A 144,179-nucleotide genomic window follows, 5' to 3' on the forward strand; every position below is an offset into this window, starting at 1 on the left:
TTTTGAGAACAAAGCTCCACCGATCCGTAGGATCGGTGTAGGGCTTGCTGGGATCTTCTGTGGCTGGTGATTGCGCTGAGGAAAAGTGAGCTACACCGGTCCCTAGGACCGGTGTAGAAGGGTTTTTTTTTGCTCCACCGGTCCTGTGGATCGGTGGAGGCTAGTTTCCGAAAATCACGCTACGCAGGGCTCATTCTGTTGAATTATTTTAACGTAATTCTATTTAAAAAAAATCCATATAGATTCTAGATTTCTCACGGTAATATCTATCGAAACAAAGAAATAGAAATAAGGAAGTGAAGAAAAAATTGATTTCCATTGTGATCGGCTGTATAGAAACGGAAGGTGGGGTCAATAAAATTGGATAAAGAGAAATAGGAAAAGAAAGAAATAAGGAAATACAGAATTATATTGCTAAATTTTAAATTATGTTTAATTTTAATTGTAATGTATTGTGTGACAGTACGTGTGGCGAGTATGTTTTTTAGTTAAATTTAGACTTCTACACATTATTCAAATGCATTTAATCAAAAGAAGACATATTATGTGATTAGAGGGCTAAGATTAAATCCGAAATTTCATCTTTCAATCGTAACCGTTGGTGGATCGGACACCCAACGTGCTTAATAATAAAATGAAGATATATTTTGTAACCAACAAACTTATTATGAAAAATACTAGATCTAATTTATAAATTAAAAAAATTATATTTAGATGTTACTCCATAAATTAATAAATTATATTTAGATGTTATATAGTAATTTTACTATAATGTACATTAGTAATTTATTTTAAATTATTTAAATTATATTTATATTTGTATTTGTCAGATCCGATCCGTATCCGTTGTTTAGTATCTTATCCGTATCTGTATCCAAAACTATATGTATTTAAAAAATTAGAACGGATAAAGATACGATTTGACTACCATATGATATGTATACGACCGTTTATACCCTAAGCTGCACAGGAATGAGAAGGAAAATAAATATCCATTGTAACCAAGAGAAATATTTTTTTCACTTGGTTGGAAGATACCATCTATACTAAGCTTAAAAATGATCAAAATGTTACGCGCGATGAGAAGTGGCAACGGGCAATTTGAAATTTGCGACTTTTAAGTGCAGTCCAATGTTGCGACTTGATTCAACGAGAAGAAAGCCTCGCCGCCTAAATTGCATTGACGATGAGTCAAATGTAGGAAGAGAGGTTTCAAATGTAGGAAGAGAGGGTTCAAATGTCATTGTGCCTTCATTTTTAAAAATTTTAATAATTCAAAATTTAAATCTTAAAATTCAAAATAAAACTATTGGATATGAACTACATCATTTTATCTAGGAAGCAACTAACAGTCCTCCAACTCCAGTCTCTCAAAAATCCTCAGATATTTTCAACTAATTCTGTAAACATCCATACTAAATCCTGTAAACTAATTTAACAAATCCTGTAAACATAAAAATGCGTGACAGCTGTTAAAAACGCGTGAAAGCTGTTAAAAACACGTGACAGCTGTTGAAAACGCGTGACAGTTGTTGGGGACCACCTTCTGTGAACATACACATAGTATCTTGTAAACATACACATATCATCCTATAAACATACACATATTATCCTGTAAACATACATATTGTACTTGAAATTATGGCAGTTGTGGCAGTTGAAAGCGCGTCAGAACTAAGCTAAAAAGGAAAGACTTTTATACATGAGGATTTTCGGGGGACTGTAGCCTGGGGGACGTTACATTTTCTCTTTTATCTATGCACATGTAAACAATTATGACATTTCAATTTTGTTTTGGTTGTCATCTTGAGCTTGTAAAAATATATACTAATGTGGATAATTTATAGTCGTTGATTTTTCAATTTATTAATTTATATAAAACCAAAATCAGAAGGTGGTAATTTTTTTATGGGTACATAGAGAAAATAATATAGATCACATCTAACGGTTTTATTTTGATGTTTAAGTTTTAAATTTTGAGTTATTTAAGTTTTTAAAAATAGAGGCATAATGGATGCATAAAAAATGGAGGCATTTGAACGCTCCTCATGTAGGAATTCAGATCCAGTGCAATACCTGACCAAGTGGACTCTATATTTCAAACAACAACTGAATTAATTTTAGCACAGTTGTGAGCAGTGTTATAAAAAAAATAGCCGTTTAGCCAATTAATTGACTGATTAGTTGTTGGTGGTGATTAAATCGTTATGGATTTTTTCAACGAATCAACTAATTATTTATGATTATGACAACTTATTATCAATTAATTGCTTGACAATACTTTGTCCGTCTGACAAGTGCATACCGTTATTTACAACACTGGTTGTGAGTATAGTATTTTACCTCAGAGATAACTCACTCCGAACATAGGGACAATACTTGTTGAACTCAGCACGATTTTAAATGTGTCCATGTTATAGAAAAAACACATCCTTTGTATTAACTCAATAGAGAATTTTTTGAGTTTAATGCACAATGAGTTAAGAGGAGGGTTCAAATGCCTCCATGTTTTTGTGCCTCCATCATGCCTCCATCTCTCTCCATCATTTTCAAAGTTCAAACAGTCGATCCGAACCGCTCAATCTAACCTCCATACTAAAATATGTTTGGAGACCAAATTTTATATTTTTAAGAATTTTTTTACTATTTTTTTTTAGATAGGTACAAAAATACTGTTTTTAGATGATTCAGATTTACTGATTTTGTATCTATCTAAAAAAATAGTAAAAAAAATTTCTAAAAATATAAAATTTGGTCTCCAAACATATTTTAGTATGGAGGTTAGGTTGAGCGGTTCGGATCGACTGTTTGAACTTTAAAAATGATGGAGAGAGATGGAGGCACAAAAATATGGAGGCATTTGAACCCTCCTCATGAGTTAATGTAGAGGATAATACACAATGAGTTTAACTCAATCGAATGGTTCAGATCTATTAACGCACAATGAGTTAATGTAGAGGATACCAATTCTCATGTTATATGAGTGTCAACCATTGTTGGGACGGGTCTAGTACAAAACAGAGATTACCATTTTTAAATTTTTAATTATCCATATTATAATTTAATTGACTCTTTTAGTTTTTTTTTTTTTTTTTTTTAATTATGCGTAGTCTATCAAAAGCAAAAATTAATATTATTGTGATCTAATGTTTTATTTAATGTAATTTAAACAACAAAAATGCTAACAAAAGAAAATATAACATATAACAAAAAACAAAAACAAAAATTAGGGATATTTAAATTCTAATTCCCTTCCTGAATTATGAAGCATATAACAAAAAAAAAATATACAAAATACTCTGTTTGTCACCATGATTCAACTATGCTAAAAGCTACAAAAATGTTATCACAAAATAATAAACGATAAATTATAAAAAAAAATTGTTTAATACCATAAACAATAAAACTTTCAACATACACAGTAGAGTATTTTTTTTATTTGACAAAATTATACATAAGATGGAGTAATTTAAAAAAGAAAATAAATACCCTAACAACTTATAATAATATCTGATAACTGCTTGAAAATCTGGCGAAGTAGATTCTATGTCAAAACCAATCAACAAACAAGCTAAGCTAATTAAACCAGCAGCCATTCCCAGCCTCTTCTACCGGTCCCTGAGCTACTGTGACATGATCCATTGGATACTGGTACAACCCTGCTGCACTGTTATAACCAACCTCCGTTCCGAGACTTGTAGTGACAATCTCTGTAAAACTCGGCACGAAAGTAGTTGGTTGTTCGCTTGCCTCATAGTATGGATGGTAATTTTGCATGTTGTTTAAATCGTGCAACGGATGAAGGTCGGCCGGAAGAGGCGAGGAATCGATTTCATTTGGGAAATTGACCTTGGCTTTGTTTCCACGGATTACACGCGCTGCACGGTCGTATGCACGAGCAGCTTCCTCAGCAGTAGAGAAGGTGCCGAGCCATACACGCACACCTTTCTTCGGGTCGCGAATCTCAGCTGCCCATTTCCCCCACGGCCTCCGTCGGATCCCCCTGTATTGCGTCTTACGCTCTCTTTTCTTCGGAGCTAATGAGGAAAAAAAAATTAAAAAATTTAGCAATTTGGCAAACTTAATTAGCTTCAACAAGAACACTTCATATTGCTTTTACTTTTTTCAAAAAGTTCAAACTTACAAGATTTAGAAGTAAAAACCTAGCTTGTGATTCTTATAACATAATGTAAAAAAATTTAACATTACAAACAAACTGTGCAAAATTGTAATAATGTAAATCAACCTTCTATGGATTGAACTGAGCAAGGTGGAAAACTAGAATTGGTGGTGGTGGTGGTGGCGGCAGATGAGCTGGTTGTATCGGGCCAGATGTCGGTGGACGACACCTGACTCTGAGACCGCTTCCTCTGAGGGATGAACTCTGATATGATAGCTCCACCACACATGATCTCTCTTTGTTTCTCTGTGTTACTTGTTCTAGAAATGTAATAGTGGTTTGCTCTTTGTAGTGACCTGAACCTTGGATTAAAACCTGATATTGAAATAGGTATTATATATATAGGCTTGATACTTTTAAAAGATCACATTTGTAAAATATTTTATTCTTTTAGAGGAAGGTTTGATCCTGTTCCTTAGTATGAATTTCCTGTGGGACTGATCTGTGGGAGCAAAGATTTTAACAGATAAATTTTGGCTTAATACAGCGCACAAATCATATGAATTGCTGTTGTGATCCCTTAGTCTGTGCACTGTATGAAGTCAAAACTACTCTGTTAACATCTTTGCCCGATCTGTGGGCACTTTGGTGCTAGCAATATTGCGTACTTTACTGTAACCACTCGGAATCGATAATATCCGATCCGCATTCGAAAAGTTTGATGTAGATCTTACATCGTATGGATAAAAATATTAATATAATTTTATGTTTCAATTATCTCTATTCAAATAATATATATCATATATTTTAATATATATCATATATTTTAATATATATTATAAAAAATTTATGTTATTTACTATTATAATTAAATAGATATAACGAACTTTAATATATTTTATATTATTTTAATAAATATCTGATTTAATTCGGATATGTATCCGTAACCGTTTGATATCTGTTCCGTATCCGTATCTGAGAAATTAGAAAAGAAATATGGATATGATTTTACAACTATCTGCTCCATATATGCTCCTTCTTTTAACCCTGGTAAGCACATTTAATTATCCGCATTGAATTTTAACGGTCGGATCTAAAATTTCCATCAAGATTCGGATAAAGGCGAGACTCAGAGTCACCTAAAGATTTTTTTTTTTTTTTTATGTACTTTGATCCTCTTATCTCACTAAATTTTTAACAATAAAATTTAAAATTCTTAAATTACGTATACTATATACACTAAATTTAACCGATCTAAATCTATGACGATCCATAATTCAATAATTATTTGTAGTCAAACTGATTCAAATAAACTACTTTTGATAATTTCAAACATATATGGTCATTTAATTTGTATATCCCCTGTCATTAATGTGTTAGGCACACTTGCAAAAAAAATTTAATAATTTATTCCGTTGTAACGTTTAGATGTGAACTTCTGATGAGGTTTGAATGCTACACATTTGCAACAAAAGGAAACATTCTATACCTCATTCCCTTGCCAGCTATATATATATATATATATATATATATATATATATATATATATATATAAAATGAGGGATCCAATTACACCATTTGTTGGTGACATCGGATTACACTCTACATTTTTAAAGTTCAAACAGTCGATTCAAACCGTTCAACATGATGGGTATATTAAAATGTGGTTGCAGATCAAATTTTACATTTGTTTGAATTTTTTTACTATTTATTAAGATGGGTACAAAAATTCAATGGTCTCAATATAGCGATTTTGTTAAATAATTATTAAATAGTGAAATTTTTTGAAAAAAATGTAAAATTTGATCTGCAAGCACATTTTAATATATTAATTATGTTAAATGGTTTGGATTGATTATTTGAACTTTGAAAACTTTGTAAATGGAAAGTGTAATTCGGTGTCATAAAAAATAGTGTAATTGAACCCCTCATCATATTAAATTTGATGCATAGAAATTGTCTAGTCAACTTTGATATAAATTAAAATTGAATTTTTTTTTTCTGGTAAGTAATACTTTTACCATAAGAAAATTGGAAAATGGAACTTTTTGACCACTTCCATTCGACCAAATTAAATAAAAAAATAAATTAACTTGAACATAAGTCCCTTTCTGTCTACATGAGAAGCAAATATTAATTGAACACAATTAATTAATTCTAATTCTGTAGAGATTCGTAATTTACATTTTTGCGCATCTGTCAACATCACCGTATCCTATTTATATCTTATGTTATCCGACCAATTCTTGTAATTTTCGGAAATTAAAAATGGTGTCACTATTTTTACGTAAAGGTGTAACCGAAAGGTGTCAAAAAAAAAAAAATAGTGTAAGTGGATCCTCCTTTATATTATTATTAATTAATAGAGGAGGGATCAAATTACATATTTTTTGGTGACACCGAATTACATTCTCGATTTTTCAAATTCAAATGGTTGATTCAAACTGTTCAACATAATGGATATATTAAAATGTGCTTGCAGATAAAATTTTACATTTTTTCATTTTTTTTTTACTATTTATTAAGTATTTAACAAAATCGCTATATTCAGACCATTGAATTTTTGTACCCATCTTAATAAATAGTAAAAAAATTCAAAAAAAAATATAAAATTTGATCTGCAAGCACATTTTAATATATACATCATGTTGAACGGTCTGGATTGACTGTTTGGACTTCAAAATTGTAGATGGATCCCTTATTTATATTATTATTAATTAATATTATTATTATTATTAATTAATATTATTATTATTATTAATATTAGTATTATTAGTATTATTACTATTATATTATTATTATTGGAATTATCAAGATTATTATGGTTTTCGCCATAGAAAAAAAATACTTAATCTACAAGCACTGGATCGATGTATTAAAATACTTGATCCAAACCGTTGAACACTGGTCCTCATTATAGAGTCTTTTACACTCTATACCCACAATATTTTAAATTTCCATTGACACAATTTAAAAGAAAACAAAAATCTGTTGACGCAAAAGCGAAAGGGCAAACCTAGTCTGACAAAGGTTAAGTGTTCACACCAGACACCAGTACATAAATAAATGCTGCCTACGGGCTTTTCCCCTAAAAAAAAAAACATAAATAAATGCAAATTTGGTCGAATAGGATTCAACCTGAATTGACCTTGATGACTATTGCAATTGAAAAACAGGGGGTATAGAAAATGGTGTGCTGGTAAGTTCGACAAAACATGGTTCTCTAACAGTCTAATTCTTGTTCATTTTAAATTTTAAATTGCTAGGAAGTACAGGACTGTACCAGCTTTCATTTGTGCACAATTCTTTTTTGTTTTCCATGACATCTATGTCTAAATTTTAATAGGAAAAAGTTTGGCAAGTAATATTAATTGCATTGTTGAACTATCTTCTAATTAATATCTGGCCTCCTTTTCCAATGGTGATTCAAAAGTTATTATTGGTAACTAAGATGCAATCAAGAAATAATTTAATTCATAGTGATGAAGGTCCTTTTTCTCTTATAACTAAATCTTCAGAAAAAAAAAAATATATATATATATATATAGAGTACGGCTAACGCGCTTCCTCTAGCATATGGGCCGAAATGCTTCCGGTGGAAAGTTGAAATTTCAAAATCCAAAAAGTCGATCTGAACCGTTCATCTTCTTCTCCATATTAATATCTGTTTGGAGACCAAATTTTACATTTTTCTGAAATTTTTTACTATTTATTAAGCCACTTTGAAAATCGCTGATCCAACGGTGGCTTAACAAAACAGTAAAACCATTGGATCAGCGATTTTCAAAGTGGCTTAATAAATAGTAAAAAAATTCAGAAAAATGTAAAATTTGGTCTCCAAGCAGATATTAATATGGAGAAGGAGATGAACGGTTCAGATCGACTTTTTGGATTTTGAAATTTCAAATTTTCACCGGAAGCATTTCGTCCCATATGCTAGAGGAAGCGCGTTAGCCGTACTCTATATATATATATATATATATATATATAATTGGTCTCATTTTATTAATATTAATTTTGGAATTTGCATTACTTTTTTTTTTCTTCAGTTGATCTGTACTAGTAATGAGTTAACAAACTCAATATGAATGTTTAAAAGTATTTGCTAATAAAATCATAAATATAAAAAAAAATTCATTTTGGTTGTATTATCATTTGTTAATACAAGTTGAATATTTCGTTCAAGTTAATTAGCAATTGTTAGGAAAAAAGCTTCATTGAATATACAATTTTTTTTAGATTGATACTTTCATGGGTTAGAAATAGTTAGAAAAACTTCATCATAAATATAATTTTTTTAGGTTGATACTTTTATTGGGTTTGTACTTGGCAATACATGGTGGATACTTTACTAAATTTAGTGGTCAATTGTTTGAAAAAGTTTATGACAAATAGTGGAAACAAATAAAAAAAAAAGGTGAGATAATGGATTTGCAGGGATGATATCTGATGTTAAATTTACTTTTGTAAAAGAATATAATAGCTAAATATGAAGAAAATAAGATAAAATAAATTATTTCAATTTTAATGGAAAAAATAGATGAAGATGCTAGTAAGCCGAAATTTTTTTATTTACCATCTTAATAAATCCAAATTAATTAATTATCATTCTATTAGTCAGAATTCAAATTATACCACGAACACATATCTAGTATGCGCACAGATCTAAATAGAAACACATACTGGGTATGCGTACCAATCCGTGCATATACTGAGTCTGCACACCGAGTGTGTGTGTGTGTTTTTTTTTTTTTTTTTTTTTTTTTTTCTGTTTTGTAGTAAACTCATCGAATGCATGCATCTAATTGTTGTTTGATTTTATGTATGTGGTGGATTCCAGTTCATGCATTGAATAGTTGGACTGACATTTAAAAATGAGTGAGTCTATGGTACTATGCATATCACAGGTTGTTACCGTGCTACAGCTCTATATTTGAGTTTTCAAATCCTAACGGTCGATCCGAACCGTTCATCTTGTTCTCCATATTAATATGTGTTTGGAGACCAAATTTTACATTTTTTGAAAAATTTTTACTATTTTTTTAGATATTTAGAAAATCACTTGATCTGAAAATTCTGGACCATCCAAAAACAGTGATTTTCAATAAATCTAAAAAAATAGTAAAAAAATTTCAAAAAATGTAAAATTTGGTCTCCAAACACATATTAATATGGAGAACAAGGTGAACGGTTCAGATCGACCGTTAGAATTTGAAAACTCGAATATAGAACTGTAGCACAGTAACAAATCGTAATATGCATAGTACCATATACTCACTCTTTAAAAATTATAAAATTGAGAAATAGTTGAATGAGATCAGAGCCTCGTAATCTGTAATATTTTGGAACTTTCATAATGAAATTTCTGATTTTGTAATATTTAATTTTTCTTTTTCTAGGAAAACAAATCTCATTGGAGAGATGTAGGGTGCATGGGAAATTGTCCCACGAGTCACATGCAACTTTTGCCGATTTTTTTATTTATATCCAAAAAAATAATTAAATTTCAAAAAATAGCTGAAGCTGAACGGGATATCAAAATCTATCCAAATCGGAAAATTTTTTTCCGGTAATTCAGTCTAAAACCGGAAAACAATTTCCGGTTTCAACTTTTTAGATTTTTTTTATTTAAATAGAAATATTTATAATTTATTTATTTTTTGTATTAAAATATTAGAAATATTTAATATATTTCTTTGAAAATAGATAGAATACTATATAATTTGATTTATTAAAAAGACTGCTACAAATAACCCGGATCAACATTTTTCATGACAGATTTTTTGCGGCTGTAAAAAAAATTAATATATTTATTTATGTGTTGTTAGAAAAAAAATAAAAATGTTTGGATTTTCAGTTATTGATCCCAGTTCAAAAGTCACTTCTAAGTAAATACAGAAAATATTATCATCTTTCTAGTACATTTAATTTTTAAAAAGTGGTATCTATTTTTGAAAAAAAAAATTAAAGTTATTTAATGATTGTTATTAAAAGGAATTCTCAAAATAGATACAATTTTTTATAAATTAAATGTACTAGAAGGATCACAATATTTTCTGTATTACCTAGAAGTGACTTTTAAACCGGGATCAATAACTCAAAATTCAAGCATTTTTATTTTTTTTCAATAACTCATAAAGAAATATATTAATTTTTCTTACAGCCGTAAAAAAATCGGCAAGAAAAATGTTGATCCGAGTTATTTGTAGCAGTCTTTCTAATAAATCAAGTTATATAGTATTTCATATATTTTCAAAGAAATATTTTAAATATTTCTAATATTTCAATACAAAAAATAAATAATTTATAAATATTTCTATTTAAATAAAAAAATCTGAAAAAATAAAAAAAATGTTGAAATGGAAAATTTTTTTTACGGTTTCTCTTTTCTTTTTTTTTTTGGTCGCTGTTTTGGAATGTTGAAACCGGAATTTTTTTTTCAGTTTTGGATTGAATTACCGGAAATTTATTTTTCGGTTTGGGTAGATTTTGAAATCCCATTTAGCTTCGGTTATTTTTTTTAATTTAATTATTTTTTTGGATATAAATAAAAAATCGGCATCTTTTGACACCGTTAGACTAACAATATTCCTTTTCTTCTCTTTGACATGCATCTTATTTAATTTATTGTAAAAAAAACACACACACACACACAATTGGTGCGCAAACTCAGTACATGCACGGATCGATGGGTATACCCAGTAGGTGTTTCTATTTAAATCCGTGTGCATACTGAATATATGTTCATGGTATAATTTGAATTATGACTAATAGAGTGGTAATCAATTAAATCGGCGGGTTGGTAAATAAAAAAAAAATTCGGACCAGTAAGTAGCCTTAAAATAACACGTGAACTTTCAAATAAGTAAAAAAATAATAACAGTGTAAAAATTGTAATAAGAATTCTACGAATTGATTTATTCCTAGTTGACCAGACGGTCTTTTTCTTTTAAAAAAAAATGAAGTATATTTAACGAATCCGAGAAAAGCCACTTTATTTTTGTATTGTACGCGTGTATCGTATGCTATCTGATAGATTCGTATTACATATATTACTAACATATCGAGTAGAACAAGGGTGTTCTTAAGTGCACTCATAAGTTAAACGGGTTTTAACGGTTTGAATTTGTCATTTGAAGCCGATTTGACGGATTTTAGACTTGAGTTCACTAAAGGGCTTAGTGAACTCAAATCTAAAACTTATCAAATCGACTTTAAACAGTTAATCCGAACTGTTGAAATCTGTTTACTTTACGAGTAATGCAGATACATGTAAAAAAATTTATAATTTAAATTAATTTTGCATAGAGTCAAGTGGTAAAAAAACGTTCAAAAATTAAATGTATTAAAATTAATTTATTAACATTCTAATTTTGACCGCTTGACTTTATACTAAATTAATTCGAATATTTAAAATTTTCATATATAGACACATCACTCGTAAGGTAAACAGATTTCAATGGTTCAGATTTGTCATTGGAAGTTAATTTAACGAGTTTTAGACTTAAGTTCACCGAGCCCAATTTTTACATGTAGACGCATCACTCATAAGGTAGGCGGGTTTCAACGGTTCAAATTTGTCATTATAAGCAGATTTGACGAGTTTTAGACTTGAGTTCACCAAGAAGTGAACTTAAGAACACCCTAGTTCTACTCTTAACATATCAATGAACTAATATTATAAAGGAAACTCAAACTAACAAATTATCTTTTATTATTTTATAAATTACAGATGTTCTAAATCACATCTGTATTGAAAAGAACAGTAAAATAATAAACTGCATTTTTATTAGAACCCTATATTCCTACTAGAGCAAAAAGAAGCCCATACAACAATGCTTATACAGGCTTTAATACATCTTACTATCAATTTCCCTAGAGTATACTCCCAAACTATTTACATTCCCTTCATATTCATCTTCATTACTTAAATGTTATTTTTTTTTTTTAGCTTTTCCTGTTCATTGAGATTAGAGAAACCAGTTAATTGTCCGAAGGAGTCGCCAAGCTACAGCCGACCGACCAGCTGCGAACACCCCTCACCGAATCTATGTCCATACATGCACTCACCTATGAACAAAAATAGGAAAAATCAGACAGCAGTATATAGTTACATGGGCAGCAACAACAAATAGAAGAGTGATGCTATGGTACTATGCATATCGCGGATTGGTTCGTACTATGGATCGATATCTCTGTTTTCAAAGTCCAAACAATCGATCTGAACCATTCGACATGATTTCCATATGAAAAATGTACTTGTAGATCAAAACTTGCATTTTTTATAATTTTTTTACTATTTTTTTAGATAGGTAGAAAATCACTTGATCTAAAAATTCCAGACCATTCAAAAGTAGTGATTTTCTACCTATCTAAATAAATAGTACAAAAAATTCTAAAAAATATAAAATTTATTCTGCGAGGACATTTTTATATGGAGATCATGTTGGATGGTTCAGATAGACCATTTGAACTTTGAAAACAAAGATATTGATCTATAGTACGGACCAATCTGCACAATGCTACTATAACCTCACTCCAAATAAAATATTGATGATTAAAAAAATAAGCGTTCTAGTTCTATTTAAGCAACTTCTAATTGAGGCTCAATTGTAGAATTGAGCAACTAGCAGGAATACATGGAATTTGTATCGTCTGCAGTAACTCAAATTTTGGTTACTCCAGAATATTAAAGGGGCCCGTGAATTTCCAAGTTTGGCCAGATTGGCCTCGATTCGGATCAGACAGTCCAGATTCTGAACTAAAAATTTGAGGTACTGTAGAGGATATAGACTCGGTATACAAGCTAATAAAAATATTTTACAGGAACTAAATTAACTTTATTGCATCAGTGAAGCCTAATTGAAATACCAGATTGTCATAAGATCCTTTGAAATGAAACAACATAGCACCGACATCTTGTCTTCTGTCAATCTCAGCCTATAACCAATAATAGACAAATTAGAATATTAAATGCTTCTTTTAAATACGTATCTGTTTAGGTATTTGGCTGTAATAACTATGTAGGTGCTTTTCTATTCTGTATGTGCATGTGTGGTACCACAATCTAAACTGAATGTTTTGTATGATTTCTTGTTAAATGCAAATCGATGGGTTTCACCCACTTTAAAAAAAAAAATGCTTCTTTAGAAGGAAAAAAACAACATCTATGAAGTATAGGATTTTTCAATTGTAATTACCACGCAAGAACTAATGGTGACCCCATTAGCAGCTAATGCTGATGTAACATCAGACATCATCCCTGCAAATCCAGAATTAAGATAAATTAAAAAAAAATAACAAGTACTAGATTTCAATAGCAATTATACTTAGTTATCATAAGAAACTATAAAAAAAGAAAAACGTACTTTCCCCAGCATTGTATATGACACAGAGCCATTGAATTGAGTTACCATTGACACTGTGCCAGATGGTTATCTTTTTCGCCTTCCAAATCTCCAAACCGGGCGGAACCTCTTTGTTTGTGGATATACTATTAGACCAATCACGCTTAACCGAAGCGGACCCATTAAGCTTGATGCTGTCAACATTCCATTTTTTTGGCATGCCATTTGTGCCGTTTATTACATGCAAAGGGTCTTTTTTCATTTTTGTGAACAGGTTTTCTTCTGTGCTGAGAATTTTTTCCCAGATCGATTTTTCTTCCTCCTTGTCCTCCTTGGTGAAATTCTTGACCATCGCATCAGTCATTTCATGGGCATAACGTGCTGCATGCTCTCTAAGAAACTAAAAATACCAAGAAGATAATAAAAAAAGTCATAAGGGACTTAAAGGAAGGCTGATTATGAAAGGTTTTACCATTGTTTGGCTCAACATGAATAAATTGTAGGCTCAGTTAAGCTCTAGTAAATAAAAAAAAAAGACAAAAGAAACTTCGAAAAAAAAAAAAAAAATTCTGAGATCCATCCTGCAACGGATGCATACAAGTGCATGCAATTTCTTGAAATACCATACTCAAGTTATTACGGTGGTGTTTGGTTGAGGCTCAAATCAATGGAATAAGGGGTTTAGGCCTCTAAATTTAAACCACCTCTCCAGATGGCTTAAGAGTTAGTCCTCCTATGGCCCCACTACTATTCACTTTTTTCCTCTCTTCTTTAGTTGATACTATTTTTTAATATCTTAGGCCATGACATAACTTTAGACCTCAACCAAACATCAATAGCTTAGGCCAGGCTAAGTTGGAATAACCAACTTAGGCCTCAACCAAACACCACCTACAAGAAAGACTATTAAGTACAAGTAATGTTCAGTGTAGATGTTCACAACCAAAAGAACAAACTGAATAGAGCAATGATTTTAATTCTGGCAACCGGTTTTGCATTTCACATTGATGGATATTTGAAGCTTACTTTCTTAATCTTGTGCTGGGCACATCGTGTTTTTACATGCTTATGGTGCAACCATTCCTTATGCTGCTTATAAGCGGATTCACTTGTTGAAGCCTGAGAGAAAAGCAAAACAAGAGAAAAGTAGTCAAACAATAGATTGTCAAATTGAATAAAGTTAGCAATGTAAAAGACAATAAGGTGATAGGAAAGTGTAAGCTAACATCAGATGTTATGATCTCAACTACTTCGGCATTTGCAAGCACATGTGTTGGTTTAACGTGATTTCCATTTACCTGAAAAAATTTAGAGCGAGTCAGAGAAGTCAATGGAGGCCATAATTCTTTTGAAGTTGTCAAATAATTTGATATGATTTCTAAACTTACTTTAGCCATAACCATTTTATTCCCAATATCTGTGTGGATCAGGTAAGCATAATCAATTGCAGTGGCTCCCTTTGGCAGGTTCTTCATCTGGAAAAGAAAAATAAGGAGACATATAGCATTAGCGATTAATTAAAAAAAAACAGCATCATTTCTACTTGATCTCTATGCTCCAGCACAATTTATCCAGATAATTTATATATGAGCAGGGTTCAAATGCCTCGTGTCTTTCATGCCTCAGTCGTGCCTCACATCCTTATCTCTATTTTCAAAGTCCAAACAGTCGATCTGAACCACTCAAAATGATCTCGACACTAAAATGTGTTTGGAACCAAATTTTGATATTTATTGGAAATATTTTTACTATTTTTTTGGTGGTAGAAAATCATTGTTTTTCAGAAAATTCTGGACCATACAAAAACAGTAATTTTGTACCTATCTTAAAAAATAGTCAAAAAAGTAAAATATTATAAAATTTGGTCTCCAAGCACATTTTAATATCAAGATCATGTTGATTGGTTCAGGCCGACTGTTTGGACTGTGAAAACAAAGATAAGGATGTGAGACACAATTGAGGCATGACATACATGAGACATTTGAACCCTACTCTTTATACACAATGCTGCAATAGTCCACTTAGTAGCTGAACAATGCAGAAAATGCATGGTTTTAGATTAACATACCTCTCCTTTTGGCGTGAAAACAAAAACACGGCTTCCTAGAAGATCACCAGTTACAGTAGCTACAAAGTCCGTGGAACTCATGTTACCAACAAACTCTTGTTGCCATTCTCGAATAGCATTCAACCACCCAATCTATCAAAAAGTTCTCTAATTAAGTAAACTAAAAGGCTGTCAAAAAGAGAAAAGAAGATTTCTTAAATATAAGAAAAGAAAAGAAAATCAAAGTATGATGGCAACCCTATTGTTCAAGTGGTTAGCCTTCCCTTGCTTTGCATCTCCACCTCTGTAGTGTGCCGCAATCCCTCTTTCAGCTATCAAATCCATCTCTTCTGTTCTTATCTACGCAAAGGAAAAATTGATAAAAACAGAATAACAAATTGGAGAATAGAAAAGCACCTCTTTCTCACACATTCTCTCATTTGAGTCAATTTGTGTGATGAAAAAAATAAAAAGTACTTGACCATCCAAGTGAAAGACCTCTCTCTCTCTCTCTCTCTCTCTCTCTCTCTCTCTCTCTGATTGTAAAAATAAAATAATAAAATAAAATGTACCTGAACTTCCAAGCGAAACATGCTCTCCTTCAGAAATGGTATAACGGTTGTATGGAGGCATTGGTAGTTATTTGGCTTTGGAGTTGCAATGTAGTCCTTGACCTGCTTAATGCATTCTTGTAATTAAAAGATTTTCAAAGAACACCAGATAAAAAATAATAACAGATCAGAGAACTCACAGCTCCAGGAACTGGCGTCCAAATGCCATGCACAAGGCCAAGAACGTGATAGCAAACCTAACCATACAATATACATAAATAAATAATGTACAAATAACTGAGTGGTAACAACAGAATACTAATACTATTTATTTACAGAGTGAGGCTATGGTACTATGCATATTACATATCGACCCGTGCTATGGATACATATCTTTATTCTTAAAGTTCAAACAGTCGATCCGAACCGTTAAACATAATCTTCATATCAAAGTGTACCTGTAGACCAAATTTTATATTATTTAGAATTTTTTTACTATTTTTTTAGATAGGTAAAAAATCGCTGATTTTGATTTTGGATGGTCCAGAATTTTCAAATCAATCGATTTTCTACTTATTTAAAAAAATAGTAAAAAAATTCTAAAAATAGAAAATTTGGCCTGTACGTATATTTTCATATGAAGATCATGTTGAACGTTCAAATTGACTGTTTGAACTTTAAAGACAGAGATATGAGTCCATAGCGTGGGCCGTTGTGTAATATGAATATTACCATAGACTCACTATTATTTATATATAATTTGAAGGATGGAATTGGAAAGGGATCATGCCACCTGTTGTGCACTACACAAAGGCTCAAGATCTTCATGAGTCTTTGGCTTTATAATGATACGAAGCTGCTTACAGATAGAAAGAAAGATAAACCAACAAATTCAAGCTAAGGATATATGCATATGATCTATAACACACTCAAAGAAACATATATATCTTAGAGAAAGAGACAACAAACCTGTGCCATCTCATTGACTTTGTTCATGGAGCTCTTTGATTCACACATAGATTTGTAAATGCTGTTAAAAAATTGAGAATACATGTCCTTGAACATTAATTAATAAGTAAATAACCTGACAAGAAAAATAATTGAGTCTTGTTTTGGCTAGGGTGGCAAAACCATATGCAAGATGATATATGATCAGAGATTGGTAATAAGAAAAAGATTAAACAGCACAAATGACCAATAGCAACTAAAATATCCTTGTATACCTACTTTGAACCCCAAACTTCAAAAAATTTCCATTTTGGTCACTAAAGATTGGTTCTACCAATAACACTGATTTGCAATGCAGATAAATTTTAAGCCATTATGTCATCAGCACACTGACTTGTTGATGCAGAAACCAAAACAAATGAAAATGTTTTATTTTTTTGTAGATGCACAGTGACCAAATTATATATTATTTTTTAAAATCATTTTTTAGATAGGTACATAGTTACTGTTTTTAGATGGTCCAGAAACCTCAGAAAAACAGTGATTTTGGTCTCCAAGAACATTTTAATATGGATATAATGTTGAGCAGTTCATATTGACTGTTTAACTTTGAAAACAGAGATAAGGATGTGAGGTATAATTGGGGCACAAAAACAATGGGGGCATTTTAACCTACTCTAAAATCTTTTAGTTGGAGGGGGGGGGGGGGGGGGGGGGGGGGGGCGCAAGGAAAAACACAGTGTTAGAGGCTTAGAAAAGAACCTGTAAAGTTCCTTGTATGAAGGACGCACTTCAGTTTCAACTGTCACAAATTTTAAGTACTCATCCTCCTCTATCTTTTTCTTCAATACTCTTTTTGCCTAAGAAGTAGACATAAAATAGTTTAAAAGCACTAGTATAAGTTCATCTGAGTATACACAGAACATATCTTGATTTGTTAAAATGTTATTTAATGATATATATATATATATATATATAAGAAAAAAAATAACCTCTTCAAGTTCCTTTTCATGAACACGGGAATACTCTTCGACTCTTTTATTAAGCTCGTTATATTCACTTGGATTCGTGTACATGAAAGAGAGACACTCCAGCTCAGACTAATAAATTTAAGAAGGAAAAAACCCAACATATATATGAGTATGATGGAAGAAAAATATATTAAATTTAAATACACCATGCAAGAGACCATAAATAAATACTAGCACCTTTATTTCATACATTCCAAGAAGCTTGGCCAAAGGAGCAAACACCTCTAAAGTCTCCTTAGCAATGGCTTTCTATAGCCCAAAAAAAAAACCAAAAAATAAGGCATAAGATAAGATGATAAGATCAAATGCTGGTAAACGGTGAAAGAATACCTGTTTTTTCTGAGGCATATGTGATAGAGTTCGCATATTATGCAACCGGTCGGCTAATTTCACTATAATTACACGAACCTACAACAATGTTTCCGTTATATTTCAAGGAAATGTAGCAAGAAAAACGGTGCATCAATATAAATCATAATTATTAGAGGTAACCTCATCTGTCATGGCAAGAAACATTTGTCTGAGATCATCAGCTTTCAGATCTTGCTTTGAGTGGCTATTTCCTGTGCACTGGATTTTTCCCAATTTTGATACCTAGAGATACAAAAAGAATTAGCATAAACAAAATTAGAGAATCCGAACCTTTTCAAAGTCATAAGGAACCATTTTGTCCTTTAAGTAAGTAATCCAATTAAAAGAAATTAAAAAAAAAAAAAAACATGATAGGAAATATATTTTAAGAAAAAAAATTCAATATTCTTCATTCCTACTACAGTACAGATAGCCTACTACATTTGGATACATATTATGGAAATCCTTATTCCTTAAGGTTTGTGGGCTTTATAAGAAGGAAGATAAAAAAAAAGAAAAAAAGAAAAAAGGAAAGTACCTTGGTTTCTCCTTCAACAATATTACGAACGTCCTTGCCGAACTCCTTTTCAATTCGATCAAATGTGACAATATCTGTGTCTTCCACTGTGTCATGCAATAAGCCAGCCGCAATGGACTCCCAATCAAGCTCCTTGAAAAAAGCAAAAATAAAAAATGGATATCCGAGCTCAACAGACTACAGACAAATGGCAATATAAAACCAACTATTTGCATGCAAGTCCACTTACGAGTTCACCGAGAATTATCGCAACTTCAACTGGGTGAATAATGAATGGTTCCCCACTTCGCCTTCTCTGACCACTATGCGCATCAAAAGCCAGCTGTATCAGTAATAACATTATAATTGTTATATATATAGACAATGATATTAGATTCACCCATAACCTGCCACAACTTAAGAAACTAAACAGGTATGGAAAGGAAGGAATGTATCACCTTCAGAGCATCATGTACTCGATTCAATTCATCTGGCACAAGATACGAGATACATGGTTTGAGGCTCTGGCAATAAAAAAAATAACAAATTAAAATACAATCATCTAAATGACTAGCACATTTATTTAATTAAAAAAAGACACCAGAGCAATTACCTCCCATAAAGATTCGGGGTCCATATCATCATACGAATCAGGATTTGAAAAAGAGCAGCTAAGGGCCCAAGTCATGTCAACAATAAGGCTTGATTCATATCCGCAAAAAAATTTAGAGACAGAAAGCTTTGATTTTGCACTTAGATTAGATTTTCTTTTGCTAGCATCCTCTGCTCTCCAAGCACTCTATGGTAAAAAACCAAAGAGAGTATGAATGTCAACTCATATTAAACAAATAAGCTGTGTTTGGCCATATCTTGACTTTTGAGCCTATTGATACTTCAATTAAAAAACAATAAAACCAAAAAATAAAAGAGAGGAGATAATAAATTCAAATGGAAGAACTAGGTTTATCAAGTCACGGGTTCCGTCTCAGTTGGTATGTAACAATGGAAAAATGAACCAAATGATTCTAAATTGACATGAACAACAGTTAACTGTACTGCATGACAAGTCTAAGGGGATAGATAAAGGTAGCTGAGATAATTCATGCAGTAGGTGCCATCCCCAAATTTTTGCAAAGAACATAACCTAAGACTAAGAGTATTAAATAAGAGGGTAGTTTAAATGCCTCCAAATTTTTTGTCCCTCCATTTTTTTAATTTTCTAAAAAAAAAATTCTAAAACTTATTTGTCAAAAACAACCGTTAGATGTGATCTATATTATTTTCTCTACACACACATAAAACATTATCACTTTTCGATTTTGGTTTTATATGAATCAATAAATTGAAAATTCAACTTCCAGAATTTATCCACATCGGTGTATTTTTGCAACCTCTCGATAGTAATCAAAACCAAATTGAAATGTCATGATCTTTAATGTGTGCATAGAGAAAATGATATAGATCATATCTAACGGTTTTATTTTGATATTTAAGCTATATGTTTTAAGTTATTATAGTTCTAAAAATGGAGGCATTTGAACCCTCATTAAATAATTAGGTCCCACATTAACCCCCCAACGGCCCGACCAAGCAAAAAATAAGAAAAAAAAGATATAACCAAAATAGGGTCAAACAAATTACGAGGAAAGATGTGGAGGGTGGGGGAAGGGGGGGGGGGGGGGGGGGGGTTAATTAGTATGAAAATAGAAAGATAACCAACTTGGTTGCCATCACGTAACCAGCTCCTCCTTTGCCACCTGTAAATGCGATCAGTATGATAAGGCTGCGTCGTACTTGCAAGGGAACCTGTCAGAACCCTTGGTGCCTTCCAGGCACATGACAGCACGCTACATTGATACCATGATTGATCCCTGCTTTCCCCCTTTCTGGAGGAGACTTTGCACAGATTTACACACTCTGGTGTTACTGCAAAAAATTTACACTATTTCAGTTACAGTACATGCAATCTATATTGCTCCTCTAGATTTTTTACATGGTTTCAACACTGGTAAGTACCAAACAAGAAGTATTCATGTGCTACCAGCACCAATCAATTAATCTCCAATTCATTGATAGAAACTAATTGAATGAGAAAATTCAGTGAACTTGCTTTATTGAAAACAACATTTGCAGTAAACTTCTTTGAGTAATTATCAAATTGAAAGGATATATTGGAAAACAACACGTGACAGCCACAGTTTTGCGGGCATGAACACGAGAAATGGCCAATTTGCATCAAATTTTTCTAATACTGGTATGTTCAGGGACTTGTTTACACTACTGACATACAAATAACAGTAGTTTATGAGGCCCCAAAGAATGCAACTGTAAACTCTCCAGTTAAACCGGGGACAGAAGCTGCTCCTCATAAGTTTGCTCTCAGCATTCAACATTTGTTTCAACAACGGATAGCATCCATTTGTTAACGCACTGGAGATAAGCAAACCACCTACTCGTAAATAAGTAAAAATTAGAAAGTTACCGGGCATGGACGGAAACATAGCCATCCAGTTGCTTTGAACTCGGTGCCACAAAATCTCATGGGAACTCACTGAAGCTCTCAGCTTTAAACTTAAGAGGCAACACGCGAATTAATTAACCGAAATCTTTTTGTGGGTTTTCTTCCTTGCAAAGTTGCTTCAGTTCAGATAAGAAGAAACCAGACAACCAATTCCTTTGGTGTTTGATTTCTATTTTTTTTTTTCTTGCTTTCTTTTTTGGTTCTATTTCTTTTTTGAGAGAGAGGAGGGGAGAAGAGAAGAGATAACGAGCAGCGAGAGGCCACACAACGGCCGCAGCCCCAGTGATTTTTTTTTTTCTCTGTATGTTTTAAATTGGGAAAACAATATAATTTTGGGATCTTTACTTATTTACCCATTTTAAATTGGGAAAACAATTTAATTTCGGGCCAAGGCCTTTTTAATAAAAAAAAATGGGAAAACAATATAGGCAAAGGATATTTACTTATTTACCCATTTTAAATTCGGAAAACAATATAATTTTGGGATCTTTACTTATTTACCCATAAACTTCCTGTATATATACTTGCCGCTTACAATATATACCAGTCCATTATCCATAGATGAGAATCTGTTACTCTTCTTCAAATTTTAAAGAGAAAAGAAGATCAACAAATTTTATTTCTAAATCTAAATTAAAAAATGTTTGAATGATTATAATTTATAACCCTTGAAATTAACCTCTTTTTCCATTTTCAATTTAAGGGCTTGTTCCGGAATGGGAATGGAATGGAAATTTTTGAATGATCAAAATACTGTGCGTGTGGGCTGTTTTTCGTGAAGTCTGAGTGAATTTATTTTTCCATGCGCATACTAAACGGTCGAACAAGCCCTAATTGTTGCATGAATTTAATCTTGAGTATAGTATTGCCGGATAAGAGTATGCAAGAATATATAATTATGTATATTTGAAATGAATAATAATTTACTTTATTAAAGGTTTTATATAATTCAGTCTTCTCATAAAATATTAAGCATAGTGGTTAAATATCATTTTACGATTGTGAAGACTTGAGTTTAAATTTTACTGCCACACATTATATATTATATATTTTACGTTTTAAACCCCAATTTATTTTTTTAATTCCATCCTGAAAGTGAGATTACAATAATTACAAAGAATTACAATAATTACAACTTGATAGTGAAGTATCTTCTCAATTCTCATACAATCCTAAATTGTTTATTTATTTATTAATTTTTCATTTTTCATTTGATAATTTGCTATCCACACTGAAATGTATTGAATAAAGTCTGATAAAGCAAGGGAGATTGTTCCCATATACATTTTTTTTTTTTGCTTCCTTCTTTTATTTTATTTTTTTATAATAATCTTATATCCTAACAATCTTACTGAATCCTTGGAACTTTCTTATTTTACATTATGCTTTGTATAAGAGGAAACTATGATTGGGCGACATGTTACGAAAAAAAAAAAAAATGATAAAATGGATAGGTATAGTCATTTTATAAATTTTCAAGTCCAATACGATTTAAAATTTATACGCGAAAAAATGGATATAATGAAAAAAAAAAAAATGATTTGTTATATTTTCAGTATTGCCACTCCTGAAGTCAAAATTTACGGAAGAAAATTTACTGTCATCATTCAACAGTTTAAAAAAAATTTCATGCGCAAATTTCAATGAAAATCAACGATTAAAAACCTGTTTTTTCAAAAGAAAATCAACAAATTTCATTTTTAAATGTACGTCTCCTTTCTGACAACTACTAAGCATTTTCTGATACACCTGGCATGCTTTGTCAGTCACCAGCCACCTGGCGGACCCAACTTGGTCCAGGGTCAACTGTTTCTATCTGAATTTTAAAATTTTATATAAATTTATACGTTCGGTTTGATTTTATCCTTCTCTGAACTTTTGATTTGTAATTAATGTTAAATTTAGAGTTAAAATTATGATAAATTTCTTAAATTCTAATTAGTAATTAGAATTAGAAGTTAGAGCATTGAAAAATAAAAATTATAATATTTTTTTTATCTAATATTCAATTAGCTAATGGAGTTGAACCCGATTAACTATTCAAATCCGATTCATTATTTTCTTATTCCTCTCTAACAAAAATTCTAGATCCACTACTGCAGCCAACCTAGGACGCAGAGGCGAATCCACAGTCAATGAATGAGGATCAATTGACCTCCATTTATTTTTAATTTTTTTGTATTTAGACCCTATTTTGAATATCTTTTAAACTAAAATATTATGGATAGTGTGAAATTAACCCCCATTCATAGTAGAAAATTTTTATGAGGGTTCAAATGCCTTCATTTTTTGTGCCTCCATTTTTAAAAACTTTAATAACTCAAAATTTAGATCTTAAAATTCAAAATAAAATCGTTCGATATGAACTATATCATTTTATCTATGCACGTGTAAAAAATTATGGCATTTCAACTTTGTTTTGGTTGTCATCTTGAGCTTGTAAAAATGTATACTAATGTGGACAATTTCTAAACGTTGATTTTTTAACTTATTGATTCATATAAAAGCAAAATCAAAATGTGATAATTTTTTATGGGCACATAGAGAAAATAACATAGATCACATCTAACGGTTTTATTTTGACGTTTAAGTTTTAAATTTTGAGTTATTTAAATTTTTAAAAATGGAGGTATGATGGAGGCACAAAAAATGGAGGCTTTTTTATATGCTTGACCTCATTTATTTCAATTTCCATTGTCTGAAAGTCTGACTTCGTCTCTCCTGGAATGTGAAGTAGAAAGTTTTCCTTATCATGCTCCATGGCCATGAGAATAAGAGCTCTGTGTGAAAACTAGAAAATGATTTTTGGTCGACAAACTTGTTCTCATCAGGGGAAATCCATACACTTGTGAACTGTGTGAACCACATAAGAAATTACCTACGAAGAGAGGGGCTGTTGTGGACAGCATTAAATTCTTCTTGAAGTAAAATTGACAATGACAACTTAAAAAGGCTTAGACATGTGATGTGATGGTATCTTTGTTTATTTATTTTGGAAGAATTTAATGTATATTTAAAAAAAATTGAAAAATTGAAGTGACGTATTTCTTCGTTTAAATTCATAATATTATATTGAAATCTGGCTAGTATGATATGGTTAATCAGTATCATTTAATTCTAAATGACACTAATTACTAACTCCAAAATTTACTGGATAAGCTTCAAATGACGAATTCAAAATGTTCAAACCGATATACTTCATGATTGGTGTGCTTACATACAAAATTTATAATTTTTTGAATTTATTCCATATCAAGTCAAGCAGTCAAATGTAGGGGTTTTTAGTTAAGTTTAACGCTTATTTTTCATTTGATTTTTACTGCTCGACTTGATACTAAAATAATTTGAAAATTTATAAATTTTGCATGTAAACACTCACTCGTGTAGTAGATTGGTTTGAACGGTCTGAATTGTCGTCGAAGTCTATCCGATAGGTTTTAAAAATTGGTGTTACATGCCACTAATGTAATATTAGCCTGATTCTATATTTACCCTTTTAAATTTCAAAAACTTACAAATTTATCCAATTTATTGGCTTGTCTATTAAAAATAATTTTAAATTTATAAAGTATCCAATTTACCCTTTATTAAAATAACAATATGTAGTCTATGTAAGAAAAATGTTATGTCTTCTAACTAATCGGTTTTTGAGGACAAATAGTTATTTTCTCTACTTGTGACGCATACGCAGCGACATTTAGGCATATGCTTGTATATGTGTCACAATAATAAAATGAATTATTTGCTCTTAAAATTGATCAATTAGAAAACTAAATATTTCTCTTAAATATGTTACATGTTTTTATTTTATTTTAATAAAAGATAAAATAAGAACTTTATAAATTTAAAATGAGTTTGAATAGAAAAGACAATGAATTGTATAAATTTGTGAATTTTTTTAAATTTAGAAAAGTAAACATGATATTATGAAATTTAGTATAAAATAATACATAATTTCAATTTCTTTTAGGAATATACATGAAATCTCCTCTTGTTTTTAAGAGCAAGTCAAAAAAAAGTTAAACAACCAACAATTGTTTTCAGTGCTAGTTATCAGAAGCAAAATGAGGATGCTCCAAAAGATTTTGAAATTTTTTCGAATTCACACGCAAAAAAGGACACGTGCTAAGGTTCCTGAAAAGAAAAATGTATAATTTTGCACGAGATACAATAATGCTATTATTTTTCAGTTCTTCGTAAAAAAACCTTCCATGTTATCGTGCAAGTTGAAACAACATCATATGGTCAAAGTGGTCGTGGAAATGCTTTTGAGTGAGGCTATGGTACTTTGGTCTGTAATACAGATTAATATTTTTATTTTTAAAATCTTATTAGTCGATACGAACTGTTCATTATAATTTTCATATGAATATGTACTTGCATATCAAATTTTATATTTTTTTAGAATTTGTTTACTACTTTTTAAGACAGGTAGAAAATCACTGTTTTTAAATAGTCTGAAATTTTCAGATCAAGTGATTTTTTATCTATCTTAAAGAATAGTAAACAAATTTTAAAAAATATAAAATTCAGTCTACAAGTACATATTCACATGGAGATTATGTTGAACAGTTCGGATTAACTATTAAAATTTTGAAAACAAAAATATTGATCAATATTACAGATCAACCCATAATATGCATAGTATCATAGACTCATTCAATGCTTTTTAATTGCAACCGTGAAAAGATAGTCAAAATAGAGGCTGGTCGGTGTGGTGTGGGGTGGGGTGTACTTGACTGGACGGTGGTGCCTCGTAGGCAATCAGCATGTTTCATGTTTTGCTAGTGGCTAATGAGTAACACCATTATAATTACCCTCAAGAGTCAAGACTATGCTTCACAATGGCTTCCTTTAAGAAAAGGAAGAGGAGAAGAGAATACAAGAGCATAATTACACTTGACCGTTGTCGATTATTTGTTTTAGCAAAGAGATTGCACTTCCACCTCTCTAAGTGGTTGACTGTCATGGATCGGTTGATTCAGTATTTTTTTTAGTTGAATGGTGATTGTCTCGATCTGAATTGGTTTAATGCCCTCTTCTTTCTTCTCTTTGAGCAGTGACTGTCTCAGACCGATTTGATTTAGTGTCTCTCGGCTGCACATTCTTCTGAGTGATATCGATTTTTAAAAGAAGAAGACGATTCGTCCTCAAAAAAGGGCTCGATACGACATACTCCACCAGCCATGCAACTCGGGAAATTACTGTTGTGTCCACACTCTCAGAAAAGAAAATCGAAAAACCCACCTACTTGCTAATCGGACGCAAATATACCAATTCATATTTCATATTGTCTAACTTCACATATCTGTTATTTTATGACAAAACAAATTAAATAATCTTACAAGTATCAATGTATATGTTTTTATACTTCTTATTTTAAACAAAGAAAACCTATATAATATAAATCTTGTAAATTGTTGGATCGATTATGTTTATTCCAATTTGGAATGTTGAAGAGGCGAATTTTATCACCTCTCTCCCCCTTTTAACTTCCCATTCCTTTCATTAGGCAGTTGCTTGTGGAGCACAGTTTGAAGTGACAATGAAAAACAAATGAATAGGTAATACAAAAGTTTTACTTAAATTGCATACGGGCTAGGTTTTTATGAGCATTTTTTTTTTTTTTCAAATTCCAGATATGGTCCACACAGATTACTGGATCAGAAATTAAGTATGAGAAAATACAGTAAATGTCCGGATATCAAAAATACAAGATACAATTTCAGATGCAAATACTAGTCCAACTCAAAATGTTAATCTATGTATCAGACAGTCAATTAATCTAACCACCAAAAATCGATCATTCAGAAAAATAAAAAATAAATAATGAACCAATTGTAACACAATTCCAAACAGAGAAAAAAATGAACGAACGCCAAGAGCATAAATGCTACAACATTTTTTACAAACAAGCTGATGTAGTTTTAACTATACAGAGTTTCAGTTACTGACTTAAAAAAAAAAGAAAAAAAGAAAAAAAGAAAAAGAAAAAGAAAAAGCATTGGCATATATTAGCAGTTAGACCTGACCTGTGCCTATCAGGTCTTAACTCATGAAGTATAATCTAACCCAACAGGCCAAAGCTTTGACTAGGTTACTCAGCTGCCATTAAAAATAAAGGCAGTTGATGTGCCATTATTGAAGTCCAGCTGTATGATCAAAATCAGACGACTCTGGATTACATAGAAGTATGCCCCCCTAAAACACCAAGATGAAAGCTGAGCTATTCAATTTAATAGCAACAGGTGCAGATTCGCTAATGTAGTATTGGCATCTCAAATATAAACTATTTGGTTGCTTGATAAGGTTTCAATAGTATATAAAAAAAATAAAAACCATACACAAGTTTAACTATGGCCAAAAGTATGCAAGTGAACCGGAGCAGCTTTTTGAGATTATTAAGAAAATAAAAAAATCAAGAGTTGAAAGAGCTTTTATGATCTTAATACAACATGCTTGAGGCCAATAAAGCAACAAAATAAAAAAGAAATACTCCTGATATCTATACCGAACTTTTAAACCCAAATCAAATATGTAACTTATTCCTCCAATGCAGAGCCGACACAACCAATAAGTATTACAAAAGGAAAAATATATATATTAAAACGAAGTGTTCACCAATTTGGTTCGCCTATGTGAAAGATGAAACTCCATTCAAACCACAAACCTATCTGAGAGTGGAGGCAGGTACTTGTGTTATACTTGTCTCTCTCTCTAGTCAGCCATCTTTTGCAAACGATGGATAGTGCTTCTGGCTAGTCTGTGACCAGGGTCTAATTTGAGAACCATGCGCAAGTCCTCAGCACCAAGCCTGTACTTCTCATTGCTTTCGTACAGGAGTGCTCTTTGAACGAGTACAGAAATATTCTCCTTATCATGCTCCAGCACCTAATATAAAAGAATTGAATGGTGAGATTCTAAAAGAACACAGATTTGCCAAAAGGAGTATATAAAAACTACTGAAATTTTAAAACCAAAAGGGTCCTTCCTAGATAAATTGTCAGTAATAGACAAGTCAGAATTTTGGGCAAGTTCAGAAGCAGTTTGGTAATTGCCCTTGAATTTATATAAATGAAAATGCTTTTGACCTATAAATAGTACTAGTCAAGTGCATACACGATGCAGCGGGATGACATAATTTATAAACAGATCGGAATGAAACTCAAGTCATCAATAATAAAAAGAACATTTTCTCGCATTATCTTATACACAAATTAATCAAATATAAGAGAAGAGACTATTAAAAAAATAAGATTGTGCTGGAGTTTGACTGAGAGATGGTGGAGGTTTGAACCAATATGTCATCTTGATACTCTGTAATTCATATTATATTATGCAGTTAAGATAGTGAGTGATGCAAGCATAAACTAATATTGCAAATCAACAGATTTCAGTTAATATCACATCATTCTTGAAATATAATTCATGCATTTTTTCTATTAAAAACTCTAGATGAACTGGAAAGAACTATTTTTTTTTTAACTGGAAAGGATTATCACCAAGCAATACAACTTTTTACCTTTGAACAATCAGCAATAGCCTTCTTATATTCACCAACCTCCTTGTAAGATGAAGCCCGAGATGTCAGCACCTCAGCAATTGCAACTTGGTCCCCCTGTTTTTCCAAAATAACGACGGCCCAAGATAACCATTTAATTGCATCAGCATACTGTCCTTGTTTATAATTATCCATTCCCTTCGCCTTAGCAGTGGCACCCGTTAGACCAGCTGGAGGCGGGGGAAGACCCTCCAGCTCAGTTGTCGTGCCACCTGCATCAGCTGCAGCAAAATCCGAGGCAATATCCCAATCATTCATTTCATTTGTAGGAGGCGGTGGGCTTGGAGTTGCTTTTGAAGTGAAAAACATGTCCACGTCATTATTTGGCACCGGCGAAGATTTATTAGTTGTAGTAGAAGAGGAAAAAAAGGTTTGCGCTTGTGGTGGTGCTGGAAAAGCATCGAAACGGGTCGGGTTAGTGGACCCAAACAGGTCAGGTTTGGCTGAATTGACTGGAGCAGGGGTTGGTTTCATATCAGGTTTTGGTTTCGACCCGATACCTGCCAAGGAATCAAATGGATCCTTCTTCTGGTTCATCATAGGTGCAGATCCGATTGATCCAGTTGCAGATCTCATCGGCTGACTAGTAGAACCCATTGGATTCGGGGTGTTGCCACTAGGTTGACCAAAAAAGGCGAAATTCGAGCCAGAATCAGTCGATTTAGGCAACGAATCTGACAGGTTGTTCATGGAAAAGCTGCTTTTCTGAGTGGAACCCATAGATTTCAGTGGAGCATTGGACCCTCGGCCCGAACCGGATCCAAGAGCAGAGGCAAACAGATCTCCAAACAAATTAGGGCTATTTTGAGGGATGCCAAGAGATGAAGTGCTTGTGGGCTTGGAAGACGACCAGCTTTTTCCGTGGATGTCGCCGACCATGGAGGTGGGGCCCGCAACGGGATTGACGGTGGGCCTGGAAGCTGGTTGGTGGGTCCATGAGGGTCTGGCGGCAGGGCGAGAGGCTGGTTGGTAAGACCAAGAGGGTGTTGGGGAAGGGGTGGCAGCGGATGAGGGGGACGGAGAGGGATTACCTCGGAGCGGCTGAGAGGAGCCGGAGCGGGAGTTGGGGATGCCGAAGTCGAAGTTGAAGGAGTTGAAGTTGGTGCCAGTGCCATTGGCGGTGGAGCGCTGGCCTCCGTTCATCGTCGGAGAAAGTCCCGATAGCCGGAGAAAGAAAGAGGAAGAAAGATAATTTTTTGGGGAAGACGCTAGAAATATGAGCTGTCGATTGCTCTGATTCTGTCGTCGGAAGGAGGCGAGTAGTGCGGTGCCTTGTAAGAACCCGGTGTGGGGTCTCTGTCACGTGGGATCCACAGGCCCTGTTTCTTGTGAGTTGTGAGTTGTGAGTTGTGACACAACACCGCTTTAGCCCTTTTAAAGTCTCCCGTTCCTTCTGTTGGATCCGTTGCCTCCCAGGTACCTGACTCAACACAATTGAAATGGACGGTTCAGATTTACTCTCAGTTGGTCGGGATTCGGAATGACAGGGGCAAGATTATTTTTTCTTTGAGCCAAGTTAAATAGAACAATTTTGGACCGTCTGATTCAATTGTACTCAGTCTGGTAACCTGAGGGGATGTGAATTTCCTTCTGTTACCTGACTGAGTATAATTAAATCGGACGGCTAAAGATTGGAATTTTTAACTGGACACGAATCTCAAAGCACAAATAATACTGCCCCCTGGCCCCCCTCTATCATCCCGAACAGGCACCGGCTGATATTAAATCTGGGCCGTCCGTTTCAATTTTTTTGAGTCAAGTATCTGGGAGGGTATGGATCCAATGAAATATAGGACGGAATGCTGAAAATAAAATTAGATGTGAATTGTCTGTTTTAACTTGAAATACCTTTTTTTTTTATTTTGGCAAATTTATATTTTTAAATGCGATTCATAAAACAAAGTTTTAAAAAAAAATCTGGTTTTTTGCGTCTCAATCATGCCTCACATACTTATAATTATTTTCAAAGTTCAAATAGTCAATCAAAAAAGCTTAACATTATCTCCATAATAAAATGTTCGTAGAGACTAAATTTTATATTTTTAGAAAATATTTTTTACTAATTATTTGATAGGTACAAAATTACTTTTCTTTATTAATATTAATCTTAATTTTTTAAATTATTAAATTATAAAATAGAGATATAAATAAAACTTGTATTTTTGATGAGAACATAACTAATTTTAAATTTCGACGGAAATATATCTAAAAAGAAAAGTTATGATGGTATCACCTAATTAATACTCTCCATTTTTCTATCAAGCATTCATGGACCGGTCCACTTTAAGGCTAAGAAACCTATAAATTATTGTTAGGAAATCTAATGAGATATTAAACCGTTGCTAAGAAGAAAGCTATATATAGCAAGAGGAGAGATCAAGTTACAATAATTTTTGAGTTATAACAAGTTACAACAACTATTTTTTACATTTTTAAAGTCCAAATCATCAATTCAAACCGTTAGATGTGATCTTCACAATAAAATGTGCTTTCAAATCAAATTTTACATTTTTTGAAATTTTTTACTATTTATTAAGATAGGTACAAAATTCAATGGTCTGAATTTGACTAGTTTTTGTACCCATCTTAATAAATAGTAAAAAAATTTCAAAAAATGTAAAATTTGGTCTCCAAGCATATTTTATTGTAGAGATAAACATCTAACGGTTTGGATCGATGATTTAGACTTTGAAAATGTAAAAAATTTATTGTTGTAACTTGTTGTAAGTTGATTCCTTTTCATATAGCAGATCACATTAATTGTGCTAATTGTATCACCTAATACATAAGATGTGAAACCAATTTCATTTTGTTCAAAAGCTCTCTCTGCCCATGAAATCAACAAGTTCAAATTTAATTTCTCCACAAATTATTTATTTCAAAACAAAATTGCGTGCTGCTATTATTATTAAGATTTAATATATTACCTCGAATCGGTTCATTCCGCTCCGAATAATAAAATGCTAATTTTAATTTTATTATTTTCTTAATTTTCTTAATCAAATTTTAACCCAATCTATAAATTTCAACCAAGGAACGACCACCCTCTGCGTGAGTTAATATATTTTTTAAAAAAAATATAACAAATGATTCCTTATTAATTTGGTGTTACATGTGAACAGGGAGCACTCCATTTTTTGAATATATAAGATTATAATTGTTGGGTATATTTCATATCAAATAAAAATAATTGATGGGTTATTTGTATCAAAACATGATAATTTAATAGCAATATTGAACTGACTTTAACGATAAATTTCTTCATTTTAACAGGATGACATTAGAAACACGCCAATTTTATCCATACACAAATGCTATATATAAAAGTTTCAACGATTTTTTTATTCATAGCATTACAAAACAGATAAATAAAATATGTAGCATTATTTTCCTAAAATTTTCAAAAATCAAGAATGAGAGCGTACTGATCATCCTGTCAGAACGATATGTACGGTCCAGATTCTAGCCACGACGAAACGTTCCCAGCTAATTAAGTTATCAGAAATCAAAGATTGTGAATTGTGTCAGGGACGGAGTCAGACTTTCAGACTATGAGAGTCAAACGTGAATGAGAGTTCAAGCATATTAAATTTTTGACTACGAATGGAGGTTAATTTCACACTATCCGTAATATTTTATGTTAAACTATATTAAAAATAGAGTATAAATACAAAACAAATTAAAAATGAATGAGGATTCGCGGTGTGTTTTGTCACAACTAAAATTTGAACAATATATTTTGTCATGGTTTGGATAGCCGGAAAACTTAGTTCTAGTTTTGTTAATTTTTTTAAAGTAAAATTAGAAGTCATACCACTTAACTATTTAATATCTATGTTATTTTTTTCAGTGAAGTTCTCTGGAAGTTAGAGGTGTTCGCTAACTCTTTTTAAAGATGAGGATTAAAATTTTAATTCTTGTTAAGAAGCACTTGTTTGATAATTTGTAGGATTAAGAAGGAAAACTTTGTATGAGTAAAATATATGTTATAATGTGTAAAGACCAAAATACTTCTAATATCATATATAATATATGAATGTAAATTACGTTCTTATGATAATTTACTTGTACCAAATTAATTGATTCCTGGAGTCTAGCTAAACTACTGGAATATCGTTATTACACATATTTTAATTGCAATAAATCTGATAGGATAATCATGCCCAAAGTAATTAAGAATAAACAATTGAACAGGGATGCCAATTGTATGTTGAATTGCTTTTATTATATATAGGAAGTAAAATATGTAAATATACTTGTGTATTGAGATTCAAGATAGTAGATGTTGTTTGGCAGTATCATCAAATATGAAGCCTTGTTACAATCAGAGAAATTATGCCTAAAAAGTAAAATTATTTATTTATTGGACATCAGTGCATAAAATCAATTTTGCAAGTTTTATAGTGGAGGCTATCTAGTCTCGGAGCGAAAGCGTATCCTCTGCGGAGCTTTTAATCTGATCCCTTCATTTCGGATCGGACGGACCAGATCAGATCTTGCAAATTTTGAGAATATATATTTTTTTTTTCAATTCGGGCAAGATTTGATCTGATCCATCCGATCCGAAACGAACGGACCAGATTAAAAGATCCGCACAGCTCCGCAGAGGATACGCTTCCGTCTCGGAGCCTCCTCATCCGGCTCTAACAAAATATAATTATAATTAGTATATAATGTTCTAAATTATAAAATTATATACGTACACGGGCATGTCTGCTGCTATATGCAGATTATTAGTATATATATATATGTTCTGTCTGATTTATGAATTAATTGAACAGCTAAATCAAGAGAAATGATCAATGTGAACAGTTTTGTGAGCATGTGTTCTTACTTAATTCTTTACTATATATAGACTAAGGAAGCATATTTAGCTAACAACAAAGCTAAGTGCCTACTTAAATGCAACTGTAAGCGAGAAAGCAGTACTATTAGTTGGATTAGAGAGATGAAACGAGCTTTAGGGGAGATCGTTGCAACTTAAAACCTTTGTATCCTCTTGTTTCGATAAGATTTAACAAAAATCTGTTATAACATATATCAATATAAGCATCCATAATGCTGCACTTGTAGTTCATTGACGAAGTTCTTAGATCACGGCATTATTACAAATGGATCTCCGAAAGGTAGTCTATGTTTGTTTCTCTGTTCTAACAATGGCTGTAGTCACTCTTGGCAGCGCAAAACATTTCGATGTGACCCAGTACTCTGCGTCACCCGGAGGAAGCTTCGACAGCAATAAACAGGTAATGAATTGAAAATTTGAAATCAATAAAACCTGAGTCGTTCTATCAATTTCTTAAAATTTTATGAGTGTGTGATAAAAATAAAAGACCATGATCTCATTCTTTTGTAGGCATTTCTTGATGCTTGGCAATCAGTGTGCGAGTTCAATGGCGATGCTACACTGGTAGTTCCGACAGGAACCTTCCAACTTGCCCCATTAGTCTTTGCGGGCCCATGCAAACCTGGCCAGCGCAAGTTCAAGATTCTCGGGACCCTTGTTGCTCCGTCAGATGGAAGCAAAGAACATGAATCATGGATTGAATTCCGAGAGTTACATGAGATAGTCGTTGAAGGCGGTGGAGTTCTCAATGGCCAAGGTGCAAATGCATGGTCTCAAAAAAAGAAGAACATGCCCATCGTAAGATGCTATATATATTTCTCTCTCTAAAATTTTGGTTCCATTTCTTGTTATATAAACATATATGAGATCACTAATATAGCTTTCTATATATATATGCTTGTAGTCACTACATTTTATAAAGGTAAATAACGGAAGAATTACCAACCTAGCATTGAAAGATAGCAAGGGCTTTCACATTGCCATCCACCAGAGTGTAAATGTGGTCATCAGAGCGATTGACATCACAGCTCCCTCCGATAGCCCGAACACTGACGGCATCCACATCAGTGGCTCTTCCCAAGTTAGAATCACTGGCGTCACAATTGGTACTGGTGACGACTGTGTCTCCATCGGCCCTGGATCATACAATATAATCATAGCAAATGTGCGTTGCGGTCCTGGGCATGGCATTAGGTAGTTATCGAACATTTCTCCATTTAAACAGAATTACCATTACCCATTTAAGGATACATTCCTTTTTTTTTTTTTTTTTACATTTTGTAGCATTGGGAGTCTTGGAAAGTACCAAGATGAAGAAAATGTTGCACATATCAATGTGAGAAACTGCACAATTGCCGGCACAACAAATGGGCTCAGGATTAAGACGTGGCCAGGGACGTCAACGACGAGTCAGGCCTACAACATTACTTTTGAAAACATCAAACTGGAGAACGTCACTCGTCCGATCATCATAGACCAAGAGTATTGTCCAAATGATCAATGCAATTCTAATGAGGTACCAAAATCACATGAATTGTCATCTTCTTACAGCATTTCATACAATTAACCTAGCAAACCATTACCTAATGTTATAAAATCATTGTGACATTGATGCAGCCTTCAAAAGTGAAGCTTTCTGGCATCTCTTTCAAGCACATTCAAGGGACCACGAACTCGCCAGATGCAGTGACCCTGAAGTGCAGTAAATTGGTGCCATGCAAAGATGTTCGCCTGATAGATATCGACCTAAAGCCCCTATTTTCTTCTCTCGTGAATAAATTCGACTCGATTTGCTCCAATGTGCTTGGACTGGCTCTTGGAATCCAGAAACCCAATCCTTGTCTCCACCACTAGAGTTTTGAAGTTGTTTTTTTTTTCTTCTTCTCTCTTTCTGTCGGATTGTGCCGTTTCAGCTGCCACACGTTGAGGAGGCTCTTTTGAGGCTATATACAGAGTGATGGTTAGAGATTATAATCTCCATTGATTGTAACTACAGTAGAGCTAAGGAATCTATTAATCCTCCTACAAGGGAAAAATCTCAAAATTGGGATTTGACATGTTAAATCTAATATGTAAAGTTTTACTTTCAAAATGAATTAATATTATTGAATATTCCGAATCACAAATTTCATGACGATGAGTTTATATTTTGCTTTTATTTATCATGTTTAGACTTCAACTGTATACACTAAGCTGCAATCCAGAAAAAAATAGAGAAAATGATGGAAACCACACACGCTCACGCACTTACACACACACACAAAGAGCTGAAAAAAGTGGAAAAAGAGAGATTAAAGGGTTGCAGTTGCCCTGTTTCTTGAAAGCGTATCCTCTGCATTAACTCAAAAGGTTCTCTTTTGAGTTTAATGCATATAGATCGTCTGATCAGGATCAGAGCATTGTAATCTTTTGAGTTTAACACATGGATCCCTTTGATATTAGTGTAGATCTCAATCGGACAGTCCAGATTTATTGATGCACGGTGAGTTAATGTAGAGGATACAAATTCCTGTTTCTTAGAAAAAAAAAATTAACCCAGCCCACAACTAGAGTGGAAAAAAATAGGGGAGCCAGCTCCGTTACAAAATGGCATGCCATGACACAACACGCATATCGGTTACATATTGTGACCATAGTGACAACTTAATAGTTCGGGAAAGGTTCGGCAGAGTCAAAAATTCGTGATTCGGGTATAATTCGAGTATAATTCGGAAATAATTCGGAAATAAATCGTTTTTGTAAACACAAAATCAGTATAATTCGGGTATAATTCAGAAATAATTCTTTTATTATACAGATTTATTTTTAAAATTTTAAATACAAAATATAAGGAATTAAAAGAAAAATTCAAAACACAACACCCAAAGTTATACAGATTCATCAACATAAGAACACAAATCTTGGAGGTAAAGATGCTCCTCGAAAATACAACACATAAAAACATAAGATATCTTCCCTGTTGAACTTTTCTTTGTCACACTAATAATCTGAACGGTTCAAAATATAAATAAACGGTTCAGATTGTCTAGGAGCATCAAAAGTGTTCTTTCTGGAGTGGAGTTGAAGACTTGAAGCCCAGCGCAACTTTCTATGCCTAATTTTCTCCGTGACTCCAGCTCAGAAATTCAATTTCTCCCGCGTGACAAAGCAGCGAATTTTTCCGAACTGTACGCGTTTAATTCGTAAAATTCGTTAAAAACGCAAATAATACGCGAATTGACCGTTTAATACGCGAATCATCGTATTAAACGCGATTTGATTCGTTGGGAACTCCAAAACGTTTAATTCGCGAATTATACCCAAACCCTGTTACTATGATTGTGACTCGTGTGTCTCATACCATGATCAGTTATTGGCCAAAAAAATATGACACAGCACGGAAATCACATTGGTCACGTCACCAAAAATGACACGTTTAGTCATGACATTTTGTATTTCTAACATAATTCTTCATTTTAATATTGCAAAGAATCGTACTATATATTTTTTGTAACTTTTTTGAATTCTTTCCTATAAAAAAAATTGAATTAGAAAAAGAAATTAAATGTGATTAACGTGAGCAGTTACGGAAAATTTGGACACAACTTAGTCATGGCGTAACTCACGTGGTGTGACTATTCGCGTGTCATGATCATTTCTTGACAGTTTAGTCACAACATGTGAAAAATTGACTTGATCACGGTACAACACAGAACGTGACCAAAATTACAGCATGTTAGTCTTGACACGACACCACAATTTTTCCACTCTACCCACAACCCTATTACACAATATTCTAATCCAGACCTGAAAAGCCTATAGATGAACAAAAACCTTGAGATATTGCTTGTGGTCCGAGAGAACCACTAACGGCCGGGTCCATTGTCCTCCATTCAGTTGCTTTATTTTAATTTTCCTTTTTTAGTAAAATTAGCATCAAGTTTATCTTATTTGCATTGCTGCTTTATCCTTAAATTAAATCAGTCTGATGTACAACTTTCCATTTTTGAAGTATTGCTGATAGGCTATTTAACAAAGCAAATTTTTAGCAATAAAAATGAAGAGAAACTATCATTATATATTATATAAGAATAATTATATTGCTCCCCTCACGTCCATCTCCGCATTTTTTCCGCACTTTCTCTCTTCCTTAACTATCATATATCTCCTCACTTATTTCGCTAAAAATTTCCATTTATCCCTGCATTAAATTAGACTGTCATTTAATACCAATCCCCACATTAATTATGCTTTCCTCTAATAACAATTCCTGCATTAATTATTCCTTTAAAAACAATCCCCGCATTAATTATACTGTTATCTAATAACAATCCCCGTTAATAAATGTTTATTTGTTATTTCTGAGAAGTATTTATCCATATAACATAAAATATTTATCATTATGTCTGAGAGTATTTATCATTGATGTTTTACTGTAAGTTGTAATTATGTTTGAGAAGTATTTATCTATGTAACATAAAGTATTTTATCATTATACATGAGAGTATTTATCATTATATCTAAGAGTATTTATCATTGATGTTTTACTGTAAGTGCAATTATGTTTGAGAAGTATTTATCTATGTAACATAAAATTTTTATCCTTGTAATATAGAGTATTTATCCATGTAACATAGAGTATTTATCATTATGTCTTAGGGTATTTATCATTGATTTTTTTAGTGAAAATTGTAATTATGTCTGAGAAGTATTTATCTATGTAACATAAAATATTTATCTATGTAACATAAAGTATTTATCATTATGCATAAGAGTATTTATCATTGATGTTTTACTGGAAGTTGCAATTATGCCTGAAAATTATTTATCCATGTAATATAAAGTATTTATCATTATGTCTGAGAAGTATTTATTATTGGGTGAGGGGATTGTTTATTTAATGGTCCCCAGTTGTGCGGGGACAATCCAAAAAAAGAGAAAATTTTGTGCGGGGATAACTGACAAGTATTTATGAGGGGATTGTTTATTTAATGGTCCCCAATTGTGCGGGGACAATTCCAAAAAAAAAGAAATTTTGTGCGGGGATAATTAATGGATTGATTTATTCAGTCATAAATAGAGATAATTGCATAGGAATTAATACTTTGCAAATCCACGATAAATACTTTGATGCTTCAAGTTAAATACTAACAGTTTCTGCGGAGTATTAATGATTTGAGCGGTCCCCCCATGACTTTTTTGGCAGTTTGTGCGGGGTTGAGACTGCGGGAATTGTTATCAGGATCCATTATATAATGAGAGTTCAAATAAAATTTAAATGTCAAAATAAAACTGTTAGATATGATTTATATTATTTTTTTATGCACATGTAGAGATTGTTAGTGAAATCCTCTATAATATACATAGGAGTTTGAAAGTGTGTTGGATTGATCTCCAACTCATGATTTAAAATAATAATAATAATCAATTCTTATATAAAATAAAATTTATTTGTAAAATTAAATTCAAAATAAAAATTATCATTAGTTTGATAAAATAGAACTTCAGAAGCTCTATTTAACGACAACAGTAATATATGCACAATTTTTTTTTTGTCTTTCTTGTCTGTTGTATATGCACAACAATAACAACTACGTCTCTATTGATATCTATACAAATATGTTGAAAATCTTTTGTGAAACGAGGGTGTTCTTAAGCTCATCAAGTCTCTTGATGAACTCAAATTTAAAACTCGTTGAATCAGCTTTAAACGACGAATCCGAACCGTTGAAACCCGCCTACTATACGAGTGATGCGTCTACATGTAAAAAAAATTAATCATGAAATTAATTTTGCATAGAGTCAAGTGGTCAAAATACGTTCAAAAAAGAAATGCATTAAAATTATTATTATTATTATTATTTTTTTGAGGTGAAAGCCCTTAGGCGTTTAAAATTAATTTATTAACCTTCTAATTTTGACTGCTTGACTTTAAACTAAATTAATGCGAATGTTTAAAATTTTCATATGTAGACGCATCACTCGTAAGGTAGGCGGGTTTCAACGGTTCAGATTCGTCATTTAAAATTGATTTGATGAGTTTTAGACTTGAATTTACCAAAAAACTTGTGAACTTAAGAACACCTTAGTTCTACTCTATATATTTCTCTGTTTTCGTTTCAGCTCAAAGGAACACATAAAGTGTTTTCCACCACTAAAAACCAATCTCATAAGGCCTACTAAACAGTCCAGTAAACTGGGCCTGTTTGGGGTAATTTAGGCCCACAAACTGGGCCATGTTTTTAAAAGTGTGCAACATATATAAAAAGAGATATTTGACAATACACTACAAATAATTTTACTAATTTCAATAATAGGTTCAAAAGTAGTAATTGGATGTGTAACTAGCGAGGTGTATACTATAACTATCTTAATTAAGTAAATTATAAAATTAGCATATGAAATCACATTGGTACTTTGTACGTAGAAGCATGAAGATCAAGCGATGTACCTTTGTCTTAATTTTCTTTCTAAAAGTAGTTCATGTACAGTTATTTCAAACTAACTCCAGCAAAAATTAAAAACAGGTACATGCGATTATGGCACGATCTTGCAGAACTCGACTGTCTGCGCTTATGTTGATCCGCGTTTGTTACTCAAGATCGATTATGTATTAATACACACTGCAAAGGATGCATTCCTCATTGACATAAACTTTTCCTCCTAAACAAAGCTCCTTGTAAATATATTCATAGGCTGTGAATGAGAGATACCCCAATCATGGCTTCTTGGATGCTGTTTAAGATAACTCTTATTAGTTTAGTGGCTGTGGCAACGGCTCATAAAATTTTTGCACCACCCGGTTCCTCGACTGGCTCGAATGCCTCAACTGGCTCGAATGTATTTGACATCACCAAGTACTCTGCATCAACTAGTGCAAGTGCTAGTGCAAATAGCAAGGTAAATGTTATAATTATTTATATTATTTTTTATCAAAACTAAACACTTTTTGATATCAAGGCATCTATATATATTTTAATAGAAATTGTCTATAATCTGAATTAATGCACATAACGTACAGTATTAACACACAGAGAAAGTTAGTTACATAATGTTGTTTCACATTTCCGTAGGCCTTCACAGACGCATTTAAAGGAGCGTGCGCATTCAGAGACCGATCAGTTCTCTTGGTACCTCCAGGCACCTATCAGCTCGGTCCAGTTAAGTTTGGCGGTCCGTGCCCTTGCTCGCATATTACATTTGAAATCCAAGGAACGCTGGTGGCTCCACCAGATGTCAAAGCCTTTTCTGGTCCTTCTTGGATCGAGTTTGATGCTCTGCATGAGTTGGCCGTGGAAGGAGGTGGTGTCATCGATGGCCAAGGTCAGTCGGCATGGGAACAACACATCAAGAATAAGGCAATTGTAAGTGATGGTGATCTCATTAACTACTTGCTACTTAGCATAGGATACATATATACATTTTCGGATACGAGAAAAATAACCTAGCCACTAACGGCCTGATTTTTTTTAGTTTTTTTATTTTTAAAGTTTTTCGGAGCTAATGGATTCATTACAATGCGGTTTGCATATATTTGTCGTGCAAATGACTCATTCAATTTTTTTTTAAAAAAAAAGGACATTTATTGTATTAAATTTATCTCGTAGAGATTAATTACTATGCTATAACAAAAGTTGTTCCATAAAAAGGGCATATACTAATGCATATTGCATACATATTCAAAAGCTGCAGGGTATACATGTACACTGACACTCTTTATTGGAATCCAGTCTATGCGCTTTATGAGGTGTGTCACTGGAAGAATCAGCAACCTCATATTTAAGAACAGCAAATATTTTCATATCGCATTTCACCACAGCCAAGGTATCATCATCGACAACCTCAAAATCAGGGCACCCTGTAACAGCAAAAACACTGACGGAGTACATCTCAGCGGCTCCAGTAATATGACCCTCAATAACCTCGACATCGGCACAGGTGATGATTGCATCTCTATTGGCCCAGGCTCATACAATGTTACTATAACAGGTTGCAAGTGTGGTCCCGGCCATGGTTTCAGGTAATTTACTTGGTCATTTGTGAGACACACATATTAATTAACACTATTTAGTACTGTTGCTTTCCTTTATATTTTTGGTGATCCATTTTAATGATTCAACTGGTTTTCCATCGTTTCCTATTGGTCTTTGTCTTTTTACCATACATGCTTTCTATAAATCAAAATTAATACAAGGATTATTTCATTCATGATCAATTAGTAAGGCTAATTAGTATTGTTTTTGTTGAGCAGCATTGGAAGCTTGGGAAAATACAAAAATGAAGACAATGTCGGAAACATTCACGTGAAGAACTGCTCCGTTACGGGCACATCCAACGGGCTTAGGATCAAGACATTTCCTGGGGCACCGCCGAGCGAGGCTTACAACATAACTTTTGAGGATATTTTCTTGAACAATGTCTCCTACCCAATCATAATTGACCAAAATTATTGTCCAAATCACAAATGCACCAACAATCAGGTACTGTACTTTCTCTAATTTGAGCATGTGACACAAAATGACTACTCATATTCAACTAATAAGGAAAGCAAAAGATAATCTAAGCAATATTCTCTTAGCCTCAACAAATTAAATTTGCCAATTTGATACTGTGCAGCCATCTCAAGTGAAGCTACATGACATCACCTTTTGTCGCATAAGGGGCACCTCAAACACTCCGGTTGCGGTGAAGTTAGACTGCAGTGAGAAGGCCCCATGCCAGAATGTCAAGCTACAAGATATCAATCTACAGCCTTTACAATCTGTTGTTCCCAACATAAGCTCTCTTTGCTCCAATGTTCTCGGAGCCGTCTTGGGAACTCAAAAACCTAATCCATGCCTTGTACCGCATGCATGAAGGAACCATAGAAATACAACATCCAGTGTTTCGTCATACGCTAAATGATCACACGTTTCTGAAACTGAGTTATACAATTATAAAATCTCTATGATAATGTAATATAACTTAGTTCACGATCGAGCTGAATCAGAACATGAAGCGGATCCCGAATATTAAGGGAAGATGCTTCTTTTACAGTTTAAGTGTATATGAAAATTTCGTAATGGATGAACTCGGATATCAATTCTTGATACTTATTGGACTTGTTGCAATTGGAAGGAGAAAATGTTTTTATTTACTTGAATAGTGTTTCTTTGTTTAAATTAATAACAAAATTCACAAATTGGAGATGCTATCTTAGATATATATACACCAAGCAAAACTCACAAATTGCGAATTTTTCACATGCCGTGACCAAAAGTCAAGAGGGGATCACGGCACACGAATTATCACGCCACATGAATTACTATGCATAGTGTGGATTGGTTCGTACTATGAATCAATATTTTTTTGTTTTTAAAATTTTAACCGATCCAAACCATTGAATATGATTTCCATATGAATATTTATTTGTAATCTAGATTTTATATTTTTTAAAATTTCTTTTACTATTATTTTAGATGGTTCAGTTTGTGGTTCATAATTTCAGATCAAGTGATTTTCTACCCATATAAATATTAAAAAAATTTTAAAAAAAATAGAAAATTTAGTTTACAAGTATATATTCATATGAAGACCATATTGAATGGTTCGGATCAATCGTTAGAATTTTCAAACTGAAAATTTGAGTCCATAGCACAGGCCAATATATGCTATGCATAGTATCAAAGCCTCACTCTCTTATATTATGCATGCAGCAGTTTGGATTTGTGGTTGATAATCTAAATACACACATGAATCATATATTCCATAAATTGAGAGCAGTGAGAAAGAGGGGTCCTTAATAGTTTTGTGCTTGATCAGTCACGTCACATGAATAGTCACATCACATGTTGTTTACATAACTATTCATGTGACGTGACTGTCATTCACTATTGTAACCACGTCAAACAAAAATAAATTTTTGTCATGTATTAGTTATGTCACATCACATTTTTTTTTTCTTCTCTACCTGAAGCTCAAATTCAGTGTATATTGCTAGTTTCATAAACGTGTATAAATTATTAATAACAATCGAATATAACCAGATTCAACACTACCACTTATTCAAACTTATAAATTGCAAGCATCATAACAAAGATTCAAATCAAAAGGAACTATACCACCAATCTAGCCCGGTGAGTCAAATGAAGACAGGAATCTCCTATAATACAAATTTTATTAGATCAACCTATTTGTTCCTTTAATATGCATGCCAATGCAGATTGAACGGTCCAGATTCATTAGGCAAAAACTCTAAATTTGAGTTTCTGCCGGCCATTTTTATTAATATTCTTAAAAAAATAGAAAATTTTAAAAATGCCCCTCTCTCTAATTTTTTTTCATACATGCCCTGACCGCCTGGGCCTGGGGCGGCCCAAAACAGCTAGTGAGGCGCCTCAGGGCCCGGCGGCCCATACCTTAAGTGAGGCGCCACCCCTTGGGGCGCCCCACTAGTCCTGTGATTTAAACGCATTTTCTGCCTCTGTCACTTCCCGATCTCAGACCTTCTCTGGAGGCGATAACTGGGGAAAATAGGTATGTTTTTTTAATTATAATAATTAGTAATTATAATTATAATAATTAGTAATTATAATTATAATAATTAGTAATTACTGTTCCAAATTTACTGTTGCACTTACTGTAGCGTACTGTACATTTACTGTTGACATGTACTGTATCGTACTGTACATTATTGTTGGTATTTACTGCAGCGTACTGTACAATTACTGTAGCAATTGCTGTACACCTACTGTAGAAAAATTGTAATTTTTTTTAATTTTGTTTATTTATTTTTCAATTAGTCATTTATTAATGTACCCATTATTATGTCATGTAATACTTGTAAATTTTTTTTTTAAAATGTAGTTTGTTAAAGAAGAGATGTTAGTTGCACTGTATGTCGGCGGCAAGCTAGAAAGGGATGAAGATGGCGTGCATTACACGAAAGAAGTCGCATTTGGCTTCGAGATTAATGAAAATACCACATTTGAGGAACTGAAGCAGCTAATATACGAAAAGACATCTGTAAACCCCAACAGGTATGAAATAGAGTTGGCTACACGGATTGACAACTCACGTGGGGGGGGGGGGTAGACCTTACTTTGTTAAGTTTCCAATAACAGATGCCAATTTGTGGAGAGTTGTGTATACTCAATTTGTAGCTTGTGGGGTCCCGGTAATGGACATATATTCGAAGAGGGTTCCCCGCACGAGGGCTGGACCTTCAAGTTCGGCTGGGGCTGGACCTTCAGGTTATGACAACCAGGGGTACCATCAGCACTCCCCTTATGACCACCAGGAGTACCACCAGCAATCCCCTTATGACAACCAGGGGTACCACCAGGAGTATCACAGCCCCGGTAATGACAACCAGGGGTACCACAACTCCCCAGAAAATACTGAAGAGTTACCACTACCACCCAGACAGACACCCATAATCCCTAGATTTCCAACTATGCCAGAGTCAGGACCGGTACCCGTTAATCGAAATGATGTTGATGTTGATGTTGATGCTATTGATGCCGTACCAGAAAGAGAAATGGAAACGGGGGATGAATACCAAGGGGTTTGGGAAGATGATGACTTATCAGATGGTGATGCAAATGTAGCAGGGTTGTCCAGGGCAGAAAAATTCCCGATTAGAGGTCGGGGGAATAAGCATCCGGTTGCCACATTCAACGACACCACAGCTTTCGAAGAGGCAGACATTAGTTTCTTTGGTCCTCGTGTTGTATACAACAAAGAACTTGCCGCAGGGCAAGTTTATACCAGCGTAGACGAGCTTGTAAAGAAAATATATGAGACTCATGTTCACGGCAACTGGGAATGTATAATACACAAAAGGGACCGAACAAGGTTAGTTGTGCTTTGTTCAACTCACCCGCACTGCGAGTTCCGCCTTTTTGCAACCCCTGCGGGTTCAGGGGAAGCATGGATGATTAAGAAGTGCGAACCACCTCATACATGCAAGTCTGCGTCCACAAGGACAGACCATTCAAATCTGACAGCATCACTAATTGCCGATGCAATTGAGGAGGACATTAAGTTGGATCCATCGATGAGCATCAAGGCGGTGGCTATGACCGTCAGACACAAATACAAATATGTAATCCCAAAATACAACAGGCTGTGGAGAGGTCGTGAACTTGCGATTTGCAGGATATTTGGTAGTTGGAAGGACTCATATGGCTATCTGGCACCATTGCTCCAGGCCATGGCAAGTACAAATGTCGGCACCGTATATGAGCGATGGCATGGCCCTTTTTTTGATAAAGACGGTGTACTAATAGAGGGAGCTAAACAATTCAAGGGCATAGCATGGGCTTTTGGTCCTTGTATCCAGGCTGTGCCATACATCAGACCTGTTATCAGCATTGATGCATGCTTCATGTCTGGCCGTTACGAGGGGAGACTACTCATAGCATGCGCATATGATGCTGAGAACCAGCTGTTGCCTTTGGCGTTTGCAATTGTTCGTAAAGAGGACGGCGAGAACTGGGGATTCTTTATGCAGTTTTTAAGAAGACGGGTGATTGGGGAAGGGAAGTTTTTCTGTGTGATATCAGACCAGCACAAAGGAATAAAATATGTTTTTGATCGTGAAGATTACGGTTGGTCAACACGTACTGGCCAGTGTGTGCACAGGTTGTGTATGCAACACGTTGCGGAGAACCTTTCCAAGGCAACCGGAGGCGACACGTGGGTTACTGATACATTTAGATGGAATTGCAGAAAGAAAAAGCCGAGAAGGGTGGTAGAGATGACTAGCAGTTTTGCAAGGGTACATGCATTTCAATTGTTTACATATATTATTGTACTTTAAGAAAACAATTTTTTTTTACTACAATTGTTTACTTACATTATTCTATTTCCTTATTTTCTATGTAGTACATGCCAAAGGCAAATCTCTACTTAATGAAGGTGGGGAAAAATAATCCCCGAGATGTCAACGAAGATCCAGCATACGAGAAAATATATCAATCCCGGGATGGAGGTTGGCGTTGGGGAATTATGACCACCAACGGATCCGAGTCGCTGAATGCAGTATTCAAGCAGAGCCGGATGTTGCCTGTGGCTGCAGTTGTAGAGGACACATTCTACAAGTTAAATGCCTGGTTTCAGGAACGGCGTGCTAAGGCCGCAGAATTAATAAGGATGAACCAGTCATTTTCAACAAGGGTGGAGGAGAAACTAAGACGACACAGAGACAAAGGTGCAACCATGACCGTGATCCCGATGGGTAACGATGGAACAGAATTCGAAGTGCAAAATCCAAATGAGTACGTTCCTACCACCCGTAAACCAGACGGCACTATGGCGTTTGTCAAGAGGGCTTGCAAGTACGTGGTTAAATTCGGAGATGCCAGGGCGGTAACCTGTACATGCCAAGGACCCCAGCTAAGTCACATACCCTGCAGTCACGTGATGGCGGTATGCCGAGTGAGGAACTACTGTGAGGATCACTATGTTGCTGACATGTACCGTACCGATTACCTTGCTTCCACTTGGGGTGGATCTTTCCATTCTTATCCTGATCAGCATGAGTGGCCTACATATGTCGGAGATAGAATATTACCTTCAGAAGGATGGATAAGAAAGGGAAGGAGGAGACACAAGCGTATTGTAATGACCATGGACGAGATGGGTGGTAGGCGACCGTCGGGAAATCGGGCTCGCCGTTCTGTTTCCGACAGGCGCAGGGCAGGTACGTAGAATTGTACAAAATTTATTTATGCTTTAATTATATTACTAACTGAATTGCATTGTTACATTTAGATGCAATAAACGAACACAACGAAAGAGAAAATGCCAGAGTTGTCGCTGAAGCAACCGGTAGAACACAACCCCCTCCTCCTGTAAGCCAATCATCTAGTAGCCAAGCCTCTACAAGTAATGCCGCACCTGCCACTGGTACCAGAAGAACTAGTCGTTTGTTAGGTTTATTCAGACGTGGTGGCAGATAAACTTGCTATTTTGCTTATGCGAATTGATTTATTTGGTATATGTGTATGTGTATGTGTATGTGTATGTGTGTATGTATATGTATATGTATGTGTATGTGTATGTGTATGTGTATGTGTATGTGTATGTGTATGTGTATGTGTATGTGTGAGTTTTTTTGTATGTGTATGTGTATATATGTATGTGTATATGTGTATGTGTATGTGTATGTGCATGTGTGTATGTGTATGTGTGTATATTATACATATAGTTCACCAAAGAAATAAAAATAAAAATTAAAGTTATAAAAATTTACGACATCACTTCGTAAATATATCAAATATTATATTTTTTGGCATACACATACACATATACATAATATTTTATTTTTTGACATACACATATACATAAACCCAACACTTTTTTCAACAAAATTATTCAAATCAAAATACTAAGATTTCTCAAAAAAAAAAAAAAAAAAACCAAATTACTAATGGGGCGCCCCAGGGGGTGGCGCCTCACTTGGGGTATGGGCCGCCGGGCCCTGGGGCGCCTCACTTGGTGTTTTGGGTCGCCCCTGGTCCAGGCGGTCAGGGCATATTTAAAAAAAAATGAGGAACAGGGTTATTTTTAAAATTTTCTTTTTTTTCAGGGATATTAATAAAAATGGCCGAGTTTCTGCAGACCATGAATTCCCATAACCAGTTCGCTATAATTTCTATACTACACAAAATAATTTGCTTGGCCCTGAAATTATCATAAATTATATATTTTTGTTTAATGTTTTAACAAACATCATATGTATTTGAGAAATTTTGGTGTTTTTAATGTTTATGAAGTCACGGGATTACAAACACATGCGTGCTAAGTCAGAAATATAAACTAAAAACACAAAATACTATATATTCAACCATTCTTTTTCTTTCATTTTTAAACAAATTAGTTAAAATTCCCATCACAAAGCTTTACAAATAATACCGACATTTTTATTTTTACCTATTTTCTAAAATATTTTATTAAAAATAACAAGAATTTAGCCAAATTTTTAAAAATACCCAAACCGCATATATTTTCTGCAGTTTGGATATAGGGTCCCAAACTGTAGAAAATATTTGTTGTTTGGTTTTGTTTTTTGCTTTTTGTTTTTTGGCTTTTTTGCACTATAAATACGGGAGAAACTCTAACTTAATAATTCCATCGAAACCGTTTACATTATTCACTACACCATAATACACCTATCCATCATACTGATTTCTACATGCTCTCGTTTGAAAAATTAACAATTCCATCGAAATCGTTTCCTCTAACTTAACAATTCCATCATACTGATTTCTACATGCTCTCGGTTTGTGAAGTTTTTGTACTTCCAGAAGTCTATTTGTAAATTATGAGGGACTTCTTTGTATATTTCATATAATCAGAGGGGTTATGCAAAAGGGCAACATTTAATCATTTTTGAGCTTCAAGATTGGTGTTGTTTCACATATACATTTGATATTTATTTAAGAATTAGAGGGAATTTCACGTATACCCCTCAAAAACTTCAAAATTACGTATTTCCCCCTCTAAAATTTGAAATTACATATTCCCCCTCTAAACTTCAAAAACTCACATATTTACCCATTTTATTGTCTTTTTTATTAAAATGCATTCTAAATTTATAAAATACCTATTTTACCATTTTATTAAAAAACATAAAATACCCATCTGACTCCAATTTGAATCTAAAGGTTCCTCTACCGTCTGAATTGCTTTGAGATCCGTGCGAGCTAGATCAACACAAATCTTGAAGCGAGCAAACACTGAAATTGATGCAATTTACACATATCTTAATGCGATGCACACATATCAAAATTGCTTTGAGATTCGTGCGGGTTAGATTAGCACAAATCTTGAAGTGAACACACAATAATCTTATTGCAATACGTGCGGATCGGACGGTAGAGAAACCCTTCAGATTCAAATTTGAGTTCGATGGAGCATTTTATACTTTTAATGAAGGGTAAAATAAGTATTTTATATATTTAGAATGAGTTTTAATATAAAAGACAATGAAATGGGTAAATATGTGAGTTTTTGAACTTTAGAGGGGGAAATACGTAATTTCCAAATTTAGAGGGGGAAATACGTAATTTTGAAGTTTTTGAGGGGTATACGTGAAATTCCCCTTAATAATTATGTATTTCTTATTGTATTTAGTTTTTTTGTTTAATCTTATTGAATTATTAAGAGTTTATTATTTGAAGAGTATTTAATTTGTTATTTAAGGGTTTATTATTTGAAGAGTATTTAATTTGTTATTCAAGAGCTTTGAATTTTTATTACCATTTTTGTCCAAAACAGTGTCAGTTCCTGTCAAAACAAGTTCTCGTCCTTACTGTTTCTGTCCGAAAGTGTTTGTTCCTGGATAATGTAGAAAATACTAGTTCAATCAAAATCAAAAAAGGATTGTTCCCAACCAAAACAAAAGTTAAAACAAAGGCAGAAACATTTATTTTTGTTATTTTTAAACTATATTAATTACAATACATTTTTTTTTACAATTTAATTATTTTTCTTATTTTTATTATTTTTGAAACTTTCGTATTATTGTTCATAATTTTATTTTTTGTATTTTTATTATTTTATTTTTGACTGTATAATTCAGTGACAAAAAAAAATATAAATATTATCATAAAACAATAAAAATATACAACATAGTTAAATTAAACTAAAACTATAAAACATAACAAAACATAACATAGTTAAATTAAACTAAAACTACAAAACTACTCTCTTATTAACAGAAATCCAAAAGAGAATATCGGTCAACTACTTTACCCTGCTCTCTCTACTGAATTGGCAACGACCCCTGTTTTCTCTGCAACCGTAGAATAAGTGGCATCACAATTCAGCAGAGAAAATAGGGGTAAAGTATTAAATAGGGGCAACAAGTTAAATTCAAAGAATGATTTATCATAATTTTGTGCTGTTATTTAACTCCCAACTCACAAAAATCAAGAGCCGAAGCTGATGACAACACACACTATCCGAGTTTTTCAGCCTCTTAGCCAATTTTTAGTAAGCTAGAGAATAGTTAAAACTCAAAAGTTAAAAAACTAAAATTGAAAATTGAAAATTTGAATGCTCAGAAGTATCTGTTTTAATTGTCATTTTAGCACTGCTTCAAACAGGAGGTTCTCCCTTATTCAGGGTCCTGGATTCACAGTGCATCCATTTTGCAGACTAGTCCTCATTGAATTCAATTTTCAATTTGTAAACAAAAAACAAATTACTTTCAAATTTTTCCCTCAGAAATAATCCAATAATGTCATATGAGAATAAAAAGCTCACAGGAGGTTCACCCTTTTCAGGGACCTGGAGCTGTTTAAACCTCAAATAATGGACTCAATCATCATCAGGTAATATCAAATCTAAACCAAATCTAAACCAAATCAATTTCAAGGAAAATTGGACTCAGATAAATATAGCTTTATCAATCACACATTATCTGAAGCAGAACTGACATTTAAGCTAAGATTGAATCCTCACAGCCAAATTTAATAATCTGAATCTGAATTAGGTAATGTAAAAACTAGAATAAAATGAATTAATATCAAGGGGAAATGGGCTCAGATATAATATAGCTTTATCAATCATGAATTATCTGAAGCAGAACTGACATTTTAAGCTAGGTTTGAATCCTCACAGCCAAAATATTTCCAATTAAAAGAATTATTCTCAAATTGCAGATCAGATCAAGAAATTCAACCATAATTATCCATACTTCATTGATGAACTCAGAAGCGCGGATAAAGTACAATCCTCATCTCCGAATTGAGAAAAAAAAGCAAAATTAAACAGGAAATTTGATATCGATTTAACTTTTGCCATCTCTTGACACAAATCATACATTAAAAATTCGTGATCTGTAACACTGAATGGCTGTTTCAATCTAGCACAGGCATTGGGGCTTTTTTCTTCAATTGGTTTCTCAGATAAGCCCGGGGTTAGCACCGCGCATCGATTTAGATCAAACAAAAACTTAACTAAAAATCATAAAATTGGCTTCAGAACAAAGCAGAAGAACCATTACCCAGCAATGGAGGTATACTACCAAACAGAGGAGGCGCCGCCTTAGAAAATTTGTCTACGAGAGATGCATTCTACGATGAAAGGCCGAGAATGGAGTTAATATAGAAAATAGAAAAACCCTAGCACTTGGATGGTAGGGATCTCAACGGCTGGGATTAGACCAAAGAGGCGGCGCCTTTTAATAGTAGCCTTTGATTAAAGGGGACGCAAGAGCAGGGTCCAATCCCCATCTTAGGTTGGTTATTAAGCCCATAATATGGCCCTGAAATGTATAATTTCATGAAGAGAGGCCATGATTTTAGGTTGGTGTTAAGCCCAGTAATATGGCCCTGAAATTATATAATTTCATGAAGCCATACATAAGTAGATTAGTTCGTGTTACAAGTTTATGTTTTTGTTTTTTAAGTTCAAAAGAGAAAGGAAGAGAGAGAAATCATAAAATCTAATTAAAAAAAAAAAAATACTATCGGTCTTTTTTTTTTTTTTTTTTTCTCCAACCTATTTCCTCCAGTTTTCTCCCGACTAATTATGAACGACTTAACTGATTAATTAATCTAACTCTCTCCATTTGTCTTCTATCTCCTTCCTGTCCATTTCTTTCTGCCTTTTTTTTTTTTTTTTTTCTCCTTTATAGTTATGATCCCTCCAATCTCTCCTCCTTGAAGGCTTCAACCACCGATTTGTCCTCCGCACTGTCTCATCTCTAACCAAAATGCGGAGGCTCCTCGACGAAGAGATATTGATCGGAAAGAACAATATGTATTGTCGGCGCAAGTTCCAGTCTTTCGAGTAGAAGTCTGGTGGGAAGGCCGTGATCCTCACTGAGATCACCGGAAAGATCCAATGCTGCTCCAGCAAAGGAGTCTCAGGCGCAGAAAAAATAATTTCCAGTTCAGAAATGGAGGGTGCAATTCCAACTAGAATGGAGATCATGTCAGCAGAAAAAAAATCGATTCTTTTCACAGATGAGAAGTGGTTTTGATTCATTTTGTTCGTTCTCTCCATTCGGATATAACTGGGTTCCTCCATTTTCGTCATTGTTGTTTATTTGAGTTCTCCTGAGCTCGACTAAATGCATTGTGGGCTTGCCAATATCATCGCGGGTCTCGTCATAATGGGAGGTAAAGAGTAATCGAGTCATTTAGGTAAATTTTTAGATTTGAGTTAACGGTACGAATTTGGTACCAGTGATTCCCTACTCAGATTTTTCCATGTGTCTGATTTATTTCCAATTGGCACTCTTCCACTTCAATTTTCCAGAAACATGTATATTCTATCTCTGTCTCATACTTTGTCTTGATTTTTGCGACTTGTCTAATTCATGTAATTTTTTTTTTGGTTTTTTGGAAAAATATTGTTGTGAAAAATTTATCATATTTGATAATTGAATCAAGGTGCAGTATTATTGGAATTGATACTCTAATGTTATAATAACAATTTAGTTTTTTGAACAAGGATAGAAATAAAATACTGGCACCGAGATGAGAACTTCAAATATTATATATATTTTTTTCTTTTAGGAAATATTCTAATAAAATTATATATATATATATGGAAATATGGAAATGGGCTATGGTGCATTGCAATGCATGGAGGGGTTTGTGCATTAGACCATAAATCTAAAATTCAAAATCCAAATGGCCGATCCAAGCCGTTCATCTTGTTCTCCATATTAATATGTGTTTGGAGACCAAATTTTACATTTTTCTGAATTTTTTTTTACTATTTATTAAGTATTTTACAAAATTGTTGATCCAACGGTGGCTGCTGATTTTACTGTTTTGTTAAGCCACCGTTGGATCAACAATTTTGTAAAATACTTAATAAATAGTAAAAAAAATTCATAAAAATGTAAAATTTGGTCTCCAAGCACATATTAATATGGAGAACAAGATGAACGGTTTGGATCGGTCATTTGGATTTTGAATTTTAGATTTATGGTCCAATGCACAACCCCCCCCCCCCCCCCCCCCCCCCCCCCATGCATTGCAATGCACCATAGCCCATCTCTATATATATATGTGTGTGTGTGTGTGTGTGTGTGTATATATAGAGTAATGCTACGCTACTTCGCGAATTAAAAGAGCTGTTTTAATTCTCGTTCATATCTCTAGTTTTGAAGGCCAAATAGCCGATCCAAACCGTTAGATGTTTGGTCTATATTAAAATGTGCTTGGAGACCAAATTTTACATTTTTTGGAATTTTTTTACTATTTATTAAGATGGTTTGAAAATTGCATTTTAACTTTGGCAACTGCGTATAAATTATGAATACTTACATTATGAGGTATGATTATTTACAACACTTGATAATAATACTTTCAAACGTCATCTAGTGCCACAAGGGAAAAAAATATTTGCTCAACGTGATATGAATATTTTTCAATTACATATTAATACAATCCAGCATCAAACAGAGTAATTTGTAAAAAATATTAAATTAAGATACTTTCCAACGTAACAATTCATACTTCAGTTATAAGCATGAATACTTACGTTATGCGGTATGAATACTTACCATACTTGATATTAATACTTTTAAACGTCATCTAATAAAATATAGAAAATATGTTAGATACAAACACTTGATACATGAACTATTCACACTTGCATGACGAGGTATGAATACTTGCAATACTAGATATTAATATTTTCAAACATTATCCATTGCCATATGAAAAAAAATTGATAGAATTTGTTAGATACAAACACTTGATACACGAACTATTCACACTTGCATGACAATGTATGAATACTTGCAATACTTGATATTAATACTTTCAGACATCATCCAGTGTCATGTGAAAAAATTTGATAGAATTTGTTAGATAAAAACACTTGATACATGAACTATTCATACTTGCATGATGATGTATGAATACTTGCAATACTTTCTGATACCATCTAATGTCATATGAAAAAAAAATAGAATTTGTTAGATATATCTACTTTATACATGAACTATTTACACTTTCATGAGGAGGTATGAATACTTGCATACTATATATTAGTACTTTCAAACGTCATCTGATGCCAAAAGAAAAAAAATATTGTTGATAAAATATTTTAGATAAAACGCTTGATACATAAACTATTAACATTTGCATGACAATGTATGAATACTTGTAATATTTGAAATTAATACTTTCATACATCATCTCGTGTCATATGAAAATAAAAATAAAAATTTCATAGATTTTGTTAGTTACTAACACTTGACATATGAACTATTTAGACTTGCATTACTTAATATTAATATTTTCAGACGTCATCCTGTGTCATATGAAAAAAAATTGATAAAATATGTCAGGTACAAACACTTTAGACATGAATTACATACACATGCATTACGAGATATGAATACTTGAATAAGGAGGTATGAATACTTGAATGAGAAGATATGAATACTTACACGACAAGGTATTCACAACTATGTATAAATACTCACATGACGAAGTATGAGTACTTACACGACAGACAACCCGAAAGTACGTCATCATGGATCTCATTTGAAAGAGAAAATTATGTAGAAAACGTTCATGGTTTTAGATTTCCAAATTTCCTCACAGATCAACAGAAATATTGACGAGATTGAACGGAGAAAAAAAAACCAACTCTAAAAACATGTAGAAGATGTATGTATGATGTGTCTAGTTTTTTTTTTTTTTGAAATATTTGGTATCTTAGATATGAATACTTGATATATTATATATTAACACTTGCGCGCATAGGTATCTATATTTGCACGTGTCAGTTATAAAATCTATCAAATATTAAGTGATCCTCTAAGTAATTAATGAAGTATAGTTAGTTAACGGTCCCCACAAATAGTTATTGACTGAGGGATGAATGAGGAAAATTGACTGGGAGATAGTTAGTCGATCCCAAACAAAAAATGGAGCTGTAGGGTATTGGGCGGCCCCCAGTGTTTGAAGTCGTAGGGGTATTGGACGGCCCAGGTAATTTTCTAATTCTTCGGAAAACGTGATTTTTTGTTTGGAATATGATATAAATAAAAATTTCGGGATATATGATTGAGTGTGATCATTTTTCTTACTATAATTAATTGGTTTCCTCGCGTATGATAATGTATGAATTAATAATTATTAGTATTTTATCCTTATGTTATAACATGTAATGGAAATATATTATAAAAGAATAAAAAAAAATCAGTAAATTAGAAACTAATTGTACTCATGCAATTATCGTGAATAAGAGCAATAATATATTTTTTTAATTATCTTAAATCATCTTTACGTGTACATTGATTTATATTTTAATCTGTCAGATTCATAAAATAGCGTAATTCTCTTTCTCTTCACCCAAAACCAATGTTTTTAACATAAACAAACTTCATTTCAAGACATCAACGATCGAGCTTCTGAAATGATAGTACCATGCACGCAAACAATGTCTGCGTGTAAGGTTAAAATTTTAAAATAATAAGATGGTAGATAAACAAATTTCAGCTGAAATGATAGTACAGCCTGAAATATTTCGTTTATGTAGAGTATAACTGTTAACTTTTTATTGCGTGTAAGCATAATATCTGCTCTACCAGAATCCAACAGAAAGAATGCCAATTTAGATCAGGGAAAATCTCTTTCTCTTTGTTGTTCAGGAGACAATAATTTCTGATATGCATTCACAAGACATGCAGCAATTCTACAGCACCATCTCCAATCCCATAACACAAATTTTGATGTCAGTCTTGTCTATATATCATTTATCAAACTTTTTCTAACATTAATTGCTAGAGCAAATAAAATAATTGGCACGAGTAGCATGTAGTATATCAAATCTATGAACAGAACTATATATATATATATATGTACAGAACTGTGGCAATATATAGCACTTACAATTGTATAATATCCTGATCATATTCCAGTAGTGTTCTGTTAATTATGCTAAACCAATTGTGTAGTAGATGCAATTACATTTCTATTTGAAGTTTCTAACCCAAACTGAAAGCAGAGGCAACAAGTCAACAACAGTAATTATTATTAATTCTAAGAAACTTATTCAAAACACTCAATTATACATGCTTGTATACATGCTCACAGCACACCATAAGCAGCACATACATCCTTATATAGACTCTGCAAAGGAGAAATATTTTACATATTAATTAATTAAAGGCCACCAGACATGTGCACCTTTTTGTTAGAACCATTTTCCATCTAGCTAGAGCAGCAACACTCAGGCAGGAATCTGGTAGTAGTGCTGAAACACACTGTACATACTTCCTTTAGTTACGGGTTGCTTAGCCGTCCTGGTTTTAGGCGGAGGCGGGTACGTGGTGAGCACATAGCCTCCATACTCCTTAGCAGCCTGGTAAGCATCAATACATTTTTCATTTCTACCAGAACCATACTTTACCGGTACCTTCCCTTTTCTTGGTGGAAAGACGTTGTTGAGTATAGCAAACGCCTCCTTTCCCAATTTATTAAGGTCCCTTTGTTTGTGGGAATTTGAGGCCATATTTTTGGAGCCTTGGAGGTGTATAGGGATTAGTTATATGTGAGGACTTGATTTTGGTTGTGACTTGTGAAATGCTGTTAGCAGAGGCATGGGTTTTTATAGCAGGGTCAAGTGTTGAATGGTTGACCTCAAGTCAATGGAGATAGATATAGGTATAGCCTTAGAGAATGTATGGTGAATTGTTGGGGTTTAACTTTCGGTTGTGGGGTTGTTCCAAATTCCATAATTATTCGAACGTGCCAACAGGAATAAATCTTATTTATATGAAGCACTAAAATTGCGATAAATATCATCTTATAAATCTTATTTATATGAAGCACTAAAATTGTGCTCTGGAACTCTAAAGAGAGAGAAAAAAAGGAGGAGGTGAATTCTCTGTACAAACTAAAGGTTTAAATAGCGTTTATCATATTATAGGGAAATGATTAAATAATGACGCGATGTTCATATGGCGTACTATAGCGCCAATAGTATCATAGTTTTTATGATCCAAAAACACTGTAGCAGCACTATAGCGCGCTATATTTAAAACTCTGATACAAATTGTTCAATTTCTGTAACACTTTTTTATGTTGTCTTTCCTCTTTTTTCTTTACATATCTTTGTCTAGAGGCTGGAGCAGAGGCTAATTAAATGGCTATATGTTTCGGGAAAAAGATATTGACAGAGCTAATTTTGTTTTACGCGAGTATGTTACGATCAATGGAGATAAAATGTCGAAGTATATCACTGGTACGCTGTATACAAAGCCAAAAAAATATATATATATATATAATTTTCAATTCCTTTTCACAACTAATTAACTATAATATGAATTAATTTAAGTTTCTTTTAGACTGTCGACTTTTGCAGATTTGTTATAACTGAGTAAATATAAATACAAATACAAATATATAATATATTTTACCTAACAATAACTTAAATCAAGCTCTAATTAAAAATTATAACTAAAAATTAAATTTTTTCTAAGGTTACCTAATTAATATATAACAATCAGGTCGTATTTTCTCGACCTTTATACAAAATTTTGTACGGAGTGTAATTATTGGGTTAATAAATCAAATCCGTATTTTTTTATAGTAAAGATTAGAGAACAAGCCACTCAAATAATATCTTTGTTATTACAACAAAGAATTTTTCTCATTTAAATTTTGAACTCATGACTTCTGACATCATAAATCATGCATGTATGTTTGTCACTAGATCAAATCCAACCCGTACTTAACCGGTCAAAATCTAAATCTACAACATTTTTAATCAAATCGATTAGATTAATCATATTTATCGAATTATACATATTCTCATAATTATTTCCAAATAAATAAAAAAGAATAATCCAGTGAGCACGCCTAAACCCATACACACGTACACACAATCTTCCAATATTATGAAAGAAAATAAAATTATTTTTTTCGCCAACAACACTTCAACATTGAAGGAGGAGAAAATTTTATAATTCAAGATGAGGTCGCATCTAACTTCAAACAAATAATATCCAATACCAGAATCTACATATTCGAATTCGTTCTCAGCCTGATATACAAGCTGCTGCTCTAGCTAATCACAGCCGTCTGATTACAATCAGAGCGGCCAGGATCCTCTTACCTAGAAGATACATCATACATATGAGGTAGCTTTCAAGTTTTGAACTAATCTGTGTAACACAAGTTCACCGCTCAGATAATTCCCGGAAAAGATTATAACAATATGTATACTCTGTTACCTCTTTTTTTTTTTTTGGATAAAAGTGACAAGTCATCTTTTCATTATAAATTAAATAGTTTATACAAAGCTGATAAAACTAAAAATAATAAAAAAAACCTCAAAGTTTAAAGAACCAAAAGGATATCTAAAACAAATATCATAAAACATCTATACAACGCAAAACATATATAGTGCCAGAATAACTAAGTAACAAGAACATTAAGATAAAATAACCCCAAGACAAAGCACAGACAAAGTACAGAGTAATACATATATACTAATCATCTCTAACAATAAAATAAGAAGTAGATGCACTGGCAAAAGAAGAGATGCTTCTGAAATGAGTTAAAAAAAATGCATTATAGAACAGGAAGGCACATATCAATGACATGAAAAAAAATTATATTTTTTTCATCACACACGGATTATACAGTAAAATCGTGTAGAATTGATGAAACATCTCATATACACTCGTCTGAAAATGTGCTCCAGAACTTTTGAAAATGCCCTCCAACATTCATACACGGTTTTAATAAAAAAAACCCATGTACAATATGATCAAATTGTACACGGTTTTATTGTTTACAACCGTGTATGAATGTTGAAGCATATTTATACACAGTTGTAAAACATTAAATTAATGTACAATAATATGCTAAAAAAAGTTATTCTGTACACTCAAATTTTGTAAGGGAATTTTTTGACTCTAAAATTTATTTGACTGCATCTTTGTTGTGGTAAAATTTTCTCCTTTTATTCAAACTGTGACTAGTAAACTTCACAAGATATATATAATTAATTTCTTCGGTTTGGTGCCACCAACATATATTTTAGGGTATCATATCTATAGCATGTGTGCTCATCTACCTCGAGCATCTTTAGATGGTAGGAATAAAGTTTTTGAAAAGAGAGATTATAACAAAAAAGCGTATTATGATAAATCTGCTAGCTTGAACTTTACATTCCACTCCTCTGCTTGTAGTGAGAAAGAAATAAAAATCATAAAATCATAATCGACCTAATTAAGTGTACTTAAATGAAAAGCAAATGGTAGAAACTTATCCAATTTGCTCATCTAATTGTACTTAAAAATAAAAATAAAAGCAATTTATCATGAGTCGGTACACTTTTAATTTTATAAATTATTTTGTGATGCATGCTAATAATCGTCTGAAATAATATCATTCCGAAATCGCTAATCAATAAGGATGAGTACTTTCTATAAATGTTATACAAATATTTTAAGAAGTACTGTGAATAGGGCTGTAAATGAGCTGGCTCGGGCCGAGCTGGGCCTTAGCTCGGCTCGTTTATTTTGGCCCGAGCCTGGACCGAGTGAGCTGGACCTAGGTCACCCGAGCCAAAATCCCTGGCTCAGCTTATGATAAGCCAGCCCGAGCTAGCTCGCGAGCTGACGAGCTGGCTCGCTGAACTTTATTGGGCTGCTATTATACAAATTCAAAAAAAGAAAAAAAAAGAAATCCCATTCAAAAAATTTAAGAAATTGTCTAGCAGGCACATCTTCAAGCATCTAAAGCTCATATCCTTTCTTTCCAAACCGAGAATACATCAATTTTGCATAATTGCCCCTTTGAAAATGGGACTGAACTTAAAATTATACGGGACTAAGCCCTAAATCCACTGTAGCTTAATGAGCCGAGCTGACCCCTGGCTCACCTCGTTTATTTTGGCCCGAGCCTGAGCCGAGCTGACTCGTTAACAGCTCGGTCCACTACCGAGCGAGCTGTTAGCGAGCGAGCTAGAGTTGAGCCACGAGCCGCGAGCTTTTTTGACAGCCCTAACTGTGAATACTGAACAAAATTTTATTAAAAATAATTCATACTTTGCTGAAAGAAGTTGTACATGATTCACATGCATGTTCATTAGTCACTAGCTAATGAGCATGCGTCATATATGTGACTCATCAGCAGTGTAGAGTGGGAAAAATAGTATGGTGGAGTTGGCTCTGTCATGGAACGACATGTGTCATATATGTGACTCACCAATATTGTAGAGTGGGAAAAATAGCATGGCGGAGTCAGCTCTGTCATGAAACGGCATGGTTATGGTACGGAATGGTACGACACGTGTGTTGGTAATTACGTGCCGTGACTTGCGTGTCCCGTGCCATGACCATATTTAGAAAAGTTAGTACGGCACGTCACGCGAAAGATCTAGTAATGATACAACACGTGGTCACGTGCGTTTAGGTACGGTGTGACTCACGTAGCGTGACCAAATGTGCCGTAACCACCCCTTGATATTTTACTTATATCATGACACAACACGTAAAAAAATAATTTGATCACAATACGATACGGCACGAGACCAAAATCACTCACATCATGACACTGCATCGCACCTTTTTCTTCCACTCTAAGTGGTGAGTCTTGATGCGACCAAATGGTATGGTAAAAAGCTTCAGTACAATGATGTACTTTTTAAACCTTTAACACGCGTTTGAGTTGAATTGCAAGTGCACAATTCTATCAAAGTAGTATTTGAGGTATCGATCCACAGGGAGTACGATAAAAAACTTAGTTTAAACTTTAATAATAAATTTCAGAAAATAAAATAAAGTAAAATGCAATAAAAGTAAATTGGGGGGTTTGTTCTAACAATTCCTAAATTTGGGTTCAATACCCGAATAGAGAGTTTAAAACAATAAAAGTAAACGAATGAAAAAAAAAGGAATTGATTTGTTTTCAAGATTTAGAGATCTAGGGGTCTTTGGTCTACATTTTCTTGCTAACTATATCTATTCGGTATTTGTTTAAGTTCATGTATGATTTGATGAGGTTTCTAACCTAATATGTCATTAAGGGTCACTTTCGTGAATTAATAACGTGTCTAAGTAGTTCGGACTTCACGGTTAGGTCCTTCACCCTAGCTACTTAGACCATAAGCTCTTGTTAGTCTCTCCTCTCCTCAAATATTGATACTTCACGATTAAGTCCTTCATACCAATACCCGATTCGATTTGAGATGTCCTAATTAGGGTTTGCCTTCACGGTTAGGTTCTTCACCAAATTCCTAACCTTAATTTCTGTAGTTCCGGCTTAGATTACAAATTGGTTACAATCCTAATCTAAACCTAGGGTATTTGCATTCATAATTTGGTACTCTCCTCTCGTCCTAACTTCTTTGGATCCTTTGACAAAGAGATACCAAAGCGGGACTACTGCGATTTCAAGTACTAATTATGTAATTAACACAAATGATAAATCATAGAAATTAACATCAAATCCCATAAAACAATCATAACAAAGACAAATAACCGAATAAGATACAATTAAACAAGTTCATGCATTGACCTAAACCCCTAGAGAGAGAACTACTCCCTCATGGAGAGATCCATTACAAAAATTGGCAAAGTAAGAAGAAATGAAATAAAGGAAGTAATTACACCCTTTGACAAATCAAAAACCTCTATCTTGCCGACTTCTTGCTCAGGAAATCCTTCTTCTCTTTGCTTGAAAACTTTCATTTTCTCCAGAATTTATCGCTAAGTATTGTGTGTATAGAGAGAGAATGAAAGAGGAAGAGATGTGTGTGGAGAGGGAGAGAATGAGATGAGGATGGATGCCTTGAATGGAGAATAAACCCCCTCTTTTATAGTCAATGATCATGCCCAATTAAGAGCCTAGGAAGTGGAGTTAGTGGGTGCTATATTTGGATTGTTTTCCCATGATGCCTTGTCCAAGTTTAGCTGTAAAAACGTGTCCAGGTTGCGCCAAAAATAGAAACCATGTTGAAAATGTGTATTTTTGGCCTTCTGCGGGTGCTCCGGGCCGCACTGCGGGTGATCTCATCCGCACTGGGGATTTTTCATGTTGTAGATCTTCTCTCTAGCTTTCCAAAAAGTGGTCACAAGCCTTAATCGGAGTTACGAGTCAAAAGTTATGGCTATTTTAAGATCAAGCTCCAGTTATGCGTTCTGCTACAGTGCGGCCAGGCCACCCGCACTGCTACAGTACCATCCGCACTGTGTCTTCACCACCCGCACTGCGGCTGCATCGAGATCCGCACTAGGCTCGGACTTTTCCTGTGCGACCAGAGTGCGGCTGCATCGAGATCCGTGCGTCCGCATCGATATCCGTGCATCCGCACGGATTTTGATGTATAGCTTATTATATCTTTTTAAAATTGGCGCGCGTCCAGAAATCCATCTAAGTACTTAGTGCAGCCGTATCGTAAACTGTGCGTCCGCACTGGGCATTTTTCTTCGATTTTTCTTCATTTTCTGCATTTTCTGCAAATTAAAACCAAACAAACGCAGTAACTTGATCCTTGGTGTATTCTATTCACTTTATATTCAAAATACAAGATATTTGGTGTTATTTCGTGATAAAAATCAGATCGAATATGTATATAATTTAGGCCTATCAAGTGTACAATTTCTCACATGCGAAGAATATTATTTTAATGGGCCCTAATAATTATCCCCCCACTCTCATCCCCCATGATCCTCCCAATTTTATTTGTTCAATCTCGTCCACATTTTTCACGATCTACAAGGAATTTTGCGAATCTAAAATTACGAACGTCTTCTATGCAATTTTATATTTCAAATGAGATCCATGATAACATACTTTCGAGCTTGTCATCACACAAGTATTTATATCTCATCATGCAAGTATTTATACTTATACTTATAAGTATTTATCCCCAATCGTGGATCCCGCATCTCCCCATCACCCCCCTAGCTCTTAAACATATTTTAACATTTTTTCTAGAGTAAATAGGAGGTAGAGATAGAGAAAGGTTGAGAGGGGAAAATGAGGGGCCCACAAGGGCATTTTGTTAATTATTTTAGAAAAAAATGTATTTTGTTTGAAAATTTTAGAAAGTAGAGCAATTTGTAAAATTTTCCGTATTAGTATCATCACTCATATGTGGGGGTAGCTACAATATTCTTTTAATTATATGAAGATATATTCCTCTAGTTTTATATCAATTTTCAAGAGATGTAGTTTTTTTTTTTTTTAAAGTTCGTGGTTTTAAATGCCTACTAATAATTTTATTGATAAAAAATATATTTACGACCATAATTTCTAAATCTATTTTTTATTCTCATAAAATCCTCTAAACCAATATAATATTCTAATCCTCTTGCAATAACTGTAATACCTTAATCATCATCTCGTTCCACGACCGGATTCGCTTCTTCATTCGCCGTCGCGCATCTGATGGCGACCAATTGTGCACATCGTTGCACTCTAATTGAGATGCTGATCACCCTAGTACTTTAATCGCCATCTCGCTCTACAATTGGATCTGCTTCTTCAACCGCTGCTGCACTCCAACAGTGACCAAATATACTCACCGCCGCGCTCGAGATGGGAACTCTACAATCCGAACTCCAATGATATACCGCACTCTCGGCTCCGATTGGCTCCGGTTCCTATCATCTCCCTCAATCTCTTCTCTACTCAAGAAGGTAGAACTGAGAGAGGGGAGGTGTTACTTCGGAATGAAGACTACAAGAAGTGAAAATGGTAGAGTCGAATGAAGGGAGGAGGAAGTGGAGAAAGACGGTTGTTGAAAGCCCTAGATTTTCTTAAATCGCCTAAAGGAGCTTTTTTACTCTCTCAAGAGATGTTCGTCAATATTTCACTGCCTCTCTAACTAAAGATAATAATAGTGCTTTGAGAAGAAAAGATATTGATAGTGTTTTTGAGAAGAAAATATAATGATAGTGTTATCATCTAAAGTAATATATCGCTAAATAAATCATATAAACATGGTCGATTGTTTTTGTTTTTAAAAATAAAGGGCATTGTCCATCTAACATCTTTTAGATGCTATTTTTAAAATTTAAATCTGTGTTTCTACATAGAGAGACGGACTTCGCGCCACTGTGCTAAGTCCGTAGTTCATGACCTATTAAGTGTACTTAAATGAAAAACAAATAATGGTAGAAATTATCTACAAATTGCTCATCTTAATTCATATTTGTGTATATTTTTATTTTGAACAAAAATAATTTGCTGACACATTATAATTAAATTAGTTTACAAAGCATGCTAACATTTGTCTGGGATAAAATTGATCGTTATACATCAATGAGGATGCGCGGTGTGTAAATGTTATACAAATATTTCAAAAAATTGTGAATCATGCACAATTTTTTTTCAAACATGATTCATACTTTCAGACAAAGGTTTGTATATAATGCGTGCTCATTAATTAGTGGGCGAGTTTAGAATGATTTTGCCATTTTTTTTAGTTAACATGTAATTAAAACGACTAATATTTATATATGATTTCATTAAAATAAATTATATAGTTTACAAAGTGAGAGGTTTAAAAATTACAGAGTCAGTTGCTATACATTGCTTCTTTTTTTGAAAATCTGATAGTGGCTATCAGATTGCAAGTTGCTATACATTGCTTCAATATCCCCATAATCCCATATGCATAGATAGCTAGGTTCGAAATTAATTAATTATATGTTGATGCCTCAAGAACGACATCAATATTTTTAATGAATTTAGTGGTCGATACATTCATGATATGTTGTCATTTAATTATACTACATCAAGTGATAAAGATGAACAAATTAATTTAGTTAATTATAATTGATTAATTTAATGCATTCAACTTTTAACTACTTGATCAATTATAAAATGTACTCCAAAAATCATAAAAATTATTCACACGATGCATCGCTTGTGAACATAAACAAAATCAACAGCTTGAATTTTGATATTTTAGTGCAAATTTTTTTCTTAAAAAAAAAGTAAGTATATAATATTTTGTGACACTCATCATTTTTATTTTCGTTTTGTGTTTTTGAGATCCTTTGTCTCTATTATTGCTTAGAAAAGATTTGAGATTTAAAAAAAAGGGTGGCCAGCACTGTGCTAGGAACAAACAAATTAAAGGACGAATGAGCTAGCAACAAATGGGTGTCACAGTGTTTAGCCTCCTCTAATTGTAAAGAAAAAACATTCTGTAGAGAGGCATCAAGCTAGTTACCACATTCCCTTGTATTCTCCGACAATTAGAAAAAGCTAGCGGGGGGGGGGGGGGGGGGGGGTTTAATATCATTTTGTCTGATCTATATCATATTTGCATAAAGAATTAGAATATTCTGTTTTAATACATTTTTGCTTTCTACCAAACATCCTCAGTGCCATATGTTTATAGATAATCAAAATCGAGTGCGTATACCTTTAAAATTAAGAGTTAATTTTTTATATACCCTTCAAGAGTTGTTTTATTATTTACTCCTCTACTTTTAGTTATATTTCACATATCTCTCAACTCTTATTTTTCTTTTCTATTTACCCTTTGAATTAATAACCCACAATTAAATATTATCTAATTTATTTGTTTCTCATTATACCCTTATTCTTTCTCTTTGATTTAAATTTTTGCAAAGGACACCATTGTTGTACATCCTCATAACTCTTCATATCAAGTTTCACTATTGAGTTGAAGTATTGACTTTATTAATTTGATATGACTCTTTCGTAAATAAAATTATCTTGAGCACTTGAAAGGATCCATATCCCTAAACCACATTCCCTTGCATTCTCCGACGATTAGAAAAAGCTAGCGAGGGGGGCGGTGTGGTGTTTATATCAGTTTGTCTGATCTATATCATATTTGCATAAAGAATTAGAATCTTTTGTTTTATTACATTTTTGCTTTCGACCGAACATCTTCAGTGCCATATGTTTATAGATATATATCAAGATCAAGTGCGTACGATACCTTTAAAATTAAAGGAAAAGTATTATTTTTTTTACTGGGGCGAAAATGTCATTAATAATCCTAATAATTCTAGCAAAATAATAGCTAGTTAATAATAGTACATTAGGATAATAATTAGGGGCGGACCTATATAGTTATGGAGGAGCGTACGATACCTTTGAGTTTTAGGACCTATTCGATCGGCTGCTAGACGGGAACAGGAATGAGGTTGGGTTCGGGTCCAATTTGAATAACTGAAACACTTTGTGCATGGGAAACAAAAATTTCACTCTGAGTGAATTTTTTTTTTCCCATGGGCACAATGGTTGCCGAACAAGCCCTTAGTGGTGATCTATTAGTTCCGATCGACTTTGCTTCCTCCTGAAATATTTTTTTTCCTTATCTGGATATTTAATTTATAATTCAGGTTAAATTTAGTGTTAAAATAAAAAAAAATTTCTTAAATTATGATTGGTAATTAGAATTATGAATTAAAGTATAAGAAATTATAAGTCAGAGCATTGGAATGTATAAATCAAAGCATTATTTTTTTTATCGAGCATCTAATTAGTTAATGAGTTTAAATTTCCCCTACGAAAATCCTAAATCCGCCCCGATAATAATACCACACATCCCGAACCGATTTCATATGCCATTTGAGACTACTTGACCGACTTTTAGACCCTTGACCAAGTCAACCATGTATTCTCACCACCCATTGTTAGTTATCATCAAGCAAAAGCCAGTACACAAATTAACTAATCTACAGATTTAGCACATAATCCCTTAATATATACACTTATTAACCTTTCCTCAAATGGCACATCAAAGAGACATTGGCAAGGTTAGAAGGTTCAGCTTCTTCGGTATGAGGCGAGGAGGACGGGACTATTCTTTGGCTTATGAAAGCAACAACCAGCAGAGGCTGGCTTCCGGAACCACCCATCAACACAATTCCACGCCTAAAGATATCGACAGCAACAAGGCGGTAAGGATGTACGGTGGGGCTGCGTATACGACATATTCAACAAAAAAAGAAGGCAACATATCAGCAGTACTATAATGATATTACTAATCCTAGGATCAATGAGAAGAATGAGGATAATTACAATTACTATTATAAGTTTACAAGTTACAACTACTACTACCAAACAAGACAACCACCTGAGGATGAAGTAGAACTTCCACAAATTCTACCACCTTGTAATAATTAAGTGATGTATGTTTATGAATTTGAGAGCTTAATTTATAAGTCATGCAGTGTATTATGTTGTGTGTCATGTTTTATGTGAACTTAATTAGTTGAGATAGAACAGTTAAGTGTGGGCATCTTTTATATTTCTTTACATAATTTGAACTAGGTACAAAAAACTTTGTAAAATATTCTCATGCTAGTTACTGCTCTGCTTGTAAAATAATTTGTTTGGATTAGTTTTCTCATTACATGTTGTTATAGAAACCAGTAAAAGTAAAAGTGAAAGTCATTGGAATCTGTTTATTGGTGAAATGCTTTAAGAAAAGATTAAAAGGTGCTTTGCTTTATAGAAAAATATAACAATCCAATTATTGCGTTATTTAAATAGAAGTAAAGCAATTTTCATTTGAAAGAAGGTTCAAAGGCCTATTGTTCTGTAAATTTGATAAGTAACTTTAGTTTATATTATTATAATATCAAGTAATCTCTGATCATTCATATAATAGAGCACATTTATAATGATCCTCAATCCTTGTTTAATGAATAAAAGTATAAATATTAATTAATGGCATCATTCATCAATTTATTCTTTATTCCTTAATCTTTGCTTTAATATCCTTTTCCATAAATTTTGACAAGTAATTAATATATTTTCTAAGAGGAGGGTTCAAATGCCTCCATATTTTTGTGCCTCCATCATGCCTCCATCTCTCTCCATCATTTTCAAACTTCAAACAGTCGATCCGAACCGCTCAACCTAACCTCCATACTAAAATATGTTTGGAGACCAAATTTTATATTTTTAGGAATTTTTTTACTATTTTTTTAGATAGGTACAAAAATACTGTTTTTAGATGGTTCAGATTTACTGATTTTGTACCTATCTAAAAAAATAGTAAAAAAATTCCTAAAAATATAAAATTTGGTCTCCAAACATATTTTTAGTATGGAGGTTAGGTTGAGCGGTTCGGATCGACTGTTTGAAGTTTGAAAATGATAGAGAGAGATGGAGGCACAAAAACATGGAGGCATTTGAACCCTCCTCATTTTCTAATTCATATAAATTTTGATAAGGATCAAATAGACATTCGAGTTTACACAATAATGGTTGTGTAAGAGATTTTTAATATGAAATCAAGAACAACCATATTAAGTGAAAAATGAAAGTTAATTAATAAATAATATCTTAAAAAAATATTGTGAATATTGGAATTTTGTAAGGGATTTATTTTACTCAAAAAATTATTTGAACGCATCTTTTTTGTGCGTAATTTTCTTCTTCTTTCATCCAAACTCTGATTACCAGTAAACTTCACAAGAGATAATTTCATCTAATTTGGTACTGCCAACATATATTCCAGGCTATCATTTTTCTGGCATGTGTGCTCAGCTACCTGGAGCATCTTAGATAGCTAGTAGGCATAAAGTTTGTGAAAAGAGAGGTTATAAGAAAAACACCTATCAAATTTATGAACAGAACTATATATCATGTAGTATTGGCACGATAAAATAATTGGCACGAGTAGCATGTAGTATATCAAATCTATGAACAGAACTATGTATATGTACAGAACTGTGGCAATATATAGCACTTACAGTTGTATAATATCCTGATCATATTCCAGTAGTATTCTGTTAATTATGCTTAACCAGTTGTGTAGTAGATGCAATCACATTTCTATTTTCTAACCCAAACTGAAAGCAGAGGCAACAAGTCAACAACAGTAATTATTATTAATTCTAAGAAACTTATTCAAAACACTCAATTATACATGCTTGTATACATGCTCACAGCACACCATAGGCAAGCACATACATCCTTATATATACTCTGCAAAGGAGAAATATTTTACATATTAATTAATTAAAGGCCACCAGACATGTGCACCTTTTTGTTAGAAACCATTTTCCATCTAGCTAGAGCAGCAACACTCAGGCAGGACTCTGGTAGTAGTGCTGATACACACTATACACACCTCCTTTAGTTATGGGTTCCTTAACTGTCTTGGTTTGAGGCGGGCACGTGATGAGGCGGGTTTGCACATGGCCTCCATAAATTCTAGCAGCCTGGTAAGCATCAATACATTCTTCATTTTTACCAGAACCATTCTGTGCCGGTACCAACTTAGGCAATGGCCATGGCGATGGCGATGGCGATGGTGATGCCTTCCCTTTTCTTGGGGGAAAGTTGCTGAGTATAGCAGACACCTCCTTTGCCAATTTATTAAGGTCCTTTTGTTTTTGGGAATTTGAGGCCATATTTTTGGAGCCTTGGAGGTGTATAGGAATTAGTTATATGTGGGGACTTGATTTTGGTTGTGACTTGTGAAATGCTGTTAGCAGAGGCATGGGTTTTTATAGCAGGGTCAAGTGTTGAATGGTTGACCTCAAGTCAATGGGGATAGATATAGCCTTAAGAGAATATTATGGTGGATTGTTGGGGTTTAACTTTCGGTTGTGGGGTTTTTCCAAATTCCATAATTATTGGAACGTGTCAACAGGAAGGACCTTATGAAAGAACATTTTTTGGATAATTATCATCTTATTTATATGAAGCACTAAATTTGTGCTCTGGAACTCTAGAAGAGGGTATGTGAAGAAAAGGAAAGGAAAGAAGGTGAATTCTCTTTACAAACCGTTCAATTTCTGTAACACTTTTTTTAGCTGTCTGTCCTTTTTTTTCCTTTACATATCTCTGTCTGGAGGCTGGAGCAGAGGCTAAATGGCTATATGTTTCCGATTTTTTTATTAATAGAAAATAAATAAATAAAATATCGAAATACGGTATAGGATTTGAATTTTGTCGAGAAATGAGTAGAACGGGTTGCCACAGCCTGTTCCACCGGACGGGTCTAATTATCCCGTCCGGTTAATTAATGGTTAGCGTTAAACTCAGCGGAGGAAAGAAAAAAAAAAAAAACAAAATCCGGACGGTATTCTTCAACCCGTCCCGGATCAAAAAAAAAAAAATCCGGACGGGTTGAATATTATATTATATTATGATTTTATATATATTATATTATTTTTGTTTTTTATATTATATTATATTATGATTTTTTATATATTATATTTTTTTGTTTTTTATATTATATTATTATATTAATATACTTATATATATATTATAGTATGAATAGAACTAGTTTAGTTGTGCTTAAGCTCACCAAAGTGTTTGGTGGGCTTAACTTCAAAATCCATCAAATCGGTTTCAAATGACGAATTCGAACCGTTGAAATCCGCCTATCTTACGAGTGATGCATCTACATGTGAAAATTTTAAACGTTCGAATTAATTTAGTATAAAGTCAAGCGGTAAAAAAACGTTCAAAAAATAAATGCACTAAAATTAATTTATTAACCTTTTAATTTTGATCGATTGACTTTATACTAAATTAATTCAAATGTTTAAAATTTTCACATGTAGACGCATCACTCGCAAGATAGGCAGGTTCTAACGGTTTAGATTCGTCATTTGAAACCAATTTAATAAGTTTTGGAGTTAAGCTCACCAAACACTTTGGTGAGCTTAAGCACAACTAAACTAGTTCTATTCATAATATAATATATATATAAGTATATTAATATAATAATATAATATAAAAAACAAAAATATAATATATAAAAAATCACAATATAATATAATATAAAAAACAAAAAATAATATAATATATATAAAATCATAATATAATATAATATAATATAATATAATATAATATAAAAAACAAAAATAATATAATATATATAAAATCATAATATAATATAATATAAAAAACAAAAAATAATATAATATATATAAAATCATAATATAATATAAAAAACAAAAATAATATAATATATATAAAATCATAATATAATATAATATTCAACCCGTCCGGATTTGCAACATAATATTATATTATATTATAAGATCATATCCTGGACGGGGTTACTTAATCCGTCCAGATTTTTTTTTTTTTTTTTGATCCGGGACGGGTTGAAGCATACCGTCCGAATTTTGTTTTTTTTTTTTTTTTCTTTCCTCCGCTGAGTTTAACGCTAACCATTAATTAACCGGACGGGATAATTAGACCCGTCCGGTGGGACGGGCTGTGACAACCCGTTCTACTCATTTCTCAACAAAATTCAAATCCTATACCGTATTTCGATATTTTATTTATTTATTTTCTATTAATAAAAAAATCGGCTATATGTTTCGGGGTAATGATATTGACATTAGGAGTGTCAATGACATCATTTTACCGACCCGTATTATATTAATAAGATTCTTTTTCGTTAACTTATCGAATATGGATAAAAGTAACTATTTTTTTCCGTTATCTTACTCATTTTCTAAGATAATTTTTAAAAATAAATTATATATATAGATATATATTTTTATGAAGATGATACATGATCCAATAAAGTTTTGTATTTTATTAAATTTTCATAATACAAATTAGTTGTATGTATTATTATTTTTTTTCTTTTTTTCTTGTTTTGAAAAATATTTTATCGAAAACATAAATCGAAATGTCAATAGTACTTTTTTATCCATTTATACCCGTACTGTATTAGAAAAGACGGATAAGAATAAATATTTTTTCTGTTATCATAATGGTACGGATATGAAAATGTTTCCATCCGACGTGTATCGTACATGTTGAAACCCCTAATTGACATAGCTGCTTTGGTTTTACATACATTATGAGCAAAGGGAGATAAAATGTCAAAGTATATGACGGGTACACTGCATAAAATATATATATTTTTCAATTCCTTTTCACAACTAATTAACTATAATATGAATTAATTTAAGATTCTTTTAGGCTGTCGACTTTTGCAGATTTGTAATAACTAAGTACATATAAATAAAAATAAAAATATATAATATATTTTACCTAACAATTACTTAAATCAAGCTCTAATTAAAAATTAGAACTAACAATGTAACACTTTTCTTTTTCTATTACTATTTTGTTACATGTAAACAAAATTTTATAAGGAATCTATTAAAGAACTAGGATGTTCTTATCTAGGGCTGTATAAAAAGCTCGCGACTCGTGAGTTACTCAAACTCAGCTCGGTAACGAACTCGCTAACAACTCGTTCGTTTAAAATTCGAGTTATTCTGACTCGAGTTGAGTAACTCGTGAGTTAAACGAGTTGAGTTTGAGTTGGACTGAACTCGCTCGTTACAACTCGTGACTCGTTTGATTGATGATTTTCTTCATAATTTTTGACCTATTTTATTTTCCCAACTAGATGTGACTGACTCAAGTTGACCCAATTCATTTCATTTAATCATTTTGTTGTGAATTGTTTGTTAATTCAATATTTACTTCTCATATTATTACATAACAACAATCATAAGTTCAAATGTTCAACATTTCAACACCTTAAACGAGTTGACTCACGAGTCACGAGCCAACTCGAGTTACTCGCGAGTTGAATTCGAGTCAGCGAGCCAGCTCGGCTCAATAATCTCAACTCGAGTCAACTCGACTCACTATCTTCCGAGTTGAATTCGAGTTGTCCATAACTCGAGCTAACTCGGCTCGTTAGCAGCCCTATTCTTATCCTTGGTGAACTTAAGTTTAAAACTCATCAAATCGGTTTCAAATGACGAATCCGAACCGTTGAAACCTGCCTACCTTACGAGTGATGCATCTAGATGTGAAAATTTTAAACATTAATTCGAATTAATTTAGTATAAAGTCAATTGATCAAAATTATAAGGTTATTTAATTAATTTTAATGCATTCATTTTTTGAATGTTTTTTGATCGTTTGACAAAATCAAAATCGATGTACAACATTTAAAAAAAAAATCGATCAGCTTAATCATATTAATCGAATTATACATATATATTCTCCTAATTCTTTCCAAATAAATCAAAAAGAATAATCTAGTGAGCACGCCTAAACCCCAAATTTTTTAAAAATACCATATTTAAAAAAAAACCAAATAACCACAAAATCTTGAAAATTCGAAAAATACCTTGGCCGCATCCTCTAGATGCAGACCCCTTTTCTGGGACCGCATCTAGGGAATGTGGACCATAAATGGGGTCTGCATCCTCTAGATGCAGCCCCTCTTTTTTTTTTTTTTTTTTTTTCTTTTTTGGTTTGAATTGATTGAAGTCACTGCAGGACAAGGAAAAAGAAAAAAAAACAAAAGGCGGGAGGGGAGCTCAACTAGGGGATGCAGTCTCCATTAATGGTCCGCATCCCCTAAATGCACTCCCCAGAAAAAGGGTCCGCATCTAGGGGATGCAGCCGTGGCAAAATTCAAATTTTTAAGAAAATGTGGTTATTTGGTTTAGTTTTTTTTTTGGGGTATGGTATATTTAAAAATTTCGGTGCCTAAACCGACACACGTACACACAATCTTCCAATATTCTGAAAGAAAATAAAATTATTTTTTTTCACCAACCACACTATTGAAGGAGGAGAAAATTTTATAATTCAAGATGAGATCGCATCAACTTCAAACAAATAATATCCAATACTAGAATCTACATATTCGAATTCGTTCTCAGCCTGATATACAAGCTGCTGCTCTAGCTAATCACAGCCGCCTGATTACAATCAGAACGGCCAAGATCGTCTTACCTAGAAGATACATCATACATATGAGGTAGCTTTCAAGTTTTGAACTAATCTGTGTAACACAAGTTCACCGTTTTAAAGATTTTAAAGATACGTATGTCCCCTCCAAATATATATATTATATTGTTTTATTAAATTAGAAGAACTCTGATATTTAAATGCTGAATATTAAGTTTTTTTTTTCTTTTACTTTAATGGTCAAACACTTCATATATATATTTTTTAAATTAAGAATAATTGCATAATTTTATTAAAATCATCCGTAAAGATTTAATCTTTTAAATTTTGGTGGAATCATGAAAGGATACCCTGATTTTTTAGATATCGATGCAAACAATAACATGAGGAAATTTAATTTACATAGACATTCACCATTACACAGAGAAAACAATACATACCCATCTAATTAAGTACACGGGATAGATCTACAGTCTTAGCAAAGGGTGCTTAGCCACTCCTATGATTTTAAATTTTTTAATCATATATATTGAAGTTTAGTTGAATTTTTTTATTCAAGTTGATTTTTTTCTAATATTTTTATAGAGTTCAGCATCTCTCATAAAATGTCAAATATATGCATGCAAGTTAGCGGTTGGAATTTCAATTGGTGGCGGTGTAGACTTGAGTTTAAATTCTAATTATGCAAGTCTCAATTCAAATTTTCTAATTCCTCCTCTAACAATTAATACATACACGACTCCATGTGTTGCATAAACTACAAGAGTATAGACTGCATAGCAAAAACAATTATCCCACAAGGTTACTCTTTTGAAGGTCATGGATTAGAAACCATATAGGAGAAATCTGTTGTTGTAATAACAAAGGTATTAAATAGTCGGAGGCTTATCCTTCAACCTTTACTCAAAAGACAAGGTCACTCTTTGCAAAGAAAGACATTTCTTTAAGCTTAAATCAGAAAAGGAAACCTTTGAACTGATCCTATAAACGACTCAGCAACTTAATTAATTCTCAAAAAGCCCATTAAAACAGTTACCTTCTGTCTGTGGCCCTCCTCTAGTAACAGTTTTGGTAATAGTTATTGTTCTAGGGAGCATGACTTTTGCTGTACTGGTAACGTTCATTATTCCTTATACATGGTACCTGTTTGCCAGTACAGAAAATAAACATTATTTCATCTGGTAACATACGTTGTCAAAACTCAAAACAGCTCCTCCATAAATGTTGGCTGCCTCATTACTGCCAAATACATGATGGGTGGGCCCCACGGCCGGCCTTAGGTTGTTATTACCAGTTGCCTGTGTCTCCCATCCTCTCCTCTACACGGTAAAGAAGCTGAGAATAATGCCCCTGCCAACCTTCTTAAAATCAGTTTGATGTTCCATTGAAAATAAAATTTTATGAATTGCAAGGTTTCTTGATGATAACTATGATGCATTGTAATGCTATGTACTGATCTACTTAAAATATCTTGACTCTGGTCAACAGTCCGAGATTCGTATACGATGGCTTTCTGTTGCGAGTTGCTATCACCTGCTTATAAATTCTAATAAAGTTCAATGATGGAGGAATCCACACAATTCTGAAATACTGTTACGTTCAACTTTTTCTTAGTTATATTTATGACAGAATAAAGTGCTAGTGATTTCTATCAATTTTTGATCTCACGAGTGGGATTCTCCGGTTAATTTTATAATTAACTTTTCATTCTCAAAATTTATTTCACTTATATAGTCTCTCTTTCTATTTGCTCTGCCTTGCAACTGTAGATGGTATAAACTTGCCTTTTCACTTAATGTGCATTTGGATGTAGCATGAATAACACTAATCCGAGAATAGCACTATTCTTTTGAGCTATTCGATGTTTGAATGGAACAAAAATAGTACTAACCCACTATTCTTTGTTTGTCTTATATGAGTTAGCTCACTATTCTACTAACCCAACCAAAAGTTGGATTAGCTACTATTCTCAAACTTGGAATTAGCTCTATTCTTGCTTTATTTCTTATTTCATCCAAACGTACAAGAAAAAAAGGTTTGTTGCGATCAACTATACTACAAGAATTCAATATGAGTTGGTTGAATTTGATCAATTGGCCATGAAGATAACATAAGGAGCTTAATTTGGAGTTCTTTTTCTTTTTTACTCAGATATACTTCTTTTTGTTGGTATCAATATCGATTGACCTCTTTGCAATTCTAATTAAGGTGCTACCTAATTTTTATGGGTACAACTCAATCATGTTCAAAGAAAAATGAACAAGTGCAATTGACTTGCACGTGGTTTAAAAACGAGATGGAAAATTCAGCAAAAAAGAAAGATCGGTTCAGCTAATAACTATATTTATTATATGGAGAGAACGTTGTAACAGAATTTTCAGAGAAACATCCTGCAACCATCTTAAGCTCATGACACAGATTGAAACCCAATGGAGATACAGCTCATCATCACGCGATTGATGAGAAGAATGTTGAGATGTTACAACATTAGAATAATATTTTTACTATTTTGTTGATGTATTTCCTATTTCTGCCTCTATTGTTGTTATTTCTTTTTCGTTTTTTTTTATGCTCAATTGTCTTGAGCAACATTGTTTTGTTTTACACTTTACCGTTACAACCTCCTTGTAACTACAAAATGATTAATGAAATGAGGGCTAGATGCTATTTTCTTTTTCAAAAAAAAAAAAAAAAACGAGATGGAAATATTTCTTATGTGTTATTTATTATTATTAGATCTAACAACTCATACATTAATAACACACTGGAGATAAGTTGTGTTACATAATCCAAAAACTCACACTAAATTACAAAATAGTATCTATATACTATTTAATTAGCTCACAACAACAAGCACTCAAGCTATTAAAAACATATGTACATTAGTAACTGACGACAGCTGATCGAAGCAAAGATACACAAGCTAGAGTAGTAACTACAAACTGATATCTAGTTATGATTATGCTCATTTAGAAGAGGTAAGCATTGACCAGGTGGCATGAATCGGACGTTCAACAACTGTTTTTGATTGTGTTGGATGGATCGCATATGAACAACCTCCATAATAATTAGTTGCCGCCCGGTTACAGTCGGTAACTTCTTCTTTCTGTGCAGAGCCTGGCTGTGATGTTCTGAATTTTCTTGGCTTGATATCACCAAGCAGTGCAAACGCTTGTTTTGTTACCTTGCCTAGGTTGGCTGTGTTTGATGCCATGCTATAGAGAAGCTTTAGAGATGGAAAGTTTGAAGGGAGAAAGAAAGATTATTAAGAACTTTATGGGTGCTTTGGATCTTTGGTTGCGAAGGAATTGCCTATGGCTACCCCTTTTATAGAGAGATTTAGTGCATCTATCTGTTGACGCTGTCAATGGTCAACACTGCGATTGAATCGATCCACATGTCTATATTCGTATCAAGATAGATAAATCAATACTTATCTCATCTTATCGTAAGGTGTTTGTTCAAGCAGCCTATTTTAGATTCAATGGTCTGGATTAATTGGATATACATCCGTAGTGTACTGGCACATAGCATGATACGCACAATCGAGTTGATACATGTACACTTCAAACCAATACCCTTCAAAATTGAGGAACTATGTTTTTTGCATTAGTATACGAAACATTAGCATACACAACATTACCAAGATATAACTATATAGATTGAAATTGAGATTGATGGCAAGAATAATAACCCTTGGAAATTGGGGAATATAATGTCTGATCTTGACCCGGCACAATACACTGTCTTTTAAAAGTGAGATGCTATTCTATTTTGGTCCCATGTACTGGGACCTCTCAGGGGGATAAGATAAAAGGGGCTGCTCAATTATTTTTACCTAGACCTCAATGTGCTTTGATCCCATTTGAGACAGTGTGCCTAGGTGCTGTAATCAGTTGATTATTAGCCTGCTTTTGTACTATAAACTGAATTGAACAATTATTCGATTTTACTCGTAGCTAAGTGAGCTAACAAGGAAGATACAGGACAACAATATTGTGACAGTAAGATCTTAAAATGAAAAATGATAATATGTTCGATTAAATTAGATAAATATGTTTAAGGATATATAGTTTCATACCGTGATGCTAAATAAGAATCACAGATAGTACAATTTGTTAAATTTATCTTCTATTAAAAGATTGTAGGATTGAAATTCAATGCTAACATTGAAAACTATTTTCAGATTTTGATCCTTACATCATGGTACAAAATAAAAACCATGAGGTTTTTCTTCTTACCTTTTCTTCTTCATGTGTCTGATCTCTTAGAAAAAAATAAATAGAGAATGGTTTTTTCTGTCATTTTCTTCACTCTCTTAAAGAGAAGCATTATCATAAGGTTTTTCAGGAGAACCCTTAACTAAAATATAAAGATAATAATTAAGAACATACGTTTAAAACTTCAGAAACTTCAAAAACATGGTACTGAATTAATCATAAAACAGTACTGACAACTCAAACAATCAACGAGAACTGTGTTAAAGAAGTAAATTCATGATTATGTATAAGCCAAGACTATACATAATCATGAATGCTTACCAGTAAATTCATGATTATGTAAAATATTTGAATCTTCTGTTTCACGCTCTAGGATGCTTACCAGTTAAGTCTTGTAATTAAATAGACCATATCATAAAAGTAGTCAAGTTTTACTGATCTAAACTGTATACCATATGAATATTCTCTGTTTTATATGAAATCCAATTTAATACTGATCCTTATCGCTACCACACATGATCATGCCACTTGCCATTTTTATTTTGATTCCTTTATTACCACCAAACTAGAGCATATAAATGGAATATTCATTTGATTTTTATTTCTTTCTCCCTGCAAGAAGATGTGTGGAATATTCAAGCTTGCACGCGGATCACTCGTGATACGCTTTTTTCTTATAACCTCTTTTTTCACAAACTTTATGCCTACTATCTAAGATGCTTCAGGTATATGAGCACACATGCCAGAAAAATGATAGCCTGGAATATATGTTGGCAATACCAAATTAGAAGAACTTATATATCTTTACTGGTAATCACAGTTTGGATGAAAGAAGAAAAAATTATGCACAACAAAGATGCGTTCAAATAAATTTTTGAGTAAAAAATGTCCCTTAATAAAATTCCAGTATTCACAATATTTTTTTAGGATATTATTTATTCATTAACTTTCATTTTTCACTTAATATCGGTTTGTTCTTGATGTCATATTAAAAATCTCTTACATAACCATTATTGCGTATACTCGAATGTATATTTGATCCTTATCAAAATTTCTATGAATTAGAAAATATTATAATTACTAGTCAAAATTTACAGAAAAGGGTGTTAAAACAAAGATTAAGGAATAAAGAATAAATTGATGAATGCATGATGTCATTAATTAATATTTATACTTTTATTAATCAAACAAGGTTTGAGAATCATTATAAATGTGCTTTATTATATGAATGGTCAGAGATTACTTGATATTATAATAATATAAACTAAAGTTACTAATCAACATTTATAGAAAAAGAGATTTTTGAACCTACTACAAACTTCAAAATTGTGAGAATGCCACTATAAAACGTCCATAATTGTGAAAATGTCATTAACAATGTATTCTTATAATATTTTTATCAAAAATTAATTTGAAGAGGCGATATCAACTGGAGTGTTACTGTTTTTGTATGAAGGGTATAATCGGAAATACATAATTATGTATATCAAAACAATATTTTTCAGTTATTTTTTTGATAAAAATATAATAAAAATACAATGTTAATGACATTTTCACAATTATGAACGTTTTATAGTGGCATTCTCACAATTTTGAAGTTTGTAGTGGCAATCTCACAATTTCAAGATTTTGTAGTGGCATTCTCACAATTTCCCCATAAACTAAAGTTACCTATCAAGTAATCTTTGAACCTTCTTTCAAAAGAAAATTGCTTTACTTCTATTTAAATAACGCAATAATTGGACTTGTTATATTTTTTCTACAAAGCAAAGCACCTTTTAAGTTTTAATCTTTTCTTAAAGCATCTCACCAACAAACAGATTCCAATGTTGACTTCCAGTTTTACTTTTACTGGTTTCCATAACAACATGTAATGAGAAAACTAACCCAAAAAAATTAACATCTTAAGCAGAGCAGTAACTATATAGCAAGAGAATATTTTACAAAGTTTTTTGTAACTAGTTCAAATTATGTAAAGAAATATAAAAGATGCCCACACTTAACTGCTCTATCTCAACTAATTAAATTAAGTTCACATAAAACTAGCTAGAGCAGCAACACTCAGGCAGGACTCTGATAGTAGTGCTGATACACACTGTACACACCTCCCTTAGTTACGGGTTGCTTAACTATCTTGGTTTGAGGCGGGCACGTGGTGAGCACATAGCCTTCATACAGCCTAGCAGCCTGGTTAGCATCAATACATTTTTCATTTTTACCACAACCATTCGGTACCGGTACCAACTCAGGCAATGGCAATGCCTTCCCTTTTCTTGGTGGAAGGACGTTGCTGAGTATAGCAAACGCCTCCTTTCCCAATTTATTAAGGTCCTTTTGTTTTTGGGAATTTGAGGCCATATTTTTGGAGCCTTGGAGGTTTATAGGAATTAGTTATCTGTGGGGACTTGATTTTGGTTGTGACTTCTGAAATGCTTTTAGCAGAGGCATGGGTTTTTATAGCAGGGTTAAGTGTTGAATGGTCGACCTCAAGTCAATAGAGATAGATATATCCTTAGAGAAAGCATGGTGGATTGTTGGGGTTTAACTTTCGGTTGTGGGGTTTTTCCAAATTCCATAATTATCGGAACGTGTCAACAGGAAAGGGACTTGGATATTGGATATGTTCAGACGGAAGGATCTTACGAAAGAACATTTTCTGGATAAATATCATCTTGTAAATCTTATTTATATGAAGCACTAAAATTGTTCTCTGGAACTCTCGAAGAGGATATGTGAAGAAAAGGAAAGAAAAGAAGGTGAATTCTCTGTTCAATATCTGTAACACTTTTTTACGCTGTCTTTCCTCTTTTCCCTTTACATATCTCTGTCTGGAGGCTGGAGCAGAGGCTAATATGTTTCGGGGTAAAGATATAGACATTAGGGGTGTCAATGTCATCATTTTATCCGTTTATCCCACTCGTATTGTATCTGGAGATTTTTTTTTTTGTTAACTTATCGGATATGGATAAAAGTAAAATTTTTGTTTTTGTTATCTTATCTATTTTTGTATAAGATAATTTTTAAAAATAAAATTATATATATAGAGATATATATTTGTATGAAGATGATATATGATACAATAATGTTTTGTATTTTATTAAATTTTAATAATACAAATTACTTGTATTTATTATTTTTTTTCTTTTGAAAAATATTTTATTGAAAACACAAATTGAAATGTCAATAATATTTTTTTATTCATTTATCCGATTCATACTATATTCAAAAAGATGGATAAGAATAAAGATTTTTTTTTTGTTACCATAACCGTACAGATATTAAAATGCCTCCACCGACGTGTATTACCCGAGGACAACCCTAATTGACATAGCTAGTTTGATTTTACAGACGTTATGAGCAAAGGGAGATAAAATGTCAAAGTATATGACGGGTACGCTACATATACAAAGTAAATATATATATATATATATATATATATATATATATATAGAGAGAGAGAGAGAGAGAGAGAGAGAGTAGAACTAGGGTGTTCTTAAGCTCACCAAAGTGTTTGGTGAGCTTAACTCCAAAACTCATCAAATCGGTTTCAAATGACGAATCCGAACCGTTGGAACCCGCTTACATTACGAGTGATGCGTCTACATGTGAAAATTTTAAACATTCAAATTAATTTAGTATAAAGTCAATCGGTCAAAATTAGAAGGTTAATAAATTAATTTTAATGCATTCATTTTTTGAACGTTTTTTGACTGCTTGACTTTATACTAAATTAATTCGAATGTTTTTTCACATGTAGACGCATCACTCGTAAGGTATGCGGATTTCAACGGTTCGGATTCATCATTTGAAACCGATTTGATGGGTTTTGGAGTTAAGCTCATCAAACACTTTGGTGAGCTTAAGAACACCCTAGTTCTACTCTATATATATATATATATATATATTTCAATTCTTTTTACAACTAATTAACTATAATATGAATTATGAATTAATTTAAGGTTCTTTTTGACTGTCGACTTTTGCAGATTTGTAATAACTAAGTACATATAAATATAAATATATAATATATTTTACCTAACAATAACTTAAATCAAGCTATAATTAAAAATTAGAACTAAGAAAGTAACACTTTTCTTCTTCTATTACTATTTTGTTATATGTAAACAAAAATTTATAAGGTTACCTAATTAATATATAACAATCAGGTGGTATTTTACACACCTTAATTTAAACAAAATTTTGTATAGGGTGTAATTATTGGGTTAATAAAATCAAATCCGTACCTTTTATTTTTTAGTAAAGGTTGGATGACAAGCCATCCAATTGTGTAATAATATCTTTGTTATTACAATAAAGAATTTCTCTCATTTGGATTTAGAACCCATGATCTCTGACATTATAGATTATATATGTGCATTTGCCACTAAACCAAATCCAATCCGTACTTAACCAGTCAAAATCTAAATCTACAACATTTTTAATCAAATTGATTAGATTAATCATATTTATCGAATTATACATATTCTCCTAATTATTTCCAAATAAAAAAAAGAATAATCCAGTGAGCACGCCTAAACCCATACACACGTACACATAATCTTCCAATATTCTGAAAGAAAATAAAATTATTTTTTTCGCCAACCACACTACTGAAGGAATATAAAATTTTATAATTCAGGATGAGATCGTATCAACATTGAACAAATAATATCCAATACTAGAATCTACATATTCGAATTCGTTCTCAGCCTGATATACAAGCAGCTGCTCTAGCTAATCATAGCCGCCTGATTAAAATCAGAGCGGCCAGGATCCTCTTACGTACCTAGGGCTAGAAGATACATCATACATATATGAGGTAGCTTTCAAGTTTTGAACTAATCTGTGCAACACAAGTTCACCGCTCAGATAATTCCCGGAAAAGATTATGTATATCCTGTTACCTTTTTTTCATTTTAATAAAAGTGGCAAGCCACCTATTTCACTAGAAATAAAATAGTTCATACAAAGCTGATAAAACTAAAAATGATAAAAAAATCCTCAAGGTGTAGGTGTAAAGTACCAAAAGAATATCTAAAACTAATATCATAAAACATACAAGGCAAAACATATTACTAGAATAACCAAGTAACAAAGATAAAATAACCACAAGACAAAGCACATACAAAGTACAGAGTAATACAGACCAATCATCCCTAACAATAAAACAAGAAGTACTAGAGGCACTAGCAAAAGAAGAACCTGAATCAGCAGGAGATGAATTTTAAAGATTTTAAAAATACGTATGTGCCCTCAAAAAATATATATAATATTGTTTTATTAAATTAGAAGAACTCTGATATTTAAATGCTGAATATTAGTTTCTTTTTTTTTTACTTTTACTTCAATGGTGACACACATCATATACTTTTTTTAAATTAAGAATAATAGCATAATTTCATTAAATCATATGTAAAGATTTAATCTTTTAATTTTTGGTGGAATCATGAAAGGATACCCTGATGTTTTAGATATCAATACAAACAACAATAACATGAGGACTTACCTTCTAAAGTTTTAAGTAAGATACTATAATTTATATAAACATTCACCATTACACACAGAACACAATACATACCCATCTAATTATAAGTACACGGGACGGATCTACGGTCTTAGCAAAGGGTGCTTATACACTTCTATGATTTTAAATTTTTTAATCATGTATATTGAAATTTAATTGAATTTTTTTATTTAAGTTGATTTTTTTTCTAATATTTTTATAGAGTTCAGTCTCTCTCATAAAATGTCAAATATGTGCATGTAGCTTAGTGGTTAGAATTTCAATTGGCGGTTCTGTAGACATGAGTTTAATTCGAATTATGCATTATGCATTTTAAGTTTCAAACTCTCAATTTAAATTTTCTAATTCCGCCCCTAACAATTAATACATACACGACTCCATGTGTTGCATAAACATCAAGAGTACAGACTGCATAGCGAAAACAAGTACTATTCCACAAGGTTACTCTTTTGAATGTCATAGGTTAGAAACTAGATGGGGAAAATCCTTTGTTGTAATAACAATGATATTAAATAGTTGGGAGGCTTAACCTCCAGCCTTTATTCAAAAAACAAGGTCACTCTTTGCAAAGAAAGACATTTCTTTAAGCTTAAACCAGAAAAAGAAACCCTTTGAACTGATCCTATAAACAACTCAGCAACATAATTATTTCTCAAAAAGCCCATTAAATCAGTTATCTTCTGTCTGTGGTCCACCTCTAGTAACAGTTTTGGTAATAGTTATTGTTCTGGGCAGCATGACTTTTGCTATACTGGTAAATTAAGTTCATTATTCCTTATACATGGTACCAGTTTACCAGTACAGAAAATAAACATTATTTCGTCTTATTGGTAACATAAGTTGTCAAAACAGCCCCTCCATAAATGTTGGCTACCTCATTACTACCAATTACATGATGGGACGGGTGGGCCCCACAGCCGACCTTAGGTTGTTATTACCAGTTGCCTGTGTCTAGTTCCCATCCTGTCCTCTACATGGTAAAGAAGCTGAGAATAATGTCCCTGCCAACCTTCTTAAAATCAGTTTGATGTTCCATTGAAAATAAATTTTTTTGAATTGCAAGGTATTATTTTTCTTGATGATAACTATGATGCATTGTAATGCTATGTACTGATCTGCTTAAAATATCTTGACTCTGGTCAACAGTCTGAGATTCGTATACGATGGCTTTCTGTTGCGAGTTGCTATCACCTGCTTATAAATTCTAATAAAGTTCAATAATGGAGGAATCCACACAATTCTGAAATACTGTAACGTTCAACTTCTTCTCACTTATATTTTTGACAGAATAAAGTGCTAGTGATTTTTATCAATTTTTGATCTCACGAGTGGGATTCCCCGGTTAATTTTATAATTAACTTTTCTTTCTCAAAATTTATTTCACTTATATAGTCTCTTTTTCTGTTTGCTCTGCCTTGCAACTGTAGATGGTATAAACTTGCCTTTTCACTTATAAATGTGCGTTTGGATGTAGCAAGAATAACACTAATCCGAGAATAGCACTATTCTTTTGAGCTATTCGATGTTTGGATGAAACAAGAATAGCACTAACCCACTATTTTTTGTATGGGTTAGCTCACTATTCTACTAACCCAACCAAAAATTGGATTAACTACTATTCTCAAACTTGGAGTTAGCTCTATTCTTGCTCTATTCCTTGTTTCATCCAAATGTACAAGAAAAAAGGTTTGTTGCGATCAATTATACTACAAGAATTCAATATGAGTTGGTTGAATTTGATCAATTGGCCATGAACATAACAGAAGGAGCTTAATTTAGCGTTCTTTTTCTTATTTACTCAGATATGCTTCTTCTTTTTGGTATCAAAATTGATTGACCTATGTGCAATTCTAATTAAGGTGCAGCCTAATTTTTATGGGTACAACTCAATCATGTTCAAAGAAAAATGAACAAGTGCAATTGACTTGCGCGTGGTTTAAAAACGAGATGGAAATTCAACAAAGAAGAAAGATCGGTTCAGCTAATAATTAACTATATTTATTATATGGAGAGAAAGTTGTAACAGAATTTTCAGAGAAACATCCTGCAACCTGCTTAAGCTCATGACACAGATTGAAACCCAATGAAGATATAGCTCATCATCAGGCGATTGAGAAGAATGTTGAGATGTTACAACATTAGAATAATATTTTTACTATTTTGTTGATGTATTTCCTATTTCTGCCTCTATTTTTGTTTTTTTTATTATTTTTTATTTTTTATGCTCAATTGTCTTGAGCAACATTGTTTTGTTTTACCCTTTACCGTTACAACCCCCTTGTAACTACAAAACGATTAATGAAATGAGGGCTAGATCCTCTCTTCTTTTTAAAAAAAAAAAAACGAGATGGAAATATTTCTTATGTGTTATTTATTTTTCTTAGATCTAACAGCTTAGACATTAATAACACACTGGAGATAAGTTGTGTTACATAATACAAAAGCTCACTCTAAATTACAAAATAGTATCTATATACTATGTAATTAGCTCACAACAACAAGCACTCAAGCTATTAAAAACATATGTACATTAGTAACTGAAGACAGCCGATCGAAGCAAAGATACACAAGCTAGAGTACGTAGTAACTACAAACTGATATCTAGTTATGATTATGTTCATTTAACAGAAATAAGCACTTGACCAGGTAGCATGAGTTTCAACAATTGTTTTTGGTAGTGTAGGATGGATCGCATATGAGCAACCAGCTCCATGATAATTAGTTGCCGCCCGGTTACAGTCGGTAACTTCTTCTTTCTGTGCAGAGCCTGGCTGTGATGTTCTTAATTTTCTTGGCTTGAGATCGCCAAGCAGTGAAAACGCTTCTTTTGCTACCTTGCCTAGGTTGGCTGTGTTTGATGCCATGCTATAGAGAAGCTTTAGAGATGGAAAGTTTGAAGGGAGATAAAAAGACTATTAAGAATTTTACGGGTGCTTCAGATCTTTGGTTGCAAAGGAATTGCCTATGGCTACCCCTTTTATAGAGAGATTTACTGCATCTATCTATTGACACTGTCAATGGTCAACACTGCGATTGAATCGATCCACATGTCTATATTCGTATAAAGATAGATAAATCAATACTTATCTCATCTTATTGTAAGGTGTTTGTTCAAGCAGCCTATTTTAGATTCAATGGTCTGGATTAATTGGATATACATCCGTAGTGTACTGGCACATCTCTATTTCTCTATTATATTATTAAGCACGTTGGGTGTCCGATCCACCAACGGCTACAATTGAGAGATGAAACTTCGAATTTGATCTTAGCTCTCCAATTACATATTTTGTCTTCTTTTGATTAAATGCATCTGTTTTATGTATAGAAGTCTAAATTTAGTTAAAAACATACTCACCACATATGCTGTCACACGATACGTTACAATTAAAATTGAATAAATTATTAAATTTAGTGATATATTTATCCATTTCCTTATTTTTTTTTGTTTCCATATTTCTCATCTTCAATTGAGAAGACTCCACCTTCCATTTTCTTATTTATTGTTTCCTTACTTCTTCGTTTCTATACGGATCACAATGAAAATCATTTTTTTTATTTCCTTATTTCTCTTTCTTTGTTTCTATACATATTGGTGTGGACAATTTAGAATATATTTCCGATATAGAATATATTAGTGTGTGTGTGTGTGTGTTCTAAATTGGAAACAAAGAAGAGTATAAATTGGAATGTGTGTGTGAATATATATTTTTCTTATAATATGTGTGTGTGTGTGTATATATCATATACATACACACGATAACACTTTTTATTTATGTTTTTTGATATCATATTATATGTTGGAGTAAAGCTAGCGTGTGACATGCTCACCAAGAAAGTTTGGTGAGCATAACTCCAAAAGTATATCGGATCGACGTCAAATGCCAAATCCAAACCGTTGAAATCCATGTACTTCATGAGTGATGCATATATATGCAAAATTTTGAAAGTTTCAAGTTTATTTGCTACACGGTCAAGTGGTCAAAGAAATGAACATTTTATTATAAGTTATTTTATATATTCAATTTTTATTATTTCTTTGACCACTTGACCGTGTAGCAAATAAACTTGAAACTTTCAAAATTTTGCATGTATATGCATCACTCATGAAGTACATGGATTTCAACGGTTTGGATTTGACATTTGACGTCGATCCGATATACTTTTGGAGTTATGCTCACCAAACTTTCTTGGTGAGCATGTCACACGCTAGCTTTACTCTTATATGTTGATATTGAATTGTTGTATGATATTTGATATTAGATTCGAATCGAGCTATTATTTGATATCATTGGTATTTAAAAATAAAAAATCATCACATTATCAAATTGTTATCAGAGATCACGATTAAAGTTAATTAAAAATACAGAATCATATAAATTTTCTATTAACATGTGTTTTAATTTTTAGATAATTATTATTTTCATTGATATATTTGTTTTTTATAATATGTCTCCGTTGCAATGCACGGGTATGATACTAGTAGCATGATATGCGCAATCGAGTTGATACATCTACGTACACTTCAAACCAAGACCCTTCAAAATTTAGGAATTTTGTTTTTGCATTAGTATACGGAACATTAGCGTACACAACATGACCAAGATAGAGCTATATAGATTGAGATGGAGATTGATGGAAAGAATAAATATCCCATGGAAATTGTGGAATAGAACGACTGATCATGACCCGGCACAATTAAAAAGTGAGATGCTATTCTATTTTGGTCCCATGTACTGGGACCTCTCAGGGGGATAAGAAAAAAAGGGGTTGCTCAATAATTTTACCTACACCTCAATGTGCTTTGATCCCATTTGAGACAGTGTGTCTAGGTGCTGTAATCAGTTGATTATTAGCCTGCTTTTATATTGTATACTGAATTGAACAATTATTAGTTTTTATTCGTAGCTAAGTGAGCTAACAAGGAAGATACAGGACGACAATATTGTGAAAGTAAAATCTTAAATTGAAAAATGATAATATGTTCGATTAAATTAGATAAATATTTTTAAGGATATATAGTTTCATACCAAGATGCTAAATAAGAATCACAGATAGTACAATTTGTTAAATTTATCTTCTATTAAAAGATTGTAGGATTGAAATTCAATACTAAAACATTGAAAACTATTTTAAGATCTTGATCCTTATATCATGGTAAAAACTAAAAAACATGAGGTTTTTCTTCTTACCTTAAGATGATGATGATATGTTTGCATAACATAGATAAATATTAAGGAAAAAATTAGTTTCTTCTTCATGTGTCTGATCTCTTAGAAAAAAATAAATAGAGAATGGTCTTTTCTGTCATTTTCTTCACTCTTAAACGGAAGCATTGTCATAAGGTTTTTCAGGATAACCCTTAACTAAAATATAAAGATAATAATTGAGAACAAACGTTTAAAACTTCAGAAACTTCAAAAAATGGTACTGAAATACTGAATTAATCATAAAACAGTACTGACAACTCAAACAATCAAAGAGTAATGTGTTAAGTAAATTCATGATTATGTATAAGCCAAGACTATACATATATAATCATGAATGATTACCAGTAAATTCAGGATTATGTAAAATATTTGAACCTTCTGTCTCACGCTCTAGGATGCTTACCAGTTAAGTCTTGTAAATAGACCATATAATAAAAGTAGTAATATATTAAGTTTTACTGATCTAAACTGTATACCATATCAATATTCTCCCTTTTATACAAAATCCAATTTAATACTTGATCCTTACCGCTACCACACATGATGCCACACTATTGCCACTTGCCATTTTTATTTTGATCCCTTTATTACCACCAAACTAAAGCACATAAATGGAATATTCATGTGATTTTTATTTCTTTCTCGCTGCAAGAAGATGTGTGCAATATTCAAAGCTTGCACGTTGATCACTCGTGATACACTTTTTTCTTATAACCTCTCTTTTCACAAACTTTATGCCGACTTTCTAAGATGCTCCATGTAGCTGAGCACACATGCCAGAAAAATGATAGCCTGGAATATATGTTGGCTGTACCAAATTAGATGAAATTATCTCTTGTGAAGTTTACTGGTAATCACAGTTTGGATGAAAGAAGAAAAAAATACGCACAACAAAGATGCATTCAAATAATTTTTTGAGTCAAAAAACAAGTCCCTTACAAAATTCTAGTACTCACAATATTTTTTTCGGATATTATTTATTAATTAACTTTCATTTTAATTTCACTTAATTTCTGTTGTTCTTAATTTCATATTAAAAATCTCTTACACATCCATTATTGTGTATACTCGATTGTATATTTGATCCTTATCAAAATTTATATGAATAGAAAATATGTTAATTACTTGTCAAAATTTACAGAAAAGGATATTAAAACAAAGATTAAGGAATAGGTTATGAATGTTTTGTATAATTACTTGTCCTGGCTTTTTTATTTTTGATAGCGGGCCTCTTTAATATTTAAATGTTTTAGCAGCACATAGGTTATGAGACTGCCGTTGGCGGTCCGCCCAATGTAAATATCTTTTTTTATAAATATATCTTTTAGTGGATCATTTCCACTAAACCTCAAAAAAAAACAAAGATTAAGGAATATAGAATAAACTTTTATTAATTAAACAAGGATTGAGGATCATTATAAATGTGCTCTATTATATGAATGATCAGAGATTACTTGATATTATAATATATAAACTAAAGTTACTTACCAAAATTTACAGAAAAAGAGGCCTTTGAACCTTTTTTCAAAAGAAAATGGCTTCACTTCTATTTAAATAACGCAATAATTGGACTTGTTATATGTTTCTATAAAAAGCAAAGCACCTTTTAATCTTTTCTTAAAACATCCCACCAACAAACAGATTCCAATGACTTTCACTTTTACTTTTACTGGTTTCTATAACAACATGTAATGAGAAAACTAACCCAAACAAATTAATATCTTAAGCAGAGCAGTAACTATATAGCATGAGAATATTTTACAAAGTTTTTTGTACCTAGCTAGTTCAAATTATGTAAAGAAATATAAAAGATGCCCACACTTAACTGCTCTATCTCAACTAATTAGGTTCACATAAAACATGACACACAACATAGTACATAAAACATTACAAGGTGCTAGAATTTGTGGAAGTTCTACTTCAACATGATATAGAAAGAGACGACCCAATTAATTTTATTCAACCTTGTAATTATCCTCATTCTTCTCATTGATCCTAGGATTAGTAACATCATTATAGTGCTGCTGATATGTTGCCTTCTTTTTTGTTGAATATGTTGTATACACAGCCCCACCGTACATCCTTACCGCCTCGTTGCTGTCGATATCTTTAGGCGTGGAATTGTATTGATGGGTGGTTCCGGAAGCCGACCTCTGCTGGTTGTTGCTTTCGTAAGTTGAAGAATAGTCCTGTTGTCCTCGCCTCATGCCGAAGAAGCTGAACCTTCTAACCTTGCCAATGTCTCTTTGATGTGCCATTTGAGGAAAGGTTAATTAGTGTATTAAGGGATTATGTGTTAAATCTGTAGATTAGTTAATTTGTGTACTGGCTTTTGCTTGATGATAACTAACAATGGCTGGTAATTTATAGGAGGTTAATGTTGAATACATGGTTGACTTGGGTCAACGGTCTTAGATTTGGTCAAGTCTTAAATGGCATATGAAATCGGTTCTGGATGTGTGGTATACTGGTATATTATCCTAATGTACTAATATTAACTAGGTATTATTATATATTATATATTATATATTAGAGAAATGTTATAGTCCCCAAGTCATCATACCTGAGCGCATTCCCCAACTAGTTTAAAAGAAAAAAAATTCCATTTTGTTTAACTTTTATTTTCAGCGCTCATATTCAATCTTAAAGTTTTATTTATAACATTTTAAAATGTTATTCACAAGCATTTAACCTCTATATGCAAGCAATAAAATTTCAAATATGTGTACTTTTAACTCCTAACTATTTTTCTCTTCAAGCTAAAAAGGAAAATATTTTTTTTACCCACTTTTTTTAAATTTTTATTTGATCATTCTCATATATTTTCCCAATAACCCGTGATGAATTTTACGAATCTAAAAATATGAGCATGCATTTTCTACTCAATTACTCTTTCAAATGAGATCCATGAAGAACTATTTTTTGAGTTATTTTGAAATCATTTTTTTTAAGAAAATCCCATGATCACTTTAAATTTTTCAACTTTTAAACCTCAGTATACAACCATTTAAACCTCTGTTGTCATCATTTAAATTACTATGTTCAATCGTTTAAACCTCTAATGTTGATAATGTAGTATGACGCATTTAAACCTTTGTATACAATCGTTAAAAGTAGTTGTGTTAAACATTTAAATAGTGCTCATTGGTTTTACTTTACAAAAAAAATAAAAACAACAACTTGAAAAAAATTCAAAGTATTTCTTCTTGGATTTGCAAAATGTTTGAAAGAGAAAATCAAGTAAAAAAATGTTTGTATTTTTAGATTCGCAAAATTCATCACAGATTATCGGGAAAATGGACGTGAGTGATAAAAGAAAAAAAATCTGTGGGTGAAATTTTTTTTTTTTTTTTTTGGTTTGAATACAAAAGTAGTTAAAAGTTATAACTACACAAATTTAGAATTTAATTAGTTGCTTGCAGATAGATATTTAAATGCTTGTGAGTAGCATTTTAAAATGTTAGAAAAAAAAACTTTAAAAGATTGAATATGAACGCTAAAAATGAAAGTTATACATTAAATACTTGGGGGATGTGCTAGGGGATTTATTTGAGGTACAATTATGAAGCTCCTATATATTATTATTATTATTATTATTATTATTATTATTATTATTATTGTTTTATTGTTTTATTGTTATTATTGTTATTACTACTATTATTATAATAATAATTATTATTGTTATTGCTAGAATTATAAGGATTATTAATGACATCCAGTAAAAATAAATTACTTTTCCTTTTTTAAAAGTATCGTACACAATCGATCTTGATATCTATAAACATATGGCACTGAGGGTGTTTGGTAGAAAGCAAAAATGTAATAAAACAAAAGATTCTAATTCTTTATGCAAATATCACTGCTACAAAAAAAGAGATTGCACACGGACATAAATGGAGGAGCTACACGGATTTTCTGCCGTGTACGCTGTGAGGGTGTAGAAATCCTTGTAAACAGCCGTGTACAATTCCTTACCGAGCTACAGCACCGATATCCTTTGTTTATTTCTGATAAATTTCAAGTTTTCAACCATCCAAACAAAGGGACAAATCAAACAAAGACATGACTCTCTGACTTCTTCATACCAACAGAACCAAAGCTGCGGAAGAGTTTGTAAACACGAATCAAGATTTAGTTCTATTAAATCTAGCTAGTTCGGTTTGATCTTATAAGAGGGGAGGAAAAACCATTATTACTTTCAAAGTTTTCATTACTTGCAAAGTTTTCAATACTTGACTTAGTATACCTACAAAGCAAGTTTTTTTTATCCATTAGACATATTATTGAGAAAAAAAAGGGGCAGGTGTTACAAGATAAAAGATGGGCATGCATCATCTGACGGGTGCTTTTCTGCTCTTTGATGATTCTTCCTTTTAGCATGAAAATATAAAATTTAGCTTTAATTAAATAATAAAAAATGCAATTCAAATGAAAATCTATGTTCCTTTATTGAAAATGACATATAACCTTACTGAAGAGATGCAAAAATTTACTATACATCCTGAATACCAGTACATACCAGTAATAGACCTGATTTTAGTTTCTGACCATCACATTGCACCAAGACATATGAGCAACTTATTGCAACAATTTCACTTAAACCAAATAACTTAGGCGCAACAGTAACTGTTCTTGCAAGTGACATCTCCAAAAAATAAAAGCAAAACCAACTTTTTCAAACTTCTCAGTTTAGATTGTATTGTGGCTGAGTTTGGATTAGGCCATGGTAACTAAATTTCTATAGGACCAATGTTTGCTAGATTTATTTTCTTAAGTGCTTGTAGCTCATTAACCAGTCATAATTTGTACAGGAGCAAATCTTGTACCAGGCCTACTCTTCAACATTAACATACTCATTGAGTTACAAATTGATTTCTTACCAATTTCAGTCTTGCTACTTGCCGAACTGAACTAAAAAAAAAACACCCCCCCTGGTGGTCCTTCACTGGCATTAGTTGGAATCAAGACTTGTTTAGAAAGCAAAAGAATTTCAAATCCTGAGTTGCTTATCTAGCCTCAGTACACAGTGGATTGTTTTAGTTGAACGAATTTGTCCAAAACATTCGACCTTCTAAAACAAGAAAGACACTTTCAAGATGATAAAAGGGTGTTTGCACAATTTATTTTGCCATTATTGCAAATAATGCCTTATATTTATTATATTTGCACTAAGAGCACTGTAAGAAGCAAAGACATTGACTTCACCAACCACAGAGTACTGTAAGAAGCAAAGACAAGTGGATTAAGACCTTGGACTACAAATTTGAAAGGGGATTGGTTCAGTTCATATGAAAAAAGGGAGAGCAATTAGTTATTTTCTGCTACATAGGAGTTATGTTTTTAGAAATTATTTTAAATGATTAAGTTTGTGGGCAATTAATTTGCAAATAGGTCAGATCGATTAGCAAAGATTTCATCGTAAGACCTAAAAAAAGATTAATTATAATTAGTAAATCTGAACTGTTCGGATTAAGACTCTCTCAATTCTTTTTTTAATGGCAGCATATAAATCTTCAGGTTTGATTTCTCCTTTTCCAATTGTCAACCCATCAATCGGTAATTTGTTCCGGTTACTCACAGGAGCTGCATTAAAATTAATAAACATAGATGATTATATTAAAAGAGAACGAATTGTCCTGATATATTTGAGATACCATTATCATCTAAGTTTATCTAGACAAACACGTAATAGGAAGTAATTGAGGATTTACAAAACGCAAAATACAAGAGAGGACGGAACTAATCGGTACCTTTTTGCGATGGGGAATTAACGCTGAGAGGTGGGAAGGCGGGTGTCTAGGGTTTGGATCGGAGGCGGAATTTTAGAATTGGCGGGCACCAAAATTGTCTGGCGCACAGTGATACTAACTTTTAGCGCCGGGAGATGCATATTTCGTTGTAGTACACGGTGCTGAACAATGGGACATGATTGTCAGAGAAGGAAGAAAAGGTACTGAAATGAATTCTTCGGATGGTGGGACATTATTGTCAGAGACAGTAGAAAGAGCGCTGGAATGAAAAGTGTGGAGGGAGAAATGAAAATAAACCTAAGTACGGCACAGAAAAAATTCGGAGTCTTGTTAAACTAAAAATTGGGACCCAACTGTCATTGAAGTGATCTACATAAAAAATAGTGACTAGGATTGTTAAATGGAAATGTCCATTAATAATCAGGATGGCACAATTTTAATCAAACGGTTCAGATTTACATATGTTTATAACCCTTTGATGTTTTGATATTCCGTCGACTTGATGGATAGGTAAATAAAAATAAATTTTCATCAAAATTTGCTGCAGGAATGTATATGCAGTGCTCTTTAATTTCAACGGTTCCGATCGACCAACGGACGACGCGTTTACGTGCGCCTTCATTAACCCACAAAGCAAGAGTATATGTTTCATAAAACATATACTCTTGCTTTGTGGGTTAATGAAGGCGCACGTAAACGCGTCGTCCGTTGGTCGATCGGAACCGTTGAAATTAAAGAGCACTGCATATACATTCCTGCAGCAAATTTTGATGAAAATTTATTTTTATTTACCTATCCATCAAGTCGACGGAATATCAAAACATCAAAGGGTTATGAACACTTCACGTTAGATCGAAGCTCAAACATAATAAAACTTCAGAATTTTTATGTTGGTTACGTTCAATTTTTCCCCTTGATCATTTTAAAACAAATATGGAATAATTTAATTACAGATCAACCGTTGATTTCTCACGTGAAAATGAACGGTTCGTATATATTTGTTAAATATGGAGGGGTAAATAATAATAAAAGTTTATAAGATGGACAATTATAACTATGATTTGGTTATATAAGATGTAAATAATTTAATTTAATTTTTTTGGAATTTTTTTCATATTATTTGTTGTACATGTATTATCTAATTAGTAAGATCAAGTTTTGAGCCGTCAGATAAGTAATGAAGGGCCATGATGTCTTAATTTTAGATGTTGTGGGTAGGGAGTGCCTATTCTCCGAGGTAACATAATATTTCTGTTTAGATCCGACCTTAAGTGATGTACAAGATCTTTTAATATTTGTGCATAATAATGATCAGATGGCGCCGATCTAAACACAAAAATCACGTTACCTCAAAGTTTGTGATTTCTCCCAGTATATGCAGTACAAACTACTACTGTATGAACACTTATACTCTCTGGACTTAACGCCTCCTCTCCACTACTCTCTTTACTCTCAGTGAAAAACCGAGCACGAGCGCCAAAACCCTAAATTTTTGGCTTCCCTCCTTGAATTCCCTCTCAAAATTATCTCCTACTTTTAGAAAATATCAGGTCCTCTACAGCAAAGAACCTAAAACCCTCACTCCCAAATCACCCCGCTCAGTCGTCTCGCTTCCTTTCTTCTCCTTTTAGACCCAATCCTTCCAAACCCGCTCAGATCTCCCTCATCTCATTCAATCCGAACCTTCTCCCAGATTGCACCGAGACACCGCCTCCTCTCCAGCACAATAATCTCGCTTATTTCCTTTATTCTTGGTGCGGTGTAAATCAGGTAAAGGGTTTCATCAAGCCAACAGTAGCCGTGAAGAAAGTACCAGGTAAATTTTGGTCTTATCATGCATCTATTAGCACTTGTAAAATGGTGAAACTGACTAAAGGGTAGTGCATGATTTTGTTTCATGATGTGATTTTGGGAGCTTACGAGCCATACTATAGGAAGGAAGGAATTACTTTTGAACTGTCAGCTATTAATGGTAAATAGATAGTCCAAATAAATTTTCTTCATTTGCCCCTTTTCCAGAAAATTGAAGGCTATAAAGAGATGGTCCAAGTAAATTGCTTTAGGATTATAGTACATGTTAATTTTTGACAAGATTGTGACGGAGTAAGTATTCTCAGTTGGTCAACCCCCCACACCCAGAATTTCATATTAAAGCCTCCATTGAATCCAAAATAACTAAAAAAAACTATACAAGCGATTCAGTGGACTATTTTCAGAGAATGTCTCTCAACTTAGTTTTTATTTTTTTTGTCTTTCTCATATTATTTCCCTATTTCTCACATTGTATCAATTCCACATTGGTTTTCATTATTAGGCACTAAAAACTGAATAAATGGTGAATTGCAGTGCTGAGGGGCTAATGGAGGCTCAATTGGTCATAATTGAATATTATTGTAGCCTTTGCCATATTTGCTAATATGCTACTATAACTGCTTGATTTTAGCTCTGGTCGAGTTGTTGTGTGCAATATTCATCTCCTACATGGGGTACGTATTTTGGATTTACTTTTTTGTTGGTATCCTTGTTTCATCATGTCAATTAGGGCTGCATTTTGCTTGTGGAAGAGATGAATGCACACTTGGTTTTACATGCTGGCCTTATACTTGACTTCTATATAGGTGGCAATAGAATTAAGAGTGAGGCTATGGTACTATATATGCATAGTGCATATTGGTCCGTCCTACGGATCAATATTTTCATTTTTAAAGTCCAAATGTCAATCTGAGTTATTCAACATGATTTCTATATAAGAATGTACTAGCATGCAAAATTTATATTTTAATCCTTGGGGGATTATCTTTTGTATTCTTGGCATTTGTTTGATTAACTAATGTTGAATTGAAAACTAACTAATATTTTGGTTTTAGCTGAAAAGCTTTAGTTCGATGATGACAAAAAGCAGTTCAGATTCATAAGCAAGTTAATGAACTTAAGGTACTTTCATATATACTTGTAGTTATTTATTCTATGCTTTTGGTGCTTGTAGTATTTGTTTTTTTTATTTTTTTAACAGGATCTTACCGATCTATTAAATTTTTCCACCTTTTCATACAATGACTTGCTTTTTGAAAATATTTTGCTAAATGACTTGCAAGGTAACCTTCCTCTCTCTTAAGTATTTTTTTTTTCGAAATTTTTGGCAAAGGTTGTTCCTCCATCTAAAGTAACTTCTCATTTTTTAGAAGTTAAAGCCTTAGTGATGTTTCACTTGTGCTGTTAATTCTCAATTGAAAAAATGCAGGTTTTGCTTTCTGACAATCCATAATTGTAGTTGTCAATTAATAGTAACTTATGCTTTTTTCATATTTATTATTTGGATAGGTAAACTTTATTTCATAGATTTGAGTATGGCTCATACAGTTACAGAGGATACGACATTGAGAATCATTTCAATGAATATGCTGGTTTTGATTGCGACTATATACAACAAGTAAGTTCAAAAATAATGATGAACTTTCTAGTCTATAGCCCAAAATTAAGAGGCTTTATTTGACAATTAATGATATTTGTAACTCTGCTTTAGATATCCATATAAGGAGGATAGTTTTGTCCTTTTTCAAAAGGTATCAGAGATTATATATCTTTTCAAGCCTGCTATTTTTTTATGATACTGGTATCAATATTGCTTGCCTTCTCTTCTATTTTCTATTATTTAGACATTGGTACAGTACAGGTACACTGATACAAATCACTTGATTAAAATTGTGAAAATGACGAGACATTGGTACAGTACCAGTACAGTACAGGTATGCCAATTTCTGAAAATGTTTCCTACTTTGGTTGCTTAATCAAGTTTAAACTAGTATTTCATTATACCTATCCTTGCTTGTATGACCATAATTATATGCAAAGCATTTTTTATTAATTCAAATTGCACCTCATATCATTATTGTATTTGCATTGATGCCTACTAATTGTGTTTGTGATCATCATCGAACATTGGTTTATCTTAGCAATTCTAGTTTTAAAATTGCATATAAAGTGGTTAATTTGCCTCAAACATGTTGAATTAATTGAAAACTAGCCTCTCCACAAGCAGTTGATGTAAAGAACAAAAAACTATTATTTGGTTGACATCTAGTTACTTTTTTATCAAATTTACACTAGCAAGATGGTCAAGTTAAAAACACAACATGGAGTGATAATAATGAGATTCATTCTACCATAATTAGATACTACTTTGACAATTGACACACTGATCATTATAACCAAAGATACCCAACAAATTAACCTTGTCAATCTATTGTCTGTTTATAATGGTATGGCCATGTTAGTCCTGGGTACCAACATGTACTTTACATCCAATATTTTATTTATTATTATTTAATTTCAATTATTGAAATTTTAGCAACTGAGATTTAACTTATACCTTCTACAGTGAGGATAAGTCAAACTATATGTCCAGGCAAAACTTGCCATCGTCCATGATAAACAGCAGCAAGGTAGAGTACAATTTTTAGTAACTTATCACATTTTTGCAAAATACATTTCCAAGCTAATAATAATAATATAATTCTCATAATTTATTTTCTTAATATTGTAGGTAACAGACTCGATAATTTCACATGGATGCTCACATGGATGTTTTCTTAATATTGTAGGTGGCAATCTATCTTCAACTTTAACCAGACCTTTTAGTGTCCGAAAGTGCACATTTTGGTGAATTTACAACCTCTAACATATCAAGAAACTAGGTGGTAACTTATTATGTGAATTTTTGTTAACTCATAGCATAGTGGGTATATTTTGGGTATATTAGTAGTGTGCAAGTACACAATACTGTGTTGTAAAGGGTTTTTCACTTTCTTTTGATACAATGTGTTGATTATGCTATGTTAATGATTTATGCTTATTAAATGTTTTGCAATCTCTTTTCTCAATGTGTTTTTTATCGATTTGTAAGATGTGTTATCAGTTTGAATGAGAATTGGGGATTGTAAAGCAATATTGGGTTGGTACCGGGAGAATAATCCAATGAAAGCATTCTGGTACAAAAAAAAGGAGGCTAGTATTTTCAGAGGTATTTCCATGGAAAAAATGCACGAACCCATTCAAATAATAGCACCAACATCTGACCAGGTGGGGCCCACTTTTGTTGGCCATGAATTTGCTGGGGTGGGTCCTCCATAAACTGCCCTTGAAAATACTCAAGTGGGTCCCAGGGGTGTCACCCTTGGAAATGTTCAAGTGGGACCCATGTTCCCTCCCCTTGAAAATAATCTGGTGGGCTCCACGATCCTTCCCTTGAAAATAATCTAGTGGGCTCCACGATGCTTCCCTTGAAAATAATGTAGACAGAAGTCAAATTTGAAAGTATTTCCAACGGCCCTTTTTTCAAGGGTAGTCTCTTGAAAAAAGCTAGAAAATAGTATTTCCAACGGTCTCCTTGGAAATACTGACTATTTCCAAGGAGGGTATTATCAACGGTAGTATTTTCAAGGGTAGCGCTTGAAAATGGCGATTTTTGGGCTTTTTTCAAGGGTAATCCCTTGGAAAAAGCCATTTTTGAGCGCATTCCCCAACTAGTTTAAAAGAAAAAAAATTTCATTTTGTTTAACTTTTATTTTCAGCGCTCATATTCAATCTTAAAGTTTTATTTATAACATTTTAAAATGTTATTCACAAGCATTTAACCTCTATATGCAAGCAATAAAATTTCAAATATGTGTACTTTTAACTCCTAACTATTTTTCTCTTCAAGCTAAAAAGGAAAATATTTTTTTTACCCACTTTTTTTAAATTTTTATTTGATCATTCTCATATATTTTCCCAATAACCCGTGATGAATTTTACGAATCTAAAAATATGAGCATGCATTTTCTACTCAATTACTCTTTCAAATGAGATCCATGAAGAACTATTTTTTGAGTTATTTTGAAATCATTTTTTTTAAGAAAATCCCATGATCACTTTAAATTTTTCAACTTTTAAACCTCAGTATACAACCATTTAAACCTCTGTTGTCATCATTTAAATTACTATGTTCAATCGTTTAAACCTCTAATGTTGATAATGTAGTATGACGCATTTAAACCTTTGTATACAATCGTTAAAAGTAGTTGTGTTAAACATTTAAATAGTGCTCATTGGTTTTACTTTACAAAAAAAATAAAAACAACAACTTGAAAAAAATTCAAAGTATTTCTTCTTGGATTTGCAAAATGTTTGAAAGAGAAAATCAAGTAAAAAAATGTTTGTATTTTTAGATTCGCAAAATTCATCACAGATTATCGAGAAAATGGACGTGAGTGATAAAAGAAAAAAAATCTGTGGGTGAAATTTTTTTTTTTTTTTTTGGTTTGAATACAAAAGTAGTTAAAAGTTATAACTACACAAATTTAGAATTTAATTAGTTGCTTGCAGATAGATATTTAAATGCTTGTGAGTAGCATTTTAAAATGTTAGAAAAAAAAACTTTAAAAGATTGAATATGAACGCTAAAAATGAAAGTTATACATTAAATACTTGGGGGATGTGCTAGGGGATTTATTTGAGGTACAATTATGAAGCTCCTATATATTATTATTATTATTATTATTATTATTATTATTATTATTATTATTGTTTTATTGTTTTATTGTTTTATTGTTATTATTGTTATTACTACTATTATTATAATAATTATTATTATTGTTATTGCTAGAATTATAAGGATTATTAATGACATCCAGTAAAAAAAAATTACTTTTCCTTTTTTAAAAGTATCGTACACAATCGATCTTGATATCTATAAACATATGGCACTGAGGGTGTTTGGTAGAAAGCAAAAATGTAATAAAACAAAAGATTCTAATTCTTTATGCAAATATCACTGCTACAAAAAAAGAGATTGCACACGGACATAAATGGAGGAGCTAAACGGATTTTCTGCCGTGTACGCTGTGAGGGTGTAGAAATCCTTGTAAACAGCCGTGTACAATTCCTTACCGAGCTACACGGATTATTATATAAACAGCCGTGTATGATTACTATTTCTACACGAACATTTAATTAAATATCCGTGTACAATTCCTTGCCAGTGCCGCTCTCCATTACCGAGCTACACAGATTATTACAGATTATTACAGCCGTGTACAATTCCTCTTTCTATTAGCTAAATATTCGTGTAGTTCTCTTATATTATTATTATTTTCACAAGTTCAAGTTTTTAATCAATAAGCAAATAAAATAATTTTTTTTTCTTGTGCCGAGATGAGAATTGAGCACTCAAATAATATAAATCCGTGTAGCTCCTCCATTGTGCCGAGATGAAATACAAATTGTGCCGAGATATAAATCAACGTATATTATTAGAATTGTGCCGAGATATAAATCAACTTAAATTGTGCCGAGATATAAATCAATTTATATAAATCAACTTATATAAATATAAAGCCGTAATATAAATCAACTTAAGTTAAATCATGGAATAGATTTAGAGGAAGATAGAATCATGGAAATCAACTTATATTATTAGAAAAGTATCAAATTTTTTTCCTTGTGCCGAGATGAGAATTCGGCGCCCTTTGCTTGTGATTTTACGGCTAACAAGTGCATGTGAGAGTAATAGATTTCCTGCAATAAAATCAACTTAATATAAATCATGGAATAGATGACCCTTTTGTATTACTAGTTGTTTGTTCGTAATATTAGAGGAAGATAGAGAGAAAAAATACAAATTAATAGGAAATTAGAGGAATATATATATATACATGACTAACCTTAGAGGAGAAATACAAATTAACTTTAAAGATCTCAGATCCAGCCTCCTTGTGCGCAGAAATCAGACCGCAAGAGAGAGAGAGTATTAATTGATCAAAACGGCGCTGGAAGGAGAAGACCTTTTATATAACCAAAACCCTAAAAAAACCGTTCTACACGGCTCTTTATTAAACGTCAGTGTAGCTCTCTCAAGGCTTTCTACACTGTTATTTAAACAATGTGCAATGTACAATTCCTACCTTTCTACACGGTTCTTTAATAAATATCCGTGTAGCTCTCTCAAGGATTTATACACTGTTATTTAAACAACAATCCGTGTACAATGTCTACCTTTCTACACGGTTCTTTAATAAATAGCCGTGTAGCTCTCTTGAGGTTTTCTACACTGTTATTTAAACAATAATCCGTGTACAATTCCTAATAAATGTCCGTGTAGCTCTCTCAAGACTTTCTACACTGATTCTTTAATAAATATTCGTGTAGAAATCCCACAGTTATTTTGGACTTTCAAAAAAAACTATTTTGTACACGGTTTTTATATAAAATTGTCAAATTCATGTACGATGTGCAGTGTACAATGACCATTTATGTAGTAGTGTATGATATATATAGATCAGACAAACTGATACCCCCCTCTCTAGCTAATTGTCGGAGAATACAAGGGAATGTGGTAACTTGATGCCTCTCTACAGAATGTTTTTTCTTTACAATTAGAGGCTAAACACTGTGACACCCATTTGTTGCTAGCTCATTCGTCCTTTAATTTGTTTGTTCCTAGCACAGTGCTGGCCACCCTTTTTTTAAATTACTGCTTTTCTCAAATCTTTTCTAAGCAATAATAGAGACAAAGAATCTCAAGAACACAAAATGAAAATAAAAATGACGAGTGTCAGAAAATATTATATACTTAACTTTTTTTTAAAAGAAAAATTGCACTAAAATATCAAAATTCAAGCTGTTGATTTCGTTTATACATGTTCACAAGCGATGCATGCGTGTGAATTTTTTTTATGATTTTTGGAGTATATTTTATAATTGATCAAGTGGTTAAAAGTTGAATGCATTAAAATTAATCAATTATAATTAACTAAATTAATTTGTTCATCTTTATCACTTGATGTATTATAAATGACAACATATCATGAATGCATTGGATCTTATCTGATCATATCAGGTACCTATTTGTACATATTTTAAATTAAACTTTGATTTTGCAATTAGTCACTGGCATTGCTCTAATTTGAATGGTACATGTCAATTTCATGAGATTTGAACCTAAATAGTTCGCAAACCAATTTCGAACGAACTATACTCATTTTGAGTTTGAGTTTGAATAATATTTGAACCGAATTGATTTAATTTATTTTAGAACGAACTTCTATCGAACGAATTAATTATGATTTTTTTTTTTAAATCGAAGTCAATCGAATCATGAACTAGGAGCTTTTTTGGCAGCCTTACTTCTGGAGTTCCAGAGCACAATTTTAGTTCTTCATATATTTAAGATGATATTTATCCAAAAAATGTTCTTTCATAAGGTCCTTCCGTCTGTACATATCCAAGTCCCTTTCCTGTTGACATGTTCTAATAATTATGGAATTTGGAAAAACCCCACAACCGAAAGTTAAACCCCAACAATCCACCATAACATTCTCTAAGGCTATATCTATCTCTATTGACTTGAGGTCAACCATTCAACACTTGACCCTGCTATAAAAACCCATGCCTCTGCTAACAGCATTTCACAATCACAAGTCACAACAAAAATCAAGTCCCCACAGATAACTAATTCCTATAAACCTTCGAGGCTCCAAAAATATGGCCTCAAATCCCCAAAAACAAAGGGACCTTAATAAATTGGGAAAGGAGGCGTTTGCTATACTCAGCAACTTTCCGCCAAGAAAAGGAAAGGCAAAGTTGGTACCGGTAAAGAATGGTTCTGGTAAAAATGAAAAATGTATTGATGCTTACCAGGCTGCTAAGGAGTATGGAGGCTATGTACTCACCACGTGCCCGCCTCAAACCAAGACGGTTAAGCAACCTGTAACTAAAGGAAGTGTGTACAGTGTGTATCAGCACTACTACCAGAGTCCTGCCTGAGTGTTGCTGCTCTAGCTAGATGGAAAATGGTTCTAACAAAAAGGTGCACATCATGTCTGGTGGGCTTTAATTAACTAATATGTAAAATATTTCTTCTTTTCAGAGTCTATATAAGGATATATATGTGCTGCTTATGGTGTGCTGTGAGCATGTATACAAGCATGTATAATTGAGTATTTTGAATAAGTTTCTTAGAATTAATAATAATTACTGTTGTTGACTTGTTGCCTCTGCTTTCAGTTTGGGTTAAAAACTTAAAATAGAAATTTGATTGCATCTACTACACAATTGGTTAAGCATAATTAACAGAACACTACTGGAATATGATCAGGATATTATAAAATTGTAAGTGCTATATATTGCCACAGTTCTGTACATATACATAGTTCTGTTCATAGATTTGATATACTACATGCTACTCGTTCCAATTATTTTATTTGCTCTAGCAATTAATGTTACAAAAAGTTTGATATATTATTAACAGATTAGCCATGTACAAATATATAGACAATACTGACATCAAAATTTGTGCTATGGGATTGGAGATGGTAGCTGAGCACACATGCCAGAAAAATGATAGCCTGGAATATATGTTGGCGGTACCAAATTAGATGAAATTATCTCTTGTGAGTTTACTGGTAATCATAGTTTGGATGAAAGAAGAAAAAATTACGCACAAAAAAGATGCGTTCAAATAATTTTTTGAGTAAAATAAGTTCCTTGCAAAATTCCAATATTCACAATATTTTTTTAGGATATTATTTATTAATTAACTTTCATTTTTCACTTAATATGGTTGTTCTTGATTTTCATATTAAAAATCTCTTACACAACCATTATTGTGTATACTCGAATGTATATTTGATCCTTATCAAAATTTATATGAATTAAAAAATATATTAATTACTTGTCAAAATTTATGGAAAAGGATATTAAAACAAAGATTAAGGAATAAAGAATAAATTGATGAATGATGCCATTAATTAATATTTATACTTTTATTCATTAAACAAAGGATTGAGGATCATTATAAATGTGCTCTATTATATGAATGATCAGAGATTACTTGATATTATAATAATATAAACTAAAGTTATAAATTTACTGAAAAATAGGCCTTTGAACCTTCTTTCAAAAGAAAATTGCTTTACTTGTATTTAAATAACGCAATAATTGGATTATTATATTTTTCTATAAAGCAAAGCACCTTTTAATATTTTCTTAAAGCATTTCACCAACAAACAAATTCCAATGACTTTCACTTTTACTTTTACTGGTTTCTATATATAACAAGATGTAATGAGAAAACTAATCCAAACAAATTATTTTACAAGCAGAGCAGTAACTAGCATGAGAATATTTTACAAAGTTTTTTGTACCTAGTTCAAATTATGTAAAGAAATATAAAAGATGCCCACACTTAACTGTTCTATCTCAACTAATTAAGTTCACATAAAACATGACACACAACATAATACACTGCATGACTTATAAATTAAGCTCTCAAATTCATAAACATACATCACTTAATTATTACAAGGTGGTAGAATTTGTGGAAGTTCTACTTCATCCTCAGGTGGTTGTCTTGTTTGGTAGTAGTAGTTGTAACTTGTAAACTTATAATAGTAATTGTAATTATCCTCATTCTTCTCATTGATCCTAGGATTAGTAATATCATTATAGTACTGCTGATATGTTGCCTTCTTTTTTTGTTGAATATGTCATATACGCAGCCCCACCGTACATCCTTACCGCCTTGTTGCTGTCGATATCTTTAGGCGTGGAATTATGTTGATGGGTGGTTCCAGAAGCCAGCCTCTGCTGGTTGTTGCTTTCATAAGCCAAAGAATGGTCCCGTCCTCCTCGCCTCATACCGAAGAAGCTGAACCTTCTAACCTTGCCAATGTCTCTTTGATGTGCCATTTGAGGAAAGGTTAATAAGTGTATATATTAAGGGATTATGTGCTAAATCTGTAGATTAGTTAATTTGTGTACTGGCTTTTGCTTGATGATAACTAACAATGGGTGGTGAGAATACATGGTTGACTTGGTCAAGGGTCTAAAAGTCGGTCAAGTAGTCTCAAATGGCATATGAAATCGGTTCTGGATGTGTGGTATTATTATCGGGGCGGATTTAGGATTTTCGTAGGGGAAATAAATATCAAATTGGGTTTAAATAGTTAATTGGATTTAAACTCATTAACTAATTAGATGCTCGATAAAAAAAACAATGCTTTGATTTATACATTCCAATGCTTTGACTTATAATTTCTTATACTCTAACTCATAATTCTAATTACCAATTATAATTCAAGAATTTTTTTTTATTTTAACACTAAATTTAACCTGAATTACAAATTAAATATCCAGAGAAAAGAAAAAAATATTTCAGGAGGAGGCAAAGTCGATCGGAACTAATAGATCACCACTAAGGGCTTGTTCGGCAACCATTGTGCCCGTGGGAAAAAAAAAATTCACTCAGAGTGAAATTTTTGTTTCCCATGCGCAAAGTGTTTCAGTCATTCAAATTGGACCCGAACCCAACCTCATTCCTGTTCCCGTCTAGCAGCCGATCGAATAGGCCCTAAAACTCAAAGGTATCGTACGCTCCTCCATAACTATATAGGTCCGCCCCTAATTATTATCCTAATGTACTATTATTAACTAGCTATTATTTTGCTAGAATTATTAGGATTATTAATGACATTTTCGCCCCAGTAAAAAAAATAATACTTTTCCTTTAATTTTAAAGGTATCGATCGTACGCACTTGATCTTGATATATATCTATAAACATATGGCACTGAAGATGTTCGGTCGAAAGCAAAAATGTAATAAAACAAAAGATTCTAATTCTTTATGCAAATATGATATAGATCAGACAAACTGATATAAACACCACACCGCCCCCCTCGCTAGCTTTTTCTAATCGTCGGAGAATACAAGGGAATGTGGTTTAGGGATATGGATCCTTTCAAGTGCTCAAGATAATTTTATTTACGAAAGAGTCATATCAAATTAATAAAGTCAATACTTCAACTCAATAGTGAAACTTGATATGAAGAGTTATGAGGATGTACAACAATGGTGTCCTTTGCAAAAATTTAAATCAAAGAGAAAGAATATATAAGGGTATAATGAGAAACAAATAAATTAGATAATATTTAATTGTGGGTTATTAATTCAAAGGGTAAATAGAAAAGAAAAATAAGAGTTGAGAGATATGTGAAATATAACTAAAAGTAGAGAAGTAAATAATAAAACAACTCTGGAAGGTTATATAAAAAATTAACCCTTAATTTTAAAGGTATACGCACTCGATTTTGATTATCTATAAACATATGGCACTGAGGATGTTTGGTAGAAAGCAAAAATGTATTAAAGCAGAAGATTTTAATTCTTTATATATGCAAATATGATATAGATCAGACAAAATGATATAAACACCACACCACCCCCCCTCGCTAGCTTTTTCTAATTGTCCGAGAATACAAGGGAATGTGGTAACTAGCTTGATGCCTCTCTACAGAATGTTTTTTCTTTAATTACAATTAGAGGCTAAAACACTGTGTGATACCCATTTGTTGCTAGCTCATTCGTCCTTTAATTTGTTTGTTCCTAGCACAGTGCTGGCCACCCTTTTTTAAAATCTCAAATCTTTTCTAAGCAATAATAGAGACAAAGGATCTAAAGAACACAAAATGAAAATAAAAATGACGAGTGTCACAAAATATTATATACTTACTTTTTTTAAAAAACAAAAATTGCACTAAAATATCAAAATTCAAGCTGTTGATTTCGTTTATGTTCACGAGCGATGCATGCGTGTGAATATTTTTTATGATTTTTGGAGTATATTTTATATATAATTGATCAAGTGGTTAAAAGTTGAATGCATTAAAATTAATCAATTATAATTAATTAAATTAATTTGTTCATCTCTAATTATCACTTGATGTATAGTATAAATGACAACATATCATGAATATGTATCGACCACTAAATTCATTAAAAATATTGATGTCAACAATCAGATTTTCAAAAAAAGAAGCAATATGTATAGCAACTGACTCTGTAATTTTTAAACCTCTCACTTTGTAAACTATATAATTTATTTTAATGAAATCATATATATATATATATATATATTAGTCGTTTTAATTACATGTCAACTAAAAAAAATGGCAAAATCATTCTAAACTCGCCCACTAATTAATTAATGAGCACGCATCATATATATATATATACAAACCTTTTTCAGAAAGTATATATGAATCATGTTTGAAAAAATATTGTGCATGATTCACAATTTTGTGAAATTTTTGTATAACATATACACACCGCGCATCCTCATTGATGTATATACGATCAATTCTATCCCAGAAAAATGTTAGCATGCCTTATAAACTAATTTAATTATAATGTGTCAGCAAATTATTTTTGTTCAAACCAAAAATATACACAAATATATGAATTAAGATGAGCAATTTGTGGATGAGTTTCTACCATTTGTTTGCTTTTCATTTAAGTACACTTATTAATTAGGTCATGAACCGTGAACTTAGCGCAGCGGCGCGAGCTCTGTCTCTCTATGTAGATATGCAGATTTAATTTTTGAAAATAACATCTAAAAAAATATTGGGTAGATCGTGCCCTTTATTTAAAAAAAAAATCGATTATGTTTATATAATTTATTTAGCGCGGTATTACTTTTGATGATATATAACACTATCATTATCTTTACTTCTCAAAAACACTATCAATATTTTTTCTTTTCAAAAACACTATCATTATCTTTAGTTAGAGAGGCAGTATTGACAAACATGACTACATCTCTTGAGAGCGAAAGAAAGCTAGCTCCTTCAGGCCATTCAAGAAAATCTAGGGTTTTCAACAGCCGCCTCCCCCACTCTCTCCTTCTCCTTTCATTCGACTCTACCATTTTCACTTTTTGTAGTCTTCATTCCGAAGCAACACCTCCGCTCTCTCGGTTCTACTTTCTTGAGCAGAGATGAGAATGAGGGGGAGGGGAGGAACTGGAGCCGATCGGAGCTTATCAGAACCAAGAGTGTGGTATCGTCGGAGTTCGGAGCGTAGAGTTCTCATCTCGATTAGAGCACAGCGATGAGTAGATTTGGTCGCCATCGGAGCGCGGCAGCAGTTGAAGAAGCGGATCCAATTGTAGAGCGAGATAGCGAAAAGTACTAGATTGATCATTATCTTGATTGGAGCGCGATGATGTGTAGATCCAGTCGTCATCAGAGCGCAGCGGCGGTCGAAGAAACGAATCCAGTCGTGGAACGAGATGATGATTAAGTATCAGGATTATTACGAGAGGATTAGAATATTATATTAGTTTAAAGAATTTTATAAGAATAAAAAAATAAATTTAAGAATTACGATCATTTTATTTATTGTAAATATTTTATTTATCAATAAAATTATTAGTAGGTATTTAAAATCACTGGCTTTAAGAGAAAACTACATCTCTTGAAAATTAATATAAAACTAGAGGAATATATAGAGAATATTGTAGCTGCCCTCACATGTTGATCAGCTTAGCTGCAAATTTTAAGTTTAAGTGCAACTGATCTCTCTTTCTTTAAAAGAAAAGTGCAAGCATACTTTAAAGAACTGAAATTAAATCGCGAACTTTCCATTTAAAAGTTTTTCACGTGCTGTACGTGCTGTGCTGAAATGAAATCGATTCATAAAAAGTTTTAAAAAGAAAGTCGATTTATAAAAATGGATCTCTAAGGTTCCGATTAGGCATGAAGAAAAGGTAATGAAATCCTTCGTCATTATTGCAGATTGCACTTGCACTATTATTAATACAATATATGATGACCAGAATCAAGCTTTGGTTTTTATTATTAAAATAATATTCTTCGCGTGTGAGAAATCGTAGACTCACCTCTTAGAGTAGAAAAAAGGTTCGGTGCAATGTTATCTCGTGATTAACACATCGTGATTAGTCTCATATCGTACTGTGTTATGATCAAATTAATTTTTTACGTGTCATTTCGTGTCGTGACTAAAATATTAAGGGTGATCACGGTATACGAATGGTCATGCCATGTGAGTCACACCTAGGACTGGCAAAAAAACTCGTGACTCGTGGCCCGCTTGGTATTCACCTGTGACTCGATCGGTAGTAGCTCGTTCATTAGTGGATCGAGTTAAAATTAGATCGCTTTCTATATACTCGAGCCAGAATTAATGAGTTTGAATTTTGCCTGGCTCGGCACGAGCCAACTCGGTCGTTAACGAGCTGTTTAATATACATAATTTAATAGTTTAATTGGATCCGTTCACTTCAGATTGGGGTATGGTTTATGGATGTTATAGCCAATGTTATGGCAATTGCACTTTGGACTGTGTTTAAGTTGATTGGTAATTTTGTATGGAATATGTGTGAATTAATTATAAGCAATTAAGTTAATTTGTATGAATTTGTTTGATTTGGTATGCATGAATTTATTCTGTGAATATGTTTGTATGAATTTAGAATTTTGATATATTTGTATGTATGAATTTAGCTGTAAAGTTAATTTATAATAGTTGATTTGCTTACTTACAATTGAATTAAGACTATTCCTCAGTAATTAGTCATATGCATATTATTTTTTTATAGTCATAATTGATAAGATGTGTTATGAAAATTTAAGATATAGTAGGAAATAAAATATGCAAATTTATAAATCTGCCAAGCTAGTAACAAGCTAGCTCGGCTCGCTCGGACAAGCCACGAGTCGGTCTTGAGCAATAGTTTTAACTCGGGACCTAAAATTCAAACTCACTTGATCAACTTGATACACCAACAAGCCGAGTACGAGTGTGACCTAGCTCACTCTTTAACAGCTCTTTGACACCCCTACTCACACCGTGTCTAAACATGTTGTGACTAAATGTGACTCACGTGATCATTTGATTATAATTTAGATTAGTTTATTTAATATTCACTATTTGATCAAGATCTAACAGTTCTAATTACACGTGACTCGCGTGACCATGTGTCGTATTGTGTCGTACTGTATCGTTATTAGATCTTTCGCGTGACGTGCCGTGCTAAATTTTCTAAAAATGATCATATCGTTCCATGAATGACCCAGCTCCGCGCCATGCCATTTTTCTCACTCTACAACGCTGGCGGGTAGTGGTGAGTCACATATATGACGCATGCATGCTCATTATCTGGTGACTAATTAATGACCATATGCATGTGAATTAATCATGTACAACTTCTTTCAGTAAAGTATGAATTATTTTTAGTAAAATGTTGTTCAGTATTCACAGTTCTGGAAATATTAATTTGTGTAACATTTACACAGTACGCATATTCTTATTGATGAGCGATTTCGGAATTTATGATATTATTTCAGACGGTTATTAGCATGCATCACAAAATAATTTATAAAGTGTACCGACTCCTGATAATTTTTTTTTTAAAGTACAATTAGATGAGCAATTTTGGAAAGTTTCTACCATTTGCTTTTCATTTAAGTACACTTAATTAGGTCGATTATGATTTTTATTTCTTTCTCACTACAAGCAAAGGTGTGGAATTAATATAAAATTCAAGCTAGCAGATTTATCATAATACGCTTTTTTGTTATAATCTCTCTTTTCACAAACTTTATTCCTACTAAGATGCTCCAGGTAGATGAGCACACATGCTCATGAAAATGATACCCGGAATATATGTTGGTACATGATACCAAACCGAAGAAATTAATTATATCTTGGATGAATTCGAAGTTTACTGGTCACAGTTTGGATGAAAGGAGAAAAATTTACCACAACAAAGATGCATTCAAATAACTTTTCGAGTCAAAAAATTCCCTTAGAAAATTTGCGTGTACAGAATAACTTTTTTAGCATAGTATTGTATATGAGGAGGGATCAAGTTACAACAAAGTTACAACATCTATTTTTTTCATTTTCAAAGTCCAAATCGTCGATCCAAACCGTTAGATATTCAATCTATATTAAAATGTGCTTGGAGACCAAATTTTACATTTTTTGAAATTTTTTTGCTATTTATTAAGATGGGTACAAAATCGCTGTTTTTTAATGGTGCAGAATTTTAATAAAAACAGCGATTTTGTACCCATCTTAATAAATAGCAACAAAATTTCAAAAAATGTAAAATTTGGTCTCCAAGCACATTTTAATATAGATTGAATATCTAACGGTTTGAATCGACGATTTGGACTTTGAAAATGAAAAAAATAGATGTTGTAACTTTGTTGTAACTTGATCCCTCCTCATTGTATATTAATTAACTTCCATTTTTAGTTAATATACCGGTCTTGCACTACTACAAAAATTAAACGCAAAGCATACCCTTAAATTCGTGTCTAAAGTAAGAAAACACTGTTATGAAATTTTGCTTCGAAAATATGGTCAAATTGTATACGTTTTACTGTTTACAACCGTGTATAAATGTGCTCCAACATTCATATACGGTTGTAAACAGTAAAACTGTGTACAATTTGATCATATTATACACGGTTTTTTATTAAAAAACATGTATGAATATTTGAGGGAATTTTTGAAAGTTCTAGAGCATATTATACACGGTTTTTTATTAAAAAACATGTATGAATATTTGAGGGAATTTTTGAAAGTTCTAGAGCATATTTTCGGATAGGCGTATATGAGATGATTCATGAATTCTACACTGTTTTACTGTATAATCCGTGTGATGAAAAAAATACAATTTTTTCCACATCATTGATCTCTATGCCTTTCTGTTATAATACATCTCTTCTCTATTTTTTCTAACTCATTTCAAAAGCATCTCTTTCCAATATGTTGTACATGGCCGTTATCTGAATCAAGTAAATCTAAACAGGTGAGGCTAGGGCGAGGCCGAAAAGACGATTTCCAACGTCAAAACTTCAAATGGCAATAAAACAGCACTCAAGTGTCCAATTTCATCATTTAATGTATAACTTTTCGGAAAGCTCGTGAGAAGATCTACAACTTTCACGCTATAACAATATTGTTATAGCCGTGATTGCAATTTTCAGCCCCAAAAAGCAAAGAAATGAGTCTCAAAACTTGAGTTGAAGTTTTAGATTAAGTTTTTCTTTCTAATTTTCGATTTTTTTTCCTTTACCATATTTTTTTCTTAGACATTATTCGTGTAAATATATGAAGTTTTAGATCTAGAGTTTCTTGTTATTTATTTATTTTGTTTATGTAATATGTGATGTAATTATAATGTGTTGTATATATTTATCTTTATAGTTTTTGATATTTAGTTTAGTGTTTTGGTATTTAGATCTAGGATTTAATTTGAATTCAGATCTAGAACTTGATTTGAATTCAGATCTAGGATTTCATTTGATTATTTTAAAATATTTTTTTAATTATACACAGTTTACTTTAAAAACCGTGCAGGATTAAGGTGTTTATATACAATTTTACAATAAAAATCGTGCATGATGTGTTTTCGTGAAATAAAATTGACAAAAAAAAATGTGAATTGTACATAGTTTTTTATAAAAAAAAATAAAACCGTGTAAGATTAGCTAGTGTGTGTACATGGTTCAAAAATCGTGGAAAATTTAGCAACCCTATTGTACAAGACTTCCGTAGACACAGTTCAAAACCGTGTTTGTACAGTTATATTAGCCATACTCCTATATCTTTTGCTCCAACATGTATAGGCACAGTGACCTGCTATAGTTACTTTTATCAAAATTTATTAATTTACAGAAAAGGGGCCTTAATTTGAACTTTCTTTCAGAAGAAAATTGCTTTCCTTCTTTTTATTAATAAGCGAATAATTAGATTTGGTTTTTGTATAAAGCAAAGCATATATGCACCTTTTATATTTTTTCCTAAAGCATCTCACCAATATTTTTTTTGTCCAATGCTTCCGGCAAACCAATTCAAACAAATTCCCAAGACTTTCTTTAACTTTATATTGCTATCATAGATTTCACTTTTACTGATTTCTATAAATACATAATGAAAAACTAATCCAAACTAATTAGTATCTTAATCAGTGAGCAGTAACAAAAATGTGTTTTTTCCTCGCAAATAGTGTCTACTTTGTTGTTGTGATCAGAAGATCATTGTACAAATTAAGTATTATGTAACTAGCTACTCAAATGCTTGTAAATAACTTTTTTAATCAATCAATTGTCAGCTTTCCTGACCTTCAAAAACAAAAACAAAAACAAAAACTAGCTGATCAAATGATTGTAAAGAAATTATAAGAGATGCCCACATTTAACTGATCTCAACTAAGTTCACATAAAACGTGACACAACATATACTTCATGACTTATAAAGCTCTCAATTTCAGAAACATATATATATATATACTTCATGCATATGACTTATAAAGTTCTACTTCAACATGATATAGAAAACCTAATTTTCATCAACCATGTAAAACATCCTCTGGCGGTTGTCTTGTTTGGTAGTAGTAGCAGTAGTTGTAAACTTGTAATAGTAGTTGTAATTATACTGATTCTTCTCAAGATTTTGACCATAGTAGTAAGAATCATTGCTCCTTATAGGATTATTGGTATCATTATGGTGCTGATATGTTGCCTTCTTTTTTGTTGAATATGTCGTATACGCAGCCCCGCCGTACATCCTGACAGCCTCGTTGCTATCGATTTCTTTAGGCATGGAATCGCATTGATGGGTGGTTCCGGAAGCCGGCCTCTGCTGGTTGTTGCTTTCGTAAGTTGAAGAATAGTCCTGTCCTCCTCTCGTCATGCCAAACAGATGGCTGAACCTTCTAATTTTGCCAGGTGCCATGAGGAAAGGTTAATTAGTGTATTAAGGGATTATGTACTAAATCGGTGGATTTGTTTGTGTACTTGGTTTGTGGTTGATGATATCTAACAATGGGTCATGATTTATAGGTGAGTTCATGTTGAATACTTAGTTGACTTGGGTCAAGGCCGTTGACTAAGATTCGGTCAAAGTCTTTAATGGAAATCGGTTCTCTGGATGTGTGATCCTAATATATACTATTTTTTTTTTTTTAAAGTAAAGGTTAGAGATCAAGTTTTTTTTTTTCAGTGGTTCTAGCTGTCCAAGTTCTAAATTAGTTCTCTCCGTCCGCTACACAAAACTGTACACAGCTAACGACAAAATTACGGTGCACATTTACCCTGCTAACTTATTTATAACCAATAATTGTCTGGTAATTTTAGATATTCATATCTCCGATCGGATACTGGATATATATTTTTTCAGAGTGTTTGTGTAGTTGTGACAACCAAAGTAAGTTTAATGATGAATATGTTTTAATGATAAATTCATTTTTAATTATTTTTGTTTTGGATCTCAAAAATATGAAAAAAAAATTAAAGGATGTAAACTATCCGTTATTTAATCATTTTTATTAATATGTCTTGCAAATTTAATAAAATTTAAAAATATTTCTATAAAATTAAAAAAAAAAAAAAAAGTGTAGCACATTTTTTTATGTGAACTAAATTTAATTGTAAAAAGAAATGATCTCAATAAATATTAATTTTGGATAAGTTTCTACCATTTGCTTTCCATTTAAGTATACTTAGATCGACTATGATTTTCTGATTTATTTATTTCTCACTGCAAGCAGAGGTGTGGAATATTCGAGCTAGCAGATTTCTCATAATACATCTTTAATTTGTTATAATCTCTCTTTTCACAAACTTTATTCGAACCATCTAAGATTCTCCAGGTAGATGTTTTCACGGAAATTGCGCACAACTTGGAGAATCCTCAGACCTAACTAGCTAGTTTTCTCAAAGAACTAGCTTTACTCTTACCCTTCTGCTCCTGCTCATGAGTAAAGCAAGATACGGCCACACAAACACTTCAATGGAGATGGACAACAACGAAAACCTTCTCTTGTTCATCGGCATATCAGATGATGCACAATACAGGAGTCCATTCAAGTTACCATCGGGTACTATGGAACCTTCTCTTGTTAATGGCCATGAAGGTACGTATCTTTCTATGGTTGTTGATGAATGACAAAATCCTAACGCAAGAGTTACTTGTCATACGAGCGAGGTTGTACGATAACACAGGAATGTGCGCTATGTATAATGGGCTAAGTGAGACTTCTGACCACTTAATGCGACCATGCCCATATACAAGGAACTTCTGGATGAGATTATGCGCACAGCAAAATCTACCAAGGTTAGGGGACAACAACCACACATATATCTGGTGGATGCCCGACATCAACTGATGGGGCAAAGCAACCAGTGATGGGATGTGACATGGGTTGCAGGCTTATGGGCAATATGAAAGAAAAGGAACAGAAGGATCTTCGCTCAAAATAGAAAAACAGAGCATATTTTAATTAATAAAGTAGCAATTGATGTACATAATTGGTTGTTATTTACTTAGATGCAATAGTGAGAGGGGACACCTAAGCATATTGGGAGCATTTTTAGTTTTAATAGTTGAGCTATATTGTAAATTTGTAATTATAGTATTACTAGTATCATACCCGTGCGTTGCAACGGAGACATATTATAAGAAAAAAAAAATATCAATGAAAATAATAATTATCCAAAAATTAAGACACATGTTAATAGAAAATTTATATGATTATGTATTTTTAATTAACTTTAATTGTGATCTCTAATAACAATTTGATGATGTGATGATTCTTTATTTTTAAGTTCCAATGATATCAAATAATAGCTCGATTCAAATCTAAAATCAAATATCGTACAACAATTCATATCGACATATAATATGATATCAAAAAATATAAATAAAAAGTGTTATCGTGTGTATGTATAGGATATATACCAGTATCATACATGTGCGTTGCAACGGGGACATATTATAAGAAACAAATATATCAATGAAAATAATAATTATTTAAAAATTAAAACACATGTTAATAGAAAATTTATATGATTATGTATTTTTAATTAACTTTAATCGTGATCTCTAATAACAATTTGATGATGTGATGATTTTTTATTTTTAAGTACCAATGATATCAAATAATAGCTTGATTCAAATCTAATATCAAATATCATACAACAATTCAATATCAATATATAATATGATATCAAAAAACATAAATAAAAAGTGTTATCGTGTGTATGTATAGGATATATATACACACACACATATTATAAAAAATATATATATTCACACACACGTTCCAATTTATATTCTTCTTTGTTTCCAATTTAGAACACACACACACATTGATATATTATATATCGGAAATATATTCTAAATTGCCCACACCAATATGTATAGATCTAGAAACAAAGAAAGAGAAATAAGCAAATAAAAAAAATAATTTACATTGTGATCCGTATAGAAACGAAGAAGTAAGGAAACAATAAATAAAAAAATGAAAGGTGGAGTCTTCTCAATTGAAGAGGAGAAATATGGAAACAAAAAAAAAGGAAACAGATAAATATATCGCTAAATTTCAGAATTTATTCAATTTTAATTATAACGTATCGTGTGGCAGCATATGTGGTGGGTATGTTTTTAACTAAATTTAGGCTTCTATACATAAAACATATGCATTTATTCAAAAGAATACAAAATATGTAATTGGAGAGCTGAGATCAAATCCGAAGTTTCATCTCTCAATCATAGCCGTTGGCGGATCGGACGCCCAACGTGCTTAATAATAGAATAGAGATACTTGCAAGATCATTTGGTGCGTGTAACATCCATGTACATTTTTCTTATATATCAATATATCTTAGTAGAATTTTCCACTAACCCTCAAAAAATAAAATAACGCAATAATTAGACTTTTTTTTTCCCTATAAAGCAGAGCACCTTTTAATCTTTTCTTAAAGCATCTCACCAATAATTATTCGAACAGGTTCCCAAGTCTTTCTTTAATTATATATTGCTATCATAGATTTCACATTTACTGATTTCTATAACAACATAGTGACAAAACTAATCCAACCAAATTAATATCTTAATTAATCAGTGGCAGTAACAACCATAAGAATATTGTACAAAGATTTTTGTAACTAGCTCAAATCATGTAAAGAGATTATAAGAGATGCTCACATTACTTAATTAACTGTTCTCAACCAAAGTCACATAAAATTAAAATGACACAATATACACTGCATGAAATATAAAGCTCTAAATTTCATAAACATACATCACTCAATTAATTACTAGATGCATGGGGCTAGAAGTTATGAAAGATCTACCCACTTCAACATGCATGTATATATGATAGAGAACTAAAGAAACCCTAATTTTCATCAACCTTGTACAACATCCTCAGGAGGTTGTTCCTTATAATAGGATTATTAGTACCATTATAGTGCTGATATGTTGGCTTCTTTTTTGTTGAATATGTCGTATAGATAACCCCACCGTACATCTTTACAGCCTCGATGCTATCGATATCTTTAGGCGTGGAATTGTATTGATGGGTGGTTCCGGAAGCCGGCCTCTGCTGGTTGTTGCTTTCGTAAGTCGAATAATAGTCCTGTCCTCCTCGCCTAATGCCGAATCTTCTATCCTTGCCAACGTCCCTTTGATGTGCCATTTGAGGAAAGGTTATTAGTGTCTTAAGGGATATATTATGTGTTAAATCTGTAGATTAGTTAATTTGTGTACTGGTTTTTGCTTGATGATCGATAACTAACAATGGCTGGTAATTTATAGGAGGTTAATGTTGAATACATGGTTGACTTGGGTCAACGGTCTTAGATTCGGTCAAGTCTTAAATGACAAATGAAATCGGTTCTGGATGTGCGGTTATTAATTATCATCCTAATACGTACACTATTGTTAATTATTGTTACCGTTATAATTATTATTCGTACATTCTGATGTATTATTATTATTATTATTATTATTATTATTATTATTATTATCATTCTAATGTATTATTATTATTATTATTACTATTACTATTATTATTATTATTATTATTATTATTATTATTATTATTATTATTATTATTATTATTATCATTCTGATGTATTATTATGATGATGATGATGATGATGATGATGTTTCCGCCCGAAAAAATACTTTCCCTTTTCAAATGTATCATACTTCATACACACTCAATCTTTGAGTGCATGATATCTATAAACATATGGCTCTGAGGAAACAAATTCGATCTGATCATAACAAGTTGGAGCCATTTGATTTTCGTCAAAATTCACGCACGCACTTGATTAACAAGAATCGTAAGACCGTTTGAAGAAATCTTGATGCAAATCTTAAATTTTTTTTCTATCGACATGGAACATAATTTGGTTCGATATCTTATTACATTTCTGCATATAGGTGCCAACGCCTCCTACCGTATTTTATTTGAAAAGGTATCACTAAATTTTAAGAAAGTTAGAAAACCAACATAATTATAACATTTTTTATAAAAATCATTTCCACCGGATACCATACTCGTATGAAAATTTGAATATCAAATATTATACTTTTTTAATTATCGGAAAATACAAAATAAATGTTTTTTTCTTTCCAACTAGAGGCTAAACACGGTGACATCTATTTGCACATTCCTAACCATTGTGACAAATGAATTATTCAGGTTCAGTTTGGCGATGTCAAAAATTTGTGATTCGGAAATAATTCGGGTATAATTCGGGAATGATTCGGAATTATCCGGATCAGAGATTTCAATCTTGCAAGAGAGCAAAAAAAAAAAATTAAAAATGTTCTGGGAAAAAATTCGTGTAATAATTTGTAAATTTTGAAACAAAATCATAAAATTAGCAAATTATTCGGGTTTAATTCAGTCAAAATTCAGTCAACCAAATAATTTAACATTCGGTTCGGCATCACCAAAAAAATGAATTATTCAAATATAATTCGGACATAATTCGCGAATCTTGTAACTATGTTTCTAACACAGAAATTTGATATAAAAGTATCCGTATCTAATTCTTGCCCGCTCCGTTTTCACACCTTTAAAGAACAGTCGAAGTCGTCGAAGACCATTATATATCACATGCGTCGGTTGTGGATATGTATTTGTCGGTACAATAATAGCCTTCGCTGATTCCCAATATTATATTTATATCATACCTTTCGGTTGCAGATGCTGCCCAGATTCTTCAAGCCACTGGCGATTCTCAGTTGAATGGATCAGAATTCAGTTCTCAGTTGCATTGAATGGATAAGGTTTCAGATTTTCCCAGGATATTCCGATAAATGGAAAGTGATCAATAGTGAAATTTGTAGACATATATCGCGTTGTGTACTGTGTATTATGATTTTATACCCGTGTCTAGACTCTAGAAAGTATGATAAGTCTAAAAATATATGAAACAGTACACATTGACAGTGTTTGGAATGTCTGTATATGTCTTGCATAATTTTTAATTCAAAAAATATATGAATAAAGATTTCTTTTCCCCAGTTTATTTTTCTCATCCATCCCTCAATTATTAATTATATATATTAGGAGACCACAACTTACAGCACAAAAAGACAAAAGAAAACGCGTATCAGTCATTCATAATGTGAGAGACCGCTAATTAACTAGGGGACCACTTATATTTGAAAAACTTTACAACTGATACACGTAAATATGTATACTTATACACGCAAGTATTAACATCTAATATAGTAAGTATTCATTTGTAAAATATCAAATATTTCTTTAAACAATCTTTCTTATTACATACTTATTTTTTACACATTTTTAAAGGTGATTTTTTTTTCTTACTTCAATGTCGCTCATATTTCTGACAATCTGTGAATTTTTTTGCGAATCTAAAGTCACAGATGTTTTCTACATAATTTTCTCTTTCAAATAAGATCAATGATGAAGTACTTTTGAGTTGTCCGCAGCGCAAGTATTAATACCTCGTAGTGCAAGTATTCATACCTCGTCATGCAAGTATTCATAACTCGTCGCGATCCCGATCCAGACCGCATCACCTCCGACTTCCTATCCATCGGCTCCTACCGATCCGCCGGCAACAAGGCTTTTCAGGTTGTCACAGGCGATTTATGAATACTTTCCCAACGAAGTATGAATACTTGCTCGACGAAGTATCAATACTTGCACAAAGGTGTATGAATACTTGCTCGACGTGGTAGAATACTTGCCCGGCGAGGTATGAAACTACATGACAAGATATGAATACTTACGCGACGGACAACTCGAAAGTATGTCATTATGGATCTCATTTGAAAGAGAAAATTACATAAAAGACGTTTGTGATATTAGATTCACAAATTTCATCACAGATCGTCAGAAATATTGGCGAGATTGAACAGGAAAAAAAAGAACCACCTCTAAAAACGTATAAAAGATGGGTGTGATGTGTTCAATTTTTTTTAAAAATACTTGATATCTTAGGTATGAATACTTGATCTATTATATATTAACACTTGCGTGCATATCTATCCATATTTGTGTGCGTCAGTTGTAAAATCCATCAAATATTAAGCGGTCCCTCAAGTAGTTAGTGGTCCACCTAGTAAATGAGCGGTCCCTCAACTTAATAATCGATAATAACGCATTTTGTTTTGTCTTTTAGTGTTGGAAGTTGTGGTTCCCCTCTTAATTAGTGATCAACAAAGACAGTTATTGACTGGGGAATAAATGGGGAAAATGAATTGGGGGATAGTTAGTTGATCCCAAAATATATATATATATATATATATATATATATATATATATATATATATATATATATATATAGAGATGGGCTATTGTGCATTGCAATGCATAGGCCATGGTGTGCATTGGACCATAAATCACCGATTCAAAGTCCAAATGACCGATCCAAACCGTTCATCTTGTTCTCCATATTAATATGTGCTTGCAGACCAAATTTTACATTTTTTGGAATTTTTTTACTATTTATTAAGCCACTTTGAAAATCGCTGATCCAACGGTGGCTTCTGATTTTACTGTTCCAAACAGTCACCGTTGGATCAGCGATTTTCAAAGTGGCTTAATAAATAGTAAAAAAATTCCAAAAAATGTAAAATTTGGTCTCCAAGCACATATTAATATGGAGAACAAGATGAACGGTTTGGATCGGTCATTTGGACTTTGAATCGGTGATTTATGGTCCAATGCACACCATGGCCTATGCATTGCAATGCACAATAGCCCATCTCTATATATATATATATATATATATTTGGATCGGTCATTTGGACTTTGAATCGGTGATTTATGGTCCAATGCACACCATGGCCTATGCATTGCAATGCACAATAGCCCATCTCTATATATATATATATATATATATATATATATATATATTATGAATAGATCTCTATTTTTATGTTAAGCACGTAAATATTATGATTCACCAATAACTTTAATTAAAATATTAAGCACGCAAATATTCTGATTCGCTAACAACTTTGATTAAAAGACGAAATTTAAAATTTAATATTAACTCTCTGATTAAATATTCTGATATGATACATCTTTTTTTATGTTTTTTATGTATACAAGTATAAATTTATTTAGGCACATACTCTTCACGTATTAATTAATTAATTGTATCATCTTTTTTACTGGTTATGATTTCTTTCTATTTTGTAAATGTTATCCAGAAAACATTTGAATTGATTGATTATGTCTTCATGTTTTTTTTATTATCATTTAAAGAAAGTTATTTGTTATTTAATATGATATTTTGTTTCAGATTCTTTTTATGAAATTATGTCAAAAAGATAAAAAAAAAAAAAAATACATATTACTTGATATGTTATTTAAGCCCTTCCGTGCTGGTCTATCTTTTGCAACTGATCTCTCTTTCTTAAAAAGAAATGTGCAAGCATACTTTAAAGGACTGAAATTAAATCGCGAACTTTCCATTTAAAAACTTTTCACGTGCTGTACGTGGCGTGCTGAAATGAAATCGATTCATAAAAAGTTTTAAAAAGAAGGTCGATTTATAAAAATGGATCTCTATTAGGCATGAAGAAAAGGTAATGAAATCCTTTTGTCATTATTGCAGATTGCACTTGCACTATTATTAAATACAATATATGATGACGAGAATCAAGCTTTGGTTTTTATTATTAAAATAATATTCTTCGCGTGTTTGAAATCGTAGACTCACCGCTTAGAGTAGAAAAAAAAGTTCGGACCATTGTCATGTCGTGATTAACACGTCATGATTGGTCTCGTACCATACTATGTTATGATCAAATTAATTTTTCACGTGTCATGTCGTGTCATAACTAAAATATATTAAGGAGCGATCATGTTACATGAATGGTCATGCTATGTGAGTCACACCGTGTCTAAACGTGCCATGACTAAATGTGACTCACGTGGCAATTTGATGATAATTTAGATTAGTTTATTCAATATTTACTATTTGGTCAAGATTGAACAGTTCTAATTACACGTGACTCGCATGACCATGTGTTGTGTCGTGCCGTGCCGTATTTGTTACTAGATCTTTCGTGTGCCGTGCCGTATTTGTTACTAGATCTTTCGTGTACCGTGCCGTGCTAAATTTTCTAAAGATAATAATGGCACGAGACACATAAGTCACAGTACGTAACCAATACATGTACCGTACCGTACTGTTCCATGACGGACCCAGCTCCGCACCATGCCATTTTTCTCACTCTACACAGCTGATGGGTAGTGGTGAGTCACATATATGACGCATGCATGCTCATGTACAACTTCTTTCAATAAAGTATGAATTATTTTTAGTAAAATTTTGTTCAGTATTCATAGTTCTTGAAATATTTGTATAACATTTACACGCAGTACGCATTCTTATTGATGACCGATTTCGGAATGATATTATTTCATACGGTTATTAGCATGCATCACAAAATAATTTATAAAGTGTACCGACTCATGATAATTTTTTTTTTTTAAAGGACAATTAGATGAGCAATTTTCGATAAGTTTCTACCATTTGCTTTTCATTTAAGTACACTTAATTAATTAGGTCGATTATGATTTTTATTTCTTTCTCACTACAAGCAGAGGTGTGGAATTAATATAAAATTCAAGCTAGCAGATTTATCATAATACGCTTTTTTTTGTTATAAATCTCTCTTTTTACAAACTTTATTCCTACCGTCTAAGATGCTCCGGTAGATGAGTAGATGAGCACACATGCTCATGAAAATGATACCCTAAAGTATATGTTGGTGGTCCGAAACCGAAGAAATTAATTATATCTTGTGAAGTTTACTGGTCACAGTTTGGATGAAAGGAGAAAATTTTACCACAACAAAGATGCATTCAAATAACTTTTCGAGTCAAAAAATTCCCTTAGAAAATTTGAGTGTACAGAATAACTTTTTTAGCATATTATTGTTTAATTAACTTCCATTTTTAGTTAATATACCGGTCTTGCACTACTACAAAAATTTAACGCAAAACATACCCTTAAATTTGTGTCCAAAGTAAGAAAACATTGTTATGAAATTTTGCTTCAAATATATGGTCAAATTGTACACGATTTTACTGTTTACAACCGTGTATAAATGTGCTCCAACATTCATACACGTTTGTAAACAGTAAAACCGTGTACAATGATCATATTGTATACAGTTTTTTATTAAAAACCGTGTATAAATACTGGAGGGAATTTTTGAAAGTTCTGGAGCATATTTTCGGACGAGTGTATATGAGATGATTCATGAATTCTACACGGTTTTACTGTATAATCCGTGTGTGATGAAAAAAATACATTTTTTTTCCACATCATTCATCTATTCCTTTCTGTTATAATGCATCTCTTCTCTATTTTTTCTAACTCATTTCAAAAGCATCTCTTTCCAATATTTTGTACATGGCCGTTCTCTGAATCAAGTAAATCTAAACAGGTGAGGCTAGGGCGAGGGATAAGGCAAGAGAGAATATCTCACCGAAAAGACGATTTCCAACGACGAAACTTCAAATGGCCATAAAACAGCGCTCGAGTGTCCAATTTCATCATTTAATGTATAACTTTTCGGAAAGCTCGCTAGAAAATCTACAACTTTCACGCTATAACAATATTGTTATAGCCGTGATTGCAATTTTCAGCCCCAAGAAGCAAAGGAAAGAGCCTCAAAACTTGAGTTGAAGTTTTAGATTAAGTTTTTTTCTTTCTAATTTTCGATTTTTTTCCTATACTATTTTTTTCTTAGACATTATTCGTGTAAATATATGAAGTTTCAGATCTAGAATTTATTGTTATATTTTCATGTTATTTATTTTTTTTGTTTATGTAATATGTGATGTAATTATAATGTGTTGTATATATTTATCTTTACATTTTTTGAAATTTAGTTTAGTGTTTTGGTATTTAGATTTAGGGTTTAATTTGAATTCAGATCTAGAACTTGATTTGAATTCAGATCTAGAACTTGATTTGAATTCAGATCTAGAACTTGATTTGAATTCAGATCTAGGATTTCATTTGATTTTTTTTTAATTATACACGGTTTACTTTAAAAACCGTGTAGGATTAAGGCGCTTATATACAATTTTACTTTAAAAATCGTGCATGATGTGTTTTCGTGAAAAAAAAATTGACCAAAAAAAATGTGAATTGTACACATTTTTTTTATGAAAAAAACCATGTAAGATTAGCGTGTTTGTACATGGTTCAAAAATCGTGTAAAATTTAGCAACCGTTGTACACAACTTCCGTAGACACAGTTCAAAACCGTGTAAAAGCTCATATTTTTACCGTAGTTAGTAGCATTTTATGTACTAGTTTTTCTTTTTTTTTAAATATATCGGTCTTGTTCTTGATTGCACATTAGCATAATGTCCTATGTATAGTTAACTGTGCTGGTCTATCTTTTGCGCCAACATATATAGGCACAGTGACCTGCTATAGTTACTTTTATCAAAATTTACAGAAAAGGGGCCTTAATTTGAACTTTCTTTCAGAAGAAAATTGTTTTCCTTCTATTTAATAAGGGAATAATTAGATTTGGTTTTTCTATAAAGCAAATCATGCACCTTTTATCTATTCTTAAAGCATCTCACCAATAATTTTTCTGTCCAATACTTCCGGCAAGCCAATTCAAACATATTCCTAAGACTTTCTTTAACTTTATATTGCTATCATAGATTTCACTTTTACTGATTTCTATAAATACATAATGAAAAACTAATCCAAACTAATTAGTATCTTAATGAGTGTCCAGGGAGCAGTAACTAAAATGAGAAGATCATTAATTGTACAAAGTATTTTGTAACTAGCTGCTCAGATGCTTGTGAATAACTTTTTTTAATCAATCAATTGTCAGCTTTCCTGACCTTCAAAAAAAAAAGAAAAAAAAACTAACTGCTCAAATGACCATGTAAAGAAATTATAAGAGATGCCCACATTTAACTGGTCTTAATTTATTCAATTTCAGAAACATAGACTTCATGACTTATAAAAAGTTCTACTTGAACATGATGTAGAAAAACAACCTAATTTTCATCAACCATGTAAAACATCCTCTGGCGGTTGTCTTGTTTGGTACGTAGTAGTAGCAGTAGTTGTGAACTTGTAATAGTAGTTGTAATCATAATGATTCTTCTCAAGATTTTGACCATAGTAGTAAGAGTCATTGCTCCTTTACAAAATTCGAGCATACACGATGGTTTTTTTTTAGTATATTATGTATATTAATTAATTAACTTCCATTTTCACTTAATATCGGTTGTTCTTGTTCTTGTTCTTGTTCTTGTTCTTGTTCTTGTTCTTGTTCTTGTTCTTGTTCTTGTTCTTGTTCTTGTTCTTGTTCTTGTTCTTGTTCTTGATTGCATATTAACATAATGTTATAGTTAACTGTGCTGGCCTATTTTTAGCTAAACTGTGGTATGTTTACAGAAAAGAGGCCATTAAACCTTCTTTCGAAAGAAAATTGCTTTCCTTCTACTTAATAACGCAATAAATAGACTCTTTTTTTTCTATAAAGCAGAGCACCTTTTAATCTTTTCTTAAAGCATCTCACCAATAATTGTTCGATCGAACAGATTCCCAAGTCGTTCTTTAATTCTATATTGCTATCATAGATTTCAAATTTACTGATTTCTATAACAACATATATAGTGACAAAACTAATCCAAACAAATTAATATCTTAATTAATCAGTGGCAGTAACAAGCATAAGAATATTGTACAAATAATGTAAAGAGATCATTATAGATGCCCACATGACTTAAATAACTGTTCTCAACCAAAGTCACATAAATTAATTAACATGACACAATATACACTGCATGACATATAAAGCTCTAAATTTCATAAACATACATCACTCAGTTAATTACTAGATGCATGGGGCTAGAAGTTATGAAAGTTCTAGCCACTTCAACATGCATGTATGATACAGAACTAAAGAAACCCTAATTTTCATCAACCTTGTACAACATCCTCAGGCGGTTGTCTTGTTTGGTAGTAGTTGTTGTTGTAAACTTGTAATAGTAGTTGTGATTATAATCATTTTTCTCACGATTTTGACCATAGTAGTAATAGTCATTGCTCCTTATAGGATTATTAGTACCATTATAGTGCTGATATGTTGGCTTCTTTTCTGTTGAATATGTCGTATACGCAACCCCACCGTACTTCCTTATCACCTCGTTGCTGTCGATATCTTTAGGCGTGGAATTGTATTGATGGGTGGTTCTGAAAGCCGGCCTCTGCTGGTTGTTGCTTTCGTAAGTCAAAGAATAGTCCTGTCCTTGCCTGATGCCGAAGAAGCTGAACCTTCCAACCTTGCCAACGTCTCTTTGATGTGCCATTTGAGGAAAGGTTAATTAGTGTATTAAGGGATTAGTTTGTGTACTGGCTTTTGCTTGATGATAACTAACAATGCATGGCTGGTAATTTATAGGAGGTTAATGTTGAATACATGGTTGACTTGGGTCAACGGTCTTTGATTCGGTCAAGTCTTAAATGACATGAAATCGGTTCAGGGTGTGTGGTTGTTAATTATCATCCTAATACACTATTACTAATTATTTTTATTGTTATCAGTCTGATGCATTATTATTATTATTTATTATTTTTTCATCATAGTTGTTGTTGTTGTTAAAATTATTTACGATTACTATGATGTTTAATTCCGCCCCAAGAAATACTTTCCTTTTTTCAAATGTATCATACTTCATACACACTCGATATATAATGATATCTATAAACATATGGCTATGAGGATGTTTGATACAAAGCAAAAATTTAACAAAACAGGAGATTCTAATTCTTTGTGCAATATATATGTAGAATCTCCTGTAGTTCCGCTAGCTACAGCCACCATATCCATTCTATTCTCTCCTCTCCGAAAATTTTCATATATTATATATATTATATATTATATTGGGCACGGCTAAATAAATAGTAAAACAAATTCAAAAAATATAAAATTTGGTCTGCAAATAGATTATAATATAGATTAAACATCTAACGGTTTGAATTTGTTGTTTGAACATCACAAATTACGATATTGCCCCGGCAGCAATTTAGCCATGCCCATATTATATTATATATTATATTATATTATATATATTATATTATGTATTATATATTATATTATATTATATTATATTTCGAGAAAGGGGAGGTAGCACAATTGGCTAGGAATAAGTCCTAGAGTTGTTGTACCCAAAGGTCGAGAGTTCGATTCCCCCTCACGACTTCGCAGCTTCTGCAAATTTCCACTAAATTATTTTTTCCGGGATCTACCTTGAACATGAGTTTGCTTGTATTTTGTGCATCAAGTAAACATAAGAGATAGACCGGCTAAAGAAAAATTGCTTAGCTCAAGATATAGTGGCAAATATACACGGCTCTTATGTGGAAGGTCAAGTCACCCAACACACTTTCAAATTGACCTCCAACTCATGATTTCAAAAAAAAAAAAAAATGCTTAGCTCAATAGTAGAAAATCCACTGCAGAAATATAGAGAAGGTTGTACTATGGACATTAAAACAAATATTCTTTTTATTAGTATGTTCAGGTTTGTTCTTAGTTTTAGTTGTTAATTATATGGATAACATATGTTGAAGAGGGATTTTAGTAACATTAACTATAATTAGTACTACAAAATGAAGCAACTAATTTATTAACACGAATTCAATTTCGCTAAATATTTTTGTCATTTTAGTTTTTTTCTATTGGACGTATATATTTCTACAAGGCATTTATCTTTCTTTCTTTTTTTATCAAGCCTCTCTACTTGCATTAAAGTTTGAAATTCAAATTATAAATCAAACTCTTAATATTCTTCATTTTATAATACATTTTATGTTACAATGCACGGACACGATACTAATATATACTATTTGCACACAAATAATTAAAATTAAAATTTATTTCTATATTTACGTAGATATTCAATATTAAAATATCTGTATCTAATTTTCAAATAAAAATTAAATATTACCCGCTCCGTTTAATTTCACACGTTACAGAACAGTTGAAATCGAAGACCATTAATTATATATCACATGCGTCGGTTGTGGTCTTGTGGATATGTTTTTGTCGGTACAATATTTTCCTTCGCTGATTCCCAATATTATATTTATATCATACCTTTCGGTTGCAGATGCTGCCCAGATTCTTCAAGCCACTGACGATTCTCAGTTGAATGGATCAGTTCTCAGTTGAATACTTGAATTGAACGGATAAGGTTTCAGACTTCCCAGGATATTCTGATAAATGGAATAAAGTGATCAATAGAGAAATTTGTAGACATATATCGCGTTGTCTATGTATTATGATTTTATACACGTGTATAGACTCCGATAAGTCTAAATATATATACATGTCTTGTCATAATTTTTTATTCAGAAAAAAAAATTATATTATATAATAGATTTTTATTTTTATATTAAGCAAGTAAATATCTTGATTCACTAATAATTTTGAATTTAATATTAACTCCCTATAGCACAGGGGGGGTCAGCTGGCCCCCCGCTGGATTTTCAAAAATAGTGCTAAAAATCTGTTTTTTTGACCTCTGCCCTTCCCTAGAATTCAAATTGCCCCCCTGTAGCCCATTCTGGAATTTTAATAGACGGAATGGAGCCCATATAAATTCTGAGCGAAACAAATTAGCGGAGCCCAAATAGGCGCTGATCCCAAATAGCGAAAATTAGTTGAACCAAAATGTTTTTATTATTTTTTTTTTTTGAATTCAAAGGCAGAGGCTGCCAAGTTGAACCAAAATGTTGATTTCAAATTCCCTATAAATGTTGAATTGTTGATTTTTTTTTCAAGTAATTTAGGATTTTTATTATATTGATTGGTATTTTTTTTGTTATGTTGAATTGTACCTGATAAGCTAATGGGTTTGAACCCGATAAGCTATTTGCATCCGATTATTACCCCGCCCTGACAAAAATCCTGCGTCTGCCCCTGCCTCTATCTTCACCCTCGTTTGTCCGGTCCACTTCGCTTTGCTTTATTCGAGTGAATAATTTTATCTGATGGATCTCTCTGCCGCTCGAAGCTCCACCTCACTCCATCCGAGCATGTGCTTCTGTCGAACGGATCTAGCCACCTCTTATTGTTTCATTTTGCCTCACTCTAACCGAGCAGGTGCTTCCGTCCAACAGATCTGGTCACCGCTCTTTGATCCGCCTCAACTCTCCGGGTTCGATTGAGGGTGTTGTAAATTCACTTCGCCTTCGTAATATCTAATATAGCTATATATAAATAAGGTACGTGTTGTTATGGTTGTGACAATGATGATGAATATGTTGTCTCCTTCCTCTTTTTCTTCTTTTTATCTCCCTTCCTTCTTCCTCCCTCCTCTCCTGATGTGACTCGTGTGAGGTGACTGTTATGGTCCAGCCGATTCAATTTTCGGTCTGGTTTGATTCAGTGCTTCTTCGACTGAGTGGTGATTGTCCTGGTCTGATTGATTCAGTTCTCTGTCCGGTTTGATTCAGTGCCTCCTCAGCCGAGTGGTGATTGTCCTAGTCCGGTTGATTCAGTTCCTGGCACTACTACAAAAATGGTCATTGTACACTGCACATTGTACACGGATTTGATAATTTTACCTAAAAACCGTGGAGAAATTGTAATTTTTTGGAAGCCCGAAATATCTATGGGATCTCTACACGGATGTTTATTAAAGAATCAGTGTAGAAAGCCTTGAGAGAGCTACACGGACGTTTATTAGGAACTGTACACGGATTATTATTTAAATAACAGTGTAGAAAGCTTTAAGAGAGCTACACGGATATTTATTAAAGAACCGTGTAGAAAGGTAAGAATTGTACACGGATGTTTGTTTAAATAGTAGTGTAGAAAACTTGAGAGAGCAACACGGACGTTTAATAAAGAGCCGTGTAGAAAGGTGAAAATTGTACACGGTTTTTTGTTTAAATAACAGTATAGAAAGCCTTGAGAGAGCTACACGGATTTTTAAGTAAAAAATCCATGTAGAAAGGTTATTCTAGGGTTTTGGTTATATAAAAGACCTCCTTCTAGCAGCGCCGTTTTGATCAATTAATACTCTCTCTCTCTCTCCTTCCAGAAGTGTCATTCTGATTTCTGTGTACAAAGAGCTAGGATCTGAGATCTTTGAAGTTAATTTGTATTTCTCCTCTCTATCTTGCTAAGCTTAGTCATGTATATATATATATATATTTCTCTTTTCTGTTACTAGCTTATTATTGCTTATTTAGGTCAATTATTAATTAATACATGCATGCTTGATTTGTTAAGATAATGTAAATAATTAGTGTAATGTGGACCATTTTATGAAAGTGAGAAGTAAAGAAAACGCCTAAGGTCTCCATCATCAGATCTGAGAAAAACCGTTGAAGATCAGTACTAACGCTTCCGCCTAAAGATGTCTGCACTTCAGAACTGTAAGATTTAAATTACTTTGCTATTTTATTTTGAATTTACAGATTCTGGATTGCTTGTGTTTTTTTAATTGCAAAACACGTCATGAATTATTAAGACTATCATTTGATATCAGAGCCATCGTAAATTCATATAAGATGCAATAATTTTTTTTTACGAAATTGATTTTCAATGGTTCGTATAAAAGCTAGACAGATTCAACTAATTTTATATATAAATATTTTCTTATAATTTTGGATGAAAATTTTAAAGGAGAATTTTTATTCCCTATTATGTATGCACATATATGTTGATCAATGGATTCTTATTGGAGATGCAATATGTTGGAGACATTTAACCAAGAGGCATCATGTCATGGATCACATGGGAGCTCCTTTTTTGATATGTTGGATCTAATACGCCTTAGTTTGTATGAAATTTTGGTCCAAACTAGATCATAACCAAGAGTTTTGGCAATTTGAGCCCAACTTAACGAATTTTGGGCCAAAGCTTGATCATGTGATTACTAAGTGGTAAGGATATAACTTTTATACAAACATTGTATTGGATCCTGAGGAGTATATGTTATGTTTTATCACATCAAATTGCATGTACAAAAGGCTTTGTATATATATATGTTGCATGAATTGTAATCTTCTACCTTTTCTTGTTACTAACTAATACCAAATTATAATTGTAGTATGGACCAAAGCAAAAGTGTTACATCAAGGAGCAAATTGACGATGTCAGATGTATGTGGACAAGGCAGTTTCAATTTAAATTTTGTAATGCTCAATATGGATTTGTATAATTTTGTATAATTTAGTGTACATAAATTATTTATACTGTTGTATAGTTTTGGAATTATGAGTTTAAAAGACCTCTGTTTAATGTTTCTCTGTTTTGGAATTCTAATTTTAAATGGCTAACAAAATTGGAAGCTAGCCACAAAAAATGGGAAAAAAAGAACAATTCTACATGGACATTTAACTAAAGTCCGTATAGAAAGGTATTTAAACATTAAAAAAAATTGAAAAAAAAAACAATTCTACACGGACATTTAGCTAAATGTCCGTGTAGAAAGGTATTTAAACATATAAAAAAAAAAAAAAAAGAGCTACACGGACATTTAGCTAAATATCCGTGTAGAAAGAGTAATTCTACACGGACATTTAGCTAAATGTCCATGTAGAAAGGTATTTAAACATATAAAAAAAATAAGAGAGCTACACGGACATTTAGCTAAATGTCCGTGTAGAAAGACTCTTTCTACACGGATATTTAGCTAAATGTCCGTGTAGAAAGGTATTTAAACATATAAAAAAAATAAGAGAGCTACACGGACATTTAGCTAAATATCCGTGTAGAAAGAGTAATCGTACATGGACATTTAGCTAAATGTCCGCGTAGAAAGAGTAATCATACACGGCTGTTTATGTAAATATCCGTGTAGCTCGGTTATTTTGAGAGCGACGCTGGCAAGCGTTTGTACACGGTTGTTTATGTAATAATCCGTGTAGCTCTCGATAATCGCACACGGATAAATATCCGTTTATAAATATTCAGGGATTTCTAAACCCTCACATTCCACACGGTAGGAAATCCGTGTAGCTCTCCTATTTATGTCCGTGTACAATCACTTATTTTGTAGTAGTGTGGTCTGGTTTGATTCAGTGTCTCTTGGATGCACATTCTTCTGGGCAGTGTCGACATGGTGTAGTCACACTCGCTCAACTGCTACGGTTGCATATCAAGAGAAGAGAATGAATAGGCCCATTGACTTGCTTATCTGGCGTGAACTAAACATTTTGCAACTACTTTGTTTACTTTTCTTCTTCTCTTTAATTTTTAACAGTGAGAGATTTTACAAGTAGTTCAGTGTATAGGATGTTATCTATGTGTAATTAAATATCTACGCTGGAACAGACTTGTAATTTGCTCCAATGTTTTAATGCAATTGCCTAAAGGCTTACAAGCAAAAAAAAAATTTATGTAACCAGTTATGAAAATATAATGTTAGCAATGTACCTTCTTGCTGAGTCTGCATCGTCTGCATTAAGCCATTAACTCAAAAGAGCATATTTTGAGTTAACGCATCTCAACTGTCTGATTTTAAACGGAGTTAATCCGGTCACAATCTATAATTCAGGGCCCTTTAATATTAGTGTGGATCTTGTCCACACAGTTTTTAAAGCTAATTGGACGGTCCAGATACATTTTATTTTTTGAGTTAATGCAGAGGATACGAAATCCTTCTTGATTACTAAGAAATATAAATGATCATGTGTTTTCTTTTTTTTATTAAAAGCCCGTAAGCGATATTTCATTAATCAGGACAAAACTAATTACACATTGTTTTGTACTAGTACATATAACATTGGTACTAATACTTGCACTATTACAATTGAAACCCCTTTACAAAAGTAGACAAGAAAAATCAGAAAAAAAAAAAAAAAAAAAAAAACAGAACCAAAGGTTACTGCGCTCAGATTAGTAGATAGTGAGCATGCAAGATTTTATATGCTCATGCTCGGATTGGTAGGTTGTGAGCCTGCATAATTCCTTGTCTTTAGCACAAAACAGTGTTGTTGTAATCAAAGCTATGCAGGGGTATCCAGACGAGCCTTTGTGCTCAGATGAGGTTTGTGCCTGAGTTATTTAAAAGAAAAACATAGAAAAAGGAGATAGGAAGAGAGAAGGAGAAGAAGAGAAGGAGGAGGAAAGGATCACCGTCACTGTCAACGCATCATCGTCATTAATAATAAACATACCTTATCTAATCTAGATACTATACGTACTAGTAACAACACTCCCATATGAACCATTTAATCGAGACGAGGCGGAGCGACTCAACGAGACAAAGTGAACGAGCTACGACCAGATCCGAGGTGGAAACGCCGGCTTGATGGAGACTGTGATGGTGGTTAGCGACCAGATTCTGAGACGGAAGTGCCAATCAAATAGAGACGAAGTGATGAAGAACACCGATCAGATCCGAAGTGGAAGCCGCAGCTCATTGGAGGCAAAGTGGTGAAAAGAGAAAAACCTTGTCTGCTTAGTAAATAGATGTGGTGGGAGGGGGCCATAAAGAGGGCGGGCGGTGAAAATTTTTTCCGACTCTCAAAACAGCAGAATTTCTTTTTGCTAGGGTTTTCGCTTAAAGCGGCGCTTTTTTTTTAATATATATCAAAACTAAATGATCATGCGTTAGCTTAACTGCGCCAACATATGAAGAGACGCTAAAATGTAAAAGTAAAGAAATAAAAGAAGTTGCTTAAAGTATATAAAATAAAAATAAGAAATATAAAAAGGGAATAATAAATAATTATAGATGAAAGTTATGTCGCAAAACAAATCATAAATGTTTAAAAATGGATGAAGAACATATTCTTGTTTTAAGGTTAATTATATCAATGCTTTCGTATATTGGATAATTAACAAACCTTTATTTGTTTCCCTTGTTTTATTAATGTTTTCTGGTAGTAGAAGTTTTGGATTAATTTTCTGAAACAAGAGAAGAAGTAAGAGAAACATTATTTTTGGAGAAATATTATGTGACCTCCAATCTCTTATTTCCGAAGCAACTCTCAATTTTTTTAGTCAAGTTTTCGAAATAAAAAATATGAATAAACAAATGTGCATTGACGTAATAATCATTAGTGTAATACTTAAGTGTGCATTAAACTTGTGCTCTAAAAAAAGATAGAGAAAGGGAGGGGTGACTAGATCTGACCGATTTTTGTTTACTTGCTCTACAATATTAAATTTTGAGAGGAGAGGAAAGGGAAGTGGAGGTAAATTCTCTATACAAGTTATTTAAATTTTGTAATTCTCAAATCAGAATGTAGAGGAGGTAAACTCTTTGTGCTGCCTCTTTTTCTTCCCCTCTCAGTATAGAAGAGGTAAACTCTTTGTGGTCTCTCTCTCTCTCTCCTCCTCTTTCTTTCTCTGAAACATAGCTTAAGAGGTTTAGAAAACGATTTAAAAAAATCAAAACAGTTTTTCATCAATCTAAAAACATAATTTTGAATTAATTAAAATTGCATGACAACTGTCAACAATTATGCCTTAAATGAAATATAAAAGTGTAAATCAATACAATATAAAACATCAATACTTAATTATTGATTTTAAAGTGCCTGAAAAGTTCAAAGAAGTGTTTAGAATTTGATTCTAATTTTCAGATTCAAAAGTTATAAAGAAAAAAAAGAAACTCCTAATTTGGCAATAATGCCATAATACTATATTTTTGTTTCACTGTTTTTTTATTTTTTGGATGTACCTAATTATCTTCTTTTCTCAGCAAAACTCAACTGTTCGCTTTTTGTAGAAGGGCCCATGGGCCAATAAGGTACTTATCACCAAGCCCATATTTCAAATGTTAAAAGATGAAACACCTAACCATGGTACCGCCATATGAAAGAACCCGTATCCTCTCAGGTATTGCACAATTATTGCAAAGGATCACTTACTTTACGGTTTGAGATTAAATCTCAACCGACTTGGGATTCGGGTCACTGTAGGGGGCCCCATTTTTGAGCTTTGAGATTCGTGCCAAGTTAAAAATTACGGTTCAGATCTAGTAATTGTAAAAGATTCCCTTATCAGGTATTGGAGAGGATGTGAATTCCATATGAAACCCCTTTTTATTTAGATATTATTAACATTCTTATCCTCTTAGCTCAGTCTTGCTATGGTTATCTATCCCTGTGCCATGTGTCAGTCCATCCGGACTTCCACATCCAACCTTTTCTTCAATAGTCAAGTCTATTCTGACCAAGGAAAAAAAAAAGGTATAAAGTTTGATAAATGGTGCATTTATCCAAATTATACCCCTTCTAGAGATGTAATATGAAATCAAAATTAAGTCTATAAAACAATAACACCAAAACATAATTTAAAGAGTTGGCGGGTTCAAAATTGAAAATTGACTGACATGCAGTCTTGATATCATAAAACAAGACTGAAGTTTAGTACGAAATCTCTCAACAAATCATGAGATATCAAGTCTCAAAAATTACCCAAACTGCTAAAGGAGTGCATTCTGAGCCCAATTTTGCACCTCTGGTTAACATAGCAAAACATATCCAAAAATCATAAAAATGACCCACGTCTTGATATCATAGAACAAGGCTGTGAAGTTTCGTACGAAATCTCCAAACAGATCATGAGATATCAAGACTGTATGTCGGTCAATTTTCGTACGAAATTTCACTCAATTCCAAAAAAAAAAAAAAAATCGGACTGTAAATATTCTGTGCAGTACGGAATTTTAATTTCGGTCTGTAAATATTCTGTACGGTTTGGACATTTTTATATATTTTTCTAAAACCTAGTTATTTTTAATAAAATATAAAATATTTATTAAAATGGGTAAAATTAAAAATCACGGCACAAAATCCATTGGTTCCACATGGAACCAAAACATTCGAGCAGCTGTTGCTATTTTTTGAACAAGTGGAGAGCAATTTGGAATTGGTCTGGATTACATACAAAAATATTAAATTCACATGCTTTGAAACAAATTCTGTCAGACTGTCGGCCCTGCTTCTCCGCACACGTGTCGCCTCATACTGCTATGCTGTCTTATATTCGCATGGCTTACGCCGACGAGTGATATCCTCTGAGATATCTCAACTTTTGCGTCACCGACGTGTCCGGTGCCTATTCGGAGTGATGTAGGGGTCAGAATTATGTGTCTTTGAGATTCGTGCAGAACGTATTTAAACGGTTAGAATTTTCCATAAAGTCACGCAAAGTTTGAGATATCTCAGAGGATTCGAATCACTTACGCCGACTGGCATCTCAACCTCTCCATTACTTTGACAGTGCCAGCTCACGAAAGCGTCTAGCGAATCAACACATTTATCCAGTTCGAACACAAAATGGAGAGAGCATAAGTTCCAGTTACGATCACTGGATCACCTTTGTCATTGACTCAAAAAGAAATCTTTCGAGTTAATGCATATAAACCATCCGATCAGCTTTAAGATTCGTGCAAATTAGATCACACTAATATTAAAGACCCCTAATGTTTTAAGCAGGGGGGCGGATAGACTCTGTTTACAATCGGACGGTCAATATGTATTAACTCAAAAGATGCTCTTATGAGTTGATGCAGACCATGCGAACTCCATAGACATATCGCATTGTGTTTTTGTGTATTATGATTTTAAACACATGTCTAGAAAGTACGATAAGTCTAAATATATGAAGAGGAGGGATTTGATTACCACAATTTTGAGTTACCACAAAGTTACCACAATCATTTTCTACATTTTCAAAGTCCAAATTCATTGATCCAAACCGTTCAACATGATCTCTGCAATAAAATGTGCTTCCAAATCAAATTTTACATTTTTATTGTGGAGATCATGTTGAACAGTTTGGATCAACGATTTGGACTTTTAAAATGTAGAAAATGGTTGTGGTAACTTTGTGATAACTCAAAATTGTGATAATAGAATCCCTCCTCATATATGAAACAGTACAACTAAAAATGTAAATATTATGATCTATTACCAATTTTGATTAAAAGATAAAATTTCAAATTGATTATCAACACTAGGTTTTTAAATAACTTGGTAAAGATATGTCTATATATATTGATTATAACTTACAATGATTATTTGTTTAATGAGTTTTTGTCTTTTGAAATAGTGTGGCATTGCTACTCATTGGCATAATGAGAATATTTTTATGTTGAAAATATTTTTATAATTTACTGTTATTAATCATAAATTTGAGGTCCTAACGACATTTTTTTTCTTTTTTGCAATTATGATTCCGTCGACTTTATGTTGGAGTGGACTTACGCCAAGTGCAAAATTGATATATTCTCCTCACGAGCTTTTTAAATTAGTAAAGAATGCTAAAAACGAAGTTTCCTACAAAAAAAATTTTGACCTCTCAGAGTTTGTTAATGGTGATTACCTTCTTTTTGAGATTTTTTTTAATGCACATTACTATCCTCCTTTAGAGATTTCAAGTACTGAACTACTAGAAAAGACTACCCTCTTCTATTGATTTCAAGTACTGAACCGCTAGATATTAAATGAGCTTTGGTGAATTTTGAAAGTTATAATATACCATATCTTAGTTTTATTATAATACAGTTATTTTCGGACTTCAATATGGAAAAGATATAATGATTTTTTTTTATTAAAGGATTAATTTTGTAAAATAATTTTTTATATTATGTTTTTTTTTGGGGGCACAAATATTTTCTTACTAGTGTCATTTCAATTTGGAAAACCAGTCAAAATCTCACCGGTCTCAATTTGGAAAACCGGTTTTTCAAATTGGGACCGGTGAGATTCTCACTGGGTTTTTTTTTTTTTTACAAAACGGAAATTTTTTTATTTTTTGTATTGAAATATTAGAAATGTTTAATATATATCTTTGAAAATATATGGAATACAATATAATTTGATTTATTAGAAATATTGCGATAAATAATCCGGATCAACATTTTTCATGCCGGATTTTTTGCGGCTGTAAGAAAAATTAATATGTTTTTTTATGTGTTATTGAAAAAAATATATACTTTGAATTTGAGTTATTAATCGCAGTTTAAAAGTCACTTCTAGGTAATACAAAAAATATTGTGATTCTTCTAGTACATTTAATTTCTAAAAAGTTGTATCTATTTTGAAAATTCTTTTTGAATAACAATCATTAAATAATTTAAAGTTTTTGTTTTTTTTTTCAAAAATAGATAATTTTCAAATACCAATCATTAAATAATTTAATATTTTTGTTTTTTTAAATAGATACAAATTTTTAGAAATTAAATTTACTAAAAGGATGATAATATTTTATGTATTTACTTAGAAGTGACTTTTGAACCGGGATCAATAATTCAGAATTCAAGCATTTTTTTTTCCAATAACACATAAAGAAATATATTAATTTTTCTTACAGCCGTGAAAAATCTGGCCTGAAAAATGTTGATCTGGGTTATTTGTCGCAGTCTTTCTAATAAATCAAATTATATTGTATTCCATCTATTTTCAAAGAAATATATTAAACATTTATAATATTTCAATACAAAAATAAATAAATTAAAAAATTATGTTTTGTAAAAAAAAACACAAAACCGGTGAGAATCTCACTGGTTTCTTTTTTTTTGAATCTGATCAAAATCTCACTGGTCCTAATTCTTGAATTGGTGAGAAAATAAATGGAAAGAAGTTGGAAAACCGGTGAAATTTTGATCAGTTTGGACAATTTTCAAAATCTGGCGCAAAAGTGGATAGAATATGAAATTTATTATTTTTTTATATTAATAAAAATTTCGGAAAATTGTACGATAACTGTCAACAATTATGTCTCAAATGAAATATAAAAGTGTATATCGATACAATATAAAGCATCAATAAGTAACATCCTCTTATAGATAAAGTGCCTAAAAAGTTAAAAAAAAACAAAGTGTTTAAAATTTGATTCTAATTTTTCAGATTCAAAAGGTATTAAAAAAGATGGATATTTCTAATTTGGCAAGAATGTCATAGTACTATATTTTTGCTTCACTATTTTTATTTTTTGGATGTAACTTCCACTCAAGGCAAATCTGGAGGAAATTTTTTATCCGTAGAAATTAAAGAAACAAAAACAGAAAGAGTATATAATATTTTTAATTAATAGAAAAATTGGTAGGACTCCTATCGATCTTAAAAATAAAAAAAAATTGAAATGGTAGGAATTCTACCAATCCAAATCAATTTGTCATTTTTCTTCTAATTTTTTCTAATAAAATATAATTTTTTTACAAAAATAGATAAAATATCTTAAAATTTAGATATAATAGAAACAGTTCATCTTTTTTTTTTAATTCCATATTTTACTAAAGATCTAACATAAGAATTATCTCCATCTATATATCAGATTTTAATAAAAAACTAAGTTTTGATAAGTACAATTCAACCTTACCTATCTTTGTATCAATAAAAAAAAAATATAATGTACTCTTCTGTTTCTCTCTCTCTTTTAATTTTTACAGAAAAAAAAAATTCCGAATCTGTGTGCCCAAATTAGGTTATCTTATTTTGTCAGCAAAACTCGACTGTTCGCTGCTTTCTTTAGAAGGGCCCATATTTTCAAATGTTAAAAGATGAATGGTACCGACATATGAAACCCTTTTTTATTTGAGGAGGGTTCAAATGCCTCTATTTTTTGTGTCTCCATCATGCCTTCATTTTTAAAAACTTTAATAACTCAAAATTTAAATCTTAAAATTCAAAATAAAACCGTTGGATATTAACTACATCATTTTATCTATGCATATGCAAAAAATTATAGCATTTCAACTTTGTTTTGGTTGTCATCTTGAGCTTGTAAAAATTTATACTAATGTGCATAATTTCTAGACGTTGATTTTTCAACTTATTGATTCATATAAAAACAAAATCAAAATGTGATCATTTTTTATGGACACAGAGAAAATAACATAGATCACATCTAACGGTTTTATTTTGACGTTTAAGTTTTAAACTTTGAGTTATTTAAGTTTTTAAAAATAAAGACATAATGGAGGCATAAAAAATGAAGGCATTGAACCGTCCTCTTTTTATTTAGATATTATTAACATTCTTATCCTCTTATAGCTCAGTGGTTATCTATCCCTGTGCCATGTGTCAGTCCATCCGGACTTATACATCAACCTTTTCTTCAATAGTCAAGGCTATCTAACGTGAAATATGAATTATTCAGATTCAGTTCGGTGAAATCAAAAATTCGTGATTTGAGAATAATTTGAACATAATTTAAAATTATTTGAATTAGAGATCTTAGTCCTACAAAAAAGAAAAAAAAAAAATATATATATATATATATATAGAGAGAGAGAGATGGGCTATGGTGCATTGCAATGCATAGGTCATGGTGTGCATTGGACCATAAATCACCAATTCAAAGTCCAAATGACCGATTCAAACCGTTCATCTTGTTCTCCATATTAATATGTGCTTGGAGATCAAATTTTACATTTTTTGGAATTTTTTTACTATTTATTAAGCCACTTTGAAAATCGCTGATCCAACGGTGGCTTTTGATTTTACTGTTCCAAACAGTCACCGTTGGATCAGCGATTTTCAAAGTGGCTTAATAAATAGTAAAAAAATTCCAAAAAATGTAAAATTTGGTCTCCAAGCACATATTAATATGGAGAACAAGATGAACGGTTTGGATCGGTTATTTGGACTTTGAATCGGTGATTTATGGTCCAATGCACACCATGGCCTATGCATTGCAATGCACCATAGCCCATCTCTCTCTCTCTCTCTCTCTATATATATATATATATATTTTGAGAAAATTCGTGAATAACTCGGAAAATTCGGAAAAAGTTCGTTAAATTTGTGAATTATTCGAATTTAATTCGGTTAAAGTTCGGTCAACCAAATAATTCGGCGTTCAATTCGGCATCACCCAAAAAACAAATTATTCGAATATAATAAGCGAATTTTGTAACTATGATTCTAACCAAGAAAAAAAACGGTATAAAGTTTGATAAATGGTGAATTTATCCAATTATGCCCTTCTAAAAACTAAACATGCAATCCATTGGTTGATTTGGTTCCCACATGGAACCAAAACATTGAGCAGCTGTTGCTAGTTTTTGAACAAGTCCAGAGCAATTTGGAATTGGTTTGGATTATATTCGCGAGACGTGTCACCTCATACTGCTATGTTGTCTTATATTCGCAGGACCCCAGTTATCAGTGACCTATTTATTCAACATTTAACTTATACAACAGGTTCACCGAAGGAATTTCTCCAGAATCCCTTTTAGTTTCCACATAACCCGTGAAACTCTGTTTTTCTCTCGCACCTTCTCTAACGGAAATACACCCTCTTTTTCCTCTTATCACACACACAAGAACTGAGCTTTAGCCATGGCGTCATCGACACCTAGGCTGGAAAGGATGAGGAGCACGAGGGAGAGAGTAGAGGACACACTAAATGAGTATAGAAACTACCTGGTTGCTCTCCTCTCCAAATATGTGGCACAAGGAAAGGGAATTCTCCAGCAACACCATCTGATTGATGCTTTCGAGGCCATAGAAGATCATGCCCGCGACCGCCTCTCTGAAGGCCTCTTTTTAGAGGTCCTCAAATCGTCTCAAGTAAGCAAGTAGACTGTTTTTTTATTATTTTGTATAAAGTTCATTTATTTCTATTTTTTTTTAGTTCATTGTGGCAGAATTAATATTATTGAAAAACACATAAAATCGGATAAGTTTCCCTGAAAAAAAAAATCGGAAAAGTTCGGGGTATTTGAGGAAATAGGAATTTTCTTTTCAGTGTAGAATTTTGAGCATGTGTAACTTTGCAAGAACTATATACTTTAATGAGGCATAGGCAAATTGGTGTTTCTTTTATGCCAACTTCTTTATTCAATTTTTGTAGGAAGCTATTGTTCTGCCACCACTTGTGGCCATAGCCGTGCGGCCGAGACCAGGTGTATGGGAATATGTGCGCGTCAAT

The 144,179-nt window shown here is 32.4% G+C and overlaps 6 protein-coding genes, 2 long non-coding RNA genes and 5 other non-coding genes across 14 annotated transcripts in view; 3 read left to right on the top strand and 10 right to left on the bottom strand.

The window, feature by feature from the left end:
• Positions 1 to 3,368: 3,368 nt before the first annotated feature.
• LOC144555779 (ethylene-responsive transcription factor ERF071-like) lies at positions 3,369 to 4,564 on the bottom strand. Its single transcript, XM_078304209.1, has 2 exons — positions 4,247 to 4,564; positions 3,369 to 4,037 (listed from the first exon to the last, which is right to left on the bottom strand). Exons 1-2 carry the CDS (start codon positions 4,407 to 4,409, stop codon positions 3,577 to 3,579), a joined length of 624 nt encoding a protein of 207 aa, XP_078160335.1. The 5' UTR covers positions 4,410 to 4,564; the 3' UTR covers positions 3,369 to 3,576.
• Positions 4,565 to 11,801: 7,237 nt separating this feature from the next.
• Positions 11,802 to 21,717, bottom strand: RSH1 (RELA/SPOT homolog 1). The gene is made up of 24 exons (XM_078304210.1): positions 21,395 to 21,717; positions 20,633 to 20,838; positions 19,526 to 19,711; positions 19,371 to 19,436; positions 19,163 to 19,255; positions 18,934 to 19,065; positions 18,537 to 18,638; positions 18,375 to 18,452; positions 18,222 to 18,293; positions 18,006 to 18,113; positions 17,776 to 17,873; positions 17,035 to 17,095; positions 16,859 to 16,921; positions 16,266 to 16,322; positions 16,087 to 16,188; positions 15,773 to 15,874; positions 15,536 to 15,667; positions 14,856 to 14,942; positions 14,694 to 14,765; positions 14,494 to 14,586; positions 13,489 to 13,867; positions 13,321 to 13,382; positions 12,992 to 13,060; positions 11,802 to 12,190 (listed from the first exon to the last, which is right to left on the bottom strand). The coding sequence occupies exons 1-24, from the start codon at positions 21,417 to 21,419 to the stop codon at positions 12,104 to 12,106; spliced, it is 2,532 nt and encodes an 843-aa protein (XP_078160336.1). The 5' UTR covers positions 21,420 to 21,717; the 3' UTR covers positions 11,802 to 12,103.
• Positions 21,718 to 27,287: 5,570 nt separating this feature from the next.
• LOC144555783 (Tetratricopeptide repeat (TPR)-like superfamily protein) lies at positions 27,288 to 30,252 on the bottom strand. Of its 2 annotated transcripts, XM_078304212.1 has the most exons (3): positions 28,956 to 30,252; positions 28,104 to 28,324; positions 27,288 to 27,634 (listed from the first exon to the last, which is right to left on the bottom strand). In XM_078304212.1, the coding sequence occupies exons 1-2, from the start codon at positions 30,135 to 30,137 to the stop codon at positions 28,151 to 28,153; spliced, it is 1,356 nt and encodes a 451-aa protein (XP_078160338.1). In that variant the 5' UTR covers positions 30,138 to 30,252; the 3' UTR covers positions 27,288 to 27,634; positions 28,104 to 28,150. The 2 variants fall into 2 exon arrangements, with proteins under 2 accessions (XP_078160338.1, XP_078160337.1); XM_078304211.1 differs by lacking the exon at positions 27,288 to 27,634 and having other exon boundaries at positions 27,803 to 28,324.
• A 3,898-nt stretch (positions 30,253 to 34,150) lies between these two features.
• LOC144555297 (exopolygalacturonase-like) lies at positions 34,151 to 35,694 on the top strand. The gene is made up of 5 exons (XM_078303585.1): positions 34,151 to 34,240; positions 34,351 to 34,638; positions 34,745 to 35,034; positions 35,125 to 35,356; positions 35,458 to 35,694. Exons 1-5 carry the CDS (start codon positions 34,151 to 34,153, stop codon positions 35,692 to 35,694), a joined length of 1,137 nt encoding a protein of 378 aa, XP_078159711.1.
• Positions 35,695 to 44,499: 8,805 nt separating this feature from the next.
• On the top strand, positions 44,500 to 47,762 carry LOC144555298 (uncharacterized). Its single transcript, XM_078303586.1, has 3 exons — positions 44,500 to 46,579; positions 46,687 to 47,503; positions 47,575 to 47,762. The coding sequence occupies exons 1-3, from the start codon at positions 44,978 to 44,980 to the stop codon at positions 47,760 to 47,762; spliced, it is 2,607 nt and encodes an 868-aa protein (XP_078159712.1). The 5' UTR covers positions 44,500 to 44,977.
• Positions 47,763 to 50,697: 2,935 nt separating this feature from the next.
• LOC144556209 (small nucleolar RNA snoR97) lies at positions 50,698 to 50,802 on the bottom strand. Its single transcript, XR_013512233.1, has one exon. It is a non-coding gene; the product is annotated as a small nucleolar RNA snoR97 (small nucleolar RNA).
• A 386-nt stretch (positions 50,803 to 51,188) lies between these two features.
• On the bottom strand, positions 51,189 to 51,278 carry LOC144556345 (small nucleolar RNA Z223). Its single transcript, XR_013512352.1, has one exon. It is a non-coding gene; the product is annotated as a small nucleolar RNA Z223 (small nucleolar RNA).
• Positions 51,279 to 51,343: 65 nt separating this feature from the next.
• On the bottom strand, positions 51,344 to 51,435 carry LOC144556344 (small nucleolar RNA Z223). Its single transcript, XR_013512351.1, has one exon. It is a non-coding gene; the product is annotated as a small nucleolar RNA Z223 (small nucleolar RNA).
• A 32-nt stretch (positions 51,436 to 51,467) lies between these two features.
• On the bottom strand, positions 51,468 to 51,553 carry LOC144556211 (small nucleolar RNA U36a). Its single transcript, XR_013512235.1, has one exon. It is a non-coding gene; the product is annotated as a small nucleolar RNA U36a (small nucleolar RNA).
• Positions 51,554 to 51,600: 47 nt separating this feature from the next.
• Positions 51,601 to 51,742, bottom strand: LOC144556213 (small nucleolar RNA snoR134). Its single transcript, XR_013512237.1, has one exon. It is a non-coding gene; the product is annotated as a small nucleolar RNA snoR134 (small nucleolar RNA).
• A 5,058-nt stretch (positions 51,743 to 56,800) lies between these two features.
• LOC144555889 (uncharacterized) lies at positions 56,801 to 70,304 on the bottom strand. The gene is made up of 2 exons (XR_013512148.1): positions 70,019 to 70,304; positions 56,801 to 57,201 (listed from the first exon to the last, which is right to left on the bottom strand). It is a non-coding gene; the product is annotated as an uncharacterized LOC144555889 (long non-coding RNA).
• A 36,063-nt stretch (positions 70,305 to 106,367) lies between these two features.
• On the bottom strand, positions 106,368 to 115,790 carry LOC144555805 (uncharacterized). Its single transcript, XR_013512122.1, has 2 exons — positions 115,309 to 115,790; positions 106,368 to 106,511 (listed from the first exon to the last, which is right to left on the bottom strand). It is a non-coding gene; the product is annotated as an uncharacterized LOC144555805 (long non-coding RNA).
• A 27,684-nt stretch (positions 115,791 to 143,474) lies between these two features.
• Positions 143,475 to 144,179, top strand: part of LOC144555571 (sucrose synthase 4-like) — a 6,724-nt gene continuing 6,019 nt past the window's right edge. Inside the window, exons 1-2 of the mRNA XM_078303958.1 lie at positions 143,475 to 143,818; positions 144,102 to 144,179. The exon at positions 144,102 to 144,179 is cut by the window's right edge and continues 74 nt beyond it. Of these exons, the coding sequence (XP_078160084.1) occupies positions 143,588 to 143,818; positions 144,102 to 144,179 (309 nt within the window). The 5' untranslated portion in view covers positions 143,475 to 143,587. The remainder of the gene's footprint in view (positions 143,819 to 144,101) is intronic.

Source organism: Carex rostrata, chromosome 6 (genome assembly GCF_964058835.1).
Source record: "Carex rostrata chromosome 6, lpCarRost1.2, whole genome shotgun sequence".
NCBI lineage: Eukaryota > Viridiplantae > Streptophyta > Magnoliopsida > Poales > Cyperaceae > Carex > Carex rostrata.

Bases quoted from the DNA above. Each gene is read 5' to 3' on its own strand.
- RSH1 (XM_078304210.1), bottom strand. From the start codon at position 21,419: ATGGCTATGTTTCCGTCCATGCCCG. The intron at 17,096-17,775 runs GTTCTTTTCTAA...ATTTTTTAACAG, and splicing joins TCATACAAGGAACTTTACAG to CATTTACAAATCTATGTGTG. The intron at 14,943-15,535 runs GTATGTTAATCT...TTTCTTTTCCAG, and splicing joins TTTTCACGCCAAAAGGAGAG to ATGAAGAACCTGCCAAAGGG.
- LOC144555297 (XM_078303585.1), top strand. From the start codon at position 34,151: ATGGCTGTAGTCACTCTTGGCAGCGCAAAACATTTCGATGTGACCCAG. The intron at 34,639-34,744 runs GTAAGATGCTAT...ATATGCTTGTAG, and splicing joins AAAAGAAGAACATGCCCATC to TCACTACATTTTATAAAGGT. The intron at 35,035-35,124 runs GTAGTTATCGAA...TACATTTTGTAG, and splicing joins GGTCCTGGGCATGGCATTAG to CATTGGGAGTCTTGGAAAGT.
- LOC144555783 (XM_078304212.1), bottom strand. From the start codon at position 30,137: ATGAACGGAGGCCAGCGCTCCACCGCCAATGGCACTGGCACCAACTTC. The intron at 28,325-28,955 runs GTAAAAAGTTGT...CTTTTATATTAG, and splicing joins CTATTGCTGATTGTTCAAAG to GTGCTGGAGCATGATAAGGA.
- LOC144555298 (XM_078303586.1), top strand. From the start codon at position 44,978: ATGGACATATATTCGAAGAGGGTTCCCCGCACGAGGGCTGGACCTTCA. The intron at 46,580-46,686 runs GTACATGCATTT...TTTTCTATGTAG, and splicing joins TGACTAGCAGTTTTGCAAGG to TACATGCCAAAGGCAAATCT. The intron at 47,504-47,574 runs GTACGTAGAATT...TGTTACATTTAG, and splicing joins TTCCGACAGGCGCAGGGCAG to ATGCAATAAACGAACACAAC.
- LOC144555779 (XM_078304209.1), bottom strand. From the start codon at position 4,409: ATGTGTGGTGGAGCTATCATATCAGAGTTCATCCCTCAGAGGAAGCGG. The intron at 4,038-4,246 runs GTTGATTTACAT...TTTCCTCATTAG, and splicing joins CTCAGTTCAATCCATAGAAG to CTCCGAAGAAAAGAGAGCGT.